Source organism: Sebastes umbrosus, chromosome 13, assembly GCF_015220745.1.
Source record: "Sebastes umbrosus isolate fSebUmb1 chromosome 13, fSebUmb1.pri, whole genome shotgun sequence".
NCBI classification, from domain to species: Eukaryota; Metazoa; Chordata; class Actinopteri; order Perciformes; family Sebastidae; genus Sebastes; species Sebastes umbrosus.
Genome location: NC_051281.1, coordinates 29,043,835 through 29,165,730, shown reverse-complemented (window position 1 = coordinate 29,165,730; position 121,896 = coordinate 29,043,835). Strand labels below are relative to the sequence as shown.

At 40.9% G+C, this 121,896-nt stretch overlaps 2 protein-coding genes and 1 long non-coding RNA gene across 3 annotated transcripts; 2 read left to right on the top strand and 1 right to left on the bottom strand.

Moving 5' to 3' along the window:
* Window positions 1–4,039: 4,039 nt before the first annotated feature.
* Window positions 4,040–19,067, bottom strand: LOC119499907 (alpha-1,6-mannosylglycoprotein 6-beta-N-acetylglucosaminyltransferase A-like). Its single transcript, XM_037789137.1, has 15 exons — window positions 18,854–19,067; window positions 15,703–15,779; window positions 14,922–15,011; window positions 14,694–14,765; window positions 13,707–13,877; window positions 11,556–11,725; window positions 11,282–11,410; window positions 10,672–10,805; window positions 10,405–10,538; window positions 9,911–10,054; window positions 7,538–7,684; window positions 7,161–7,274; window positions 6,948–7,022; window positions 5,834–5,991; window positions 4,040–4,293 (listed from the first exon to the last, which is right to left on the bottom strand). Exons 1-15 carry the CDS (start codon window positions 19,011–19,013, stop codon window positions 4,092–4,094), a joined length of 1,977 nt encoding a protein of 658 aa, XP_037645065.1. The 5' UTR covers window positions 19,014–19,067; the 3' UTR covers window positions 4,040–4,091.
* Window positions 10,813–16,241, top strand: LOC119499919. Its single transcript, XR_005209480.1, has 3 exons — window positions 10,813–10,824; window positions 14,206–14,214; window positions 16,055–16,241. It is a non-coding gene; the product is annotated as an uncharacterized LOC119499919 (long non-coding RNA).
* A 6,216-nt stretch (window positions 19,068–25,283) lies between the features above and the next one.
* Window positions 25,284–73,209, top strand: LOC119500448 (polycystic kidney disease protein 1-like 2). Its single transcript, XM_037790163.1, has 44 exons — window positions 25,284–25,395; window positions 25,562–25,569; window positions 27,228–27,408; window positions 27,511–27,696; window positions 32,540–32,650; window positions 33,597–33,747; window positions 37,107–37,336; window positions 37,933–38,123; window positions 38,224–38,440; window positions 38,626–38,756; window positions 38,927–39,080; window positions 39,729–39,918; window positions 42,805–42,812; window positions 43,613–44,239; window positions 45,086–45,228; window positions 45,345–45,530; window positions 47,116–47,253; window positions 47,469–47,615; window positions 47,952–48,076; window positions 49,294–49,414; window positions 50,852–50,983; window positions 51,320–51,433; window positions 51,752–51,866; window positions 52,467–52,657; window positions 52,741–52,971; window positions 53,076–53,177; window positions 54,681–54,859; window positions 55,097–55,243; window positions 55,382–55,581; window positions 56,992–57,212; window positions 57,432–57,627; window positions 59,593–59,839; window positions 61,498–61,738; window positions 61,921–62,017; window positions 62,134–62,268; window positions 62,793–62,981; window positions 64,553–64,886; window positions 66,337–66,470; window positions 66,659–66,786; window positions 68,377–68,537; window positions 70,224–70,434; window positions 71,168–71,269; window positions 71,455–71,586; window positions 72,867–73,209. The coding sequence occupies exons 1-44, from the start codon at window positions 25,284–25,286 to the stop codon at window positions 73,071–73,073; spliced, it is 7,503 nt and encodes a 2,500-aa protein (XP_037646091.1). The 3' UTR covers window positions 73,074–73,209.
* The last annotated feature ends 48,687 nt before the right edge of the window (window positions 73,210–121,896 follow it).

Below are 121,896 nucleotides of genomic sequence, written 5' to 3'. Positions count from 1 at the left end.
GGTGTAAACCACAGACCTTATCTCAGTCATCTAACTAAAACCCATTAAAAAAAACACATAGACTTTGAGACGAGGGAACCGGAAGTGCTAAAATGCTAACTCATTTCCAGGTTTTAGGACTCATTCCTGCATCACTCTTATTAGTGAGCTTATTTACCATACAAATATGAGAAAGGTATCAATATCCTCACCTAGCTCTCAGCAAGCAAACTTCTATAGTATTGTGTTCGTGGAAACTCTTCTTCATACCGCGATAAATATTGTATATTTGTGACATCACAAATGGACAGAAATCCTAACGGCTTGTTTCAAACGCGCAACTTCTGAATACGGGCTGTGTGTATTTATATTGAGCGTTTTGATAGTTTAACAGTATTTATAAAGCACTTAAACCTGCTTTATAATATAAAAGACATGAAAATCTCACTTTTCACAATATGGGACCTTTAATGTTAATTAGTGAGCTTCATATTTATCACAAAAATATGAGAGCGGTATCAATCTTCTTATCTAACTCTCGGCAAGCAAATTAACTTTTCAACCACGTTGAAGTTTTGTGTTTGTGGAAACTCTTCTTCGTACCTCTATATTCATCAGCAGGAATAAATATCAGTCTGCTACAGTGTGGAAGATGCACTAGTAACAAAATGTCTATATGGAGTGAATCTGAGCAGTTTCCATCTCTAAAGTAAGGGTGTCTGTAGGTTTGAGAGTGAATGAAAAATGTAATTCTGAGGATTAACACTGGCAAACAGCAAGCCAGGATGACACTACATAAGCTTTTACTTTTCACACATATACCTGTTTGAATCCAGCATTCTTGCTGACATTGCATGCTTTTGGCAGTGTATAATATTGAAGAGGCTATTAAAGACTTATACATTTTATGATGAAAAGCATTTCTCACTTCAGCATGTTCTCTCACCTGCCCTGACTCTATTTCATGCTTTTGCATCATCATCTCAAGCCTAGCACTCTCGCTGCCCTGACAAGACAATGTACATTAAAAGCACCTCAAGGAGATGGCTGGAAAATGGGACTTCATTCTCTTTATCTGCATGCGTCCGGCCTTTCAGGTTCCTCAGGAGACTGTGAAACACCCTGGACCGTTATCATCATTATCAGACAGGCAGTAGCTGTATCTTTATGTCTGGATCATGGCCTCATAGACTAATGCTAACCCCAATTAGTTGGCAAATGTAGTGCCTAGGAGGAGTGAATGTGTGTGTTACGTGCCGTGTTGTTTTGTGTGTTTCTGCTCTCTCTCCTGTGTCTCTTCAGGTCCGGGTGGTTAAGTGACAGGGAGAGAGGAACATCCAGCACCAGTAGCCCAGATTACACAGTGTTGCAAGCTGTGTGTGTGTGTGTGTGGTTTAAGTCGGCGGTGGACATGTGTCGCGGTCAGCACTGGCTTCCTGCAGGAGTGACTCTGTTAATCTGTTCGTGCAGTAGTCTTTAAGGAAGACTCTATCTTTAGTTTGATTTCTCAGTGTCACTTTCCTCCTGAAAGTAGTTTTAATTTGGTGGTTGTACACATTTCCATTTGTTACCCACCCTCCCCACCCCACCCCACCCCACCCCACCCCACCCCTATGCAGTCTAAATGAGGACTAAAATATATTGTTTAATTAATGTTGCATCAGAGAAATGGTGATAAAGTGGGATAGAAACGAAAGGGAAATTATACTAGTGTAATTTACTTCACTTGTCAGAGGTGCAGCTTGTGAATGCAAAGCTGGTTCGCAGCCAACTGTGAAATGGCTGCAAATAACATCATTGCTAAATGGTTACACACCAACCATTACGGGTTTTACAAACTGCATTTGTGAATGAACTTATTGTATATCGTCAGCCAAATACTTTTGAACAGGATCTGAAACTGTATGTAGTCCAATTGTCATGATTCCATTCATGACCTCAGCCTTCCTAGTGTGTCTTTTCCCTTTTTCCCTGTGTGCCCAGTTCCCTGTCTGTCTAGTGTGGGCGTGTCTGGCTGTTTGTGTGGGTGTGAGGCTCCCGCCAGACTCTGGCCCAATTCCAATCCGGCCCCTCCACCCTCCCACTCCGTGGTGGAGTGAACTCCGTTTGTAGTCACACTCACAGCTCAATGAAACACCCTTCATTAAGGTGGAGGGTAGAAATACAGCAGCCACTTTGAGACGAACTCCCCTCTCTTCAGCAAGGAAATAAATATCAGACTTTATTGATCCCCGGGGATAAATTAAGGTCCGTTTTGCTCCCGTTCTAGAATATAAATATAAATATAAATAAAAATAGAGAAATATAGATAATAGAGAAAATATAAAAAGAAACATATATAAAACAGCAGTGCAAATAATAATGCTGAAAAATAGGATCTATGCAAATAATACAAATGCATGCATTTATAAAAATTCAAGAATAGTGTAAAGTAAGAATATTATTTTAAATGTACTGTATAAATAAATACAGTTTTAATGCTGGAGTAAACCAGATTATTCACAGCTGAATGAATGCACTAAATTATTGTACTGTTAAATCAGTATTGCACAGTTGAAGATATAATACATTATGGGGTTATAACTCCTGATAGGGTAAAGAAGAATAAATATATGTTGTATGTATATATATTCTAGACCAAACAAGGGTATATTGATCTGAAATAAAATCTATTTACGTTATGTTGTTGACATTTGTATGAAAATAAAGTAGTTTCAATTAAATGTCTATCTGTTTGAGCCGTTTACAAGTAAATGTTTAAGTCGGCATCGATGCAGGCTCACTGTTATCTTTATCTTTTATTCGGATCTCCATTAGCTGTGGCTGAAGCCCAGCTATTCTTACTGGAGTCCACTTAAATCACTTTGCACTGTTAGGCTTCATTTCAGTACACAATCACATTACAATTTTTACCAACAATGACCACAACATCAAAAGCGACAGCAACAAAACAAAACAATATTCAAGACACAACCCAATACACAACACAGGACCTATAGGTGCAAGTTAATACTATTGACAGAGTACAGAGGTAAATATGATTCATTAGTGGTTGGACCATAGCATATTATGTCAAAATACAAAAACATACAATGTTGGAGGGTTTTATAACTCACTTCCACTCCCCAGTGATTGGTTTGGAATGGCACTTAATATGGCGGACCCTCTATGCGAACGCGCAAACAGAGTGGAAGTGGGTAGGGAGAGGGTGTAGGGGGTCGTTTGGAATTAGACCAGAGTGTGTGTGAGGTTCTTCTCCCCGGCAGACTCTCTCTCTCCCTGATGCAGTCAACTCACCTGATCAACCTGCACAGCTGCATCTCATCTAATAATCCACCTCAGCATAAATACCCCGGCTCTCCAGTCACTCAACGCCCGATCGTTGACTCAACCTAAGTGGTAGTTTCGCCTCGGCCGCTCAGCCTTGTTATTACCTTCGCCAAGGCAAAAGGCCTAGGAAGGAGGTTATGTTTTCACCGGCGTTGGTTTGTTTGTTTGTTGGTTTGTCCGTTTGGACGATAACTCCAAAAGTCTGCGCTGGATTTGAATGTCATTTTTTTTGGAGGGGTGGGGTGTGGCACAATGAACAATCCATTCGATTTTGGTGGCAACCCGGATCATGATCCGGCTTCGGGAATTTTTTTTAATTACTCCGCTCAACCTGTGCATTAGCACCACAGGCCACCACAGGGGGGCAGCAACGTACATGAAACCTGCCTTGGCAGAGGTCTGCACTCTCCGAGTGCACTTCTAGTTCACTGAGGAATCTTGTTCATAGTTTTTGATGTTGTTAGTGTCTCTAACGTTTTGTTCTCCTGTGCCTAGGATCACCGCCTGCCTGCCTGCCTGCCTGCCTGCCCTCCTCATTCCAGCCTCATCATCCATTCCTTCCAGTCATCATTCATGCTTTTTGGCAATAAAGCCTTTGTTCAACTTCCTGCCATTGTCTGTGTCTGCGTTTGGGTCCAAAATGACACTGATCGTAACACCAACTGTTTTCTTGGCAAGTCTACGAGGAAGTGTGAGTTGTAAGTCAAGGACACTCAGATAAAAGCCATATAAATACTTTTTATTGAACTTTATGTACATAGGTTTTGTTTTCCATCCAACAGTTAGATACATGCTTTGCATAAAGCTATCTGGTCCTTAATGTAGTCTCTACAGGGGCAGATGCGAGTCAAGGACTGGTCCGATCTCACACAGCTGAAGAGCAGGGGGTCGGACTGGAACAGACAGTGTTTACTACTGCTGTTGTAGGCTGGAAACACCAATTGACTGTCGGAAAGCTCTGATGTTTTACAATCTACACTGAAGCTGGGAAAAAAAAGATAAAAAATGATTAGAGCTGTGTATCATAAAGTCATAAAGCATGTAATTCAAATGGTGTTGGAGAACGGTGGACGTGAACACACTCCTTACTATCGGGACTCTTGCTCAGAACCATAGACTGTATATAAATTATATAAGAAGTGGACATAGTCATCGTAACATCGCCAGTTGGTTTGTGGAATACGGTTTTGAAGCCTCAAGATATAACAATTAACTTTCATGAACTGAAAACACACTGTGAAAGAGTTAAAGTTCTACTACGAAAACACGGACGGCAAACTTTAATTTAGTTATACATTTTAAATTTTTTGTCCTTCCCTCATTTGGTGCGCCTCTATGGATGGCACCCCTAGCATTCACCTATACTGCGTATGCCATGGGCCGGCTCTGCCCTGCTTTATGGTCTGTTTTACTGTAAATGGGAACCATAATTTACTAAATGAACATCATGCTGTATTGAACAAAACTTGAAACTAGCGATTGAGACCATAAACTCATGTTTACAATGTTTACTGAGGTAATAAATCAAGTGAGAAGTAGGCTCATTTTCTCATAGACTTCTATACTAACAGAATTAGTTTTGCAACCAGAGGAGTCACCCCCTGCTGGCTGTTAGAAAGAATGCAAGTTTAAGGCACTTCAGCATTGGTTTCACTTCTCATAAGAGGTTGCCGCCTGCTCAGAATCAATTCTGTAAGGTTGTGTGCCATCTTCAGCAAGCTCCAGCAAATTATTATATTAAGTATAGGATGGTGGCGATTGGGGCCAATGCCGGATTAGGTTCTGTCAACCCTAGCAATGGGAACAGCTTTAGGGGAGAATCTGTCTGAAAGGCTCAACTCAGGGGTAAAATCACCAGGCTCATTTTTTTTGTTTTACCAACTAGCTAAAAATAGATTTTGTTCATCTTCTTTTAGCTGCTCTGTCCCTTTTTCAAAAGGAGAACTAAGCAGCTGAAATTGGCAAAATTGGCTCAGTGTGGTGGTGAAAAGTCTTCCCGCATGGGCTCTGACAGCTTAGATATATTTCACAGTAACTTTGAACTTCAACACTATATTTGTATTTCCTGGCAGAAAGTCTCCAAATGACTCAAGAGCGATTTAATTTGTAAAGCAGTCCAATTTTTATGTTTTGGCTAAAAAAAAAGTACAAACTTCTTATGAGCTTAAAAATACTGCCGAAAATATGTAAGTGAATATCTGACTGTTTCTAATTTGTAGTTGTCGGCTGGAATATTCCTGATATTTATACATGTTTATACATGTGTGGTTAAACTTCCAAAAGTGATGTAACCAGTGGATTTCGGCTTATACTTTCAGTTTTGTTGAACCTCTTCTAATAGTAATAAAAACAGATCAGTTCTCCAAAGATGCTATGTTAAGACACATGACTATTTTATAGGTGAGAGCGTCCCCTCACAACTCATTTAAAACCACGTTTCATACACACAGAAAAAAACATTTAAGTAAATCAGGATTCATGTGACTGGATTCATGTTTATGCAAAGTACCATGTGTGTACTTACTTGGCAAGATTCTGTACTTTGTTAAGATGTGGGAAGAATGCAGGTTCACAGATAAGCCCTGCCTTCTGGCATGCCTGTTTACAGGACGTTTGGGCCTTCGCTTTCACAACCTGGAGCGCGCTCAGTGGGGGCCAGCTCCCTGTACTGGTGCAGAGGTCCTGAGGTACAGATGAGAACAAGATGAGAAGTAAAGAGTCTTTCCCATGACAAAAAATCAAATCTGATCCTTTTTCAATCCCCTAAACCAGGGGTCAGCAACCTTTACTATCAAAAGAGACATTTTAGGCAAAAACTAAAAACAAAATCTGCCTGGAGCCGCAAAACATTTGAGCATTGTGATGAAGGTAACACAGTTTATAGTCAAAGTATATAGTATATAAGTCTAATGCAGTGAGGGCCAAAGTGCAAATGCACTACATAGTATTAGGGCCACAAAAAATATCAAAGACAAAATCGGAGATTTCCAGAATAAAGTGATAATATTACGAGAAAAAAGTCGTAATGTTACGAGAATAAAGACATAACTTTACAATAAAAAAAACTGTAATATTACGAGAATAAAGTCATAACTTTACGAGAAAAAAAGTCGTAATATTACGAGGATAAAGTCATAACTTTGTGAGAAAAAAAGTCGTTGTATAATGAGAATAAAGTCATAACTTTACGAGAAAAAAGTCGTAATATAACTAGAATAAAGTCATAACTTTACGAAAAAAAAGACATAACGTAAAATTACTACTACTATACTACTATATATCTTTATATATATATATATAAAGATATATATATATATATATTAATATTATGACCTTATTCTCATAATACTACAACTTTTTTTCTCGTAAACCTATGACTTTATTCTCGTAATATTATGACTTTATTCTCAAAATCTCTGATTTATTTTTTTCCCCTCAATGTCGCCCTAATACTCCGTCGTACCATAGACCTACAACGATGATAAATTAAAATTAAAATGTAAACAAAAAAAACTGTTATTCATTCCCACTAATTTTTTATAAATCCTCAGGGAGCCACTGGAGAGGAGCTAAAGAGCCGCATATGGCTCCTGAGCCGCAGGTTGCTGACCCCTGCCCTAAACCAACATTCTTCCAACCTGTTTTTCAATCAGGACGTTGACCCTCTGGAGCATCCCTTCACAGGAAAACTCATAGGGAAGGTAGGGCTCAATCTGAAATGCAAAACTACAATTATAGATATATTATGGCACAATTGCAGCTCTGTATAAATCAAACTGAGCTTTCTCTGCATTTCCAATGTACTCTTTGGGAAATAGGTAGATTTGACAACATATTTAGAAGGTACTTGCAGTCTGATTGAGGATAGCAGTGAGAGCTCTCTCCACATCTGTGGAGTTGTGCATGTCTACCATCCATACGTACGGCTCACCTATGGCTTCGGCATAAGGATGCTGGGATGCCACCTGCAACGCATACACACAAACAGTAAAACTGAATGATACACCCGCTATTTATTTATATCTTTATAAAAAGCATGCGTCATTTTATTTATTTGGTAAAGGCAATGGGTTGATTTCCCTGTTGGCTCAACTAGCTCATTATTCCATTTCTTTGTTTGTGGTTGAAAAAGATCTCTGTACAGTGTGTGAGGTTCTACACATGGAAAAGTGTTTAATTTGTTTATCACATCACGGTAAGTCCTTCAGTTTTGAATATGACCCCTGACCTCTCTGGTGTTAGGCTTCCCCTTGAAGAACTCTGAATTCAGGCTACTCTGCGGAGGGTGTAGCCTGGGGTTCAGGAAAGCACAGCCATTGGCTAAGGCCTCCAATGGGGCGGGGCCTTCATACGGGAAAGACAATCCAACAAAAACCTACAACAGACCATACATAAAAAAAACAGGAAAAAAAAAACTATTTAGAATTTCATAACCCTTATAAGCAATGAAGAAGTATATGGTAACCGCATGCACACAAAAATCCTTTGGGGGTTTGAATTATTTTGAATTTAAATTGGAAAAGTCTATAAAATGTTGCATCCACAATTTTCTGTAAAATGCAGATGTAAATTTTCCTTAATTTTGTGAGAATTCATTATTAACATGTTAGAGATATGTTTCTGAAGTGTTCTGAAGAAAATGATAAATTACTTCTACATGGGGTCTTTGAAACCTAAGTTGTTTAGATGGGTAGACCACGTTTGTGTCCCGAGTGAAACCAGAAGTCAACATGGATTTATTTGTCACGTAACTTTTGTACTTAAGTAACGCCACTTCTGGAGTAATTTAAAAGGCCAAACCATGATCTTTTCCTACACCTAACTAAGTAGTTTTGTTGCTTGAATTTAACTAAGTAGTTTTGTCACCTAATCCTAACCAAGTCAATCTTTTCCTAAACCTAAGTAGTGTTGTTGCTTGAACCTAACTAAGTAGTTTTGTTGCCTAAACCTAAGGAAGTTGTTTCCTAAGACCATATGCATGTAATGAGCGGAAATTGACGCGTTGCTGGACATTTGTAAATGGTAAATGGACTTGGACTTATATAGCGCTTTTCTAGTCTTCTGGCCACTCAAAGCCCTTTACACTACATGTCAGCATTCACCCATTCACATTCATACACTGATGGCAGAGGCTGCTAAGGTGCCAACTTTGCCCGTCAGGATCTAATCTAAATACTCATTCACACACCGATGGCTATGCCTTCAGGAGCAATTTGGGGTTAAGTGTCTTGCTCAAGGACACATCGACATGTGACCTGTAGCAGCCGGGGATCGAACCACCGACCTTCCAATTGGTGGACAAACCTGCTCTACCCTCTGACACACAGCCGCAGGAAAACGAACAAAAAAGGACTAACTTTTTCGTAAGATATTATACAAACCGTTGTATGAGAATACGTTGGTCATAACTGATTTTCATACTGTGTGATCCATATCTGTGATCGATTTTTGCAGTATTTTTTAGACAGAACTCCCTCGCCAAGTAAGTCTGTTTGAATTTATAGTTTATCTATTGGATCTTACTTGTGAATTTTACTTTGTAATATAATCAATAATACTGCCGCATACACCAACTACAAACAACATAGACCAATATGCTTCAACATCCTTTTTTTTTCTCATAATAAACTACACAAATCCTGTCTCAGAAAAGCCCCTCTGACTTTTAAAAATCTCTATGTAAGTAATCTTTTTCAGGGATTTTCTCGTAAAGATGTATAAACGATTTTACACAGTGGCCGCCCTGTACAAAACTGTTTTCTTTAAAGTGTTAGTTTCTGTATTGTAAAAGAGCCACCTTATCGATTGTCACTTATAGTTTTCAAATAGTGCTTATCACTGGTAAAGGTTTGTCTCCAGAAGAAGAAAAAAGAAGTTCAGGACCGGACCGTGCTGCTCAAATCTGAACTGTCTGAATCTTCTGCAGATCAGATAGTCCAGATCTTTCAAATCGAAACATTGTACAATTTGCTTTAATGTTCTTTACAATATAAATGAGTAACACATTTTAAAGGTCTTATTGCTAACATTTTTATGTAGATTTAAACACAATATATCCACAGAGCTTTTAGAAAGGTGTCTAATAAAAGTATGGCTTATCTTGAAAAAAAATATTATGACTGTATTTATCATTTACAAATTGTGGCAGGTCCAAAATTAATGTTTTTCGGTTCCCACTTCTAACAAGGCTTGTGAGCCAATAGTACTTTGGAATCACGTGGTGTCTCTGCGTTGTCAGTTAGTGTGGAAAAAAATGGATAAATGGCTGAGATTGACGGTGAGTGCCTGACAACAACTTGTTGTGAAGTGAATGCAATGGAACGGGGGAGGAAGAATGCGACATCTAGTGGCTGACTGTTATCAATAGCACCTTTAATAGTGGATATCGCTCTGCCCATTTTTGTCAGGATTTTCTTTTGTCACGTTCGTCAAATGGGAGAAAGGTTACCACTTTAATGCTACATATTGGGGTTTAATATGATCATATGAAAAGAAAAAACAAGTATAAAAAAAAATACTTTATGATGAGAAATTAGAAAGAAAATGAGAAAAGAAGTAAAGCCAAAGTCAACAAGGATGAATTTAAAGGCGACACTCTCACCTTGCTCTGTCTCAACAGGGCCTGAACCTCAGTGCCTTTGACAATGCCGTGGTTCTTCACATAGCTTGGAATCGAAACGGATTTATCAACTGTCCCATGGACCTCCAAGTACTTATGGATGATGTCCAGATATGCTCCTTTACCCTGCAGTGTAACAGCAGAAGAAGCAAAGACTGTGACTAGCTGGGAAATCAATGGAAGTGGCACAAATTACACTTCTTCCTTGACATGTGTGTACAGTATGTTATAGTGATGTCCAACAGACTACTAAACACCCACACATACTATATCCACAAAGAGTAAAATGAGTTGACTTTTATTTTTAATGCATATACAGTAATACTAATCAAAACTCTGTTCCCAAAATGTGATTTTTTTTCTTTTCTCTACAGCCTCCCCTAACTAGAACCTGGATACTTCCTTAATACTTTCTCAAATAAATACAGGTGTGTGAAGAAATAAATATCTATCTTTCAATGTCTGTCCATTGTTACCTCCCAAAACTTGGCTCTCTTGCCGTACACAAGGGCCTGGTTTTTTCTTCCGACAGACTTCAACTGCTCGGTTTCTTCAGAGCTCATCTGGTGCTGCACCACAAAGCCCAGGAATGTGTTGTCTGGTGTATGAGCTGCTCACAGTAAAACAATACACGTTAATCAAGATACAAAGATACAAAAGAAGTAGCCAGTTTTGTTCCTCTCAGATCAAGCAACATTATGTAAATCACATGATTAGCAAAGAAAAAGAGGTAGAAAACATACGGAACATTGTGTAGAACTGCATTGGGATCATGTTCAGGTTGCCAAATGGACCCTTAAGGTTGTGCTTTTTGGCCCAAGCTACATGATTGAAGTCTGGCTCAGTGCCGAAAGTGTCCAACACACGAAACTTGCACCTGATCGATGTACAAAAAGGTACAAAGTTCCACTCATAAACACATTAAAGTGGCAGTAAGCAGAATGTTTTTGGCATTATTGGGCAAAAATTCCATTATAACCATTCCATTATATGATTAGAGGAGAGTATTATCCAGAGTCCAGTGCAGGGCTCCGCCGTTGCTTATAGAACTAGGGTTACAATATTGTAACCTCCGTTTTGTTGCCTAAACCCAACCAATCATTTCACGACGTTAACCACGTGGCATCGTTCGTTTCTGCAAGCGTGATACGAGGCTAATATGAAACATATTTATGAAACATACTTTTGGTTTTGAAACATTCAACGTATCCCGCGGTTTTGCAGAAACGTACAATGCCGACAGTTTTTCTGGCGACTGGGTTGCAAACAAAATGTGCACATACTCTCACACTCATATGACCGACAAATAAAATCAATTTTATTTTTAAAATGATGTTAGAACCAGAAACTCACCTGTATTCGATCCAAGATGTCCCTAGTGCTGTCTGAATCTGTTTAAGACCAATAATGTCTGTATAGATCAGGTCTGCTTCCACGTTTGAATGACGAGTTGGGCAGCTACCTGTCGAAAGCCCTAGAAATCTAGAGAGAGATTAATGCAAGAATGGATATACAGAAATAGAGTTATTATAACAATGAAGTGGAAATGTATATGGTTGTATGCAATGACACCAGTCACCCTGACAGCAGCCTGTGACAAAAGGCTGTTTTTTCTGTGCATACTCACTGCTTGAGGTCAGGTAAGGAGGCAGAAAGGTGAAGATCGTGACCCAGGATGTAAAGTGTGGAGATGAGATCACTCCACTGGACTAGTTCCCCAAGGGGGCCCCCATTAAAGGAAGAGTCTGCTATTCTAAAACCTGATTCATCTGTCACTGCTCCAGGATGCACCAGAATCTGGGAAGGGATAGAGATCCTTGGGCAAGATGCAACAAAACATTTTCTCTTTCCTTTGTTTCATACTCTTTTTTTGTTGTTGCCAGAATTCAACCGATATAATTGTTTTAGTGCTGATACAGTTCCAATACCGTTGTTTAAAGTGGCAGTAGGCAGTATATTTTTGGCATCATTGGGAAAAAATTCAATAATAACCTTTCAGCATACTGTAATTCAAGTGTTCTGAGAGATAACTAGACTTCTGCTCCTCCTCATGGCTCTGTTTTCAGGGTTTAGAAAATCTAGCCCGTGACGGGAGACTTTGACCAATCACAGGTCATTTAATTGAGAGAGCATTCCTATTTTCTGTGCTCCGGTCATGTGGCCGGAACTTGGCGTTTCTTTCACCAGATTTTACAATGGCGGCGGCGTCACAAACTTTCTCATTTTACAGCTAAACCGTGTACTACAAGATGATTCTGAAAACATTTGAGGAGAGAAATAGGCATTAATGTAACAGAATATTGATTCATATTTGATCAGCGCTGCCTAGTTTGACAGTTTGGTCAGAGTTTGCGAGTGATCGACAGCCAGCTCTCATAGACGGCAGCTGGACAGCAGACCTCAGATCAGCTCTTACTGCTTGTTTTCCTCCTGTATGTGAAATCTTGCAGATGCCTTTAGGAGCACCGGAGGATACAAAGGCACATGATTTTTCTTCAGGTTACCTTTTTCATGTACTACTATCATGATACAGCGACCGTTTTATTAAAAAATAACTTTTTTTTTCAATCATATTTGCTCCAATCTCACCTACTTCAGCTTTAATTGAGTGATCTGAAACCACAGAAAGTGCTAAGACCACTACGATTTATTTACCCACCTGTTAAACTTTAGCAAATAGCGAATCTTTTTTTCAGATTTCAAAGTAATATGGCCATTGTTTCATATCAAAAGCTTGTTGAACATCTAAGGATAGAGTGGCTTCATCTGATGGCTCATTTCCTGCATAACATTAAGTAATGGAAGACCAGTCTAGTTGAGTTTAAGAAAGAATTAGGCCTACATGTATATAATTCCCATCTATAAAGTTCCTGGTTTTAGTATCACTGGAATGATTATTTAAGGAGGAAGGGAGGCATCCAGCTCTAAAAACACCCTCTTTGAAATGGAACGTGTCCATCCCATGTGCGTCATTATGAAACTGTACAAGTCACACTGAAAGAAAGAGCACAATCAAAACTATCTAAGAATGGACACATTCTCTCTATGTTTAATCAGTGAATGCCATAGTAAGGTATCGCGTTAAAGGCCATTAGGGTGTCCTTTATTTAAAGGTCCCGTATTGTAAAAAGTGAGATTTTCAGGTCTTTCACATTATAAAGCAGGTTTAAGTGCTATATATCCAAACGCTCAGTATACGGAGAAATACATTATTCAGAAATTGTGCTTTTGAAACAAGCCGTTAGGATTTCTTTCCATTTGTGATGTCACAAATATACAATATTTAGACGATTACGCAGTTTTAAACATAAACATTCTAAATGTGACCCAGTTTATTTCTTGTTGCAGTGTATGTAAATAACATCAGCTGACAGGAAGTAAACATGGACCCAAACTGTTGCCTAGCAACGCAATTCCGTTGCAATTCCATTGCAATTCCGTTGAAATGCACTAAAACGGAGTGTTTCAGACAGAGGGTGAATACAGGTATATTAAGGAAGACAGAATGAGGAAAATAAAATGTTTTTTGAACATTACAGCATGTAAACATGTTCAAATGGAAACGCAAAATACAAGTATGAACCTGAAAATGAGCATGATATGGGACCTTTAAAAAATTACTGAGAATTTCGAGTGGAAATTCTGACCCCCTATCATCATTATAAACTCCGTATGTGCCATGCGAGAACAGAAGGCATAACAACAGTAACTAAGGGGGTGGGGGTTAGCAAACTGTCAATTAGTGTTCCAATAAAAGCAATGTGGAGGTATACATTACCTTTTTAGCTTTCCTCTCTGTGAGGTTGTATTTGGCCGACAGAGAGCGTCCAGCCTCGACCCAAATGTTTTCCATACTGCGAATTCTTTGGTGAATCCAACGGAACTGTTTTCTATTTGCCATAGGTGGATACAGATCTGTTAGACTTTCCCGTACCACTGCAGGCCCCATCTGGATAAGTGAAGAAAACACATTATGTATTATTGTGATGGACATCCGAATCCCTCCACAACACAATGACTTCTTTCCCTTTTAGTACTGATAAAAGTAAATCTATGTTCTTTTCAACTGAGCTATACAGGATCACAAATCATCGCCAATGTCACAACTCCCATTTGTGTCAGTTATGCCACTTTCCACTCCCTATCCTGATCAGAATTCAGATTGAAAATTTTGCTTTTTTGGACCATGAATGCCACTTACGGTACTGGCATTTTAGTGGCACAATAACCACCAGATTATATAGGCAACTAATGTGGGAAATGAGCTCAAGGGACAGTGGAAAAATGTAAGAATTTTAATTCAGATGTGCAGTTTCAGGGTGTTTTCTACTGCAGGCTGGTCTCAAAGTGTTCGTAGCCATACCTACAAAAAGTAATGCACTGTAATTTGTGTATATCCCACAAAATCAATGTGCATGTAATCCACATAATTGTCAACCAGAAGTCAATGTTGATTTATTTGTCACGTAACTAACTTATATAACACCACTTCTGGTGTTATTTTAAGCCAAATAACAATCTTTTCCTGAGCCTAACTAAGGCGTTTTGTGGCCTAAACATAACAAAGTCTTTTTTTTTTGCCTAATCCTGACCAAGTTGATCTTTTCCTAAGCCTTACTAAATAGTTTTGTTATCTACACCTAAGGAAGTTGTTTCCTGTGAAGACAAATGTTTATTTTGAAAAGACTGTAAATGCATGTAACGAGTGGACATTGACACGTGTTGCTGGACATTCGTAGGAAAACAAACGAAAAGGGAGGAATACCTTTTTCGTAACCTCTGATTTTTCCACTACAGGCTTCACTCGGCCTGGAAGCAAGGGACACCAGGACTCTATCTTAAAACAAAGCAGAGAGAAAGAGGGGACAGTTACTCCAGCACCAACCAACCATACACTTTTTCGCCTTCTTGCATCTACAACATTGAGCATGTATGTGAAGATGTCTTCACTGGCCACTGTTACTGTGTGATATGAGAGCTTGAAACCACTTACCTCACTGAGGTAGGTAAGGATGGAGCACAGAGACCCATTCACCCCATAACTGCTGTAGCAAGGGTCAGTCTTCCAACTGTTTTTCATCCACTAGGAAACCAATAAAGTACAGAGGGCCCCAACGAAAAAAAAATGACAAGTACATAATCATGACCAACCCTGAGTGAAACACAACATTAGCATAAGCTATCCAAGAGCTGATACTGGATCGGATATTAGGCCAATACTGACTAAAATAGCTGGATCGGGTATCGGGGACAATGGGGCCGATCTATTCAATTCAATTCAGTTCTATGTTTATATATATATACATATACATTACATTAAGGTATTTACATTTCCGTTTAAGTTTTGAAGAAATTTATTGTTGCATTATTATTACACTTGAACGGTAGTCCCTGTTAATTTTGAAGATTTCTTACCAAGTTCCTGGTGCATGATTTATTATTTTAATAATAAATAACAATTCAGTAAATTTATATTCATTACATTTTGTTTTTTACAAAGTTAGGAAAGTACAATGTTTAAGTCAAGCCTGATGATGCCTTACGCGTAAAAGAATGGTATCGAATCCGTACTCTGTATCCGCCGATACCCAAAGGCCAGGTATTGCTATCGTATCATGACTGAAAAAGCCGGATTAGTGCATCCCTACTTTGCATTACATCAAAAATACGTTGAGAAATCGATTTATTTCAAAGTATTCTGACAACATGACATTCATAGGAATTTGTACCAATGAGATTTCAATGGTTGTTATCACATAAAGAAATTTGCCTACCTTCAATTTCCCCTTGCAGTCTGGGTGTCCATCCATGGGCGGCAATGGGCAATTTTTATCCTCTTCGATTGGCTCTTCTACAAAACACACAAACAACAGCAAGTTTGCTCATTCAGAGATGCTCTAATGATTCAAATGTATTATTTTCTTCATTTTGATTAATAATAATAATAATAATAATAATAATAATAATAATAATACATTTTATTTAGTGGCACCTTTCTAGACACCCAAGGACACCTTACAAGAATCAATTTAAACATAGACAGATAAAACAATATAAAAACAACAGGACATGACAGAGACATATTTGTACAGACACATAGGATGGGTGATGATGAGTACTAGAGAGAGTAGACCAGTTTAAACAGGTGGGTTTTGAGGAGGGATTTGAATGATGCGATATTATCAGACTGCCGGATGTGTGGGGGGAGTGAGTTCCATAGCCTGGGAGCAGAGCAGCTGAATGCCCTAGCTTCCATGGTGCTGAGGCGTGAGGTGGGGGTGGTCAGAAGTCCGGCTGATGATGAGCGGAGGGAACGGGAGGGGGTGTACTCCTGAAGGAGGTCTGTGAGGTTGGAGGGGGGCAAGGTTGTGAAGGGCTTTATGGGTGAGCAGAAGGTTTTTGTAGTCGATCCGGGATTTAACAGGGAGCCAGTGCAGCTGGATGAGGACGGGGGTGATGTGGTCGGAGGATTTGGTGCGGGTGATGATCCGGGCGGCAGAGTTCTGAATGATTTGGAGTCTGTTGAGTAGTTTGATGGGGATGCCAGAGAGGACAGCGTTGCAGTAGTCGATCCGGGATGTGACAAATGCGTGAACTAGGATTTTAGTGCTGGAGTGGGACAGGGATGGGCGGAGTCTGGAGATGTTGCAGAGGCGGAAGAAGGCAGTCCGGGTGACGTTTTTTATGTGGGATGTAAAGGAGAGGGTACTATCCAGGGTGACCCCAAGGCTCTTGACATGGATGGAAAATGGTACTGAGAAGCCATCAATGGCGAGGTTTGGAGCAGTGGTGTGTTGAGATTTGGAGATGTTATTTTTGGAGCCGATTAGTTAGTTGTTTCATGCTGAGTCCAGTTATTGACATAAGTAGAAAAAGTGCTTGAAAAGATTGTTAATGTCCTGCTACATGAAGTGTGAAATAAATGTGAAATAATTCCACCAATGGAAATGTAATTAAAAACCACATTCATTCATTGGAATAAACTTGGTTACAATCCAAGCTATGTTGAGGAAAACAACCTTCATGTTTTCCCCAACAAGGAGCAGTTTTATCTAGTTATCATTGCATAATTGTCAAACATCCAGCCACCTTGTTGTGTATAAATAGGTTGTGCTCTTAACCATTGTGTAAAACCCCCTGAAGGGACATTGGTTGAATAATGAGCAGATTCTTCCTGTCAGTCAGGTTAGTCAAGTCTTTTTTTCACATTTCAGTAGTAGTTGCAGGTGGAAGCTATCAAGCCCTTTCCTGTATGTAAAGAAAAACGTTTACGCTTTTGTAAAAGAAAATCCAATTGCACAGTGCAACTTGTTTCTCTGGTTCTATGACCATTGAAGGTGAGATGGCTATGCCACAAATGATCCATTCTTACTCAATAGCTCTGAAACGAGAGCAAGCACAGCCAAAATGTTTACTGTATTGCATTAGAAATGAAAGCATCTGCACGGTTTGTGACTCAGCCTGGTAATAGGTACATTGTCTTTGTAGCTTATATCCCTCTGCATTGGAGCGCCATTGTCCAAAAGCTATTAAAAACACACCAGAGAGCCATACCAAATCCTCTGACTTCTTCCTTCATTATCATGGACTTGGTTACTGTAGTTTATTTTGACTCAATCAAACTTGCGCTGTCTTGCCATCGTAAACTCACTAGAGCACCAAATGTGTATACATCCACGGCTGAAAATAGCCCCTAACAACAGCACCATTTACTCTTCTTTTTTGGTAACATTTGCTAGAAACTACGGTGCCCAGCTGTTTTGAGAAACTACAAAACTTTCTGTGAAAAACTCTAATTATATATTTTTCACCTTTTTGTAATGATATATGTCTTCAGTAGGGAGGGGTAGGGAAAATCACAACATACTTTTGACTTGCTTTTGGTCAATAATAACATAGGGCCATGTTAAAGGGCCGCAGGGAAGGGAAGGAAAGTGTGATCATATCAGCCGGCTATTGTTGGTTCTGTCATTTTTAGGGTTTGGGTCATGTGAATATGGGTGTGCCTGACCGTGAGAGTGTATGAAAAGGCAGGCATGCTGTGGTTCTCCATTTTTTTGTTTAAATCTGTCTTTGCCTTGGTCTCTTTAAAGCTGGACATACATTGTACGATTTTAGAAAATGTCGTTGTGTAATTCCTACTCCTACTGTAGGAGTAGATCGTTTGCAATGTAAAGCCAAAGCTCAATAAAGATTTGTTCGAAAGCTCCGAGAGAGGTTAAGTCTGTTTGTTAGCAGTGGTCTGTACGGGTCACAATGCTAACAAGGCAAGAAACTTGCTGCCTTGATCATCTGTGCCATCTTGTCTGCCGAAACGTCTAAAAAAAGAGGCAGCGGCGTAACGTTATATGGACTCGCAGGTGCCTAGGAAAACGTGGACAGTATGGCTTGTCCATTTTGCAGAGAGAATTGGAGGTAAGCTAGCTACATTTTACCAGCTATATCTATTGTTATCTTGATAGCTACGCTCTGATTACTGTAAAAAGAGGAGAAAAAAGCACTGACTGCTTCAACTGTGCGAGAGTCTGTGGACGGCCGACCAAAATTTCTGACATGTTAGACGGGATGAGTTAATCGTTCCTCGGTCCCCCGTGCACACTGCACGGCAAACGATGCCCAACGAAGCTGAAATTCGGTGAAACAACTCTAAATGAGTTGTACTGCTCAATATTCGGGCCAGAAACTTGCTAAAATCGTACAGTGAATGCCCAGTTTAGGACTGATTGACTTATTCTACAACACTAGTCCAGGTATTTGTTCTATAATTTCTTCATTAACATATCTGAATTCATCACTTTTATTCAGATTTAACTGTAATTGCTTTCTATCTACTGTATCGTCATGTAGAGTTTCTCCAAGTTAAAACAGGACACTGTGGGAATACAGTTAGCATTCTGCTCTTAATTCAGTTGAGAGTCATGTTACCCGTTTTGACTTGTTGGACTTCCTTCTTCTTTTCCTTCTCTGCCTGCAGCTTTAGGAGTTCCTCCAGGTGAGCCACTTGTTGCTGCAGTTGGAGTTTATCCGAACGCATGTCTTTGATCACATCATCCCTCAGTTGTCCTTTCTCTTTTTCTGCCTGCATATTAATCTGAAGGAACTGTAATTCATCTTTGTAGTTCTTCAAGGGAGGTGGGGGAGAGACTGAAAGAGAGAGTTTTCAGTGTTCATTTGAGTAATTTACCCTCTGCTTTTAACATATTTGCATGAAACTTACATCTGAAAAGAGCTGTTGAAGCAGTCAGACATTCTATACAATCGTTACTCATATAATATACAGTTAGCAAATATTAGCAGGGAATTCCTATTTTAATAAGACTGCTTAACTGAAAATTAATTTTAGATATAGTAAGTTTATGATATGAACTGAGACATAAGTATGGATTTGCGTGGCAGAAAAAAAAAATGAAAGGACCAAGGCAACAGGTATTGTCTTTGTAGCCTATTCCTCTGCATAGAGCTCCAAAGTTCCATAAACTTTTCATATCAACATTGAATTAATCACTTTTTGTGCTGATATAACTGTAATTGCTTTAGACTATAATGTATCGCTGTGAGTTTATCCAAGTTAAAACTGGCCACTCTAGAAATAGAGTTAGCATTCTGCTCCTAATTTAGTCAAGAGTCATTTTACCAGTTTTGACTTGTTGGAGTTCCTTCTCTGCCTGTAGCTTTAGGAGTTCCTCCAGGTGAGCCACTTGTAGCTGCAGTTGGAGTTTATCTGAATGCAGGCCCGTGATCATCTTATTCCTCAGTTGTCCCATCTCTTTTTCTGCCTCCATTTTCATCTGGAGGGACCTTAATTCTTCTTTGTAGTTCTTCAGGGGAGGCGGGTGAGAGACTGACAAGAGTGGAGTTAATTTGAGTAATCATCCCTCTGTTTTGAACATATTTTTAAGAAACTTGCATCTAAAAAGAGCTGTTGAAGCAGTCATCCTTACTATATAATTATTACTCATAGAATATTCAGCTGTGACATAAAAGTGTAATTGTGTGGCAGAATAAAAAAAATCTTGTCTATAGAGTTTGCTCACTGTTATCAGAGGATTCCATGATGTTCAGGAGATCATCCACAACCTTGACAATACTCCTCATTATTTCTAGGAGAGAAAAGGGGGAATGTAAAAAAGAAAAGGAGAGAGAAGGCAGATCGAGTTAAGCAGGAAAGTCTTGTAGAATTAAGAGAGAGAGGGGGGCAGAGGTTGTGATGTCTATTGACAAGAAATCTCTTAAAAAAACAATAATTAAGGATGCAAAAGATAAATTAGTTCTGACATATACGTAAAATCATTTACCAAAAAAGGACTTCATTCCACCTCATCATTTGACCCACTATTACCTTAATCTCATCCTCCATTTTACATCCTGTATCCCAGTGATTCCTAACCAGGTGTCCGTCCCCTTAGAGGGGGCACCAAAGATCACAGGGAGTGCGCCAGGATTTGTCTGCTCTGAGGTTGTCAGAATCTAAAATCATAATAACACACTTACTGGATGATTTATACAAAAGTTTGTATATAAAACAATTTTAAAAGATTTTTGATACTTAGTAGCAAAATTTTACGAAATATTCAGCTCCATTTGTTGCCGTTTAGCCTTTCAAAGACAATATTTTCACTCATTTGCTCTCCCACTTGACACACACAAAGGGAGGCTCTAAAACTTGTTGAAAGTTGCTAAAAAAAAAAGATCATATGAATCTGCATACGTCATCAATTTATTTATGTTGACGAAACTGATGAGTTATATTCATTAAAGAAAGTTGATTTAATAAAAAGACTAACTCATCTAATACACTGAATTATCTTATTTTAGGATATTGTTTGAGGATTTGTAATCTTTTTTTAGGGAGATAATGTCGACGCTATAGCGTCACAGAGTAGTGAGACTCAGAACGTGAATCAGATGTACTTAATGCAACCCATTTGCCTTCATTTCTACAAAATGCAATTTAAAAAGGAGGAGGCTTGATTAACCTCTATTCACCATTCATTATACTCCCAACCTCTCAGTATCCCTGTGCTCTCTTCTCACCTTCAGACTTGCCTTTTTCCATCCACACTTTGTCATGCTGCCTCACTCTGTTGTTATCTTTGGTCATGACGATGCCCTCCTGGTTAAAGTTGCTCTAAAACCAGTTGAGACAGACACAACAAAAACCTTGTAAAAAAAAAAAATGCATTTTTGTCCATTCTGCATTTAATAAAACGTGTGTATAAGGCAAACAGTTGTGACCTGAATTAAGTTTATGTTAGGTGAATTAATGAATGAATGAAGTTACAGACCAGGATGAAATATGGCATACTCAGACACCAGATGAAAGCAATGCCTAGTAGCAAATACAGGGTTCTCTGCAGGGTGTCTGTCTGTTGTCCCATGATGGGTCTCTTCTGGGTTAACACATATAATTCTGCATGTTCAGCGGTGAGACATGAGAGAAGGAACGTGTCTTTCAAACAGAGAGAGAGAGACGGGAATTATTTAGCAACTTCATGACTGATGTTCTTGGCTTCCCGACAAAACAAATAATAAAGATACGAGAAACATAAAAAGTTACGATGACGTGATGATAAATAGCATGAATTTTCTCTACCCACTACACAGTTCATTTAGAATAATTTGCTTTTCTGGGTGGTTTTCCATAGCACCTATTCTTATTCATTGTAATGCACATGTTACAATTATATTCTTTTTCAAACGCAGACAGCTGCACACTAACCATACAAAGACTAACACTCACCTTTGGATTGCTGGCCTATCCTTCCAGTGTAACCAAATGAACAGTGTGACTATACTTTGTTCTGCCAGTATCTCTCAGATGCAAATTATCTGCCTTTCCTGTTTGGCTGCATAACTGCATAGCCCCTAACAGTAATACGCATGCCTTTGCAGCCTCCAAAGGAAGTTTGGTTTATTGACATTTTTTTCAGTGTCACTTCCCTGTTTGTTTTTTTATTGGTCCATGTAAAATATACAGTACGTCATCAGTGCATGAGTGCTCCAATGCCATGCTGTGTGTCCTTTGATCAGCTGGGTACATGGTTGCTTTCATTCTACTACCACTGTTTTTTAACTTAACTTAATGCTTTGCTACATCCATGTGACTTCTCTTGAACTGCACACATTAAAGTTTGATTCCGTATATGTTGGTAAATAGCCCTGTGATAGTCTGGCGACCTGTCCAGGGTGTACCCCGCCTTCGCCCAATGTCAGCTGGGATCAGATCCAGGAACTAAAAGTCACAGGAACTTTTGGTGGAAACCAGGCTTTTTTTTAAGATAATCACAAAATGTTTTAGATTTCAGTATATTGCTTAGATGTGAAAATAAGCAAATGGCACAACTCACATATTTCCTGAATACCAAAGCAAGCAATTTTGTATACATTTGATTAATTTGGGCCTGAGCACGAAAGTGCCAGGGACCCAACTGTGTCCCTGGCACGAAAGTGCAAGGAAACCTATTGTTTTTCTAAGGATTATTATTTGTCCACTGCGAGATCGCATTTTTGAGGTGCTTAGGATGCACGAAAACTCACGAAAATTGGAATACGAATCAGAACTGGCGAAAATTGCAAAGTTCTGTAGTGATTGGGCTCAGGCGTCGCCAGCAGGCTCCACAGCGCCCCCAAATGCAGGCAGGTGTTCAGAAAACGTTACTTCGATCTTCACGAAATTTGAGTAGCTGCAGTTTTGACTTCATGAATGTAACGGGGTACCAAATGACATACTGATATGCTTTTAGTCATGATTATCGGTGATGACATTACAATATCTGAAATTACAGGCACCAGAAGCTAATAAAAAAAGTGCAGTGCATTTATTTTACCTATAGTCTCTACACCACAAATGCCTACACCTCAGTCTGGGTGTAGGAATGCCACTGACAACAGAGAGGTGACAGTGGAGGAGGTTCAGAGGGTTCTGCACCCTGCGTTAAAAGCTATGAACACCCACACAGGTGTGTCCAGTTTATCTGGTTGATTAGACCTCTGCTCACTGTAATCTATTGACATCTTCCTGAGTCTCCTGTCAGCTTTCATTGCACCTGTTTGGGCATTCTTATCATTCTTGTTGGTAGATGGAGATTTGTGACCCCCTGAATTCCACCTTCAGCCTGAGCAGAGATCTAATCAGCCAGAATAACTGAAAACACTCGTATGGGTGTTCAGAGGACAAACAGGTTCAGCTTATACAGAGTTTGAACAAAGTGTTCAGATGTACAACGAAAAACAACAAATGAGTATAGATCTTCCAGTCCCTTCGAGTTGGTACTAAATGTGATTATTACATTATGAAAATGCCCAGTGATTGTCAGTTTGGTTATAGCGAGTTCACTCTACTCGACTTTAGCCCTGATTTTCCGCTTCCCGACCAGCGACTAGAAGGGAGCCTGTAAATTGCGAAATTTGATCTGAGATCTGCAAAAACTCTTGTGAGACTCGCTGCCAGACGACCTATCCTAACCTCAACCATTCGAGGCATACGACATGACACAGGAGGCTGTTGTAACTTGACTCTACATATTCCAATCTGCCCCAAACTTCCCAAGCTGGATAAGAGTCCCGGCCTGAAGACATATACGTTCCATTATTGAGTTATGGTGATAGTGCCACCTACTGGCAACAATAAATGGTTGTATACGGCCACCCACCCTCATAGAAGTGCCTTTTAAGGATGTCCCACAGGTTCTCAACAGGTCATTTACAGTGCCACGTGCTCCACGCAGAAAATACCCTCTAACTGTTGCGTGCAGTGTCCGACTTTCATGGAAATGCACGGCAGCGGGTACCCTCGATGTGCGCAAAGGGGCGAGGGCCCGTTCAGCGCTGCTTGCAGCTTTAATTGCATATTGTATTTTGTCTCAGTTCTCTTGAACTCACTCATATACTGTACACGCCTCTGCAAATCTCAGATTGCAGATCAGATTTCTCACTTTTGCTCTGTCACTCCTAAAAGTTTGTGTGCACTATTGTCTTCAGGAATAAGTCAATAGAAAGTGAAAGGGCCTCTGTTTCTCTTGTTGTTTGTGTTTCTATGCATGTAAGGTGTTCATGTACTTTACTCTGCGTCCACTAGAGGACAGTGTGTAACGTTTGTGGCAGACAGTGAAGGCAGTGGTATGGAAGCATGTGGAAAAGCTTCTTTGAAGGTTTGCATGTGATCAGTTTACATGGAAATACATATTGCCATCGACTCATAATGTAAAGATGGCAACTTTTATTTCCCTGTTTTATTAATGATATTAAACACTATAATGTTACATTTGGGATTCTGAGCAATAGGCCTTCAGCATTATTTTTGATTCACATGAAATGTATGAGTTGTCTTCTTGTGTATTTTAACATCAACCTGTCCTTTTTCAAACGGTGATTTCAACCAGTTTTCATTCCCAGGGCGTTAAACTTCCCATGCTTTGTCACGCCCCTAGTCTGTATGAGATGCACTGGGCTTTCAATCAATTACAATGTAAACCCATCCGCGTCACAATCAGAAGCTCAGAGAAAATGGTCCAGGGGCAGGGTTGGTGAATGGGTCAAACAGGTCTTTCATCCAGGAGACTGCTGTTCGTGTCCCGTGTGAAACCAACAACACGTTAGTGTCGGTGTGTTCTCAATGTTAAAAGTGCTAATGTTGATAACATTTATAACATTCAGCCGCTAGATGTCGCATTCTCCCCTGTTCTATTGCATTTACTTCACAACAAGTCGTTGCCAGGCACTTGCCATCAATCTCAGCCATTTATCTATTTTGTTTCACACTAACTCACAACCCAGAGATAACATGTGATACCAATGTTGTTTTATTATTGACTCACAAGCCTTGTTAAAAGTGGGAACCAGATGTCAGATATCTTCCACAGACATAAACAAATTATTAATTCACAATCATAATATATATATATATATATATATATATATATATATATTAATTTTAAAGAAAAGCCATACTTTTATTTGGTGTCTTTCTAAAGGCTCTGTAGATTTTTTACTAGTAAACCCTAACCTCAAGCTACCTTGCCATCTGGTTGAAGCTACTCTCTTAGGTTTCCTTTGTCTTTGTGTTCAAACGTAATGCATTCATTGGTTTTTGAGAGAGATGGCTGTTAGGTAAACAATGTTCCACTGAACCCAGAACAAAGTGAGTGAGAGAGGCTCATGCCAGACCCATTTAAAAGTAGGATGTGACCAGGGTGTATGTGTGCATGAGAATATTAGATGAAAGAGTGAAACAGGGATACCTTTTCTACTGCACTATTTGCAGCAAATTGAAAAGAGTAATGTGAGAGACCAACTTTTGATTTTTGAAGTGCAAACAGAAAGGATGTGCCGGACAATTGTTCACCTGCTGATCCCGATGGCACTCAGCTGTCTGTCTTGCGCTGAAGATGAGACAACGATTCCTGTTTCCTGTCTGGACCACCAGAAGGCCTTGGGAGGCTCCTGCTATGAGTTTGTGGATCTCCAGCGTACTTTTTTCAGTGCGCAGGCTTGGTGTGAGCAGCGTGGTGGACACCTTGCCTTTATCCCAGATGAAGAAACTCAATATTTCCTTCAAAGACTCTTGGACCCCAAGAAGGATGCGTGGCTCGGTCTAGCACCCTCTGCCTCTTCAAAACCGCGACATTCTCTAAGCGTTGAAGGTAAGTAGGCCGAAATATAATTGCCGAAATACTGAATGTAGACAACTGCTGCGCTAAAATATAAACTGTGAAAATTTGCTCTCATGCAGATGCCCATAGATTTCTATCCATGTTCGACGGATGAGTTTAATTCTACAAAAATATGCAACAAAATGCTCATGAGCAAATCTCTGGCAGGGGCTGACCACTAAATAAAAAAAAAATGCTGTCCGTAATTTGCACAATTGGATTCAATCCATCAAATAAATTAGAAGACAATTGTTAAACTTGTGATCAATAGCAATAGTCTTGTAAATTATGGTAAATTTGGTGCAACTGCAACCAATTTATTCTCTGTTTGGCCTGTGTCTAAAAACAAATGATGTTCATAAAATAAGGATGTCATTGTCACTTTCTTTCTGTTCAATAATCACAGCCTTTTCTTTCCCCTCAGTAAAATGAGAATTGAATTCACACAGATATTTTTGCAAGACGTGAAAAACAAACATTCCAAGATTTTAAAAATGGTTTGTACCAGGTTCTGTCTACAACAGAGGTTTTCGCGACCAAATGACCCATTTATCCAATATATGGAATATTCTCCCAATCTCAAACTGTAGAAATAAAAAAAAAATATTTACAAATTATTGTTGAACAATTATTAGTTGGCACAGTAGAGTAAGGATATACTATACGGCCTCTTAATACTTCCATTATTAAGTTAATAATAATAATTAAACTTTAATCTGGAGATACAGATCATATGGAGCAAATATACAGTATAATTTAGGGCTGTCAATAGACTAAAATATTTAATTGTGATCAATTGCATCATTGTCCATAGTTAATCACGATAATCGTAAATTAATCACACATCTTTTATTTGTTCAAAATGTACCTTAAAGGGAGCTTTGTCAAGTATTTAATACTCGTATCAACATGGGAGTGGCTTGCTTTGTGCAAATGTATGTATATATTTATTATTGGAAATCAATTAAAAAGACAAAACAATGACAAATATTGTCCAGAAACCCTCACAGGTACTGTATTTAGCATAAACAATATGCTCAAATCATGTCAAACTGCAGCCCAACAGGCAACAACAGCTGTCAGTGTGTCAGTGTGCTGACTTGACTATGACTTGCCCCAAACTGCATGTGATTATCATAAAGTGGGCATGTATGTAAAGGGGAGACTCGTGGGTACCCATAGAACCAATTTACATTCACATATCTTGAGGTCAGAGGTCAAGGGGACCCCTTTGAAAATGGCCAGGCCAGTTTTTCCTCTACAAAATTTAGCGTAGGTTTGGAGAGTTATTTAGTCTCCTTCACGACAAGTTAGTATGACATGGTTGGTACCAATAGATTCCTTATCCATTTTCTGGTTACATCTGATATCAGTATTTTCACTCTAGCTTTAACTTCATTCGCTACAACCTAAGAAATCCCAAGTTGCGTTAATGCCTTAAATAAATTTGTGGCGTTAAAACAAATTTGCGTTACTTGCGTTACCTACTTTGACAGCTCTAATATAAATGGTGATGTGTTTTTGATACTATGATAGTTTTCCTAAAATTTGATTAAAAAAAATATATCGCCTTGCTTACAGTATCGCAATATATCGCGATTTATGGATTCCAGATTCTTGCCAATACACAGCCCTAATACTATGTTCAGCAGTGGCTTGTTACATCCTCAGGTGCTCTCTCTTGGCTGGATGGTTCACATATCACCTATTCAAACTGGGTGAGCAGCCCACAGCCAGGAGCAGCTTGTGGACACATACTGAGAGACTCAGACTTCCAATGGAAAGCCACAAGAGACTGCAACGAGAAACTGCACTTTATCTGCCAGTTTGGTACGTATTCCGACTCACACTTTGGAAAAAAAACAAAAAAACAGCATACTGAATAACTCAGTGATGAATTACCACTTTGTATTGCTTTTGTATTCTTCTTAGATTCTGGGAGATCTATTGTGTGTGCAGGTCGCGACACAACTCTGCAGTGTGGTTCAGGTCAATTCTTAATGATAGATGGCGGCTTCTACGGTCGTAAGAACATCAATTATTGTCGACCCGCCCTCTCCCCACCTTCATCTACTGGACATCAGTGCGGTTGGGTGGATATTGTAGAATCACTAACAGGTAGTCAAATAGTTTTTTTTGTATGCAACACAAACATGTATTGTTTCCATATCATTGAGTTGTTCATTTTGTTATGATGTTATCCAATCATATGTTATACAATTACCTAATCTAAAGGACCTCAATAACCACTCTCAGCTTCGTAATAGTCCTCTCATTTGATCTGCTGAACTCAATAGGAAAACCATGTGAATAGGAAAACAAACACCTCATAAGGTTCTGCATGGATGGAAACTATGATGAAACTCAATCCACCTTTGAAGGAAATGATTGCCGGATATCACAAAGCACATATTGTCTCACCCTAAGACCATTATTTGCAAAGAATGACTGCCCATCAGGACATTTATGGAAGGGAAAACACACAATAATAGCTTAATAGCCTTAATGATGTTCATCCATTCTTGAGTAAATATTGACTCATGCCTCTAACTGATGGCAAAAGCAGATTATCCATCCATTCATTCATTTTTTCGGAAAACTTGCTCATCCTGTTCAGGGTCTAGGGGCACTGTAGCCCTTTCCCAGCATGCATTGGGGTAAGAGGGAGTGCACATCCCGTACAATTCAGAAGTCTATCACAGTGCTAACACACATAGAAAAACACATTTTAAATTCCCCTGACTTCCATGTCCTTAAACAAGCAGGAAACCCTCTCAGGCTTAGAATGAAATGCTCGGTCCATTATCATAATTGTCAGCAACACTGTTGATATATTTTTCTTTCAGTTTGGGACTTGGTGACAGCTGATAAGAGATGCATACTGATGACTTTGAATGGAAAATGCATCACGTTGTTATGCTTGGCCAGTGTGTACCATTTAGGGGATACTGTATATAGGCAGACATGGAATATAATATTAATAAGTTGTTGTGTTTGGCCTAGAACCTTGGACTTCAAAAACTCACTAAATACCACTTCTGTGTTATTTAGGGTTCCTTTACCCCCTGTAGCCCAATTTTACTTAGGCTGCCCTTGGAGGCGGGTAACAGGAAACCTAGCTGACTCCCACAAACTATTGTTCGTGCCCCAACTAATGGGGCCAAGGTGGGTGGTATGGTCTTCTCCTCGTGTTAACTGGTAGAACTCGAAATACGGGCTCTGGCCAGGCCAAGAATTGAGGGGTATCCTGCGTTCCTGTGGACTCTTAGTGATGGCTCCAAAGAGGGTAACTCAACCTGATAGCCTTTTAGAAGGGAAAAGGTCCTCGATCACCATCCTAAGAGACCACATTCCTTGTCTAGAATTTAATCAAGAGTTTAGAGCGGAAGTGGCCTCCCGAAAAGAGCCACTTTCAACCTCTTCTATTAAGAGCGCTGAGAGACTATGAGACAAAATATATACAGGATCCTATTAGATGTTGGCTATCTTGTTTTTTTTCTAATTACCCTTATGACCTGAGGCCTGTACTACAAAGCGAGTTCAACATACCCAGGGTATCTTCTCGTTATCTGGCTTCACTAACCCTAACAAACGAGATCACGCTAAGCGGTCCTACGACGCTGGTTATCATCTCGGTAAATCAACCTAGGGTTTCTCAATCTGGCTGGGAGCGCGTTCACATGAACGGGGCGGTGTTTGCAGTTTATGACCAATCACAGACATGGACAAGTCTACTGACTTGCAGACAGACAGGCAGAGCGGCACATTTTACAAAGGAAGAGTAAACTATATAAGACAAATACGAAGAAGTTAAACACATAATCCAGGCTAAAATTAACACAGTTGAAGCTGTCAAATGCAGGAAGGAAAGCTGGTAAATGAAAAAACTCCCGATGTGTGAATGCGTAAATTAACAGACTTATTAATTTGACGGAATGCTCAAAAATCAGATATAGTCGTCTAGATATAAATAGCTTTTTCGAATTGTAATGGATGAATGGATTACACTTCTTCATATCCTGTGGCCAGTAGCGGCTGGTGGAATTTTTTCTTGGTGGGGCTTTGCCATATCCAATCAATTTCAGCAAACATCCCGGTATGATTTAATGCAAAAAAAAAAGTGAAGGTATCAAAAACCAATTACTACTTTGCAGTTAAATAATTCACAATTACTTTATTCCAACAGGAAGAGTAAATAATGCTTTGAAAAACACAACAGTATAAAATGTACACAGTGGGGGAATGTAACTAATTACTTAAATACAATTTTGAGGTACTTCTACTTTACTTGAGTATTTCAATGTTCTGCTACTTTATACTTCTACTCCACTACATCTATTTTGCACAGAACATTTTCTATCATATTTAACACATATTACTGGGTGAATTCCATATTTAAAACACAAATATTGACAATTTCCATTATTATTATTAATAGTAGTAATGTTTATTGTGTGTGACTCTAGCGCCCTCTATTAGCCGGCCGCCTCTGCCTGTGGCTAAATCGAGGCTTGTGTGAGTATTTGAACCTTCTTTCAGCTGCGCCTCCCCCCTCAGGTGGTGTGAAACGGACTCAAGAGCAAGTAAAAAAAATAATATAAAAACATAATTCAAAGAGGTAAACACCCCCAACATAAATCCAGCTGTCCTTCCTGCATTTCTCAGTTTAAACTGTGTGGTTTTTAGTCGGATTATGACTTAAACTTCTTCATATGTGTGTAATATTACCATAAAATCCTCGCACCGAGCTCTGATTGGTCAGTAGGAGGTGCTTTTATACGAGTTGATCTCTTATCTGGAACAAGACCTGCTCCGGAGCAGGTCAGCTGTTCAGCATCAGTTACCGGGTGATCTACTCCGGTAAAAAGTGATCCAGCTTCGTAGGACAGAAAACCCTGAAGTTACCTCGCTATAACGCCAAATCCTGCTTCGTAGTCCAGACCTCTGCGCTGTTAGACGTTTGTACACGTTTTTTCCAGAAAACACGATTTAAAAATGTCTTGTACATCTGGGATCTCCACTGAATGGAGAGGGTCTTACCTTCAGATTGGTTTTGAGGACCATACAGCCAAAGGAGATGAGGATTGTTAGGACTTGTCTTTAGATTAAATTCATTTGAGCATAATTATAACTGGTTACTGTAAATCTATCCTATCAAGCTCTTAAAACACAGCCGTGTCATGAAATATAATTACAGTGTAAAGATAGCGGTTTATCTTCTTTCCCGTCCGTTTTTGTGTTCTTCTGTGTCTCTTTCTTCCAGTATTTATACAGTTTATTAAACGCGTCAGAGGTAGGTAACCGTCATGTTGTGCCAATGTGGTTAAACACACGTCAGTGTGACTAACTATCAGTCTGAATCACAACATGCAATGATCATATGAACACCGACTACAGACAGACTTCAATGATTGTCTCATTACATCCGGTAAACTGGTAGAAAGTCCAATTTTTGGTCATTTTTTGGTTTTTGGTGCGACAATGTGCATCATAAAAGATGCACATTGTCGCACACTTTATTGATTTATTAAATTGTAGTTTCTCATCAGATTGCATTGTATGCCAGCAGTCAGAAGATAACAGTGGCAGCAACCACACACACATCATTCAGGGGAAATCCCCTATCTATTTTCCGTTCTGTGGCTGACGCACAGATATGAGCAGAGAAGAAAAATGCAATCACTCTACCCAACAATAGTACACAAAATGACAACGCATAAGTTTACAAAGTTAACTGACTGCATAAAACACACTGGTTATATGAATGCTGCATAAGCATAGCAAGTATAAGGCACGAGACATGAGTTTATATTATTAAGGTACAGGAGCACCTAAAGCTTATTAATGATTACATGATTCTGAGTCCATCTAAATACACTGATATTTTCACTCAGTAAAAGCTATTAGCATCTGTATGGCTCTGATATAGTGAGCTCTGATACAATAATTATAACACATTTGGTCTTTTATGAATTTTAAAGAGGGAGAAGATTACATTTCAGAACCCTCTTGTAATTTTTAAACTCTTTAACACAGGGTTCAGCAACCTGCGGATCCGGAGCCACATGCAGATCTTTAGCCCCTCTCCAGTGAAAAAATAAGTAAAAATGGAAATGAATAACTGCTTTTTTTGTTTACATTTTCTTTTTTATTTATCATTGTTGTAGGTCTATGGTACAACGGTACGACGGAGTATTAGGGCCACATTAAGGATAAAAAATAAATCTGAGATTTCGAGAATAAAGTCATAGGTTTACGAGAAAAAAAGTCATAGTATTTTGTAGTATTTTTTCTTGTTAAGTTATGACTTTATTCTCGTAATATTATAACTTTTTTCTCGTAAAGTTATGACTTTATTCTTGTAATATTATGACTTTTTTTCTCGTTAAATTATGATTTTATTCTCGTAATATTAGGATTTTTTTTGGCTTCCTGTGTTCTGATTCTGAGTGTTGAGGCGGGCAGTTCACTTTCTGTAGCCTTGTTCACTATTTCCTGCATGGCTGCATATAATTGGATACCTAGGTAGCTGATATCCACCTCTGTCTCTCTGGGGTGTTCCCCCAGGTAGGTGAAACAGTGTGAGAAAGAGTTACAGAGGTGAAAAGTGTATTTCTTTTTTTTCCTTCTTTCTTTATTTCTTTATTTGTTACCTTGATGCAGAAAATGAAAATTATTATTATTTTATTTATGTTTTTTAGAGAGCGATCAGCGCCCCCCAGAAGGTGGCGCCCTAGGCGATCGCCTATATGGCCTATGTATTGAACCGGCCCTGGTTAGTTGAGTACCATAATGTTGTTACAGTAGAGCACAAACCATTCTCACAATAAACTTGACTTGACTTGACAGAATCACCAGTACTACTAAATATCAAGAAGCAATTTGTAAAACGTCCATAATGTCATCATCATCATTGCCGTGTGTTATCAGTAGCTGATAATGTTCTCCGTGTGTTACCCAGCTCACTGCAACGGTCGTCAGGTCTGCCAGATTTCTGAAGTTGTGGACTCCTTTAGTGAACCCTGTCCTCAGCTGGGGAGCTACCTGTCTGTGGACTACCACTGCAAAGATGGTAGGTGTCAGTAATTCTGGGCAATCATAAATGTTCCTAGGGGGAATCACACGTTCCTCATCCAGTAGAGGCAGGTCTGTTTGTTTCCCATCCCACCCTTCACTTTTTTTTTTCTCCAATTAGACACTTCAGTGGTAAAAAGCTAAAACCAAAAGGGTTTCAAAAACCACTTGTGGCTTCATAGAGATCCACACAAAAAGTGTCAACCTCTCTCTAAAAGTTATTTTCACTTCTAACATAATGTCTCGATTGAGTTTCAAAGATATTAAGGCTGTTTTGGATCTTGTTTATTTGATTGACTGGAGTCCAGCCATGGGGGGACAGCTACCTTGTCCACCAGCAGATTCAATTCAATTCAATTTATTTTTATATAGCGTCAAATCATAACAGAAGTTATCTCGAGACACTTTTTATAGAGAGCAGGTCTAGACCGTACTCTATAGTTTAGAGACCCAACAAGAGATCCCACCAAGAGCATTGCATTGGAATGCGCTGTGGCCAGGAAAAACTCACCTTTAAGCAGGTAGAAACCTCGAGCAGAACCGGGCTCAGGGTGGGCAGCCTTCTGCCTCGACCGGTTGGGTTTAGAGAGAGAGAGAGAGAGAGAGAGAAAGAAAGAAAATCACAATAAATAATAAAATTAATGTTGGCTGAATTCCATTTAGCTGGTATTTGGCATGCCGGCTCACTGTCACACTGTCATGATGACTTACTGGGACTACTTGAGTAGAACAGAGCCATCGTCAATGTCATGAGTAACACCTGTGCTTCTCCTACTATGACAAGTCAAAATGTCTGCGGTGAAAAAGGCCAATTTTGCCTCTTTTAGCTTTGCAGGCCCCAGTAACTGTTACGTTAGTGTCAATGTTTCTTTTCATTTTTTTGGAAACCCGGTTGATTACACGCACTTTACTACATTTCTGGTCATTATCTCCCCCCCCGACAGGGCTCACACTGTCTGTGAGCACTGTGGCTGCTGTTTTTGATGACATCACCATCAGCGTGAAGTGGCTGATGGTACATTTGCCACAGGAAAACCTCAGCTGCAAGCTGAGTACCGGAGATGGCCATGTTATTTCTCTGCATAGACCAGAGGGGTGAGTAGGAACTTTCACAGACTGCCTGAGTCTACGTGCATGGGTTTAAAATAAATACTACTCAGCCTGTGGAAACAGTTGTAGCCTGTAATGTCTTCTGTGGCTCTGGAGGTTTGTTCCTCAGAATCATATGAAAAGCTGTCATTGGAAACTGTTTGGAAAAGGGCAGGCACTTTCCAAAAAATACTTGGTGACAGGTGATTGAATGAACCATTTGTCATCGATCAAACTAACGAAAGCGAGTAGTGCCGTACTTTGCTCTTCTTTCAATTAAGAAATACTCTCCAGTTCTGATATAACTGATGCTATATTGCAACATCTACGCTAGCCTCTTAAGAAGCCGCCATTAGTTGTTTAGAATGAACACTTGTCACCTGTGGGTGTCATCTCACACTGTGGTCTCACTTGGTCTCACACACACACACACACACACACACCTAAACCACACTCGGAGCTGCAGTAGCTCCACAGAGGATGCTAATTGGTCCGTGCTCTGACTTGCCAGACACAAACCAAGCCCTGCAGGAGGAGCGCCGGGCTTTGAAGCAAAATTTTGCAGTGGCCAAAAGGTGCAGTACAACTTCCGGGTCCGTCACATGATGCCATTGGGACCAAAAATACTTTTTCCCATAGACTTACATTGGGAAAGAGATGTCTGTAAATCAGTGGATAATATTCAAGAACACTTATTTAAATCATTAGGTCCTAAAAGTAGTAAAATGCACTATTAAAGGGACTGTTTGTAACTTTCAGAAATGCTTGTTAACAGTGACACCTGTGGCCGTTAAGTCAACGAAAGTCAACGTCGGGCTGGCGCTTGCTCGCTCTAAATAGACATGAATGAGCATCGCTCAAAACAGTGAGGTGACACACGTCAGCTAAAACCACAATATCACTCTATATTTCAGCTGCTTGGCAGTAATGTTAGCTGACCAGACGAAGATCTCTCCATGAATCAATGCTGATCCTAGTGTTAACTTTTCGTCTCCGACCACAGCCGCAGGGAGACACCGGCACCCGGTCGGAGACGATAACGTTTCTCTCTGCGGAGCCCCGTCACTTCACAGGACACGAGAAACCTCTGTTGGTCTGGAGGAGCTGCAGCAGTTATTTCTGCACAAATGTCCAACTGTACATTCACTAGATATTCTCAGAGCTAAACTAACTCTTCTGCAGTGTGGAGTGAGCGCACATGAACGTGAGGTGGAGCGAGAACGAGTACAGTGTGTGAGTGAAGTCAAGCAGGCAGAGGAGCAGAGAAGCAGAGGACAACAGAGACTCCGGCCCTGGAGACCAAAGCTACGGTCTCCCCCGCGTCCTCTGTCCGCGGCCAACACTGTTTTGCAAGACGGGCTTCACTAGATAGAACTTTGCGGTTTTGGTGCTTCCGTGTAGTTTGTTTTGGAGTCTGAGTCTGATCAGCGTAGCCACACGCGAGCGCGCATGGGACACTCTTATAAATCATTGGGGGTCGGTGTTCCATGCGCGCTCGCGTTTGGCTACGCTGTTCCAACACAAACTACACGGAAGCACCAAAACCGCGTTACCCAAGTTATATCTAGTCAAGCCCGTCTTGCAAAACAATGTCAACTAATCCTGCTCCAGCCCCCCAACCGCGGCCAGAAGACACAGGGGAGACCTTAGCCCTGGTCTCCAGGGCCGGAGTCTCTGCTGCACTCTGCTCCTCTGCCTGCTTGCCTTCACTCACACACTCGTTCTCACTCGCTATCTTGCTCCACCTCTCACGTGCATGCGCGCACACTACAGAAGAGTTAGTTTAGCTCTGAGAATATCTAGTGAATGTACAGTGGACGTTTGTGCAGAAATAACTGCTGCAGCTCCTCCAGACCAACAGAGGTTTCCCGTGTCATTTCCTGCTGCTGAGTGAATAGATGAGGCTCCGGAGCGAGTTACGTTATCGTCTCCGACCAAAACCCTGGTGTCTCCCCTGTTCCCTCTGACCACGTGTGGAGGTTGAAGCAGGAAGCATTGATTCATGGAGAGACCTTCGTCTGGTCAGCTAACATTACTGCCAAGCAGCTGAAATATAGAGTGATATTGTGCTTTTAGCTGACATGTGTCGCCTCACTGTTTTGAGCGATGCTCGTTCATGTCTATGTAGAGCGAGCACAAGTGCGAGCAACAGGGCGCTGACTTTAGTTGACTTAACGGCCACAGGTGTCGCTGTTAACAAACACTTTCTGATTCTTACATGGAGTCCCTTTAACCGAATCCAGCGTTATTTCCCTTCCTCCGTTCATGTGAATGAGCCCCAGATTGAGGCTGGACCGAAGGCTGGGAGGCGGAGTAAAAGGACACGCTACTGTGCCTGCTCTACGGGCCCAATGACTGCAGATGATCGCCGGAAGATCCGGGTACTTTATCACTCGGCAGTCGAGCCATTTTAACTTCATGCGCCACTGAGCAACTCTTAATGCTGTATACAGTTCTCTTTATACGTCGCTGTCAAAAAAGCATGACTTGAAGCCTGCCAAGATGGATTTTCGGGTGACATTTGATACCGCGATTCTCACGTGATCTCGTGACATCGTGAGCATCCAGCTGCCATGCAAGGTTACCCAAGTCCCCCAATTTCATGGTACTATGGAGCGATATTAAATCATTGGGATACCCCTTTAACTCTACCTGGATGCTTTAAGGGATAGACAAAATGACAAGAAAGACTTTGGAAGAAAATTACTATTAGACATTATATTATTCTGCCAATTAGAAGCTTTACTACTGTACTTACTGTGTAAGTCCATCAGATCCTTCTGTTTTACATTATTGGGGTTTTGCATTTACGTTACAGTCCTATCCAGAGGTCTTATGAACAGCAAGTTCACACAAGCGTTCATGCAGATTAATTACATCACAAGAGTCCAAGTAGCCTATGCTAAGCTAAGCTCTAAAGTACTAAACCCTATCAGATATGTTTGGAGTCATTTTTTTGTTTTTTCAGCACTTGGTGATAGTGTTACAAGACTGAATGCTTTTGTTTTTTCATGCTGAATAATATGCTATAACACACCTCCTAGCTGTTTTCATTAAGTATATTAGGTATAATCAATAATAAATACATATATTTCAAGTTCTTTTTTAAATTTATTTTACATATAAACTTCTATTAAATTATATCAGCGTGTTATCTTTAATTAGCTCATATTGTCAACCTATACTGCCATGAAATTAGACCAAAGCCTTTAGTTATTTATGTGAATATATCTCCACTTTTTATGGTAAGAAAATGACTGATTTGATTAAGTTGCTTGTGACCCATGTAACCTCAATTATTTATTTTTCTCCAGGAAGCAAGAGGGACATACTGTTAACTGTTTCTACGTGTGCTTTTTTCTCAGGTTGGAGAGCAGCGTGGTGCACAAATACACTCACCCAAACACATTTGTTGTGGCAGTTGAATGCACCAGCGGGGACACACTCATTACAGCTCACAACATAATAACCATTCAAGAACCCATCACAGAGTTTGGTGTCATCAGGTGCTATGCTGGGAAACTGTCTTTTCATGCAACCGACTGCAAAGCCCTTTACGGAGAGCCATTTCAAATTCAATTGGAGGTAGAAGCAGGTAAGTGCCAACATGACCCCTAATATATCATGATTTATCCTGTCCAATTTCATATCACTGCTTCAGGTTTTGGTGTCATTTACTTTGCTTTCTTTTCATTTAAAGGGACTGTTTGTAAGAATCAGAAATTGCTTGTTAACAGCGACACATGTGGCCCTTAAGTTAACGAAAGTCAGCGTCCTGTTGCTCGCGCTTGTGCTCGCTCTACATAGACATGAACGAGCATCGATCAAAACAGTGAGGCGACACACGTCAGCTAAAAGCACAATATCACTCCATATTTCAGCTGCTTGGCAGTAATGTTAGCTGACCAGACGAAGGTCTCTCCATGAATCAATGCTGATCCTAGTGTTGGTTTTTCCTGCCACAGCCTCCCGACCGCGGCCAACTTGTTTAACAGACGGGCTTCACTAGATATAACTTTGCAGTTTTGGTGCTTCCGTGTAGTTTGTGTTGGAGTCTGAGTCTGAACAGCGTAGCCCCACGAGCGCGCATGGGACACCGACCCCCGTAATGATTTACACGTGTAAGAAGTTACAAACAGTCCCTTTATAATGTAAATGTTTAAATGCATTTTTTCTCTTTTCTTTCTGCAGGTACAAATGTGACCTACAGAATCCAGAGCGATGAAATGTTGTTGTCAGGACTATCTGTGTTCAGAGGAAATGTTCCCCAGAACGTCACAGTGACTCCAGAAATGATGAAGCAGCCTGGGCTTGGCTGCCACCAGCTGACGCTTTATGCATCTAACACGGTCACTTTCCCTGAAGTGTCCACAGTCCTGCAGGTCTGAGCAAAAGCATCATGAGCACAGCTCAGACACCACAAGTGATGTGAATGGGAAGTTGATGTGTTTCTCTGTTTTTGTAATTCTTCATATTCTGCAGATGTGTGTGTTGGAGGAAGTAGCCGGGCTTCAGGCCTCTGTGTTGACGGAGAGGAACGATTGTCCGGACTCTCCAGGTATTACAGTCGGTGTTTCCCTCGAACGGGGTGTGCCTGTGCTGCTCCTCTTCTCTCTGACTGGAGACAACAGCTCGTACTCTGAGACCAGAGAAATGACTATAAGCAAGAGCATTTTTCATATTGGACACCCGATTCAAGGTATGGAAGATATATATAAAAAAAACTGGGACCACATTTGAGGCAAACTGTGAAATAATGATTTATGAAACACTTGACCGTTATGGATATTTACTCTACTTATGATTCAGCTGTGTATATGTGCAGATTTTTATTGATATGAGCTGAATATTATTTGTTTTCATAAGTCAATTTTTTTGCTACAGGATCTGTACAAGTGAAACTCAGAGCGTGGAACGTGTTCTCCTCTTTGGAAGTGGATATGGATATGTTTGCTTTCTGTGGCAAGGATTCAGTCGTTAAACTAAATGGTCATAATGACTATTTGTTGAGACCGGTAATTTTTTTTTTTTTCTTCTTACATTCAACAGTAGTAGTATTTTATATTTAAGACAAAGTTATACTTACCCCTCCAGCTCTCGTCATTGTGTTCATAATTGTTGATGCCTGTTTTATAGTGTATATACTGCATTATTTATAAATCCTTTTGTCAATTTTCTTTTTCAGAGAAAGAAACATATTCGAGTTGCCAGATCTCCAAAGCTGAAAGTTATTGCAACACCTTCTGATTCAATACCTACCAGAGCTCTAAATATCACACTTTCAGTAAAAGATGCATCCAAACTAAATGACCCGAAGAAACTATACGAGTGGTCGTGCAGTAAGACTTTTGTTTTCTACTCTTTTTCTACTCCCAACAATAAGTACTGAATTAAATGTTTTATTATAAATTTCACAATATATATAATAACATATTTTGATATTTATGTTATATATGTCAGAACATTACATGTAAAGGAGTTTGTTAGATCCCACTACCCTTGTTAGTGTTGCTACGCATGTCACGCTTTCAGATCTCACAGTGATGATAGCTAGTTTTTTAAACTTTACTGAGTTAGACTTAGGAAAAGATTGACTTGGTTAGGATTAGGCATTATTCTTAGCCACAAAAGACAAACTCATCCTAGGCCAACGTGTATAGGTAGAGATGGGATGTTCAGAATGCCTTTTTACAATATTGTTAAAGAGATTTTTTGTTTTTGACAGAGTATTAAAATGTTAACATGAGAGGTATGTCAGACCTTTTGAGTTTGCCAAATAAGGAGGGATGTATATTTGTCACTCTCAGACGAACCAATATGGTACATATTTAGATATATGGTCCAAATGTGATGCAATTCATTAATTACAATAATGTACAGTGTATATATATACACACACATAACTATCAGAATTGCTCTTAAATGATTTGTATCAGCATGACAATTGTTATTGCAGTATAATGATGACTTTCCTTGTTAATTCACAGAGAATCCATGTGGATGCCAAGGGAAGTTCGAGGGACTGACATACACCATTGAAGGAGGTTGCCTACCAGGTCCACTTCAATATAACAAGTATTATTTGAATGTGATAAAAAGAAAAGATAATAAAGTGGAGAAAACTGGATCCATATGCATCACCCTTACCCCTAAGAAGAACGCGCCAACTTGGCTAAGGTACTTGAAACTGATCTGCTCTGATGACTAAGAGCAGTGAATCTAAATCTGAAGAATGTCACGTGTGACTGTAATTTTCTGAGGCCTACAACAGAAATCTGCCAAAGTGGTGAACTTGAATTAACATTTATGACACCATTGACTTCAGAAAATTATTGGAACAAATGCAACTGCTTTGTAAAGGAGTTCACATACCTCACTTGTTTTAGAGCAAAAACTGTTTTCAACTGCGCTTTCACAAGCCATAGTCTGTTTGACAGAGTGAAATTGATACTTGCTGTTTGTTTTCTATTTAGTTTGGTTTGGTTTCACAGTGCAAAAATTAAAGCGGACCATATATATATTTATATATATTTTATAATTTTTTTTATTTTGTTGTTGTTAGGGCCAGGTAATGTCTCAGCATTATGTAGCTACATATACGTATGAAATACATGGTTGGATGGCCATAATGTTTAATGTTTAATCTTTGCGCTACTTTAGTGAAGCAGTTGTGGCATAGTGTCATCTCCTGGAATGTCAAGTCCGTTCAGTTTCTGCGGGTCAGTGTCACGAGAGTTGATGGACATTCCTGCAGTCTCCTTTTTTCAGTAGTGATATAAATTATGAGAGCTGAAAAATTAAAACTGAAATGAATTCACTTTTGTATTTTATTGTTTTAACACAGACAATATAGTTTCAGTTTAGTTGTAGTTTTTCTAAAAGGATAAAGTTTTTATTTAGTTTCAGTTTATTAAAAATATTTTTCACTGCTTATTTTTGTTTTAGTTTAGTTAACTATAATAACCCTGGTATGAAGGAGTGGATATATCTTTTTTTGTCTCTCGAGCTGCCACATGCAGGGAATTGCGGACTTTGAAATATTGCTGTTGAAGTTTTTCACTTTGACTCAGCAGTGTGCGCACAAATCCCAAAGGACCTACGTCACTATTTTTGTGGACTTTATTTGGCATATTGTGTATGTTATCTTCAGCCCTCCAGAAGCAAAAAATTGCACTTCTGCAGAAGTCCAGGTCATCTCCCACTCATGTTAACCTGTTGGTTACCTGTGTCCATCTTAAGAAATGCCCGCGCAGATAGCCAAGAATGCCCAAACGAACCACACCAGGGGTTGAAGCGCACCAGAGTTCAATTAATGTGGCATAATGTGGGCTTGTGAATGTGTCCTAAAAGATAGACCTTTTTCATAACATGACTTTGTCATTGTAGGAAAAACACAGGTGAAACTTTTTTTGTTAACGATGTCTCGCTTCCATCAAGTGTCCCTGTAAGCAGTGAGTAAGCAGGCACAAACCCTCAGCCTCACCCTCAGGGCGGCTGTGGCTCAGAAGGTAGAGCAGGTTGTCCACCAATCGGAAGGTCGGTAGTTTGATCCCCGGCTGCTCCGGGTCACATGTCGATGTGTCCTTGAGCAAGACACTTAACCCCAAATTGCCATCGTTGTGTGAATGAGTATTTAGATTAAATCCTGATGGGCAAAGTTGGCACCTTAGTAGCCTCTGCCATCAGTGTATGAATGTGTGTGTGAATGGGTGAATACTGACATGTAGTGTAAAGCGCTTTGAGTGGTCGGAAGACTAGAAAAGCGCTATATAAGTCCAAGTCCATTTACCATTTACCCTGGAATAAGCTCACCTAGATGGAACGCAGTTGTTTTTGATATCATCAGTAACACCTGTGCTTTTCCCTCTATGACAAGCCAAAATGTCTGCTGTGAAAATGGTCTATTATGTTTGAGATTTTTAACATTCTAGTTGTGTGTTAACCAAATTATCTATGTATTTGTTGCTTCATAGTCTCACTTGTACTGAAGGCTGTAACCCAGTAAAGGGGAACAAGGATGCAAAAATTAAAATGGAGTGTAAAGGACAAGCACAGTGTCCAAAAATTGTGTGGAACATTAAGGACCCAGGAGACCACAAGGACTGGCCAGTAAGTCTGATGAATTAATAATGAATTGTTTGGGACTGAAATATCAGGTACTGTTAAATGGTGTAGAAAAAAAAATAATAATGATGAATTTGAATGTTAAAGCTGAAGTAGGCGAGATTGGAGCAAATATGATTATACCTTTACAGTAGTACATGAAACAGGTATCCTGAAAAAAATCATGTTCCTGTGTCCTCCGGTGCTCCTAACGGCATTTGCAAGATTTCACAGACTGGAGGAAAACAACCAATCAGAACTGATCTGAGGTCTGCTGTCTATGAAAGCCGGCTGTCAATCACTTGCGAACTCCGACCAAACGGTCAAACTAGGCAGCTCTGATCAAATATGAATTAATATTATGTTACGTTAATGCCTATTTCTTTCCTCAGATGTTTTCATAATCATCTTGTAGTGCACGGTTTAGCTGTAAAATGAGAAAGTTTGTGACGCGTCCGCCATTGTAACACATGTTGGAGGACCGCCAAGTTCTGGTCACATGACCAGAGCACAGCCAATAGGAACGCTCTCTCAATGAAATGACCTGTGATTGGTACAAAGTCTCCCATCACAAGCTAGATTTTTTAAAGCCTGAAAACAGAGCCATGAGGAGGAGCAGAAGTCTAGTTATCTCTCAGAACACTTGGATTACAATATGCTGAAAGGTTATTATGGAATTTTTGCCCAATGATGCCAAAAATATACTGCCATTTTATTTTATTTACAGAATGAGACAGAAAGAGACTGCTACAAGCAGGCAAAGACAAGACCACTTGTAAACAAACAGGACGGTGGGACTCAATACACTGTAAATCATAAATTTCTTGCATCTGCCAAATCTAAAGGTCGGGATGTCACCGTGGTGATAACGTCTGGTACGTATACATTAGTCAGCAAAAGCATGTTAAAGCTGCTCTGTGAATTGTCTTGCGTTGTTCTGTGCATAATTGTTGGGTTCAGACCAAATGGTAATTTGTGCAAATGTATAGAAAACACAGAGGTATTAAACGCAGGGTTAATAATGAGAGTAGTTTTCTCATGTATATCCTTGGTTAAAGGGACTGTTGGTAACTTCTCACACGTATAAATCACCCGGGTCGGTGTCCCATGTGCGCTCGCATATGCCCGCTCGCGTGTGGCTACGCTATTCAGACAAGACTCCAACACAAACTACACGGAAGCACCAAAGTTCTATCTAGTGAAGCCCGTCTTGCAAAACAGTGTTGGCCAAGGACAGAGGACGCGGGGGAGACCGTAGCTTTGGTCTCCAGGGCCGGAGTCTCTGCTGTCCTCTGCTCCTCTGCTCCTCTGCCTGCCTGCCTGCCTTCACTCAGCTCGCTCCACCTCACGTGAACGCGCGCACACTCCACATTGCAGCAGAGTTAGTTTAGCTCTGAGAATATCTAGTGAATGTACAGTGGACGTTTGTGCAGCTATGCTCGTTCATGTCTATTTAGAGCAAGCAAGCGCGAACCCGACGCTGACTTTCGTTGACTTAACGGCCACAGGTGTCGCTGTTAACAAGCATTTCTGATTCTTAAAAACAGTCCCTTTAACTGAGAGACAATGTTTAATTCATGCACACAAATGAACTCCAGACAATGGCAGAACCACCAGCACTATTTCAATTCAAAGGATTTTATTGTTGCTGGTCTTTCACCTTTTTTACCTTTTTTTCCAAGTTTAACAAACTTGTTTTTTTACAGAATAGCACCTTTTTTATTATAAATAATAAATTACAGATTGTCCTTTTCCTTTTATACCAAAGCGGATGTCGTACCTCTTTACAAAACATACACTATAAAGACATCATCATCTGGCAAAAATTCAAAAGAAGATAAAGATGGAGACAGTAAAGAAAAAACAACCACATCTGGTCCTGCCTCCACATCCCCTGGCACTAATAGTGTCACCACTACTACACCTACCACTGCTGGTCCTGCCTCCACATCCCCTGGCACTAATAGTGTCACCACTACCACACCTACCACCGCGGGTCCTGCCTCTACATCCCCTGGCTCTATTAGTGACAGCACTACCACACCTACCACATCTGGTCCTGCCTCCACATCCCCTGGCACTAATAGTGTCACCACTACTACACCTACCACTGCTGGTCCTGCCTCTACATCAGCTGGCTCTATTAGTGACACCACTATCAGCCCTACGACCGTTGGTCCTGCCTCTACATCACCTGGCTCTGTTAGCGACACCACTATCACACCTACCAGCGCTAACACCGGTGATACATCTCTACCAGCAACCACTGACAATTTTGATAGCCTTAAGTGTAGCATATCACCGCAGAGTGGAACAATCCTTGATGCTTTCACCATAACGTGCAATACTGAAATACCTTGTTCTAACTGCAAGTATTGTTTAAAGACTTCTAAAGGTAAGTAATCCAGGTTAGCAAATGTTTCTGTGATAAGAGAACTGATTTATCTTAACTTAGTTATCACATAATAACTCTTATGCCCGGTTCAGACTACACAATATCAGCCCGATTATAGCCCAACACGGCCGTCGTAGGGGATCGGGAACGAAAAATGAGTGTCGTGTGCGAAAATCGATCCTCTTATCTCGTGTAGTGTGTCATAGTACACGACAACCGACGCCACATCTGGGACGCCCCACGACACCCTGAGGAAAAGTCTAGCCTGTCAGAATTTTTCGTCTTGACACGCCTAGTGTGACATCTCCAACGACGTGTTCCTTTGCGTTGACCAATCAGGTGCTCTCTCCAGCGCGCAGTCACGTCACTTGGTAATAAACAAACATGGCAAAAAGGAGGAAGGATGCCGAGTTTGCTGCTGTCAGGTGGGACAATGAAACTGACGAAAAATTCATTGCGTTGTACTTACTAACTCTCTGTGCCACCCAGGAGCGCATTCACAACCGTTTTTTCTTTCTTTTCTTTTTCATTCCGAACACAAGACCGCCAGCATCACACACAACGCTTCTGTCGCCATGATTGACAGTTGCTTCAACTGCCTCCCCGATTAACGTCTGAACTCGGGCATGATCATGGAATACGACGTGCCGTGATTGGTCGTGATCATACTTGTAGTCTTGCCAGTCACCCGACCAAGACACTGCGAGAGTTTATGGCGCTATGATCGTTAGATCTGACATGGTGACCATCGTCAAAGACAAAAATATCCTGTAGTCTGATCCCAGCATTAGAATAGCCCAGAAATCGATTAATATATAACCTATTTTCTTGTTTGAAAATTGTCAGGTAAGCATCTGCGTTGCAGTCATAACACTGAGGTGAAGTCCGTCTTCCTTCCTCTTGGAGACAGCAGTTCCAACTACAACCTGGTTATCAGAGCAACTGCGAAAAATAGCAGTTTTGTAGCTAGAACCACTATAACAGCAAAGGTTTGTCAAAAAATATGCTGATTAAAAGATGGGGGTACTAACAGAAAAATACCTATATGGAAATGCTCAAATCTTCCTGTACGCAGCAGTAAAGAACATGGCTTTTTCTTCCTCAGGTGTTGGATTCCACAGCGGCCGGCAGCTCTTCAGTAAAAGATCTTAAGGCAACAGTGGAGAATGCTGTGGTTCGGCTAAAGGAACAAGGCCTATTGTCGGGAGAAACTGTGGGACAAATCTTCAATTCTGTGTCCAACAAACTGAACGGTCAATCTGATGAATCGAAAAAAGCCGATAGGCAAAAGGTAAATGCACTCTCAGACTGCGGATAAACGTTGGTGAAGATTGTTATACTGCATCCTAACAAGTAGGTGGCACAGATCGATCCAAGACGGGTTCACTGATTTGCACCGGTGTACTGGAAATTCTAACTTGTTTCTGATCATTTGTGTGCAGTCGTGTATCGATTTCTCACCAAATCAGCCACTAAGTTACCAACCAATAATGTCCTGAAACCTGAATAAGGTGTTTACATGTCACAATATCCTGGTTTCTATCAGAGTACTCCAGGGAGCATATCCAGGTTTCTCAAAAACCAGGATAGATAGTTTACATGCACACATAACCAGGATACTCCAAACACCTGATCATAACCAGGATACTAATGTTGTTAAAACACAAACAACAGCTCTTTCTAACCACAGTAAGGTAGACCACGAGCTACAACCTCATTTTAATCAACACATAACACATAACATTGGTCTCTATGCGCAGCCGTCGGTGAGACGAGTGGTCAGAGACTGTCTACAAAGGCAACGCCGAAAAGAGAAAAATATTCAATAAATTCAGTATTATGCAGTGTAGTACCACCAAAATTACTTCACACATCAATGATCTCTTCATGATTGTACTACAACATTTAATTTGGAAAATATGATTTTGCAATGATTCTTTTGAATTTCTAATGGAAAGATATTCAATAACGTCAGTATTATGCAGTGTAGTACCATCAAAATCACTTCACACATCAATGGTCTCTTCCTGATTGTACTTATTAAACTAATTGAGACATTTTGATGGCACTACACTTTATAAAAGTGAAGTTATTGAATATTTTTCCCATTACAAACTCACCAAGATTATGCAAAAGCATATTTTTCCAAACTAAGTGTTGTAGTACAACTATGAGGAGATCATTTTATAAAATACTGAAGTTATTGAATATTATTTCTCTTTTCGACGTTGCCTTTGTAGATGATCCCTGACCAGTCGTCTCACCGCCGGCTGCGCAGAGAGACCAATGTTATGTGTTATATGTTGATTAAAATGAGGTTGTAGCTCGTTGTCTACCTTACTATGGTTAGAAAGAGCCGTTGTTTGTGTTTTAACAACGTTTTTGTTATGAGTTATTGATCCAGGAAGTTTGAATCTGTCAATTTCTTTTCAAAATTTACCGAAGTACATCATCTAGGGAGACTCTGAACATCAGCAATGCGTGGACTGTCAGGAATGATTGTAAGAAGTGCTCTATGAGGTAACTCGAGGAAATGAGATACCTAACTTGTGGGAACGAGTTACAAACTCGAGGGAACGAGATAATAAAATTTTTCTCCTAGGGGTCTAGGGGGGCTCAGTAGGTTTGCTACCACCTCGAACAATACCATCCCTTAAGGTTCCTATGCAATGGAAACATTGTTCTCTACTCCAGCAAATAGGATGAACCTTAACTACAACTTGGCAACGGGAGATATTTATTCTTGCACTCGTTACCGCAGTCTTGGAAATGGAGGAGTGAGTGGAGGGGTACTCAGTTGGTTGCAATCTACCGCCACACCACTAGATATCACCAAATCTTACACACTATACCTTTAATGCTTTTGTGTCTTGAAGCTTCGTGAGAAGATGGTGGACCTAATGATTGACACAGTAAAAGAAGTTCCCACCAACACGCCAGAAGAAGTTCAGGTGATAGCCAGAGGACTTGCTGCCATCGTCCAGAAAGGCACTGAGCTCAGCTCCTCTGCTCAGGTACTGTCCAGTGAACCCCACGCTGAGTTTAAAAAAAAAAAAAGACATTATAAGATGCCATTGGAAGGACAAGGGTGCCTTAGTTCAGCCTTGTAATTTGTATGTGTATTTGAGGCAGGATATTAGAGGGTGAGATAACAAAAAGAGATGGTTACTTCTGGCATAATTCTCCCAAAAATGTGTCTGTGATTGCGAGAATTCATTCCCACCTCCAGGAAGAGGCTTCGGTATTGTTTGCAAACCTCAGCTCATCTCTCCTCCACATGGATGTGAACAAAAGTGAAGAAAACATCAATGAAATACACGCCGCAGCCGACACCATTGTGGAAGGAGCAAGCAATATCCTGCACTATTCTTCCAATGTGAGTATTTACCTTAAGGCCTGTGCTAATGGATTTACTTCTCTAACCCTTCAAGAGTTACCATATGTATAAAAAAAAGGGAACTGGAGTGCACTGATTAATTTGTAGCCTCCAATAGTGCAAACAGGCCATATCCCTGCAAAATGTTTGTCTATTACAAACCGCTTGGGCTAAACTTTTGTCAGTAAAGATGAGTTCAGGGACCAGGAGCACGGCCAGTCCTCACTCATCCTGGGATATCCATCTTGTCTGAATGGCAGTCTAAATTTGCAGACGACTGAGCAAAATGAAACAACCTGTCTCTCGTCATAAATGCTTTGTGTTATCCTTTTGCAGAAAAACATCTCTGAGGCCCTTCTCCTTGCTCTGAGCAATATACAGAGTGCACTATTAGCATTTAAAGATACTAACGATGGGCCAACTATCATCCAACAAGCTCATATTGGTGTGTTTGTTAACAGGTAAGTTCCTCTTCAGCCACAACCTGTAGATAGACTATCAATTGTTCAAAATGTCTAACTTGGCTCTGTCTGATGGTTAGCAAAATCCTGCCAGCACCTCTAAAGCACCAATTAACACTTTATACCTTAAAACAAGTGTTTATATGCTGGACTATTTATTGGTCTGGGGCAGTGATGGTACGTGTCCACAGGGGCTTTTTTTAAGCGCGAGGGGACGCTATGCTTCCCAACATTGGACACTTGTTGGGCTGTCACTAGAAATAAGGTACTAGGCTCCTGATTGGACGAATGCTTTCTCTCCATGGGCTGCTGCTCCCAGCTTTCAAACCGGAAACATTATGGAGGCTCGTTTGGAAACTTTCTTCTTTTATTTCACGAAAATAGTTCACCAAAATGTGTTTCAGAGAAAATTTGAGGCGAGAAATAATCCACGCAGTTGCTGAATCTGTCTTTATTTTGGATTGACAATGTTGATTTTGAAAGATTCTCGAGAGTTTCAAGAGGCGGCGAGCCGCATCGGACGTCCGTGATATACATAAAGTAGACTAGCCCTCAACTTTATGCAAATAAGGAGCAGGCGTTGTGACGCTCAGTTTCTCGAATCGCGCCGCCACGCTACCAGAATGCATTGCACGGCTGCTTACATAGACAATGAATGGGAAGCGTGGAAAGGGTGGAGGCTGTGGACACGTACCATAACTTCCTGGAATCTCTTCGTCACGCCCCTTGGCGTCACGCCCCTATAGTTACCCTTGGCGTCAGCTTAGAATTAGGCAACAAAACCACTATAGTTAGGTTTACGAAAGAAATACCTGGTTGGGCTTAAAACTACTACGTTTGTATAGTGAAAATGACACATAATGTTGTGTACACACACAATGAAAGTGTTTGTTGGACTCATCCAACTTCCCTCCCACCCACCCAGTGTGTGTCTTTTCGCTCTTAAAACTACGTCACCACACTCCCGGCCCACTTTCTTGGAGCATTTGCTGTTGCCATGGATGGGTATACAGTATATTATAGTAAATGGAATGCTTGGTGCGTTTCATACTGGCGCTAAAGGGTGCTTTGTGCAGCGGTACCGAACGCCGACAGCCACGACAAAGCCTTGGCATAAGCCTAAGCAAACTAAAATTGAAAACAAAAATTACAACTGACTAATAACCAACAAACTAACCAACTAACTTATATAAGTCTCTTTATGTCTCTTCCCTCAGAGTGAAACCGGGAAGTTTGCACACAGAGGTAATACGTATTCCCAACAGTTCCAGCCCCACATTTTCTCTCCCAACACTTCTCTCCAATACATTACCTTCAGATGAACCAGTGGATGTACGAGTAAGTGTTGGGGATTGAGATTCTCTGAATGTGTATGTTTGTGTTTAAAACCAATTCCCAGTTTATGTATGTGATCGTAATGTGCGTCGGGTAAGGCAGAGGGTTAGAAAAGATGGTTAGTTTGCATGCAAGATCCTTTTGTCTAAATGGCATAACTTAACACATCCAATATGGCAAAGCCAGTTACCCAAATCCTTGACTACAACAATATCACAACAGTAAACTCAATGAATAACATTAAACCAAATCAATACATGTATATTCACAGAAGTTGAACAGTCTTGCTTAGCCATGTGCAACTACTAATGCTAAGGTAGGCCCAGTACGTTACCAATCCATTGAAGAAAAGGTTGCAATTCCATGTGTTGAAGTTGTGGTTCCAAGTCAAAGATGCAGTCTTTGCTGTGTTGAGATCCAATTGTGCAGTTCGGAGGGAAACTGGTCCAGTCCTGTTTCTGCAGCTTGGTAGCTTGGTGCTAGCTTCATTGCTCTTGTTGCTTGAAGTTAGCTGGTCAAAAGGCAAGCCTTCGCGCCATCTGCCTTAGAAGGAAGTTCCTTGTGTTTCTATGTCTGTTTGCTAACAAACCATAGATCAGAGCAGCTTAGGTGAGGAGAGCAGCAGCTCCCCTGCCTTCTGCAGCAGGGCAAAAAGAGAAAGAGAGCCAAAGGGAAATAGAAAGAACAAAGGAGAGTCCTTTGGGTTTGTCCTTGGGATAGACTTCACAAGTAGGTGGGAATGAGTCATCATGCTACATTAGCCAATGGTTACTGAGTCCATGGGTCAAGGATCATGTGACTGTGTTCATGTGGTCTCTACCACCATCTTGATGGTGGGTCCCAATATAAGTAATTAGTATATTTATTTGTCATGTGCTTGTAGTCAAGTCATGTCAATTTTATTTATACAGCCCAATATCACAAATCACAAATTTGCCTCAAGGGTTCATAATTGGTTCATGATTTTGCTTATCTGTATTTTTCGTTTTTATAAACATTCAACATTATTACTGATGTATTTTCTTGTCAATGCAGACCTGCAGATATGAGAAATATGTTATTCACTCCCTGCTCAGTTAGTATCAGTTCAGCTCCCCTGCAGAGCTGCAACCCCACACACTAAACTCCAACCCCACATTTTGATGCCTTTGTTCATCATCTTTGATGTGCACACATTCGATTTCAACACAGGCAGAGAAAGTAAAACACCAGGTAATTTTGCTGTTGCTCTTGCTTTGCTCCATGTACAATGAAGCAGCTCAAAAGTGACTTGAATGGCAAGATGGTGGTCTTCTCGACTGATGACTTGAATCATCGACTTGTGTGTGCAGGTTCCAGTGTTTTTCAGAGAATGGTGTGCATGATAGACCCTGTGTTTTTCTCTATTTCCCAAAGTGTCTGACCTGCTAATCGGCTTCTGCTCTTTAAATGTATTTACAGATGCTTAGTGTAGACAAAAACCCATTTTCATGGAATGAGAGAGGGAACATCAGTGGCCAAATAAGTGGTCTATCCCTCACAGGAAAGGATGGCTCCAGTATCCCGGTGGAGAATTTGAGTGAGGATATTAAGGTCAGTGCAGCATCTAAGAACTGTGCTCTCCTGTTGAAAGCATGTTTACTGTGGGGACAAATCTATTCCTTCTTTTAAGAAATACTTGATCAGAATATACTTTAAGCATCAAAAGTAAAACTATTCATTATGCAAGATGGCCAATTTCAGGATGGAGGAAAAAAAAATACAATATTGAAATGATGACCCTAGAAAGCACACTCTGTTTATTATAATACATGCTTGTTAAAACATTTTATTAGATTACAAACTGCAGATGGCAAGGAGAAACATTTTACATTTGTTTGCAAATATGCTATTTGGATCTATTTTCTGACATTTTTGGCTGGTCCGAAGATTCTGTTGCCAAGGCCTGTTGGAGAGCAGGTTAACACCTCTGTTTTGGACCTGGGGAACTACAGCACAACGGTCATAGACATTCCTTCAGCCGACACCACGCTGGTGTTAAAGGTAAGATGTTTTAATCTTCAATTTGGAGATGTGTAATCAGCACTTTAAATTTGACACTTTTCTAATTTCACATCAGCTTTGGTCTACTTTGACAGTATGGACAGTTGTATCAAATGTATTTCTAGCAGTCCAAGCACAGCCACTACAATTGCTATCATAAACTATTCAACTGTTAATGATTATATTTAGGCTATAAGTTTATCTTCATGTTTTTTTCTTTAATCTTGATCTTGAGCTATTCTACTGCATTCAAATTATAATCGCTGTCTTTGATTTATTGAGAATTTTGCAGCAACTGTGTCGAAATATCTTTCAAAGATGGTGCCTACGGATGATCCCTTACCCTTCAAACTGTTCCTTGGTTATATGGACTACCCCACTGAAACAAATAATGTAGCAATGACAGAGATGCCTCACCAGGGAAAAACACAAGGTAATAAATTGAGTTGTTCCGATGCCAGTATCGGAAATGCTACTGCCCGAAATTCGTGATCGGATATCGGCGAGTACACCAGCCTATGCATCGATCCGATACCATAATTTATTAATCCAGAAAAAAAGTCCACGTTTAACCAGAAATCAATTATTTGTCGCCACTCCAAAACAGTAGCCTTCACTGTGCTGTCACGATGGATGTATCATGGCTGCCACTGGCAACTACTGTTATAGAGCAGCGAAGAAGAACTGATTGCAGGTAGTTTGTCATGTGACGATAGCAAACAACAATATCGGGGTGCTAGTGGAGAGTGTAACGGTAACGTTAGTCTGAGCGAGGAAAATGCAGTAGTGTAATAATAATAACTATATATTTTTTTTCATCACGCTGGTATCGGATCGGTACTCGGTATCGGCCAATACTGTAAGTTCAGGTATCGGAATCGGTATCAGGAGAAGGAAAAAATTGTATTTGGAACATCTCTAGTAATAAATAGCTTTGCTTAGTGGTGGAGACAGTATGTTTTTAACTCTAATGCCTTCTAAATTTCATTTTGATAGACTACATTATTTGAGTACTTGTGTGTTTGTCTTATAGAAGAGAGATACACTTGGCTACTTGACCCTAAGGATTTAAAGGGAAACACTGGAGTGCACTATCTTGTAGTGAGGCCCATTGTAGGTCCGGGTATAAAATCCATCAATGTCAGTTTATCAATCACCCCCATCACTGCTGCATGTAAATTTTGGGATGAATCAAAATTGGAGTGGAGGACTTATGGATGCAGGGTAAGTACTGTAATTTAATCTGCCTGTCATGTGTAACATGTTTCCAAAAACTTTAATGACAGTAAATGTTGTTGTCTTCAAAGGTAGGTGTTAATACCACACATTTAGTCACCCAGTGCCTCTGCAACCACCTCACCTTCTTTGGGAGCTCTTTCTTTGTCACTCCCAACCTTGTTGACCCGTCGCGCACCGCTGAGCTGTTTGCATCTTTTGGTGAGAACCCTGTGGTTGTCTGCTTCGTGGTGTCACTCTTTGGGGCCTATCTCTTGGTCGTTGTATGGGCACGACGAAAAGACGTTCAAGACACGGCCAAGGTATGGTATATATCTCCAGCAACAGAGTACAATTCCAAAATGCAATCCCACTTGCAAAATTTTTCTTAAAAGAAACATATGTTATGTTGTTGGCTGATTGGCAGGTGAAGGTGACCGTGCTTGAGGACAACGACCCCATGGACGAGTACCGCTACCTGTTGAGTGTCAGCACTGGGCACCGGAGAGGAGCCTCCACTTCCTCTCAGGTAAATATGTTAATTAGTTCATAGCAAATAGTTAGACGATTAGATTTTGAAGAAAATGCTCTTCTCTTTGAGGGAGCCTGCAAAGAATCTGCACAGCAACAAGGATTCTGCTAAAATAGGTTAACTCTTCCCTATTTGACGTCTGAACTGCAGAACGGTACCAAACACCTATATGATATAAACCACTGAATAAAACCTGATCAATTGAATTAAAATTAATATAAATTACGCCATAAACTCCCTCAATTATATCTTTTTAGGACATGGCAGGGGAACAAATTGGAGATCAGCGATTTTGGATTTATTTTTGGTGCAACCAACTACACAGCAACCCTTCGGCATAGCGTTATTACTGTTACTAGTTTATTTAAAGAAGAAGTTTGGAGACATGTTTCAACCTCTTCTCCTTACGTTGTTCCGGTTTACAATGGACACGGGATTGTTTTCCCCCAAAAGGGGGCGTGGTCATACAAGCCTACTCTGGATGATGCATTTCCGGTCTGATGTATAGGTTTCCACCATCATGTGACACAGGCTAGCTCAGGGCTGTTTTGGCACAAACATTACTTAGAAAACGTTTGGAAGTGATGCAGCCACTCATGTTTTATTTATATAATTTTATTACTGATATTTTTTAAAAGGAATCGATACCTATTGAAGGGCAGATTATAATATTAATTTGTCTGTGCACCACACACACACACACACACACACACACACACACACACACACACTCCTGAACTTTGCTGATGACATTTCATGCCACTTCATGAAATAATTATTCCTATTTTTTTTTTCCCATTCTGCCATTTCTAATTTAATTGCATTAAATAGCCAAATGATTGTGTCATAATATTTGTAGTGAGGGTCTTGCTGATTGCAGCCCTAGCCCCCACCCCACCCCATTACCCTATGTAAATACATGTAAGTTAAAGGTCCCATATTGTAAAAAATAAGATTTTCATATATTTTATATTATAAAGTAGGTTTTAGTGCTATATAAATGCTGTGAAAGTATCAAAATGCTTAATATACAGAGAAATACACAAAACTCGTTTTCAGAAATTGTGCATTTGAAACAAGCCGTTAGGATTTCTGTCTATTTGTGATGTCACAAATCCACAATATTTAGACCATTTCACAGTTTTAAATGTAAACATTCTAAATGTGTCCCAGTTTTTTTTTCATTTCCTGTTGCAGTGTATGCAAATGACATCAGCTGACAGGAAATAAACATGGACCCAAACTGATGATTAGCAACGCAATTCCGTTGCAGTGCACTAAAACGGAGCGTTTCAGACAGAGGGTAATACAGGTATATTCAGACAGACAGTATGAGGAAAATACAGGGTTTTTTTAACATTACAGCATTTAAACATGTTCTATTAGAAACACAAAATACAAGTATGAACCTGAAAATGAGCATGATGTGGGACCTTTATGTGGTTGTATTTCTGTTTGGGACTTTTCACTTTTAAAATACAGAGTACTGAACTGTTTTAGGTGGCAATCACTCTGCTGGGTGCAGAAGGAAACAGTGAACCACATCACCTGACGGATTCAAAGAAATGTGTGTTTGAGAGAGGTGCGGTGGATGTGTTCCTGTTAACTACACCTTTCTCCCTGGGAGACCTGCAGGGCATCAGACTGTGGCACAACAACTCAGGGAGCCATCCTGCCTGGTAGGCAAATACAGAAATGTTGTTCAAAAAATTTAAAAAAGCATCCTCAAAATGTATGTATAAGCCATGGAATTTCTTCCTATCCTGACCTTGCAGATGATTACTTTCTCTTCTCCTCATGTCATTTTCTTTGATGTCTGTTTTGCAAGTCATTTTAGTGTACTTTCTCAAGGTGGACATTTCTGTAGTTTAAAAGTTGTTACAGCCTTTACATTTTCAATAGTTTCCTTTTTTCAGGTATGTAGGCAATGTCATGGTGCAGGATTTACAGACAGAGCAAAAATGGCATTTTCTGTGCAACTCCTGGCTGGCCATAGACATTGGTGATTGTTCTCTCGATAAAGTTGTTCCTGTTTCGACAGAGATGGATTTGAAGAGGTTCAGGTAAGGTTAAAGCATTGAGGTACTGGGCAGCAATATTATACACTCAGACACATTATTGAAGTCTAGAGGCTGAATGTGAAAAGGTTAAAGTGGTTTTATATTTCACATTGTCATCACTTCCTGCTGTTATTTTTCCAGTAACTTGTTCTTTATGAAGACTACAAGGGATTTCAGTGACGGACACCTCTGGTACTCAGTGATCAGTCGACCCCCGAGCAGCACCTTCACTTGTGTTCAGAGAGTTTCCTGCTGTTTTACCCTGCTGCTCTGTACCATGCTGACCAGCATCATGTTTTATGGCATCCCAACAGATCCCTCTGAGCAGACCATGGACCTAGGTAGCCTACAACACATTTTCGTATCAGTTCAATTTATTGTTAAAAAAACAAACAAAAACATGTATTTGTCTGCTTTATGACCTTTAAAGTTGACGCTTGTTTGCTTTATTCATAGACTGTATATAAAGATGGACGCCATGACAGCTCCCCAAAAGTGAAGCCAAAACATCACGATCGCCCCCCTGGTGGCTGGCTGCAGTATAGGTCATAAATCCCGCCCCCTCCATGTAAGCGGATGGGACATGGTGGCAAACTAAAAATTCAGAATAAAGTACACGTCAAATCAATTTTTTCCAAAGATGGTTCCTGTCATTTTAGGTAGTTCTCATCACGCTGATGTATGTTCAAGTGTTCCTTTTTCTAACAAGTGACAAGCAAACCGCCCCATGAACGACTCTTTTGGTTCTGTATTTTTATAATAGCCTCGCCCTAGCTATGCAGTTCAGAGAATATTACAGATCCCCGGCCAAACTGACAGAAGGTTGGGACTCAGAGAAAAAAATCACAATTATAAATCTGTCTGCTACTTCAGCACCACGGACAGCGCTATGGATTTATCAATATACAGCACAGTTAGGCTACTGATATTTTTAGTCGGGGCCATAGATTCTAACTTGCACAAACCTCAGTCAGATAAAAGATCAATGAGTCAGGCAAACTAGATTAACATATTCAACTAATATATCAAGGTCTTTGTAGGAACATCTGTATATAAAGATCTTTGTACAGCCTGTGGTTCATACAGTCACCGACGGCACCGGTAACTAGCATAGCAACATTTCCGCTGACAGTAAGGTTAGCCAATGCTGTCGGACCGCCGTTTTTTTTTTTCATAGCAGACACGCAGATGACATTTCTGAGAAACAAATCACGAGTCTGTGTAATAAAACATGCCGTAAATTTGATCGTAAATGTAGTTATTGCGATATTATGGTTAGTTGTTGTGTCTTTCTAGCCAAACAGCCACCGTGGTGCTAACGCAGCAGCTATGGATCTCACGCTCTCAAGCTGCGGCCGTGCTTGGCTCGTGATTGGGTTGGGCGGGTGTGTGGGCGGAACCTCGATACCGGTGCTCCAGTCACCCGATCACTACTGCGCAGACTCTGGCTCCAAGTGACGTCAAAATGTCAAGATGGCAGCTCTCGTATCCGGGATATTTTGGCTTCACTTTTGTACAGTGGGAGGAAGTGGAGACATGTCATCCATCTTCATATAGTCTATGGCTGTACTCCTGTGTTCATAAAACCAACTATTACATGATAACCAATTATATAAGAAGCCCAAAAATAGTATTTTAAGATAAAATACATATTTATGAATTTGTGGGCGACAAAAAAACATCTAAAAATTGATGTGCACATACAGTACAATGTCTTTTATCTCTCTCTCTCTCTCTCTGATTTTTTTCAGGTCACTTTGAGTTTACCTGGCAACAGTTCATGGTTGGAGTTCAGAGTTCCCTCATTATGTTTCCTATGAATATCCTTATTGTTAGCATCTTTAGAAACACTCGTCCTCGGGAGACGTCTTGTTGCAAGCGCAAAACAAAAAAAACAGAACAGAATTCTCAATCCCAGACCACCACCACCACCAACATGAATGTCAATGTCACTTTAGACACCGTCATCAAGGTAGGTAGCTATTTGAAGTTTACCCTGATTTATTAAGCGCTGAATTAGCAGCATCCAAATGAAATGAATAACCTTTTTTATGCATGTACATGTTCAAGACAGTGATGAATATGTAAATAGTTCATCTCAAATTCAAATAGTGTATTTTAAAATTGCATTACATGTACATGTCATTTTATAAAGAAAAACAACTTTGTATTTGAACATTCTCTCTCTCAGGATATCACAAGAATTGCCCATTCATTGTCTAAGACTGTGAAAAGCAACTTACCATGCACAGAGTCTGAGTTTGGGCCTGGACAACAAGTTGATATCAATGCTGTCCTTTCTGTGGTGGAGGACTTCATCAAACACAACAACAAGACCAGCGACACCGCCCAGCCCAAAACCCAGAGCGTTCAGCCTCAGCTCCCAGGTCTGTATACCTGCTGTGGATGGTGGATACTGTACATTTTATACAATCCTGTCCCCTTTTCAAACTAATGTCTGTTCAACTCGCCTGTTAGTTTTCACAGATTTCCTCCAGTAGTTCTTTTAAGAAGCTTGATACCCAGGATTTATGTCCACATTCTGGCTTTAAATGCACTTGCTGCTGAATTAAATTCTATCCAGTTCACTTCATCTCATCTCTAGACGGCACTTTTACTATTCCAAAGTATTTCGCCTGTTGAAAAACCTCATTATTTTTCTCTGTTGTTAAAATGAAAGAACATAAATGCAAAGATACATGCTCAACCCATACCTTATTCTTCTATGAAAAGCCATGCACTGGGGCCAGAACGTCAAAGGTGATGCATAATAATAACTTTATTTGTATAGCACATTTCATACAAACATGCAGCCCAAAGTGCTTAACGAAACAAAATCAGATAAAAAACTAAATAGCAGCAACAAGTTAGAGAACAACAAACAAACTAACGAACAAAAACTGTTTTATCACAATACAACAAAACATTAACAATGATACCAGTAAAGTTAACCCAAATTAAAAAGATAGCTATTGTAATATCCAATGGGAGGGTGTAAAGACAAGTGAAAAGTCTACACTATGCTTTTTTATGAAAACATTAATTAATGCACAGGCATTAAATGCTGCACATTGAGCAGACATTTCAGTTATCTTGTGTAAAATTTGAGAACAACAAAGCCAAAAAAGTGATTATATTATCAAATTATATTTCTCAGAACTGAAGTACAAATATTTTTGGCTTCAAATACACACAGAATGTCCCCATTGTTTTTTAGCTTGAGAGAAAGAAAGTGTCTAAAATCCATTGTCCGTTGTAGTGAAACAAGGGACGCATACACTGTCACATACAGTTTGGTAAAGTTTAGTGTGCACCAAGCCAATAGAAAGACACAATCAAAAGTAGAAAAAGGCTTCAACTTGCCTGAAAGTTTCGCCCATATCACAGGGTTATCCCAGAGATTGAAGGGAAATAACTAAGACTGTCAAAGTTAACGCGATGATAACGCGTTAACGCAAAAGCATTTTAACTCCAATAAAACAAATTTCTTTAACACAATCGATATTTTGGAGGTTGTAGCGGGCTCTTTTAGACCTAGAGTGAAGATACTGGCATCATATGAAACTAGAAAAACCTAAAGAATCCATCGGTACCAACCATGTCATACTAGCTTGTCAGGAAGGAGGTTAAATAACGCTCCAAACTTGCGCTAAATTTTGCAGAGGAAAAACCGTCATGGTAATTTTCAAAGGGGTCTCTTAACTTCTCACCTCAAGATATGTGAATGAAAATGGGTTCTCCTTCACAGACATGCCCACTTTATGATAATCACATGCGGTTTGGGGGCAAGTCATTGTCAAGTCAGCACACTGACACACTGACAGCTGTTGTTGCCAGTTGGACTGCAGTTTGTGTTGTGATTTGAGCATATTTTTTTTATGCTAAATGCAGTACCTGTGAGGGTTTCTGGACAATATTTGTCATTGTTTTGAGTTGTTAATACATTTCCAAAAATAAATATGTACATACATTTTTATAAAACAGCATATTTGCCCACTCCCATGTTGATAAGGGTATTAAATACTTGACAAATCTCCCTTTATGGTACATTTTGAACAGATAAAAAAATGTGCGATTAATCGCAATTAAATATTTGAATCAATTGACAGCCCCTAGAAATAACAGAAAGAACCAAAGATTCTGCTGAGTTCAGAAACTTCAGTCAGAGGCACACTCCGACAAAGACTTCCCAAATGGTCCAGCGGTAAAATTTAGGATGCCGCAAAAAATGTCTTCACTTTCTGTCTGACACCTTTATACGTGCAACGTGCGCATAAACATTTTTAACAACAATAGACACCAAAAATAGTATAGACATAGTTCACCGAGTCAGAACTTATCTATGTTTTCAGAGGGCAGTGCTAATGTGCATCCTGGGTCAACAGTGGAGGGGATTCAAAAGAAGAGCAACAAAGCCCAGTATCTATACCGGCAGCTGTGTCACATTGACAAAGAGCTGAGTCTGCTGGGACCCTCCGGCTTCCCCAGCCCACACAGCTACAGCCGGGCTCTGCAGCAGGTCCAGGGCATGAAGGGCTTTCTTGAAGAGCAGCTCTTCATATCCAGCTGTGTCAACCCAGATGAACTCACCCAGAAGAAGTAGAGAAGTCGCTCATTAAAACAACCACACTGGTGGATTTGCACGCTTTAGCCTGTTATCTACAAACTGTGTATGTTTATTTATTTCCAGGATGTGCCAGAGCCTTGAAAGTCACTTGATAGCCTTTAAAGGTCCCATATTGTAAAAAGTGAGATTTTCATGTCTTTTATAATATAAAACAGCTTTAAGTGCTATATAAATACTGTTAAACTATCAGAACGCTCAATATACGGAGAAATACACACAGCCCGTATTCAGAAATTGTGCGTTTGAAACAAGCCGTTAGGGTTTCTGTCCATTTGTGATGTCACAAATACACAATATTTAGACCATTACACCGTTTTAAAACATAAACATTCTAAATGTGTCCCAGTTTATTTCCTGTTGCAGTGTATGTAAAAAACATCAGCTGACAGGAAGTAAACATGGACCCAAGCTGTTGCCTAGCAACGCAATTCCATTCCGTTGAAATGCACTAAAACGGAGCGTTTCAGACACAGGGTAAATGCAGGTATATTCAAGCAGACAGTATGAAGAAAATAAATGTTGTTTTCTGAACATTACAGCATGTAAACATGTTCTAGTAGAAACACAAAATTTAAGTATGAACCTAATATGAGCACGATATTGGACCTTTAAAGTGAAGAATTGATCCCCTTTATGTTTGTTTCATGTCTATTTTGTTTTTCTTGTTCTATCAGTCATTTATCACACAGGGATAATGCAGTTGATAATGGCGGCCACTTTTTGGATGTGTTTTCAAGGATGCTCTGGCTTCCAAGATAAGAAAGTAGCTGCTGAGAAGCAGCGTGTTTACAGGTTATGAATAAAATGGTCCCTGCCCACATAGCCCTAATACCATTTGATTTAATGCAACTTCGTCAGGAGTCTTTAAATTGTCGTTTGTAACACATTTTTCAAATCACCGCAAATTTGTCCTCTTTGTGTGTTGAAATTAATGGAAATCCAAATGCAGATTGGGCAGCAGGTTTGGTCATTTTAAAATAATAGTTCAACATTTTGGGAAATAGGCTTATTCAATTTCTTGGCAAGAGTTAAATGAGAAGATCAATACCACTCTGATGTCTTTATGCTAAATATGAAGCTATGGTTAGCTTAGCTTAACATAATGACTGGACACAGGGGAAAACAACTAGCCCGGCTCTGTCCAAAGTTTGAAAAAATTTCCAACCGACTAGGGCTGTCAAAGTTAACGCGATAAACAATTAACGCAACTTGAGATTTCTAAAAAATGTGCGATTAATTTGTGATTAACCACAATCAACTATGGACAATCATGAGATTAATCGTGATCAAATATTTTAATCGATTGACAGCCTCTACTGTATCTTCTTTCTTTAATCCGTTTCCAGTCTTTATGCTAAGCTAAGCTAACCAGCTGTAGCTTTATATTGAGCATACAAACATGGGAGTGGTATTGATTTTCTCATTTAATTGGCAGCAAGAAACTGAAGGAGTGTTGAAGAATTCATTAAAGAATACACAGTCTGTGAGTAATGGGCTAAAACTGACAAAACCGCAATGTGGTATAATATTTTTAAGATGTATTTTATTGTTTCAGTTACTCAAGAGGAATGTAGTAATTACACTTCAAAAGAGAGCTGTATTTGAGTATATTCACTGCTCTCACTTGCAGGTTGAGCCCTGCTGACAGCACTGATGGTGATGGTAGTCAGAAGAAAAGGGCGTGCTGTCACGGAGGGCTACCCTGGTGGTTTATTTTTGTCGGCTGGCTGCTAGTGATCGCAAGCAGTTTTGTGGCGGGATATTTTACAATGCTTTATGGGTTGAAATTTGGGAAGGAACGCTCTGTGAGCTGGTTGGTGTCCATGATAGTCTCCTTTTTCCAGAGTGTCCTCATCATTCAGCCATTGAAGGTGAGAAGAAGCTGGCTGTCCCCCCTCTAGCTCAGTATTTCCAATGCAATTCATTCTTTGTATTTTTTTTAAACTTTCCTACAGAGATTATTCTTTATGAGCACATGCTAAATATTCAATTCAGGAAGAAAACACAATAAAGAAACATCTGTATTCACTCATGTCCCTGCCTTTTACCACAGGTGCTATGTCTCGCAGTCTTCTTTGCACTTGTAATAAAGAAAGTTGATGAGGAAGATTTTCAAAATGTGTCGTTTGAAGGAAATGACAGAAATCTAGGTAAAAGATAAAAACTCTTTAAATACACTTTCTTGGTCTCAAATTTTGACTTGTTCATATCAGAAATGTTCAGGTGTTACAACAAACATACAAATAACTCTTCACCCACACCCCAGGTGCTTCTAAGGACCAACAAATGGCCAGACGGGATAGCAGTCTCTATGAGCCTCCTCCTCCTGCAGACATTGAGAAGATGAGAAGGAAAAAGATGATGGAACAAAAAGCCTTTGCCCTCCTCAAGGAGATTTTGAGTAAGTAGATACACTGTTCTATGGCCACAAATCAAAGTATATGAATGTTAATGCAGTGCAATTAAATAGTAGTTGTCACTCACGGCCCACAGTGTACGATTTAAAGCAAACATAGAATCCATTCATTATTTTAACTCTCTCATCCATCCATCCATTATCTGTAACCGCTAATACCATTCGGGGTCGCAGGGAGGGGCTGGAGCTGATCCCAACTGACGAAGGCGGGGTAGACCCTGGACATGTTTCCAGACTATCACAGAACTCTCCCATTATAACTCTATCTATTGATCGGTTGCCGATCCGTGATGGAGGCACAAGAATATTAAAAAAACAACACTTGTCCAGTGTTTAAAACCTGTGGGCTCCATAGGTAGACATAAACCTAACCAATCGTTTCACAACGTTAACCACGTGTCATTGTGCGTTTCTGCAAGCGTGATACGAGGCTGAAACATATTTACGAAACATATTTTTGCTTCCGAAACGTTAACGTTGGAGAACTCTAATGTGCCCTTTTGTTGCAGCCTACATGGGGTTCATGTGGATGTTGCTGCTGGTGGCATACGGCCAGAGAGATCCCAATGCTTTTTTCCTGAACCGGCACATCCGAGGTAGCTTCAGCGGAGGGATCTCACACAGCATGAGTCTTGGAGATGTGTTCACGTGGGCCAAAACAACGCTGCTAAGTAACCTTTTCAGCAAGGATTATCCAGGTAAAAACGATCCCTCATGCAGAGGAGAAAGAAGTGATCAGGCTCTGTTTGTTTTAATCTTAGCAACCAGAGCTGCAAAGAAATGTTTGTCGTTTTAGCAGTGTTTTTCTGAATTCTTATATTACACATGCAGATATTTTACAATTTGCACTGCCTCGTGTCAAAGCAGCTTTTTCTGTTTGTTTTTTGGGGCTTTTTTGTAAGATAGAGGTCGTCTTGTGCCAAAATTGTGTTGGTGTAAAAGCTGTTTAAAACCTTGGCTGTTGTCCAGAAAAGCAGACTTCTTACTCTCATGCTATGGAGTTAAACATCAATCAACTCCACAGCTGGGGAGCAGGATGCTTCCTGTATCTCATTTCTTATTGTATGTATCTTTTCTGTAGTAAGTACCATTTTAGGGTTAGGGTTGGATCAGACAGTTGGATTCAGTAAAGTCCTTCAGGTAGGCTAATGCAGGAGGGAGCAATTAACAGGTGCCAGGAAGATGATTCTGGTGATCCCACCTTCTCACGAGTCTTTAAAGATATTATAACATTTACTTTATTTGCATTCAGACATAATTAATTCACACTGAAAAGAAATCAGTTGGTTAACAGAATGGGTAGAAAACCACCCAAGACAATGAGTTGTTATGATGCAGTGTTAGTGTTTATTACTGTTGGGTTATGGTAGGTTTGTGAATGTTACAATCCACTCTGGCTCTTTTTGAAATTATACATCACGATTTGTTACTGATTGTTAACACTATGTGTATCCTTTGCAGTTTTGAATGCTAAAACCATGCAGACACTGTATGGATTAAGCCTGATTTTAACCCCCAAAATTGGTCGGCCCCGAATAATTTTATAATCGGGCCAAATTTTTGCCAGATCTGTTGTTGTTTGATGTGCAGTTTGATGGCGTCCGTTCCATTGCCTGAACAATTAAAGATCTGGTTTTCGGACAATCGGTTAGATTTCTGGCATGGCAGACATTTTGGTTTGCTGTCTTGCAGTTTGAGCAACACTCAATTTCCCTCACGGCTGTAGTGACTGTAGTTAGCTACTTTTAATATTACTGGAGTCCTATTTTACATGTGGTGGCTGAACAGTACACCATATTGTCTGCATCATCCAGCTATCTACGGCTCCATATTTTCCTTCTTTTCTTCTTACTTTTTTGTTCATATTAAGTTGCACAAAGTAGCGCTGCCTTTCTGTCTTTTTGTCAACATTGTATAGGATGTGTTGTCTTGTTTGAATTAACTTTACTGGAGAACCGACCAGGGGTTCCATGTTACATCTAGGCCGGTCAATTGATCCATACAGGATTCTGGCCAAAGGCTGATTAAAACGTGTAGTATAAGTTAATAAAGTTAACATACAGGATTAATAAAAATGCAGTGTCTGTCCAGCTTAATATATGCACATCAGTTTGTACAACTAATAATACATTTGTGACAGTTTTAAGGCAAAACCTGAGCTTTTTTATCATAACCATATTTTAGTTTGGCTAAAACAGCCTATTGGTACTGAGTAAAGTTAGCCCAATATTGCACAAACACTATACTGACCCAAACTGTTCTGTTTAAGGATTTATCACAGATGGAAACTCCAAGCTAGTGGGTAATGCCCGTCTTCGTCAATTGAGAGTGCAGAAGAACTCCTGTCAGATTGCGGGCTCCATGCTCCAGTTTGTACCAGACTGTCACGCTCAATATTCATGGGAGCTGGAGGACATGGGCTCCTATGACCCTGGCTGGAACCACTCCTCTGCGAGGGATAATATCTCTACGAGCACCTACAGCCCGTGGACGTACCAGACACAGGCTCAGCTCAGAGATTATCCCGTCTGGGGCCAAATGGTGCTCTACAGGGGAGGTGGCTTTGCAGTGGAGCTTGGCCCGGATTCACAAAATGCCAGCAGGTGCAGACCATAGACTGTAAATAAAGATGGACGACATGACACCTCCCCAAAAGTGAAGCCAAAATAGCTCGATCGCCCCCTGGTGGCTGGCTGCACTATAAGTCATAAAGCCTGCCTCCTCCATGTTAGTGGATGGAACATGAGCCAAACTAAAAAGTCAAAGTTAGGGATGTTAATAATTAACTGTTAAACGACGTTAAGAACTTTAACCGATTAACGCGATCGGTTAAAATGGTTAAAAGACATATGAATAATTAATTAAAAAGCTGAGCAAAACTCAGAGGAGCAGCTCGTCTCTTTAAGGAGAAAAGCTGGTCCATCTTAAGAGGCGGAGCCGGAGTTGCAGGATACAGGAAGTTGGCTCCGGTCTACGGCTCCCTTGAGCGGACAGGTTGTAGCCTCATAGCATTGATCCACCGACAAATAAACTGTACACACACTGTCTGCTACACCTACGCTCACAACTATAACGCCACCGTCAAACCCACACATGCTCTGTCGGACACTCACAAAGGTCACGCCGCAATGACAGAGCGGCGGCGATCACGAAGCTACCAGCAGAGCTACAGCTGCTAACGTAGCACAAAAACACACTCTGTTTGTCGGACAATCGCTATCGTTAATCCAGGTAGACAGAGTGTCGTTACGTCGGGCAGACACACAGCTGACAACCTGCTAAACTAAATTAAATGTGTGGTGGAGACTTTTACTGGGAAAGTGGCTGCATGTCCGCGACACTACACACAGCACCGTGGGTGCTAGTAGCTCTCCTGATGGTGAGCTGGGGACTCCGTTGTCTGTTGTGCTCCATATACTGCATGCGAGGCACTAATCTTGTCTGTTAACAGTTAATAATTGGTTAACAAGGTTCGGTTATTGGTTAAGATTGTTTTTCAAAATTAGCATCCCTAGTCAAAGTACATGTCCGACCAAAGATGGTTTCTGTCACACTGATGTATGTTCAAGTTTGGTTTTAATGAGTTATTTGATGCTAAAGGGGGTGAGACGTCATGACTGGCAGCTGTGAGTCTCTCTCGCTGACAAGCTGCGGACGCGCTCGGCTTGCGATTGGTTAGGGGCGGGTGACCTCGATACCTGCCCGATCACTACCGCACAGACTCTGACTCCAACTGACATCAACACATAATGATGGCAGCTGCCGTATCCGGGATTTTGACTTCAGTACAGCGGGAGGAAGTAGAGAGGCGTCGCCCATCTTTATATACAGCCTATAGTAGGCCTATGTACATTTCAAAATGGAATGCAATACGAGAACCAAAGATAAACTTTTATTTATTTATTTTATTTTTTTACTGGACTGTGAGTTTAAATTGTTCTCAGTAGTTTCAATGACCCTCAGATTGAACAATCAATATATTAACATTGATACTATATGGAGATGTAAAAAAGGGGCCTTCAGTAAACATATTCTTGTACACTTCATCTACAGCACCCTTGAGTACCTGTTCAGGAACACATGGCTGGATACGTACACAAGGGCGATATTTGTGGAGTTCACTGTTTATAATGCTAACGTGAACCTCTTCTGCATCGTCACCCTCTTGCTGGAGACCACAGCCATAGGTAAGGTTGAGTGTTTCCTTTGAAAGGCGTAAACATTATGTATGCATTCGCTGTGTTATTTGGGAAAGATACAGGATGTAATGCAGCTTTGTTAAAGACAAAGTTCACATCGATATTCAATACACTTTATGAATGAGATCATGCTAGCCTGCATGTGTTTAAACAAATATTTCCTGTTGATTTTATAGGAGCATTTCATCTCCACAGTCAGTTGCAGAGTGTTCGTCTTTACCAATCGACTGGTGGTCTTCACATCTTCGTTATGGCTGCTGAGATCATATACCTGCTTTTCATCCTCTATTACATGTTCCTGCAGGTATAACACACTAACATGACTACTAGAAAAGAGACTGCTATTGTGATGCAGGGATTCACAAATAACCTCATAATAAACATGGTTTTATGGGTGTTTTGGTTTCAGTAACACATGCACAGAATTGATAACCTGAACACAGAACCATCTGAGAAGCCATCACTGGAAACTGTTTGGAAAAGGGCAGGTATTTTCCAAAACAAAATACCTGGCAGGTGATTGGATGAACCATCTGTCAATCAATCTCTTGCCGAAGCCAGTCGGGAGAAGAGCAAAAACACCTTTTCCATAAGAGAAAAGCCTCCAGTGCCGTTCTTTGCTTTTCTTTCAATGGAGAAATACTCTCCAATTCTGATATAACCTGTTCTATTGCAGCATCTACGCTAACCACATTGTTGTTTTGAACAAACAGTGGCCTCTCCGTGTCACGGTACACACATGGCTGCCAGTAACTCCTCACAGGACGCTGATCGGTCGGTCAGAAAACGCATAACTCGAAACCTATCAAGATGGATTTTCGTGTGATCTTGTGATCCCGGGATTATCTCCTGATCTTGTGATATTGCGAGCTGTCGTGCAAAGTAAAAGAAATGACTGCATTTGATAAAAATGTAATACGAGAAATTTCTTCTTTTTTTTTTTTAACGTTTGCACACACTTTTGAAGTACACGTGGAAGCATTGAGATCAAAGTCTCATAAGGAGACACTCAGAAGTACTGCATATTAAATCAGATTGCATATTGCAGAAAATGTTAAGTGTCTACAAACCAACCACTTGACAATGTAAAGTGACGTACAAACAAGTCAAAAACATAACAAGTTTTTACATTTATTTAGGTTGCATGAATACTAAATATGTTAAGGGACTTAGGTAAAAACATCTGCACCATCTACACATCTAAAAGAATGTGTACAGTATATGAAAAAATATAGTTCACAAGTACATTATTTAAAGGGGACATATTATGCTCATCTTCAGGTTCATACTTGTATTTTGGGTTTCTACTAGAACATGTTTACATGCTTTAATGTTCAAACAACACATTATTTTTCTTATACCATCTGTCTGAATATACCTGTATTCAACGCTCCGTTTTAGCGCATTTCAACGGAATGGCCACGGAATTGCGTTGCTAGGAAACAGCATAGGTCCATGTTTACTTCCTGTCAGCTGATGCCATTCACATACACTGCAACAGGAAATAAACTGGGACAAATTTAGAATGTTTACGTTTAAAACTGTGAAATGGTCTAAATATTGTATATATTTGTGACATCACAAATGTACAGAAATCCTGACGGCTTGTTTCAAACGCACAGTTTCTGAATATGGGCTTTGTGTTTTTATCTGTGAATTGAACGTTTTGATACTGTCACAGTAATTATATATAACTAAAACCTGCTTTATAATATAAAATACATGAAAATCTCACTTTTTACGATATGGGACCTTTAAAATACTTGTGCTTATATACAAATAGTGAGTTTTTAGTGGATTTTTTTTTTTTTCCTTATGGAACAAAACCATGGTCATGCACACAAACTGGCTCCTGTTACATATAACAATCCTCCCTGTTTTTTTTTCCTGGCAGGGCAAATTAATGAAGCAGCAGCGGTGGGCTTACTTCAGGAACAAGTGGAACCTTCTTGAGCTGACCATCATCTTACTGAGCTGGAGTGCCGTGGCTGTCTTCATCAAGAGGACCCTGCTTGGAAACCGCGATATGAGCTACTATCAAAACCACAAAGACCAGTGAGACTAACATATATACTATGCCAAATCTTAGGTTCGATCTTTGGTTTGGTACTGTAGGGCATGCAAAAACAAGTGTCAAGCCAGCACCTTCACAAGTGTAGAAGATGTGCACTGGGCTTTACATTGTGGTTAAAGGTGTTAGCTCTCTACTGCTTTTTAGCCATGCTAGCAACATGGCTGTCCACTACTTTGGTCCAGACTTAAATATCTCAACAACAATCGGATGATTGCTGATGGAATTTTGTACAGACATCCTTGGTCCCCAGAGGATTATTTCTAATATAATCAAATAAGCCTAATCCTAATTAAAGCTGAAGTAGGCGAGATTGGTGCAAATATGATTAAAAAAAGTTATTTTTATAAAACGGTCGCTATATCCTGACAGTAGTGCATGAAACAGAAAACCTGAAAAAAAATCATGTTCCTCTGTGTCCTCCGGTGCTCCTAACGGCATCTGCAAGATTTCACAGACCGGAGGAAAACAAGCAGTCAGAGCTGATCTGAGATCTGCTGTCCAGCAACCGTCTATGAGAGCCGGCTGTCAATCACTCGCGAACTCTGATCAAACGGTCAAACTAGGCAGCGCTGATCAAATATGAATCAATATTCCGTTACGTTAATGCCTATTTCTCTCCTCAAATGTTTTCAGAATCATCTTGTAGTGCACGGTTTAGCTGTAAAATGAGAAAGTTTGTGACCCAGCAGCCATGTTGAGATCAGGTTGAGATGGCTCGAAGGAACGCAAAGTACCAGTGACATGACCGGAGCACAGCCAATAGGAACGCTCTCTCAATGAAATGACCTGTGATTGGTCAAAGTCTCCCGTCTTTTTTAAAGATTTTTTAAAGCTTGAAAACAGAGCCATGAGGAGGTGCAGAAGTCTAGTTTTCTCTCAGAACACTTGAATTACAATATGCTGAAAGGTTATTATGGAATTTTTGCCCAATGTGGCCAAAAATATACTGCCTACTGAAGCTTTAATCCTTGGGCGAACCCCTGACTTTTCCTCTAGTGCCACCATGAGTGCCACATTTGGGTTTTTTTGTGAATCTAGTGGAGTGCCAGTGCAAAACATGTCTGTTCGGAACTGGTGGAACGCTTAGCCTGTGGTATTGCTACTTGCAGTTTTCTCGAGAACCGCAATACAAACAACTTCACACTCTAAACTGTGCTTCCTTGGGTCCTGAGCAAATGCACCAACCATGACAGGGTTGCATCACACACCAAGACCACAACAAGTCGCAGTGACTCAGAAACACCGGTGAAATACATGGTTGAAGGGAAAAAAACAAATCCAAGTCTGGCTACTCGCGGTTAGGAACAGCACTTTGCGGATGTATTCATTTCCAAATAGGCAGATTAGTCGCTTTCTTTGACACAACTAGCGTGGTGGATTAAAACTCTTTGAAGAGTTTAGTATATCCAGCATCCATGTAACATTAGTATACAGAATCCAGCAAAAGTGCACTGCAGTCAATGAGCTGCAGCATGAAATGACCCCAGCAATGCACTCGCCAAGTGTGAAGTAGATAAGATGAGTGGTCCTGGAGATATATGAAGGACATACCCATATGCTGTGTATTTGTTTGCTCTAAACTCTCATGTAATCATCACACTATTTTACAGTGTTCTAGTACTCTTTTCTCTTATTTGTGATAGCTCACATCTTTGCCATGTATGCAGATTTGCCAGTTTTTACGAGACAGCCACAGCAGACTCAGTGCTCCAGTATCTGATCGCCTTCCTGGTCCTGCTCGCCACCTTCAAACTGTGGCACCTGCTCAGACTGAACCCCAAGATGAACATGATCACTGCTGCGCTGCAGCGGGCCTGGACCGACATATCTGGTTTCCTCGTGGTCATTGTGATCATGTTCGTGGCGTACTCCACTACGGTGAGTAGCCATTACATCTTGCCGCCATTACCAAGACCTTCCCTTTTTTTACAAAGATCAGAGTCTTTCTGGATCTTATTCAATACACTCTGTTTTGATTGTATTACTTTATAGTAATGCCAATTTCTCACATAAAATGTTTTCAGAAACATATCTTAGTGTACTGTTTAGCTGTAAAAAGTGAGAAAGTTTGTGAACCGGCAGCCATGTTGAGATCAGTTGAGGAAATATCAAGCACCGCCCATCAGCCGGAGCAAACTAGATTTTTTAAAGCCTGAAAACAGAGCTATGAGGAGGTGCAGAACACAGAACACTCACAGAACACTTGAATAACAATATGCTGAAATGTTATCATGGAATTTTTGTCCAATGGTGCCAAACATATTCTGCCTACTGCTGCTTTAAGGCACTTTTTAAAAAAAGTGAGAGAAGTGTAAAATAAAACTTTAAATTAAATAAAAAAATATGTTTAAATTTTCCCCCGCTATTAGGAGAGGGTATCCAAAAAAAAGAAAAAATTGTCAGAACAATGTGCATGTGTATTGGGTTTATTGTGTGAGGTTGTCTTTAATATATTCACAAATTTGAATCTTCTAATTTACAGAACATTTTCTCTGTGGTTAAGTCCATTATCTCCAAAATGATCTGTTTAACATTACAGCAAAACTGAAGGCCAGATAGACAGAATGGACTTTAGTTGTACCTCTGTTGATAAAGGTCAATCTCTTTCTAGTGCAACGTGATTTATGGCTGGAAGGTGTCCTCATATAAAACTTTGACGGATGCTCTCCTGACCATCATCAGTTTGCAGATAGGCATCTTTAACTATGACGAGGTACGTGAGCTCTGCCTTTACTCACAGATTTGCTATGTAAAAAAATACTTATATATGACATTTTCTGGAGTAATAATAAGGGCACACTGCCGATTCTCTCACCAATATCAATGTGCATGAATAAGGATTTTTTTCCTCATCAGCTCAAACTGACATTGCTGTCTCACTGATGCACCATTTTTCAGGTCTTGGACTCCAACCCCGTGCTGGGTGGATTACTCTTTGGTTCCTGTGTTGTGTTCATGACGTTTGTGGTGCTCAATCTCCTCCTCTCAGTGATCCTCGTGGCATTCAACCAGGAGCAAATATATCACAAGGTAGCATGAAAAATTCTAATCCTTGTTTTGATACAGATCATACAGTATAGTGAACAAACTGTATGTTCTGGGTAATACGCCAAAGCTTTTTGACAAATATGCCAGTTAGGGTTTTTTCCCAAGAACCCTATCTGCATGATAAATATCAGGGTTGATCAAATCATTTTAATTCTAGTAACATTTACTTATTATACCCCCGTTACAACGTAGTCGGGGGTATATAGTCGGGGGTATATAGTGATCCGTTTGTCCGTCCGTCCTTCCGTCTGTTCACGTGTCACGCTTTCGTTTCCGGAGCAGAACTCAGAAACTATTTAACTTAGGAATTTCAAATTTGGTTTGATGGTTGACAGTGTGGTCTAGTTGTGCCTTTTGGGGGTTAGAAGAAGAACATTTCCAAGTTCCAAAGGGGCAAAACCTTTGGCCCTACTTTAGTAGGGGTCAAGCAGTGAGTGGGGGGGGTATGTGAGCCATGCTCACTTTTGCCTTGTATTTAAGCAAGAGCTCTCAGTTTACAGTGTACCCTGAAAGCAACTAGAAAAGAACCTTGTGTCTTGTTGAAAGTGTCTGGTGTGCACTAGAAACTAAAATATTTCATGCATAATGATGTTTTTGAGCACAGGACTAAAAAAATTCCTTCAGCAGAAAAAACTTCAGCTTTCAGCAAAGAAGTTAAAGCGACAAATACTATATCCATCAGGAGGGTGTCCAAATCAGAGCTAAAAGGAGAATGAATATTGGACTTACATTCATCAGAAACATGACTCAACTGTTTGTTATAGCAACTCTAAAAGGTGATGATCTGTCAGTGTTATGCTCACAGCTTTGTTCGCTGCTACTTAGTGGCCAAAAACAATAATTATTAATAGTTAATAGTTAGGGCTGTCAACGTTAAAGTGATAATACCACGTTAACGCAACTTCGTTTTAACGCCACTAATTTCTTTCGGGGCTCAGTTTTAAAGCTAGAGTGAAGATGCTGGTATCATATGAAACTAGAAAACCTAAAGAATCCAATTCAACCCTTTCATACTAGCTCCTTGCGAAGAAGTTAAAATAACACCCCAAACCGCCCCCCAATCTGACAGGAGTTCTTCTGCACTCTCAATTGACGAAGACGGGCATTACCCACTAGCTCGGAGTTTCCATCTGTGATGAATCCTGAAACAGAACAGTTTTGATTTGTCAAAAGCACATGGTATGTCCTTAGAGTGAGTAGTTTCAAGAGCATCTCTTCAATCACTCTAAAAATTATCTTGTCATCTCTCCCCTCTTACCCAGCCCTCAGACGAGGAGGAGATTGTCGACTTGATGCTGAAGAAAATCTGCTGTCTTTTTGGGATCAGATATAAAAATACAAAAGACCCCCCGGGGCCCGATGTCAACGGGGGCGGTGGCTTGACCCTTAATAACAGCAGAAATATCCTTAACAATTCCTCAATTGATGGAAACATTTTTCAGACATCTGACAACTCAGTGAACACCTAGGACAGAGGTCAGAAAATCTGCGGCTCCGGAGCCACATGCGGCTCTCTAGCCCCTCTCCAGTGGCTCCCTGTGGATTTTTTTTCATTTATCATTGTTGAAGGTCTAATGTACGACGGTACGACGGAGTATTAGGGCCACATAGGAGGGAAAAAAATAAATCTGAGATTTCGAGAATAAAATCATAATATTACCAGAATATAATCATAATATTACCAGAATATAGTCATAATATTACCAGAATATAGTCATAATATTAACAGAATATAGTCATAATATTAACAGAATATAGTCATAATATTAACAGAATATAGTCATAGGTTTACAAGAAAAAAAGTCGTTAAATTATGAGAATAAAGTCACAATATTATGAAGAAGTAATTTAACGTCCTATTTTCTTTTTTTCTCATAAAGTTATGACTTTATTCTCGTAATTATTCAACTTTTTTTCTCGTAAAGTTATGACTTTATTCCCTTAATATGGCCCTAATACTCCGTAGTACATTTGCACTTTGGCCCTCACTGCATTAGACTTATATACTATATACTTAGACTATAAACTGTGTTATCTTCATCACAAAGATCAAATGTTTTGTGGCTCCAGACAGATTTTTTTTTTGTGCCTAAAATGGCTCTTTCGATAGTAAAGGTTGCTGACCCATGACCTAGGTGCACAGCTTTATTTTGTTTTATTTCATATTAGCGTGCACTAATATCCACATGCTCATTTTGTTCTTGTTTGTTATCCTTTGCTTGTTCCCTATCTGGGAGTTAAGAGCTTGCTGTGCTGCTTTGTGTATATGGTGTGATAAATAATTATCCCATACAGAATCATACTGCACATGTTTATTTAGAAAGTTCATTTCATTCACAGCAAAGTTTTACCTTACACGCATATAGAGAAAGTTACACACATACAGTCAATTTCCTGAACTTTTCAGTACAAAAAAAAACTCTTTACACAATAATCACTATACCTACAAGCATCTGGAAATTGGTTTGCTGTATACTTATTTCATAAACTCCAAAATAAAACTTAAAAATCAATATGAATTGAAAACATAGACTCCAAACGTCCAAACGAGCCCCGCCCCTGCCTGTCAACAACATATATTTTTTTATATTTGTTTTAATTTTTCAAAAATTACAGTTAAGGGGTGCTGCTGTAGCTCACCTGGTAGGGCAGGCGTCCCAGGTACCAAGACTGAGTCCTTACTGCAGCAGCCTGGGGTTCAACTCCAACCTCTGGCCCTTTGCTCAATGTCATCCCCTCTCTCTCCCCCTTTCAATACTACTCTGTCTCTATCAATAAAAGCTCAAAAAAATAATATTTAAAAGAATTTTACAATTACACAGGGTGATATTGTCTGTATTTTCACAGCCAACATTGGTGTAAAAATAAAACAAATATTTAAAAGAATCTTATCTGGTTTTCTTTGTTATATACGTAAGAGACTTTAGTCCAAAAGACATGTTGTTGAGGGATGTTACGGCCTTTCAAACAAAGGAAGGCTCTGGAGAGACCGAAGCATATGAAAGGACGCCAAGAGACAGTTATGTGAAAATAATACCATCAATTTATTTTAAATCAGGACAAAACAATAACTATATCAAAAATCTAACTGAGCAAACAAATGGTTGGAGATCCCGGTTAAATGAACAAAAGAAGGAGAAGATGATGTCATTCACATCCACTGCAACAGGAAATAAACTGGGACCCATTTAGAATGCTTATGTTTAAAACTTTGAAAACGGTCTAAATATTGTAGATTTGTGACATCACAAATGGACAGAAATCCTGACGGCTTGTTTCAAAAGCTCAGTTTGTGAATACGGGCTGTGTGTATTTCTCTGCGGATTAAGCGTTTTGATACTTTGAAAGTATTTATATAGAACTTAAACCTGCTTTGTAATATAAAAGACTTGAAAATTTCACTTTTTACAATACGGTCCCTTTAATGTGTTTAGTCAATTAAAGAGTACCATGGTTATATGGCTCACGCTGTTACCTGTACAGTGTTTTTTTTGTTTTTTTGTTTTTTTTCAGTCGTGGCTGTTTTGGCAACACCCCTGATTACCTTGGTAACAGTAAATGTGATTTAATACTACAGCAAATGGTCTTTGAGCAGCTACTTTGTCAGAAATAGAGCAAAAGAGACCTTTGGGCAATCCTTCCAGTATAACCGGATGAACACATTTTGACTAGACGTTCTGGTAGTATCTCTCAGATGCAAATAATCTGTAAACAGGACAGCTCCTGATGCTTAAGACCCCAATAAAACCAGTTTGCCTGCATAACCCGCAGTGTCTCTCATAGTAATAAGCATGCCTTTGCAGGCTTAAACTATATATTTTTCCCAAAGTAAGCACTAGATGGCAGTCTAATACAAGCACTGAAGGATAACGTTTCAAAGTAGTCATCCAAGGACATAATACAGTGTGAGTGCACCTGTTTTTAAAGACAAGTTTCTTCTGACTGTTGTTACGGGCGCTGTATGTGTTCCCTGTGCTGTCGTCCCTTTTCCCTCTCAAGTAACTCTGCCCAGGTGTGCTGCATTGCTCAACGAGTTTGGGAAGAAAGTGCTTAAAAGCTCCTGTGGCAGCAGCAGAAAGGGGGAGGCCTCTGGTGTGGGGAAAGCACCAGCCTATGATTTTGTATTGTCTTGTTTGTATTTCTTTGTTAGTAAATCCTATGGATTTGAGTGTTTTAAAGGTGTATTCTGTGGTTGATTTGGGTCAGTGTTGGAGTGTTGTTCGCTCCCAATAGGGCTGCCCAAGGGTGGGACGTAACACTGTACAATCTCTGTAGAATACTTGAGAAATTCAAGTATTTACACATACAATATTCCATCTTAAGTTTAATTCCCTCATTGTATAAAATGAATAATTACTTAAACATGTTCTTCATTTGAAATATACCCATTGTTTGGCTAGTATCTATGGATATTTAAAAAGAAATGTGATGGTGGTATTGCAATTTATAGTTTCGTCTGTTAAGTCAAATGACTAATTGATTGATATAAAGAAACTGAGAAACATTGAAAGCAACCCTATTGAAGGAAAAATAGCCCGAAACACAGGAGTGTCATGTGAAGAGTTGTTTAAAGGTTCCATATTATAAAAAAGTGAGATTTTCATGTTTTTTTATTATAAAGCAGGCTTAAGTCCTATATAAATACTGTGAAAGTATCGAAACGCTCAATATACGGAGAAATACACACAGCCCGTATTCAGAAACTCTGCATTTGAAACAGGATTTTTGTCCATTTGTGATGTCACAAATATACAATATTTAGACCCTTTACACAGATTTAAATGTAAACATTCTAAATTTGTCCCAGTTTATTCCTGGTTTCAGTGTATGTAAATAAAACCAGCTGACAGGAAGTACACATGGACCAAAGCTGTTGCCTAGCAACGCAGTTCTGTTGCAATTTTGTTGCAATTCCGTCGAAATGCACTAAAACAGAGCGTTTAAGACAGAGGGTAAATACAGGCATATTCAGGCCAACAGTATGAAGAAAATAACGTTTTTTTTTAACATTACAGCATGTAAACACAAAATACAAGTATGATCCTGAAAATGATCACGATATGGGACCTTTAATATTGATGTAGTTGAATTGTGATCAGTGTTTAAATCAGAATCAGAATCAGAATCAGAATCGTATTTATTGCCAGGTGTAAGAGGTATACACTAGGAATTTGCTTTGGTTATGTTGGTGCAAGTCAAAATAGTATAATAACAGAAGAATATATAAACGCTAGAATAAAATAAGAATAAAAAATTGAAATTCTACTAATATACAATATACAAAATATTATATAAACAAAAATAAACATGATAAAAACAGATAGTGCAAATATTCCAGGAGTGCAAACAATCAGGTATCAGAGGGAGAGAGAGGGATACAGTAGGGGGTGGTATTGAGAGTGTGTGAGAGAAGGAGGTTGGGGGGGGGCAGTAGTGTGTGTGTGTGTGTGTGTGTGAGGGAGAGACAGTCACAGGGGGGCGGAGGGGCTGTTGGAGAGCCCCACTGCCATGGGGAAAAAACTGTTTTTGTGGCGTGAGGTTTTGGTCCTGATGTGGACCTTAACCTCCTGCCAGATGGCAGAGTCTGAAAGAGATGGTGTCCAGGATGGGAGGGGTCGGCCACAATCTTCCCTACCCTCCTTAAGGTCCTGGAGGTGTACAGGTCCTGGAGGGAGGGAAGATTGCAGCCGATCGCCTTCTCTGCAGCACGGATGACCCACTGCAGCCTGGCCTTGTCCCTGGCGGTGGCAGCGGCGAACCAGACGGTGATGGAGGAGGTGAGGATAAAAGGTCCCATATTGTAAAAAGTGAGATTTTCATGTCTTTTATATTACAAAGCAGGTTTAAATACTGTTAAACTATCAAAACGCTCAGTAAATAAACAATAATACAATTAAATTTGCCAATATGTTAAATGTATTTCTTTAATACCACAGTGAATCAACATCCGTCTTCCACAAGCAGCCAAAACTTGATTAGGAATCTTGCGGCACCCTTGGCCCCCGTCCTCAAGGCACCCCATTGTGCCGTGGCACCCACTTTGGGAACCCCTGCATTAGACTAATCTAAGAGCAAAATTAAGAGCTGCCTAACACCGCGGAGCAGTTTAAAATATCTTTGTGAAAGCGGCCCTGGGGTACATCACCACTTCAGCCCTGAGCAGGTCCCAACAATCTCAACAAGATTATGCTAATTCAAAAGCTGTTGAAATGCAAGTTACATATGTAACGTAAATAAATGAAAAACAAAATACTTTTCAACTAAATTAATTTACGTTCAATCAAATTACCACATACTGACTGAAAATTCCATAGGAATAGTGAACATATCGCCCAGAGAGGAAACTGCAAATTCATCGTGCAAACTTTATCTCTTTTTTAGTAGAGTCCCGTTTCTTTCATCCTATAACTCAGTAAATTTACAAATGGGCATTTTTTTATCGTGAGGGATCGCTTCGCTTCCCAGCATTAGACACTTGATGGGCTGCCACTATAGACACTCGGCACCTGATTGGACAAACATTGACCCTCGTAAGCTGAAAATGGAACCAACATGGTGGCTCGTTTGGAAACTTTCTTCTCTCATATCACGAAAATAGTTCACCGAAATGTGTTTCTGAAAACACTTTAAGCTAAATAAGCCACGCAGTTGCTGAATCTGTCTTCATTTTGAATTGACAACGGTTAATTTAAAGGTCCAATATTGTAAAAAGTACGATTTTCATATATTTTATATTATAAAGCAGGTTTAAGTGTTTTATAAATACTGTGAAGGTATCAAAGCGATCAATATACAGAGAAATACACACAGCCCGTATTCAGAAATTGTGCTTTTGAACCTGTCAGGATTTCTGTCCATTTGTGATGTCACAAATATACAGTATTTAGACCATTACACAGTTTTAAACGTAAACATTCTAAATGTGTCCCAGTTTATGTCTTGTTGCAGTGTATGTGAATGACATCAGCTGACAGGAAGTAAACATGGACCAAAACTGTTGCCAGGCAAATTCCGTTGCAATTCCGTTGAAATGCATTAAAACGGAGCATTTCAGACAGAGGGTAAATACAGGTATATTTAAGCAGACAGTATGAGAAAAATAAATTTTTTTTTTAACATTACAGCATGTAAACATGTTCTAGTAGAAGCACAAAATAGAAGTATGAACCTGAAAATGAGCACGATATGGGACCTTTAAATGTTTCTCCTGAGTTTCTCGCCCGTGATTTGCATAAAGTAGCCTAGACCTCAACTTGATGCAAATGAGGAGCGGCCAACGTGACATCCTTTCTGTTGAATCATACCTGAATGCATTGCACGGCCTACTTACATAGACAATGAATGGGAAGCGTGGAAAGGACGTGGGGCTGTGGACACGTACCATTAGGGTGGCACAGCCAAACCACAGTGTAACCAGTGGTTAGATGCTTGATCAAGCACAGGATGAATTAAAAACATTTCCAATGTGTCTTGAAAAGTGTTGGAAGGCTCATTTTCTGACCAGAACCCGTTATTTGTTCTGTTCCCATGAGCTGTGCTCTTTGGAGGGGGGCATTCCCCGCTGCCCTCAAGCCCTCTCCAGCAGCCCAGCAGAGCTAGACAAACAAGACCCAGGGTCCAGTCAATTTGTCTGGACAAATGTGGGGATTTGGGGCCACGGCGAGCTATGCAGGGATGAGTGCTAATTGTTTGTGTGCCAAGCAACTCCCCTCAATCCCCTGGTCTCTCAAGTCACTCTATTCACCCCGGTCTTTGTCTGGTAAGTAACTTGAACCTGACACATCGGACCAGGGAATTCAAGTTATTTTCTTTACCATTGTCCAGGCATAAAATGTAATAACGTGCTTTTTTAAAAAATGCTATTGGCCATAGTTTCTGTACCATTCTTTCAGTTAGGAGGATGGATGGGAGCAGATGGGTGGGGGGTAAGATCTGGTCCTTGTATACCTGGTCAACAATAAGCTGAGGCTGCACTACAGCAGCGCATGTGGCCGAGACACCATCTGAGAAAGTGGCTTGAGCCTGGCGTCACCTCAGGCCCCCTGTCCTCCATCAGTTCAGCCAGGCCCCCTCGGTGCTCGCCTGGCATGCTGATCAGAGGATTAGGCCCCGGAGACGGCGTCGAGTCAAGAGCCTGCTGGAGAAAGGGAAAGGCATGCGGGGAAGATGAGGTATACATGCCGGTTTCACACGCACCCACACAAGAAGGCGAGCAGACGCGTATCATGAGGACCACACACTTCACCTACACCAGTGGTAGCTTGTCAGTAGGGGGTACCACAGTGCCGCCACTCAGTGTTTACACAGGGGGGAAAATAATTTGACAAATAATTACATTTTTCTTAACTAGTTAATGTAAGTATATGAGGCATGAAAGTGTGTAAAATGCATTCTCATTTCCCCCCGTTGTCCCTTCAAGAAAAATTCAATTTTCAGCCGCCATGAAAAACACCACAGAAAACATCAAGTACTGTAATTAGGTAGAATTCATACACATAGACATGACCCATATAAAACCCAGCAACCATCACTGATAAACTGACATTTAAAGGTAGAAGCTATAAATGGTAAATCAACAAAAAAATAGCGTGAAGTACAGGGATATTTGTATATGTTGCTTCTAGTTTTAGGACCTGAGGAAGTTCCTTGTCAGATCAAAATATTGTGTGTTCAATAAAATGTAAAATGGGCAAGAAAAAAAAGCAAGAACCACTCATATGAACGGACTAGCTCATTAGATTCAGTGATATTTAAGAACCATTTCCTCTTAACTTTGAATGAGTTGCAGCCTTTTTCCAGAGGGAAAACACTTGTTTGATTTAAGAATCATAGTGCTTTAATGCATGGGTCTCCAACCTTTTTTCCTCTGAGAGCTACTTTGACAAAATTAAAGTGGCTGAGAGCTACTCATATTTTATATTACTAGTAACATTTATTCACATTGCTCAGCTCCAACCAAACCAGCTGAATACGCTTCTTTTGTGTGAACATTTAGAAAATGTTGATATTCAACACTCACATTTTGACATCAATGTGTCAAGCTCACACTATTAAATCCACATCAGATTAATTTGATAGAAAACAAAACAATATTGTTACTTATTTTACTTACTTTACCTTATTTTCTGTCTGTCCACATATCACTGTATCATATCACTTCCCTTCACATTCCCTTCATCATCTGTAGTTCACATGCATGTATTACATGCATTCAGTCTTTTTAACAGTTAGTGAGATGACTGGCACTGCATGAAGTGCAGAAGAGAGGTGTATGCTGGAGTGGATCCACTTAGGTTCACTCTTATGGACTCATTTAAAGGTCCCATATTTTAAAAAATGAGATTGTCGTGTCTGTTATAGTATAAAGCAGGTTTAAGTGCTTTATAAATACTGTGAAAGTATTGAAACGTTCAATATACAGAGAAATACACACAGCCTGTATTCAGAAATTGTGCGTTTGAAACAAGCCGTCAGGATTTCTTTCCATTTGTGATGTCACAAATGTACAATATATAGACCATTACACAGTTTTAAACGTAAACATCTTTATGTGTCCCAGTTTATTTCCTGTTGCAGTGTATGTAAATAACATCAGCTGACAGGAAGTAAACATGGACCCAAACTGTTGCCTAGCAACGTAATTCCATTGCAATTCTGTTGAAATAAGCTAAAAAGGAGCGTTTCAGACAGAGGATAAATACAGGCATATTCAGGCAGACAGTATGAGGAAAATAAAGTTTTTTTTAACATTACAGCATGTTAACATGTTCTAGTAGAAACACAAAATACAAGTATGTACCTGACAATGAGCACGATATGGGACCTTTAAATGTTCATCTGTCAGTCTTGTTCTGAACTTAGATTTTATGACATTCAAGACAGCCAGCTGGGCCTTATCGCTGGAGTCAACCGACTCATCACACTGGATGGAAAACCATCTGCACCTGTCCATGTCACGTTCTAGCTGCTCCACAGCATCCGCAGACAGCGCAGACACTCTCTTTGCCACAGTGTTAGCACCGAGTTGTACATCGACGATAACAGACATCATTTCTGTCTTACTTTTATGGTCCTTGAATAGGGTTTCAGCCGACCTCTTTTACAATGCCGCCCTCGGTGAAGGCTTTTTGTTCTTCGTTAGAATGTGCGTCACTTTAAACGAAGCCTCTGTTGCTGCGTTGGCCTCCTTCATCGGTTTAGTACAGAGACAGAGACTGTCGTCTCTTAAGCGTTGTTTTCAGCTCCCTCACCTTCTCTGTTCGTAGACCGCTACCAGCCGGAAAAGTCCCGTGAAAAGTTGCCATGGACTTTGGTGAAGTGGCGCTCGACGTTACATCTTCTACCGACTGACACGCTCACACCGCAAATGAGACACACACACACTTGTCATTCACATTCGTGAAAAAAAACTCTGTTTCCCATTCCTCATAAAAAAATTGTATATTTTTTTGCCTTTTCTTGGCCTGGCTATTTTCCGCAGTCATTGTCAAACCTGGTGTGTCTTTGCTAGCCTGCTAACATCTCCTAATGTTAAGGCCTCACTGATGTAACCAAACATGGCAGCAGCGTAACTCTTTTAATTGACAGCTGATTGGCAAATAATCAGTTTGTGTCAGAAGGCGGCAGGATGTCTGTGAATTGGATTGGATAGAAAGGTTTCAGGTTTAGGTTTACAAAATGACTTTGTCTTATCAAATTTGTTTACATATTATTTGAACCTTTAGCTAGCGACTCAGAAATGGGTCATGAGCTACTAGTCGGCGAGCTACTGGTCGGCGACCTACTGAGCTACTGGTCGTGAGCTACTGGTCGCCGGGCTACTGGTCACTGAGCTACTGGTCGCGAGCTAATGGTCTACTGGTCACGAGCTAGCTACTGGTTGCGAGCTACTGGTTGCGAGCTGAGCTACAGGTCGCGAGCTGAGCTACAGGTCGCGAGCTGAGCTACAGGTCGCAAGCTACTGGTTGCAAGCTACGACCTACTGGTCGCGAGCTACGACCTACTGGTCGCGAGCTACGACCTACTGGTCGGCGAGCTACTGGTCGGCGAGCTACTGAGCTACTGGTTGCGAGCTACTAGTCGGCAAGCTACTGATCTACTGGTCGCGAGCTACGTCGTCGCGAGCTACTGCGCGAGCTACTGGTCTACTGGTCGCGAGCTAGCTACTGGTTGCGAGCTACTGGTTACGAGCTGAGCTACAGGTCGCGAGCTACGACCTAATGGTCGCGAGCTACTGGTTGCCGAGCTACTGAGCTACTGGTCGCGAGCTACTTGTCGCCGGGCTACTGGTCGACGAGCTACTGAGTTACTGGTCGCAAGCTACTGGTCGCGAGCTGAGCTTCAGGTCGCGAGCTAGGCTGAATTGGATTGGATAGAAATTTAGGTTTACCAAGTGACTTTGTCTTATCAAATTTGTTTACATATTCTTTGAACCTTTAGCGAGCGACTCAGAAATGGGTCGCAAGCTACTGGTTGCGAGCTACTACTGGATGCGAGCGAGCAATACGCTACTGGTTGTTGGAGACCCCTGATCAAATCTCATAATTGCGCACCTACACATGAACTGAACAGGTGGCATTCAACAGGTTGAAATGAGTGATCTACATCAAATTTCGGACTTGTTAGACTTGTACAAGCTAACGGGAAAAAGAAAGAGGTTTAGGATAGGTCTAGGTGTAAAGGTTTGTTATTGTTTCCATCATTTTTTCTGTATAAATAGACTTAAGGAAAAGTACATTTGTTGACTTTAAAAAATATTCATAAAATAATATATTCTGCAGTGTTAGAATGAATGGAATTCACACACTGTTTTGTTCAAGGCATTTGTTCCTGATAAACATATTGCCACAGTATGGCTGGATTCCAAATTATTCTCTCTTCACTGCACATCAACCCACCACTCAGTTCTCATTATGACATTAACACCATTTGCTAGAGTGGCAATAACACAGTTCAGGTGGTGGATAAAACAGAAGCAAGCATTAAGGTTGCTATCCCAGGTTTAACTGCTCCAGAACTTTGTAGCAAGTAGCTCTGGGCCAATAGTACAGTGAGGTATTTAGCCTTTATGGTTCCAACTCCTCCAGAATGCTGTAGTGAAGATTTTAACAGTTAAAGCACCCCACAGTTATCTCCACCAGGCGTAAGCCTGGAGGTGATCATGCGTTCGGTCTTGTGTGTGCGTTTGTGTATCTGTCTGTCTGCAGCTGATCTGGCATACTACCGGACCCATCAGCCTGATATTTTATGTGCACATTTATGACTGTATTCTCAAGGACCTCTCGTGGTTGTGGTGATTCACAATTTTTTGAAAAACATCTTTTATTGACAGTTATATACCGTCACTGACTGCTGACACCACTCCTCTTAACTGGCCGGTAGGGGCCACAAGTGATCGACAACTGCTTATTTCTACTAAGGTTTAAAAATTGTTTCTGTCCAGATTTGGCTGCCAAGGTAACACAATTAATTCAATCAAACATTGCAGCCAGTTGTTTGAAACAGGCCTCGAGACTGACGTCGTCGTTTGGGAGGAACAGAGATCTTCCCCGCCAGGATGAAAGGGATTTTTGTATGTATGTATAATTATCGCTTAGGAAATGACAAACTGAACCAAGCGCCGACCACAACGGAGTGTGTCTTCTGATGCTGTTACAGTTATTATCACTGGCAGGAGAGCTAGTTAGCTGTTAGCTGTTTGCAGCCAATGGGCATCAGAGTCCTGCAATGTGTTTGACTAATGGAGAAAAAAATGCTAAAAATGTTGCTACTCCCAGGCTAAAACAATTTAAAATTAGTACAAGAACACACATAAACCAAATTATTTTCCAAAATGTCCTCACTTTATTGACATTTCCTCTCAACATCCTCACCTTCTAAAGATGTTCTGACTTTCAGACTGAAATGTAAATTAGGCCTCACAAGTAAATGAGCACACATTGACAAAATTACTATCCAAAAATCTCCTCACTTTCCAGAATGATCTAAACTTTTTAACAGGGTCATTAGAAATGCTCCTTCCCACAAATTGCAGCCCATTCAGGCCTCTTGTGTGTTTTGTGTATTTTGGTTCTGCCCACCGAACAGCAGGCAGGTGGTCAGCAGAGCTCAAACTGTTCTGCCTTAACGTGAAGAAGCCAAGAAAAGTGTGATCTCTTCCTGAGTATACCCCAGCAATGACCCTTTCTCTGATCATCCTCACCCATGGAACACACACACACACACACGCACACACGCACACACGCGCACACACGCACGCACACACGCACACGCGCACACGCGCACACGCGCACACACACACACACACACACACACACACACACACACACAGAGTCATTGGACACCTTGTTAAACTCAGCGAGGGGCTGCTGGCTCTTCTAGTGCTGGTTGCGGGGGGGGCTTCTATGTGAGTAAAAAGGGAAGTAGCAGGACAATAACACATGAAACAGAGTCGGTGCTGTGGACTTCATGCATACTTCCGTCCCAGGAAGCGAATCCACGTCCACACTCATTTTAAAAACTTGTCTTTTTGTTCTTCAGTTTTTGGGCTTCTATCTGCATTAAAGGGACTGTTTGTAACTTCTTACACGTATAATCATTGTGGGTCGGTGTCCCATGCGCACTTGCGTGTGGCTACGCTGTTCAGACTCAGACTCCAACACAAACTACACGGAAGCACCAAAACCTCTTGGTTCTATCTAGTGAAGCCCGTCTTGCAAAAAAGTGTTGGCCACGGTCGGCGGACGCAGGGGAGACCGTAGCTTTGGTCCCTTTAAGTACGGAATAATGTACAACAAACTGGTCATTGTTGCGAAATAAACCCCAACAGGGCGGAGGGGTCTCTCATCGCCCTGAAGGGGATTCTCTCCCAACAATGACCAGCTATCTGTAAATTATCCCGCTTATTACACACCTACTTACTCAAGAAATCAATAATTTGACGAAAAAAACATAGCAGTTATACATAGCAATTGTATAGTACAGTAATAGTATTTAACAAAGTCGTGTAATAACGTTAGTTATCATGCATTCATGTGCAACAATCACACTATTTTATTACACAGCTGTCTGACACAGCTCGGCAGTATCACATTTTCACTTACATAAGTTAAAACAACCCAAACAGGAGAAACAAGAGGACTTTTTGGCATCCCAGTGTGGCCAGTAAGCTTTTAGAAAAAAAGCCAAATGTGGACAGAGCCAACATTTTCAAGTTTACGTCAATTAATGTGTCCATACAGTAGACATGTGGAAGGTGATCCAGTAGTTGTTTAGCACTGTGTGTGTGTGTGTTTGTGTGTGTTTGTGTGTGTGTGCGTGTGTCGGTGTGTGTGTTTGCAGATGCTTGTGCATGTGCTCCTGCTTTGGGAGTTGCAGGTTGGGCACGGACGCCACAATATGGGGCTTTAATTCAGACCAACAGCCTCTCTGTCAAAAAGGAGGGGACAGAGCAATTAGCCCCGCGGAGGAGAGAGAGAATGAAAGAAGGAAGAACGAAGGGGAATTGTGAATTTGACACATTAAATGGTGGCCGTCATTAGCATGTGGCTGTGTGGAGTTGGGAGCGTATTCACTGGATCCTTGAATGCATATGGCTTCGCTACCACGGCCGTACCCCCGCCTCTCTTCTTCTCAGTCTGTCCATCATCCCCCGCGGCCGCCTTTCACTTGTAATCACCCTATTTAGCCTCCTTTTTCATTTACTTTCTACGGCTTCTCTGTCGCCCTTCATCTTTTTATGCCGTCACGACTGGAATAGAGTCCCTGGAATCCCCGAATCAAAACAAATTAAGCTGGATAATTAGATGTAGGAACAAATGAAACGTCACCAATAAAAGTACGATGTTACCTTTCTGTATTAGAACCAAATATACATCTCATGCTGTGTTTATGGAACGACTGACCAAAAAACTGCGGATATCGCTCAGCAGTTGGTGCAGCAGTGTTTAATGTGGGGAAACATTAAAAACTCATTTTGACTTGAATTAGTCTGCTGATAGACCTGACACAGCTTCTGTTTCGAGCTGACTTTCACTCAGCTTGTTGTCTCTGCTATATGAGCCTGGAAAAGAGCAAAGTAGCAGGCCCAGTGTGGTGCCTTTTCCTCCATTGTGCTGAGATCACCTCATGCCAGCTTTCCGCTGTCACATTAGCGCACATCAAGACAACTGAGCAACACACAACCCGCACAGAAAAGGAAGTTTGTCCTTCGGGGTTTCACTCTTTCTACTCAGTGTAGATTCAGCTGGGATTGTTTTGGTTGGTGCAGAATAATAATTTAGCAGGTAATCCTCAATTAAAGTGGCAGTAGGCGGCATGTTTTTGGCATCATTGGGCAAAAATTCAATAATAACTTTTCAGCATATTGTAATTCAAGTGTTTTCAGAGACTTCTGCAGACTTAGTAGTAGTAGAAAGGTGACTTTGAAAGATACCCACTTAAGCCTCATTAACTTCAGATAATCCTTTTTTGGCATTATTAAGGAGAGTAGATTTTGTCCCCCATCACATATATTGGAAGCACATTGGAAAAGGATCTCTACGGTCAGTATGTAGAGGAGGAATGATTACAGCGACACTTCACTATTGCTTCATGACAGACTTGAACAATTTTGAGCCTATCCTTTTTGTGTAATATTGTACCAATAAAAACAAAATGTTGTCTTAGTGTTTTGAATCATCGTACAGCCTCAATGAAATAAAACACACAAACATTTAAATATGATGCTATGAGGATTTTTCTAAATACAAAAAAAACATACTGGGAAATGGATATGCTAACAAGCCGCTAGGTTATTTTTAGGGCTGTCAATCGATTCAAATATTTAATCGTGATTAATCACAAATTAATCGCACATTTTTTATCTGTTCAAAATGAGATTTGTCAAGTATCTAATACTCTTATCAACATGGGAGTGTGCAAATATGATTGCTTCATGCAAATGTATGTATATATTTATTATTGGAAATCAATTAACAACACAAAACAGTGACATATATTGTCCAGAAACCCTCACAGGTACTGCATTTAGCATAAAAAAAATGTGCTCAAATCATAAGATGGCAAACTGCAGCCCAACAGGCAACAACAACTGTCAGTGTGTCAGTTTGCTGACTTGACTATGACTTGCCCCCAAACTGCATGTGATTATCATAAAGTAGGCATGTCCGTAAAGAGGAGACTCGTGGGTACCCATAGAACCCATTTTCATTCACATATCTGGAGGTCAGAGGTCAAGGGACCCCTTTGCAAATCGCCATGCCAGTTATTCCTCGCCCAAATGTAGCGCAAGTTTGGAGCGTTATTTAACCTGCTTTTTGACAAGCTAGTATGACATGGTTGATACCGATGTATCCCTGAGCTTTTTTCTAGTTTCATATGATGCCAGTATCTTCACTAGCTTTCACCGCTACAACCTCCAAAAGGTCGATTGCATTAATGCGTTAAAGAAATTAGTGGCCTTAAAATGATTTTGCATTATTATCGTGTTAACTTTGACAGCCCATAGTTATTTAATATCTTTTCTCATCATCAACAAATCCTATGGAAAGACCAACATGAACAATATGTTAGTCCATCTGTTAATATTTTTCAAATGTGGCACTCACCCTTAAGTCCATTTGTTTCTACTGAAGACAGAAATCGTTAAAAACAGCTCAGACTAATTTGCTAAAGCAGCTAGGTGCTGTAGTTCTTAGTAAATGTTACTTAAAGCTACTACAAAGTACTTTCATTTTATGTTGATTTTGGCAGTCCCTGTGGACAAAAACAGTAGCGGCTTCAAACACCATGATTCCCTTCTGAAAAACCTCTCATTTTACTGCAGCAGGGTCTGACAGTCTGCCCCGCACAGTCTTGGTTTACCCGTGCCTCCCTTCCCTCCAGCGGGCCCAGCAATACGGCCTGGGGACCTCCAGCAGCGTGGGTCTGAGCTACTGAGATACTCTGAGATTTTGCATGGAATCCGACCCGGTGGCACCGATGACAAGCATAAAGAATATCTATAGCCTAGAGAAATAGCCGATCTTCTCGCTGATGGTCTCGGTTACTTATGTAGGTCATATAGAGGCATCAGGATTAAATTGGGACTGTTTCGTAACCAGTTAAAAGTTCCTCACAGTAACTTTAAACATGAGGAAATAGTGAAATTATTGGGGACTATCTTCAACAATATTTGGTGCTCAAGTGACTGTTAACGGCAGTAGGATGACACATACGGGATTAAGCCAAGATAAACAATGTGTGTTCATGCAACAGCTTGGCTCATTGATGTTTTAGAATTAGGGCTGTCAAAGTTAAAGTGATAACAACTGTAATAATTAGTTTTAACGCCACCAATTTCTTTAACACACTACCGCAACTTGCAATTTTTTACGATGGTGCCAAGCTCAGCTTTAAAGCTAACCATGTCATACTAACTTGTCGCGAAGGAGGTTAAATAACGCTCCAAACTTACGCTAAAATTTTGTCGAGGAAAATCTGGCATGGGTATTTTCAAAGGGGTCGTGTCATGTTATGATTGGAGCATATTTTTTATGCTAAATGCACTACCTGTGAGGGTTTCTGGACAATACTTTTCATTGTTTTGTGTTAATTGATTTCTAATAATAGATATACACATACATTTGCATAAAGCAAGCACATTTGCTCACTCTCATGTTGATAAGATAATTAAATACTGAACAAATCTCCCTTTAAGGTTTGAACAGATAGAAAATGTGCAATTAATTTGCGATTAATGATTAAATATTTTAATCAATTGACAGCCCTAGTTATAATAGCTTTTAGACAACAATGGAGCCCTAATCAGAATTTGGAATATTTGTTAGTAGGATCGATCCATAGTTGGTTTGGATCTTTTCATGGCATTTGTTGAAAATGAGAAACAAATAGGATATTGCCAGCCTCATCCTTTAAAGTGGTCAAAACCAAAGTCCATTCTCCTCTTTATCCTACTTTTTACTCTTTCCCCTCTCCTGTTCTTTCTCTTCCAGTCTGGCCTCCAGTCCCCTTTCCCTACTTGGCCTCTCTCTCTCTCTCTCTCTGTCTCTCTGTCCTCTCCCTCTCTGCCTGTTAGGGCCGGCCGGTGCAGCCCGAGCTGTCAGAGCAGCAACAATCCCAGTCCATTAGTATGGTAATGAGGCTGCGGGCCGACAGGTGGCCTGCTAGACAGCTCAATTAAACTGCTCATTAAAGAGGAAAGTTAACGAAGCTGCAGCCCGGTGCCAGTACGGCTTTAACACACAATGTGATGTCACAGGCAACAAATTGCTGGTGAGTAGGGGAGTGTGTCAGTCTGCGTGTGTGCAAGTGTGTGTGTGTGTGTGTGTGTGTGTGTTTCCCTGTCTGCGTCCTTGTGTGCACATGTTTGAGTGACAAGAATGTATATAAGCAGCGAGTGTGTCTGTGTGTGGCCGGAGATTGAAATAACAGGTCAGAGGAAGTTAGATGGACGTAACTAATAAGGCAGATATGCAGTTCAGTCATCAGATAAGATGAGAGACGGGGGAGGAGATGGGACGGAGAAAAAGATAAGTCACTCAAAACTGGCCTTTTGCTGTCCCATCAGGCTGCCAGCGGTCATCATTAACTGGACAAGAACATAGTTTTATGCTCTCTAATTACTAAATAAAACAGCCAAAAAACACACAAAGCCACAAGTTTACTGCACATTATTTAAATATCCTCCACATCCCCGGCTCAGTGTGTTGAGCAACACTTTTAAAACAGTCCAACTTGAACACAACTAAAGCATTACCCCAATAATACATTACAACAGGCTTTAGCTGTACTTTAGGGTTCACACTGCAGGTTGACCCCGATGTTCTTCATGTACATTATTATGGCAGTGAGGCCATACATGATGATGAATGACCAGACTGGAACACTGTTTTTGGTTTCTACAGTAGATTTAATAAATGAAAAATGAAATGATACGTCATCACACGGATGCAAAGCGAGATTTGTCAAGTATTTAATACTCTTATCAACATGGGAGAGGGCAAATATGCTTGCTCTATGCAAATGTATGTATATATTTAATATTGGAAATCAATCAACACAGAACAATGACAAATATTGTCCAGAAACCCTCACAGGTACTGCATTTAGCATTAAAAATATGCTCAAATCATAGCATGGCAAACTGCAGCCCAACAGGCAACAACAGCTGTCAGTGTGTCAGTGTGCTGACTTGACTATGACTTGCCCCAAACTGCATGTGATTATCATAAAGTGGGCATGTCTGTAAAGGGGAGACTCGTGGGTACCCATAGAACCCATTTACATTCACATATCTGGAGGTCAGAGGTCAAGGGGACCCCTTAGCCTTGACAGTTTTTTTGTTTGGAGCGTTATTTAACCTCCTTGGTGACAAGCTAGTAGCCCGGTACAACCTCTGGAAGATCGATTGCGTTAATGCGTTAAAGAAATTAGTGTCATTGAAATGAATGTGATTTAATGCATTATTATAGGTATAACAGACCGTTGCTATGTATAACAGACCGTTGCTATGCTGTGTATAACAGAACGTTGCCATGTGTAACAGATCGTTGCTATGTATAACAGACCATTGCTATGGGTGCAGCTCTGAGGTCGGACTCTGGCGGACCATTTTTATGTCAAATTATTGATTTCTTAAGTAAGTAGCCGTGTAATAAGCGGGATTAATGTACAACGAGCGGGTTATTTTTGTGAAATAAACCCTGCGTCGGGACGCGGCATCACCCTGTCGGGGTTTATTTCACAACAATGACCGGTTCGCTGTACATTATCCCTTACTTATTGAATATTATATAGATATATTATTAAGAACAATGACTAAAAGAAAACATTTCAACAAGCTTACAGATGCAGTGCGATTGGATACAAACATCCTGGGTTTATCTCACCCTATACCTCCATAAACAGGCCACAAAGGGAATTTGACCCATTAATAAAGGGAACTAAATATGCCTCTTTAAGCAAATACAAACATCAGACTTATCGCTGCATTCACTGTTTGAGAATAAATGACGCCCTTACAAGACTTACAGAACATGATTGCAGTTTTTATTCAGTTCTCATTTTAATTTGATTAGTCTGGTTGGGATGGAGGTGGGGGGATGAGGGGGGGGCATTGAGTGCAACATGTTTTAATAGTCGCTCATTGTTTATTATGTATGAGAATAAAGATGTAACACGACATGGTAATCAGTTTGTAACCCGGACCAATTTAGTCTGTAATCCGGGGGGGGTGTGCTCTCTCAAGTGTGAAAATGTGGCCATATGCGTCTCGCCCCTCTCTCTCTCCCTCTCTCTCTCTCTCTCTCTCTCTTGTGTTTCGATCTCTGCGTCTGTGACGTGGAGGATCATGGGAGTTAATGGGGTAGGACTCCGGTCAACAAACGGGGTTATGTATGGGCACAAACAAGAACACAGTGAGAAAACAGAGCCGCCAGATTCGCTCAAAGCTGTCTGAAAGATGTCTGCCCTTATGAATATGCTAATCCCAGTTTACCATGAACAAAAACAATTCTCATTAATTAATCAGCAACAATGGCCTCCTTTAATGACACACTAGCTGCCGTTAGAGACAGAGAGTAGTGTATGTGTGTGTGTGCGTGTGCGTGTGAATATAATAACAATATTCATCCAAACCGTTTGGCAGTTGGTTAACTGGCAAATATTTTATACTCAACAGTGGTGGGTGCAGTTTTCATGAGAAAAAAAAAATAATTGGCATGATGTGACGTATGAAAACGAAATACAAAAAAGGGAATTCTTGGAAACACCTTTCAAAAGACTTGAGATTTCACTGATTAACAATGACAATTACCACGGCGACAGACAGTGATTGACAGACCTGCAGCCAGACACACAGTCAGAGGTGTGTTGTGTCTGAATAATGTTTCACTGCATTGGGTATTAACCTACATAACACAGATCTCGTCAGATCAGAGATGATGTGAACCAAACTGGATGGATACAGGCCATTTTGACCACAATCACAAAACTAGACCAAACAGTTGACAATAACACAGAGGGCCCTACTTTCATGTGTGAGCATGTACTAACGTGCTATGTTTTTCTTGCAAGGGCACGTGATGCACCTTGATATTGGGTGGAACAAGAGAAAAAACATTGTCATACATTATAGGTAGGTGTGTTAGTCAATCACGACAGTTACATCTGCTTCTTTCATCCTCTTTACAAGCAGAGATCTCCCTGCCTTCATGTATGTTAGGGATGCACCGATCCCACTTTTTCAGTCCCGATACCGATAGCATACCTGGGCTTTGGGTATCAGCCGATACCGAGTACCGATCCGATACAAACCTTTAATTAATCTAATAGGTTAGTAAGTGGACAGCCCTAATTCAATTCTTTGCTGCTCAATACTGAAACTTTTGTAATGCCTTGGTGTATGATTCAGTGTTTACTTTGCCCTTAAATTTCTTAATAAGGAAATTATAGCATGTTTCTCTTCACACCATTGTTTTTTTCCCAAAACTTCTGAATTCTCCTACAAAATGTTCCCTGACTTCATGATGTTGGGACTATTGGAGGACTATTTGACCACACCCTTTCTTTCCCTCTGTTCCTGCCACTTTAAACCACCTCTCTGTTGTCTTTACATCTGTCCCGTGTGCCTTCAGCAGCAGTGGATCATCGAGGTCCAAGCAGTCAGCCGGCAGCAGCCCACTGGTCTATTATGTGACTAATTGGTGGCATGAGTGAGATGGCTACAATATCAAAAGGCAGGAAGCAAAACGCTGCAGGGACTGTGGGGGGTGAGGAGATGGAGAGAATGTAGGCAGGAAAGGGAAACCGAGAGACAGAGGGAGAAAGGGAGAGATTTGTTCTAATTAGTGTAGGGCGTGTCCATCCTCCATGTTAGTGGCAAATTAGGTTGACAGGGGAGTGACAAGTTTTGTGCATGCGTGTGTGTTTGAGTGCGTCTGTGGAGGCATGTCAAGTCCAAGGGGTTCTGGTAAGAAGGTGTTGTGTACGAGCCGGACAATGGAGTTACCAGGTTTGGGGGATAAGGCTTCCTGGTAAGCTGCTCTCATAATACCGGCTCTGTTGGTGGGAAAACTGTGGGAACTCAAAAAGTAAAGCCGAGATGGAGACGGAGCACATTTGGGGACACTTGTGAATTTAACTTCACCTAAGAAGGAGCACAGAGGTAATTTTGGTGTGTCCGAAGATAAACCACAAGAGTTTTTTATTTGATTGATTGGTATTGGCCATTTCTGGTCTCCACTCCATCACTTTTACACCTTAGGGTTCGCTTATTTGTAGTGAGGAGTACTACTCACCTTGCAAAAACAGTTGTATGACAGTTCAACCCGATATCAGGCCAAAGAGTCTAATACACCCATCTGTCCAACCAGAGGACAGTGTGTCAGTGTCACGTTTTGCCTCGCAGTAACGTGAAAATGACACAACTGTATTAGCGAGCAGTACCAAGTTTCAAGTTTCAAGTTTCAAGTTTATTTGTCATATGCATTTAAAAGTACAGTGTACAGTGGAATGCAATGAAATGCATTTTACCCTGGCTCTCTCAGCCCTTAAAATCTATAAATAGTACACTTGATAAATACTACAATAAATAAGACAATACCTGAGAATAAAATTATAAAACAACCTAAAACATCCATAAAACAATCCACAGCTCTGCATTCATTTGGTGCTACTGTTCAGTAGTCTGACCGCCTGCCTGAGGGTAAAAACTGTCTCTGAGGCGAGAGGTCCGAGCTTTGATGCTCTGTAGGCGCTTCCCTGAAGGAAGATAAGAGAAAAGAGTATATGCTGGATGACTTGTGTCCTGCATGATACAAAGTGCTTTCTTCCTGCAGCAAGTGGTGTAAATGTCCTGTAACTTTGGTAATGGTGATCCAATAATGTTTGATGCTGTTTTCACTGTCCTCATCAGGACTTTGGTGTCATATGATGTAATATTGCCAAACCATACCAGTATGCGTCCAGTTAAGATGCTTTCGATTGTGGACCGGTAGAAGTTGATGAGGGTTATTGTGGACATACCATGTTTCTTTAAACACCTCAAAAAATAAAGTCTCTGTTGTGCCCTTTTTATGACACAACTGATGTGCAGGGACCAGGAGAGGGAGTCAGAAATATGGATGCCTAGGAACTTGAAGCTGTTGACAATTTCGCCAGGAGTGTTATTTATATCAACAGGTGATTGAACAGTTTCAATTCTCCTGAAGACAATTATAAGCTCCTTAGTTTTCTCCGTATTCAGGGACAGATTGTTGTTGTGACACCACATGCTCAGGTTCCTCACTTCGTCCCTATGCCATCTCATTGTTATTAGTAATGAGCCCTATCACTGGTGTATCATCTGCAAATTTCACAACGCTGTTTGTATGATGTTTAGCCACACAGTCATATGTGTACAGACTATACAGTAAGGGACTGAGACAGCAACCTTGTGTAGCACTGGTATTCAGAATTGTGGTAGATGAGTATCTGTTTCCTACTCTTACTGTCTGGAGTCGGCCTGTCAGAAAATCTTGTAACCACCTGCAGATGGAATTACAGACGCCGAGGTCTGTCAGCTTAGATACTAGAAGAGATGGTATGATTGTATTAAAAGCACTGCTGTAATCAACAAACAGCATTCTGACATATGTGTTTTTTCCCTCCAGATGTTTTAGCACAGTATATAAAGCCAGTGATTCGGCATCATCCACAGCTCTGTTAGACCGATATGCAAACTGTAATACCAGCAGGGGGCAACACAGCCACTCACTTAGGTTCAGGCAAGAAATCCACTTAGTTAGGTTAAGGGAAAACGTCATGGTTAGGCTTTAAGTAAGTACGTAAACTAAGTAAAACATGTACGGAAACAACGTAACATCAGTGTGGAAAACATGTGACAGTGTCATTACAAAACATGTGACAAACATCACTAACGTAACTTACAAAACGAAACACCGCACAACACGCATCTCCCGCTTGAAAGTCCTGTGTTTGTTGGACCCATCCACCTCCACACCCGCCCACCATAAGTGGTCTTTTTCACTTCATATACCAGTTTATACTATAGACTTCTGTCACTACACAACGGATGAAAAACGCACTTGACAACTGTAACTTCATAACACTGCAACCTGATGCAGGCATGTAATATTCACACCCCAGCGAGGAAAAATGTGACACAACGTGACGGGTCTATTAGACGCTTTGCTGTGATATTGGGCTGGATAGTTGGCTGTGGAGGGAGCTTTCCAAAATTTGAAAAAAATAATCCTGATGATGTCATAGTGATGTTATCTCAGCTTGAGCCTGAGACGTAAATATTACAGAATGCCTGTATGATGAAATATGCTACTGAGTTGCATTATGGGAAGTGTAGGGCTCAGTGATTTTGGGAGTTTGACTCATACCAGGGACTAAAAGTCAGCGTTTCTCTTGTGAGGCTCCTTAACTTTCTGCTCAGCAACAAACGTCAGACAGAAAGAGAGATTATTCCCTCAGGAGGTGGTAGAGGCCAAAAACAGAGCTAAAAGACAGAATATTGGACTCCGAATGAATGATAATGTTGCTCCATAATTGTTGGATGTCGACTGTTTGTTAACAAGTTCACCAACAATGGTGACAATGTTGTGTTCGCCAAAAAAAATCAGTTATAGCAGGTTTAACCAGAGTTGTTTGCTCCCAGGGGATGCATGTGTCTGTGAATGTGCGGCTTAAGGAAATATATAAATGTTTGATTGGCAGATACACAAGATTAAATGAGCTGAATCAGTATCAGAGGCAAAAAAGAAAAAAAAGAAACTTTTGAGCGGTATAGTTTAAGTTTGGTTGAAAGGATTGGCATTTGTTTTTGAATTTCCATCTGCCGATGGTCAAGAAAATAACAAAACGATAAAATAAAAAAGATTAACTTTTAGTTCAAAAAGTGCTCAGAGAAAAATGATGATTTGAATGCTAATGAAGGTCTTGTGACACGGTTGAAAGTTGAAAGCACCAGCTAGTAAATGGACCTCGATATGTGATTGTTTTGTCAAAAGGGTCAAGAATGTACTTTGACCCTAAAAAACAATGTGTTATAAGAGTCATATTTTAACTTGGGAAAGGCTCAGGAAACTGTCTGGGTTTGTGTTTTAACATTAAGAAAAATAAATAAGTGACATAATTGTATGATTATGATTTTTTGTGTGTGTGAGAAACACAACACTAACACCATCATGCCCAACGTCCCCGCCTCGCTCTCGTTTGCCCCAAGGGCGTCTTCTGCAGGCTTATGTGTCCTAATCGTCCCCCTCTCCCCGTCACTTCCACTGACCCCCTGTTGTGGAGGGAGAGAGCGACATTAAATCTTAATCTCACCCGCTTGATGGAGAATGCAGGTCCCTGAATGGCAGCATTTTCTGGTTACATGAACCCATTGGGGGTGGATCAACCATATGCCAATTGACATGGCTGGGTCTGAATGGCCCAACGTGGATTGTAACAGTGGTCCTCGGACAAAAAGCCCCCCGCGGGCTCCCACACCTCCACCAGAACGGAACAGACGTTCAGGCTGCCGCTGACACAAGGCCAGACCTCACGCCCCCCCGCACCCACACTGATACACATACACAATATTGGTCCCCCATTGGCCTCTGACGTTTATGTTTTTGATATGATGTTGGGAATCCAAGGATTTTGCTAGTTTTTACTGTAACAAGACTCAAACAGGAAACAACATGACGGCATGCTCGTAAACTTTCTGTTATTCCGTCTAAGCAATCCACCAAAAATCTACTTCTGAAAACATTTTAAGTGAGAAATAGGCTATGCCACTGCTGAATCTCGTTTCATTGTAGAACCAGATCGCCTAGTTTGACAGCTTGGTCCAAGTTTCGTGAGCCGGACGCATTGCGCTGGACGGGCTCATGTGCGTGAAGGACTGTTCCCTGCCTTTTAATTTTGAAAGAGCAACCAAAGAACGTATATTGCCAAGAAGTTAAAGTCAGTTGGTCGTTCCATTGTAACATTATCGCCCAGCAGCAAAGCTACGCTTCCGGCATTTTGGACTGAAAGCGACTACCGGACGCCAGTAAAACATTCACCTAAAGTGCTGTGCAAAAGTAAAACAAAATTATTTCTATTCTATTGTCATATTCTACTGAAATGGCCTGTGTTGAACAATAAAATATTATTAATAAAATAAACATTTTCAGTCCAAAAATGGCGGCAGCGGCTGTCAAAAAAACATCAGAGTTTTGTCTCTTTGCTTCTATACTCTTTGGAGCAACGGCCAATCAGGAAACTCCAACACCCGGCCAACCAATTATGTAACTTCATCACTCAGTCACTCAGTCAGTGACAGACTTTTGCGTTTGTATGGCTGGTCCTCTGCGGTCCAGCCAAAAAAAACTAACTATTAACAAACTGCACAAGAAACTATTGACTCTCACATTCCCACCTCCTGCACGGGCAATTTAGAGTCACAATTAACCTAACCTGCATGTCTTTGGACTGTGGGAGAAAAAAACCTGCAGGCACAAGGAGAGCTTGCAGAGAAAGACCCCAGCCGGCTAACCACTGTGGCGCCCAGGTCTTACAGATCTCACAGTTTTTCTGCTCTTCATTGTATCCATGATAGATTTAGCAAAGAACCAACATTAAGAAGTTTTTACCTCAATTGTCCTCTTTTTTTTAATCCTGAAAACTTTCCAAAATCTCAATTTATCCACAAAAATCAGCACTTATTGATCACTTGGTTTGATAATAACAATAAAACTTTATTTGTATAACATTTTTCCTGGCACAGTAACAAAGCACTTTACAAGAAGAAGCGAAGAATAAAAAGCAAATGTAAAGTAAAAAACAAGAAATTAAATCAAAAGCACAAAAGAAAAATGTTAAAAGACATAAAATGGCAAAAGAAATGTTTCAAAATGAGATAATTACATATTATTAACACATCGTTTCAGTGCAATCTGATTACCACCACTCAGAAGAGGGAGCCAAGTGGCTAACGGACTTTTTCTTTTTATAATCTAACCACACTGACGATCTGAATAAATGCCTTACATTAAAATTGCCTTATATTAAAATTGCATCCTTTAAAATCCCATTGAATTAACAAAATGTATTATTACAGCCACTCAGTAGTGGTATAAAACCACATGTACTGTATATAATATAAATATTTCAACAATAATCATTAAAAGTGTTGATCATGACTGATTGTATGTGTATAATTAATTTGTAATCAGGTGGCAGTGAACAATCCCGGTCTTTTCTACACCAGTGATCCCGCATGAGAGCGTGAGACGGCGAGCTTTAATGAAAATGTGCCCTGATTGGAGAGGCAAGCTGGCCCTGCCACTCCACTGACTGTACCACTGGAGAGGCCAGTGCGTTCACCATATGGGACAGGGATGGTCAATAGGATTACGTCGTGCACCTCTCCTTCTCCCTCTTCTCTCCACCGCACATAATCAACCAGGGGATGAAGTCCTGGCCCACCAAGCCTCCGCTGAAGTATCCCAGATCCCCCTTTTGCCTACTTGGTAAGGGAGAGTGGGGCAGTGGGGGTCTTGTGGGCCGAGAGAAAGAGCAGGGGGGGACCACCAGATGGATTAACATATTCAACCGAGGCAGAGATCAAGCCTTTATAGAGTGAGGACAGAGGGAGGCTTTCTCTCACACATACAGAGTCTGAGAGAAAACAGAAATGAGTGTAAGCTGGATTTGTTTTCATTGTCATGGAAAAACAGCGATGGGCCGAGTGATAACTTGACTACTCACATGTAGCTTCATTTTTTCTTTTCTCACAAATGTGGGCGGGACGTGGACATGTGCACAAAATCCAAAATACATTCACCAAGGTATGTCAGTACAATACTTGATTAAATGTATTTTTGATACAACTTCAAACTGCTACATATTTAGGAAGAAATATCGTGTGATTTTGACACAAGAAGCTGCAGTAGCAAAGAAGGATTTCAATTTAGATTAGATCTAGTCGATCAGATGATGGACAGAAATTAACTGACATCAATTTCGCTAATATATCAATTCTTAAATGGCCAAAAATAGTAAATATTCGCTGTTTCCAGCCTCAAAAATATGAGGATTTCCTGCTTTTCCAACAAGTCCGTCTAATCAAACAAAAAATAACCAACCTAGTCGCCAGAAAAAAATGTTGCCGTAAGTTTCTGCAAACCACGGGATGCGTTGAATGTTGATATTTCTTAGGCAAAAATATGTATCGTAAATATGTTTCATGTCAGCCTTGAATCACAGTTGCAGAAACGCGCAATGCCACGTGGTTAACGTTGTGAAACGATTGGTTAGGTTTAGGCAACAAAACTACTTGGTAAGGGTTAGAAAATGTAACAACGTAACGTAACAACGTAACGCAACAACGTAACGCAACAACCTAACAACTTAATGCAACAATGTAACGCAACAACGCAACGCAACGCAACAACGTACATAACAACGTACATAATAACGTACATAATAACGTACATAACAACGTAACATAAAAATGTACAGTAACAGCGGAATGTAACAGCGGAACGTAACAGCGGAACGTAACAGCGTAGCATAATGTAACAGCGGAACGTAAAAATGTACTAGCTTAAATAACCACCCTTAGCGGACTTTCATACGTAACGTTGCGAAACAAGCAAAAAGTCAACGTTGACTTTTTGGTTTCACATGGAACACGAACAGCGGTCTCCTGGGTGAAAGTCCTGTGTTTGTTTGGCCCATCCATCCCCCCACCCACCCTTAGTGGACTTTCTTGCCTGTAATACTCGTTGTTATACCACGTAATATTTTTTCTGGCTCTGGTGGCGTTTCCATCCTCAGTCATGCGTACAAAACTATGATTCGCTTTGTTGTATTTTCACTTATTGGAATAACTGTAAAAAAAAAAGTGTGCATGCCGATTCAAGATGTCTGTAACCAGGTTGGTATTTGTTACCCGTCTACATTCATTTGACAGTTTTGCTCATTAGATACTTTGCAGATGAATGCTTTACACACAAAATATATGACGGCTTAAAACATTTATAAAATTATGGATTGGGCTATTCTGCATAATGAGTACTTTTACTTTGATAATAAAGTACGTTTTGTTTCGTATGTTTGCAGGTTGTTGTTGTTGCGAATTTTACTAAAGTAAAAGATCTGAATTACTTCTTCCGCCCCTGTCAAACACCGCACACACACACACACCCACACACATAGACAGCATTACCACTGTGTTGTGAGCGAACTCGTGGCCCCGTCCCAGCATGGGCACCAGATTAGGGACCCTGTTTTTTCGCTGGTTTGCTGTTCTCATGACATGTGAATGGCCAGTGAGATAGTGGACCAACATTATCCTTCACACTCATCTCCACATCAAAGATGAGCCCAACGGCCGGAGGAATACCACCCTGAAAGAGAGCAAAGACCCTGCTACTAATGTTGGATTAGAGATCCAAAAGCAGAAAAGTAGCTTGTGTAGTGTTTATGAGTGACTGTTGATATCTGATCAGGCTAAGTTCTCTATTCTTTTACATACATCTTGCCTAAACCAAGACATTGTTCAGCTGGCTTGCAGTCTGTCTCCCTCTTACTGTCGTAGTGAAGCATTTGAGCTTCAGACAAAGAAGAGATAAACACGTGAATGTCACATTATATCCATCTCTTTGCACTCGTTAAACCTCTGTTGTGTAAGTGATCACTTATTTTTTGTTCCAGTATAGCCGAAACACACAATGTATTTCACCCACATGTCATTCTAAAACTATGGACTGTAATCTGTTGCTGTATCAGCCTCCACTCTTCTGGTTTCAGGCTTTCCACCAGATTTTGTAGCCTGGCTGCAGGGATTTGCTTCCATTCAGCCACAAGAGCATTAGTGAGGTCCAACACTGATGTTGGGTGATGAGGTCTGGCTCACAGTTGGGGTTCCAGTTTACCCCAAAAGGTGCTGAATGAGGGTTGAGGTCAGGGCTGTGTGCAGAACAGTATCTTACGGATTACGTTCATATTGCCCTTCACACTTCTAACATTTTTTCATTTCACAGTTTGTCACGGCCGTTGACATTCGATACCGCCGCAAGTAGTTAATAGGCTTTCCATTAACTAAAATGTAAACCCAATGTAAACTGCAGCAATAGTAAACGCACAGGGGATGTGCTGTATGACGTATCATAAAGAGCAAAAAAGACACGCATGTCGGGCGGGAGAGGAGGTGGATGGGTCCAACAAACACAAGGTTTTCATCCAGGAGACCGCTGTTAGTGTCATTTACTTAGTTAGTCATTTACTTTGGAAAATATCTAAATTAATAAAGTAAAAAGTTTTGATTTCAGCATGTATGTAGTCAGAGATGTCCTGACGTCAAATATATCAGTCATTGTCAGGCTTTTTTTTTTCCAGCAGCCCAAAAATCAAAGAATAAAGACATTTCCTTCACAAATTATTAGTATTTTCTTTTTAATTTATAAAGGACATGTAATGTTTTATACTTCTAGTGAATAAAATCCAATCAATCTTATTTCCATAAATGTATTTTTAAAACCGGACATAGTCACGCGTGTGCTTCCTCTAACTTCGCCAAGTCCGTCACTAGCTCTTACCGTTAGCTCCATTCTCTTTATACATCCATGGTCAGCTCCATCGGGGCCGTTTGAATGCATTTCACATAAATGTCAGTATATGGGTGCTCTACAGTTGTGACGTCGGCTGATTTAACCACGGAGATGCGAATGACGGCTGGCTTGACCTCACGTTACCGCGATACGATAACGTTTCCTGTCCGTGACAGAGTTAGCATGCAGCTTTAGCCGTGATGTCTAGCTCTGCTTTTCCTGCAATGTGTGAAACCCAAAGTGTTTCCATCCTTTACTGGATTTGTAGTGTTTACCACTTTGGATTTAAAATGGGAGGGTGCAGGTCGTATCCATGCCGATCCTCCGCTGTTTCCTGCTCTGTCATATCTGCCGGTTTCTGCACGCTACGGCCGGCTGGCTACTGATTTAAGTGACAGATACAGAACAATTTTTTCCCAAACCTTAGTAAGGAGTTTTGTAGCCTAAATTAAGCATGTGTTTACTGGGACCGAAAAGTGACGCAGAGGGGTCTGACAAAGCGTCAGTATGAGACGAGTTGGGATGAGAACATGTTGCCCATGCAGATATTACAGAAAGTGAGAATGGGCGATATGGTTGCACCCCAAACCTTGGAAACATTTTTGGACCTGACTTTGTGACCTGGGCATTGTCACGTTCAAACAAGAAAGAGATTTTAAGACAAAGTTGGACACATCTTATCTAAAATATCATTGTATCACGTAGCATGACGATTTCTCCTAATTGGGACGAAGGCGCCAAAGCCATAAATAAAAAAGGTTCAAATTAACACAAAAGCATGGACAGGGATCCTTCATCAAATCACAGTTTTATGATCATGCAGTTAGCTAGCAGAATAATCAACTGTTTTAAAAACAAGTGGTAATAACTGCCACTTTCTGTCTTTTCCAAGAATTTAGGAGAGCGGGGAGACAAGAAGAGAACATGGAGACCTCTGAAGAAGACAATGTGGAAGGAGTTGTGAGAAGGCGAGGGGCTGAGCGAGTGAATGCAAGGCGGTGATAAAGGAACAGATATCAATCTGTTGAGCAGCAACGCGCAGGGACACTGCGTAATTCGTCAGATTTGGCAGCCGTACACTCATCAAAATCACAGTGAGCTTTGAGGGGTGCGATGAGAGTGGAACAAGAGAAATGAGAGCGGCGTATCGATGGAGAGAAGGAGACAGAAAGACAACAATGCAGCAGCAGCAGCCAGAGAAAGAGTGTGAACCTGCTGGCTGGCTGCTGGTGTTGTGATTGATGAGGTCAATGAGAGGGCTTCCCCAAAATGCAGAGTGTCTTCAGAGGGTCAGTTAGAGGTTGGGAAGAGGTCAGAGTGCAGCCAAAGGGGAGACGCGGAGTCTGAAAGTAGCACAACAAATGTCAGTAAAATGATTCTTAGCAAACGCAGTGCTGTCTTTGACTATCAGCTGATATCATTTTGAATGTTATCAGCCGACTGAATGAGCGCCGACCTCTAGAGACCGTAGTATAGCAAGGAGCAAAGGTGGAAGTCAGGCGACGTAGAATAAAGAGCAACAAATCTGTTTGGGGGCGATGGATGGGTCAAACACAGTTGTTCCCCTGTGAAACCAAAAGTCGACAACTTATTTTAATCTAGTTTTGTTACGTAATTTACTTATTTTAACCCAATTGTCAAACTTTTCCTAAACCTAACCAAGTAGTTTTTCTGCCTAAACCTACAGTTGTTTTGCTTAATCTCAACATTGGGTTTCACTTTCACAGTGTGGGAGGTGCAGGTTGGCCCATCTGAAGCATTCGAATGGCAGTGACAACGGCTGATAACGTCCATTCCATCGGCCGATGACACTTGAAATGGGTGCATTTTTCCTCCAGCTTTTTTCTCCTTTTTCTTCTTGCTACAGTGCACTTTGTTGAAGATATGTGTGATATTTATATATTTAGATTAGGGCTCTTAAAAAATGCAATACTAAAGTGTTAACGCAAATCCGTTTAACGCCACAAATTTCTTCAAAGCTGAAGTAGGCAAGATTGGAGCAAATATGATTAAAGAAAGTTATTTTTATAAAACGGTCGCTGTATCATGATAGTAGTACATGAGACAGGTAACCTGAAAAAAATCATGTTCCTCTGTGTCCTCCGGTGCTCCTAACGGCATCTGCAAGATTTCACAGACCGGAGGAAAACAAGCAGCCAGGGCTGATCTGAGGTCTGCTGTCCAGCTGCTGTCTATGAGAGCCGGCTGTCAATCACTCGCGAACTCCGATCAAACGGTCAAACTAGGCAGCGCTGATCAAATATGAATCAATATTATGTTACGTTAATGCCTATTTGTCTCCTCAGATGTTTTAAGAATCATCCTGTAGTGCACGTTTCAGCTGTAAAATTAGAAAGTTTGTGATGCCGTTGCAAATGTGAAATCTGGCGAAGGAACGCCAAGTTCCGATCACATGACCGGAGCACAGCCAATAGGAACGCTCTCTCAATGAAATGACCTGTGATTGGTCAAAGTCTCCCGTCACGGGCTAGATTTAAAGCCTGAAAACAGAGCCAGGAGGAGGAGCAGAAGTCTAGTTATCTATCAGAACACTTGAATTACAATATGCTGAAATGTTATTATGGAATTTTTGCCCAATGATGCCAAAAATATACTGCCTACTGAAGCTTTATCACGTTAACGCAATCAAACTTTTGGAGGTTGTAGCAGGCTCAGCTACAAGCTAGAGTGAAGCTACTGGCTGTCATATGAATCTAGAAAACCTAACATGCAGTTTGGGGCAAGTCATAGTCAAGTCAGCACACTGACACACAGACAGCTGCAGTTTGCCATGTTATGATTTGAGCATATTTGTAATGCTAAATGCAGAACCTGTGAGGGTTTTGGGTTGTTAATTGATTTCAATTAACTTTTTATTTGCCTCAAAGACTTTGTGTGCAATTGCACCAGCTATGGATATTTAGTCTGAAGACATTTTGTACGCTTAAGGGAGCTGTAAATATTCAATGCTTGCTTGCTCATGCTTCATTGTTGTCTTGGTCAAATTACTATATTATGGTATAGGGTATTCATTCGTCTTGTATGGATTGAAAATTGCAGAATCATATTTCAGCTTGTCAGAAAGAATGCACTGATTTACAGAAGCTCGCCAGGAGGCAGGACTTTACACTTTGTATATCAACTAAAATACATGACTATGAGAAACCTGGTTGTAAAATATCATAACCCCCTACTATAATGATTCCTCCACCACCCCCAAAATATACATGCTAATTCCAACACACATACAGTACAGTACACACAAAGAACTCTCCAGTGTTGTCACTTAGTGCCCCCCGGGTGGGAAGGCCAGCGGTGGAGTAGCTATGTGTGAAGGTAACCTTTTCAACCGTGTTGGAGCCACTTGGTAAACACACACTATAATTACTGCTTATTAGAGGCTATATAGGGGCCCATTAGTGGCTCTGTGGCCCTACCCCTCACTGCCTGCCACCTCATTATAGAAGCCAGCACAGCACAGTCTGCCTCATTACCACCTGCCTGTTAAACTCACACACATACAGGGACACACACACACACACACACACACAAACAAGTAAACATGCACTTGTGAGCACACTGCAGGTGCTGCCAGATTGAAGTCAGGTGTTGACTTGTTAAGTGTTGAACAGTGGAAAATAGTTGGGTGTGTTTGTGTGTATGTGTGCATAAGCATGTTCATTGCATCATGTGACATTGGTCCAAAGTAATCAATAAACATTGTTCATGATTGTTTACTTCATGTTATAGGTCGTGCTCATTGTTTTAATACTGCATGTAGTCCATTAACTTGACTTGGGAAAATCAATTCAAATCAATTTGTTGCTTGTAACATAAACTTTTCACTGTTTTAGATGATGACATAGGCAGCATACTTTAGGGGCCAAGATGGACTTTTTCCAAAGACATTTGTTGATGTTTTTTTATTAGTTATGCAAATAAGTATGACACAACCATCCTCACTTTATTAAAAACATCATAGTACAACAGAAGTTATCGATAAACGCTTGTTAAATTATTAATGAGGTAACAAATGAACACGGATTGTATCATACGTTAGCTAGTGTACATGTGATCCCATTTATTGTAATTTCACTTTTATAATAAAATAGTCTCGTATATCTGATGAAAAGTTATTCCTCAATTTTCGTGCGTTCCCCTACATGAATGTCCAGCAACATGTGACAATTTCTGCTCATTACATGCATACAGTTTTTCAAAATAAACTTCACAGGGAACAACTTGGTGAGGTTTAGGCAACAAAACAACTTGGTTAGGTTTAGAAAAAGGTCGTGGTTTGGGTTAAAATAAGTACAGAAGTGGCGTTACTTAAGTACGGAAGTTACGTGACAAATATATCAATGCTGACTTCTGGTTTAACACGGGACACAAACGTCTCCTGGATGAATGTCCGACCCACCTCAACCTACACAGAGCTCGTCGCTCTTAATACTTCCATTTTCACGAATACGTGGATTAATTGATTTTGTGGGATATACATAAATTACAGTGCATTACTTTTTGTAGGTATAGCTACAAACAGTGTATGAGAGCAGCCTGCTTAGTAATGACCCTTTCTTGTAGAGGTGGTGCAACTAAACAAAGCTTAACATGCTGCTCATTTTCTCATAGACTTCTACACAGTCTGACTTCTTTTTGCAACCAGAGGAGTCTCCCCCTGCTGGCTGTTAGAAATAATGACAGTTTAAGGCATTGGCTTCACTTCTTAGACCCCGGAGCTGCCCACTGGTTACAAGGATGCACCGATACCGATACCAGTATCGGGTATCGGGTATCGGGTCCGATACTGTGCTCATGTACTTGTACTCGTACTCTCAAAGCTGCTCCGCACGGATACCACTTTACGGCAGCGTGACATTAACCTCCCGTCACCATCTTTCGGGTCCTTTCGCACGCTTACGCTCCACCTCCCGACGGTGCGGGCGAGACGGGCCGGTGGTGCGCCCGACCCCACGGGGCCTGGATCCCACCTCAGGCGGTGCTGAGGTGTCGCTCACACCCTCCAGCTGGCTGTTAACGAGGGTCTTTTGGCACAGAGAAGTACTCGTATATCTCGGTATCGGCGAGTACCCAAATGTAAGTACTTGTACTTGTACTCGGTCTGAAAAAAAGTGGTATTGGTGCATCCCTAGCTACAACTATGGAGTCAGATCAGGCTCAAAATGAATGAATGCACACAGAAGGATGTATTTTCTGATTTATATATAAATGAGTCTCCTATTTTGGGGATCTTTACAGACATGTCTGCCTATGTTTTGATTGTTTAATCACTTACCTGTGGTGCACAAATCAAATGTTTGAACCACTTTGCTAAAGCTAGCTGTCCTTTATATACATCCATGTAGCTACTGTTTTCCACATTCAAAAGGAGGGAGACATCTGATTGGCTACAGATAATTCCCTGTTGAAAAAAATGCATTTGTGGATCGGTGGACGTCAGGGGAGTCTCAAAAAAACCACACACAGATGCAGTGTGGTTCACACATGACATGTTTGTAAATGCAGGTTCAACAGTTTTTATATAAATGTAGTATTCCAAATATGTTTTTGATGAAAATTGCAAATAAATACACATTTGTGGATTTCTATAAACAAGGAATATGTGTGTGTGTATTCATCATTTTTTAACCTTACTTTTTTATATGTGGATTTCTTTCTTTTTTTTACATTTATATACAACGATAAATATTGTGTGCATTGAAAATATTTTTGCGGAATCATTTATATAAATCACAAAATACATTTGTGATTCCTTCTGTGTGCTGAGCGTTCATTAATATTGAGACTGATCTGACTCCATATGCAACTGCCACACATGCATTATATGTGCGCGCACACATAAACGCACACAAAATGTTTTCTCTTAATTGCTCCCTCAGTGTGCCCCCATTTTGACCCAGTCTGTATAAAAAAACAAAAACAATAATGTCACATTCCAGACCATGCCACCCTATGCTGTTCACTGTGCCGCCTGTGCTGCAAACAAAAGCCCCCTCTCTGTCAGCAGGCACTGAACTGAGTGCAGCTGCCACTGCCGTTTCTTCACTTTACTGGCGAGGCCCGAGCTTCTCAACAACACCGATTTACTGGGGACACAGACACTATTTTCTTTCCCCGCTCCCTTCCCATGTCTCCCATCCCTTCTCTGCCCTCCCTGTGCCCCCTGTTAGGGTTATAATTTCTTAGCTGGGTCTGTTTGACTCTGCCATGGCAGCAGAAGCAGAGTGGAGCTGCCAGCACACTCTCCTTCTCTTTGATTCTTGTTTTTTTTCCCTCTCAGTCTTTCACTCTCAATCCTCTGTCAAGCTGCAGTACAGTGAACGGCACCATGGCAGCACTGGCAGTTAAAGACTTGTATCTGTCTCAGTTGCACGCTTTCTGTGTGTTTGTCTTTGTTCTGTTCCTCCAGGTGAATGCCATGCAGGCAAGGGTGCCAGGCAAGCAGATGGCTTCAAGACAGAGAAAGAAAGCAGAAGTGTAGAAGAAAAAAAAAAAAAAAAAAAACAATGTGGAGGAGGGTCCCTGGAGAATACTAAGCATTATAGGGGATGGAGCAACAAGTCCTCATACCGAAACTATCAAAAATGGCACATATGACCATTCTAAAACTGACTGATATGAATATTGTTCCTTAATTCCAGTTAAGTTTACATCACAAAAAATAATAGCCTAAAAGATAATTCCGGTTTATTACAACTTGAGTCTTATTTTCATAGCTTTGGCTATTTTTTTCCATCAGATATGAAAAAATATCACCAAAGTAAATACTGAGATCTAGGAACACGACGACATCCCTATAACGAAGTCCAATGGTTCAAGAAAGTCAGACAGTTTGTCCAGATGATCTAACCCACTTTATTTGCAGGTACAATTGAGCACACCTGAAATGTCGGGAATAATCGTTGCACAGGAAAACAGTGTATGCATAACTGCGATAACTACGGTAGGATAAATTTGAACCAGGTAGTCATCAGTCTGTCAACTGATAGATGTTTCAACATGTCATCCCAACTCGTCACATACTACTGCATTGTCATCCCCATCTGGCGTCATTTTATTTTCAGCATCAAAGTCACTATTGTTAGGTTTAGGAAAGAACTATATGGTTGGGATTAAAAGTACTTGTGTTTATTGGACCCACCCCCCTACCCTTCCGGTTTGTCTCTTTCTATCTTTAAACTACGTCACCACACTCCCGGAGCACTTTTTTTTGAGCGTTTACAGTTGCCGTGGATGGGGTTACATTATGGATGGAACGCCCAGTGTGTTTCATTATCGGTGCTAAGGGGTGCCTTGTGCAGTGGTATCACTTGCCGACAGCCGACAAAGCCTCAGTATTTAACGCCCTTGGGAATGAGACCGGGCTGGATATTTGGGTAATAATTTTACCATTTGCCTCCATTTTTCTGTTAATGATTTGGAGTTTCTTGACCAACGCCATGTTCCTTGATCTGCCTGAGTCCTAGAATAACAAGATCCAAGTTGTAGTAAACTGGAATTATCCTTCTTAAGTTTAGAGAAAGATTGTGGTCATGATTTAGAGAAGCAACTTTGACTGTTGGGAGGAGACACTTTCCATACCCATCCATCCACTTGGACCTCCTCGCTTTGACGGCTTGCTGCACTAAAAGAACAACTCTCCACTTCCCGTTTTTGCACTGAATGCGAACAAAGTTGTACTCCTTCTGCCAGGTCGGCAGCTTAGCGGGAATAATATAGATATATACGGATTCAGAAATGTAAAGGAAACATGGAGAGAGAGAGGGCGGGGGGAATTGGGGCGTCCACTACACCAGGACACCCCAATTAATTTTCTTGGTGGTAAAGAACTTGCATTGTGAATTGTGGCACATTGTATTTATGCTTTTATTTTGACAAAAATATGATTTATTTGTGTTATGAAATCTACACACACTACATCTAAAAAATACCAAATGATGTAAAAAATTTTGAGAAACAACAAATGCAATCATCAAATATAGAGTTCAAGAGCATCCAACACTGACGCAAATAATATTTTTGGCAAACAGGTTGTTTGACCTGTTTTAACAAACTGACCGATATGCAAAGAAACAACGCAGGAGACCGGAGCGAGCACACGTACACGGACATGTCAGCCTTCGACTCCGATCAAGAGTTAAAAATCATCAACCTGAAGCACCTGTTAGTCTCCGACTTAATTGGGAAAGAAAAGAGTTGGCTCTCTTCGCCTGCATTGAACAACAGGTTACTCCCGTAAGAATCCCTCAAATTCTTGCCATGTGGTTAGCTGTTTTAGAAGTGGCTGATAAAGGAGCATGTGTGGCATTCAACATATAAGCATATGTGTGTGTGTGTGTCCACTCCAGGGTGCTCCAAACTTTGAGGACAGCCCCTCCAGAAAACACAGGACCGACCCTCCAATCTCAAAGGACGAGCTCCATTCAACGCCTGGCAACGGCGTTGAGAAATGGAGAAGAGATGGGCAGAACGGAATGGGTGGGCAGTAAATTATCAACTTTTAGAGGAGAAGACGCGATATTTATTTATAGCATTCAGCCGGGGCCACTCGGGGAGGGTTGAAACGGAATGGGGGGTGCGCGTCTTTCGCAAGGGGCATCCTAGGTGGTCAGCATTGACCTGCACTAACCCCTTGTATCCTGTCTCATTCTCCCACCCTTCACACTTGTCTTGTACACCGAGCTCCCGAGACCTCCCTGGTAATTAGGGAACGAGTCACACCCACTCCCTGCCCCCAAATGCAGTAAATTTTCCTCCTTCTCCTGGCCTTGTGACACACACACTCACACATCCTCAGAATTGAGGCTCCAAGACACCATTCAGCCCGATCCCTACTTGCTCTATCCCCCACTCTACATTTTATCACCACCCCTTGTTTTGTTTTGCTGTCTCAATCCATCAATCTTCCCATTAGCCCTCCATATTACGGAAACCGCGGGGAACGCCCCCTTTACACCGGCCCTTCAAAATCTGTCTTCCTCTCTGCACCTCCCTCAGCCTCCTCCGCTCGCTGCTGATTCCCCTCTTTCCCTGCATCCTTCAGTCCAGCCTCATTAGTCCTACCTGCTGCTTTTCAAATGACTCCACTGTCCTCCATTTTTTTTTTTTTTTTTTCCTGCAGATTCATCTCCAACTCGAGGTTAACATCGCAACTGTCCTGAGGCAAGGGAGGAAGGGATGGAGATGGAGATGGAGATGGAGGTGGACGGAGGGAGACGTATTGGGGATGCTGCGGGTGGCGGGCGGTGGGGGTAGCAGCACTTTGGGTGGTATGTTTCCTGCGAGGGTGGGACACAATGCCCCCAGTGTTCAGGCAGGCCCACAGGAGCTTGTTTTACAACAGGGGAGGGGCGGCCATCAATGGCCAGATGATGTGAACCACCCTGAGCCGATTCACAGTGACAAACAGCCCCCTCCAAGCAGACCCCCACCTCCTCCTCCTCTTTTCTGCTTTCTCCCATCGCCTCCCTCCTTCCCTCCACACATTCTGTTCTGTTGGACCAAAACCAGGGCAGCAGAGAGCACGCAGCAGCACCGCCGCTCAATGGACTGGAAATGCCCACACACACACACACACACACACACACACACACACACACACACACACACAAATACACGGACACACATACTCAAAATTTCTCACATACATAATGGGCATACATGCATACACCACTCACGCGCACACACAGGAACAGAGTCTTTCTGTCCTTCTTCTCCTAATGACGCCTCAAGCATCTTGCTGGAACATGAATTGGTGTTAGTTTAATTAAACCAGCGTGGCCCTTATTTGTGTTCCTCTCTTCGTTCTCAAAAAGGAAAAAAAAAAAATGGCTTGATGACAGCATAATTGCTGAAGAATTGAAGGAGAGCTAGTGTGTCGAGTTGCCAAGTGGGCCCAAAAATCCCCCCCTTTCTGCATCTCCATGGGCCCCGTGGCCCTGCTCTGGAGACCTGTCCATTCTCTCGGCCCCAAAAGTCTGCTAACGTCTGCTCCGACCATCCATGCCATTCTGACAGGCCTGTACCATGCCCTGTGCAACAAGTCCATATACCCAAAAGGGGCAAAGTAGAGTGTTTGCTAGAGCCTTTGACCTGCCACCTCTATGGTTGAGTTAGGTAAATAAAACGACTTGTTAAAGTTCAGGGAAAATCTACTTCTAGGATAGCCCTCCTGTTGTCTTCGGGTCAAATTGACCCGAAGACAACAGGAGGGTTAAAGGTCCCGTATCGTGCTTATTTTCAGGTTCATACTTGTATTTTATGTTTCTACTAGAACATGTTTACATGCTGTAATGTTAGGAAATAAACTGGAACACATTTAGAATGTTTAAGTTTAAAACCGTGTAATGGTCTAAATATTGTATATTTGTGACATCACAAAAAGACAGAAATCCTAACGGCTTGTTTCAAACGCACAATTTCTGAATACGGGCTATGTATGTTTCTCCGTATATTGAGCATTTTGATAGTTTAACAGTATTTATATAGCACTTAAACCTGCTTTATAATATAAAAGACATGAAAATCTAATTTTTTTCAATATGGGACCTTTAAAATAAAACTGGCAGTTGGTAGGAGAGGGACATCTGGGATACCTGATGACTGTCCAATCAGTGCTGACAGTGTGAGGGAGTTTTCTGTCAGGAGAATGAAAATGAAGACGGTGGTGTTGAAGTCGCCTATACTTTGCATGCCAACCGTCCACCCCAATCTCCTCCCAACAGACTTTCTGTGATACGCTACAGCTGTACTTCACAGGTCACCTGTCTGAAAAATGTAAACAAAGGTAATTGTAAGTATTTGAACAAACAGCCAATGCTGTCATTTTTTTTTTCTGAGAGCAGTCAAGGAATAAAGTACTCCTTTATAAAGTTATTTTCATAAAACAGTCACTATATCCTGACAATGGTGCATGAGACAGGTAATTTGCAAGATTTCACAGACCGGAGGAAAACAACCAATCAGAGCCGAGCTGGAGCCTTGCCGTCTCTGAGCAGCTGTCAATCATTCGCAAACTCCGATCAAACGGCCAACTAGGCAGCGCTGATCAAATATGAATCAATATTCTGTTACGTTAATGCTTCTTTCTCTCCTCAAATGTTTTCAGAAACATCTTGTAGTGTACTGTTTAGCTGTAAAATGAGAGAGTTTGCGACCCGGCAGCCATGTTGAGATCAGTTGAGGAAATACCAAGCACCGCCCACCAGCTGGAGCAAACTTTCTAATTTTACAGCTAAACAGTACACTACAAGATAATTCTGAAAACTTTGATCGGAGTTTGCGAGTGATTCACAGGTGCCTCCGTTGAATGAACAGCCAATAGGAACGCTCTCTCTCTCTCTCTCTCTGAAAATACCTGTGATTGGCCAAAGTTAAAGATAGGGTTGACGATGTTGGAAAGCTAGCATGATTTGAAATTAGCATGGCCTCAGGAGCTCCGTCTAAACCCCCGCGCCCCCATCCCCTCGAGGCTCCTTCCAAGGCAACCCCCCCCCCCCACACACACACATGCACGAGCACCGCCGCATCGTAACTACTTCACAGAAACAGAGCGGAGAGAGGACCTCAACTCAACAACGCTACCTCATGACAAGTAACCGCGGCAGTGCTACTGCAGGGCTGAGTTTTCTCTTCCATTCTCCAGGAAACGTGCGGCGGCGACACGCTTTGAGTTCAGGCTGGTGCACGCCAAGGGTAGAGTACGAGCAGGAAGGGCAGGGAGGCATCTGATTGGTTCTTTCCAAGCAGACCGTGAGGCAGTGATTGGTAGACGTTTTTACAGGATTACAGCAGCTACAGATGACGGCTCTTTTCCGGTCCTTTTTCAGAGCTCATCAGTAATGGATCGCTGTCGGGGGGTAAAGACCATTTCAACCAATATAACAGATAGTGGAGACTGGAGAACATCGTCAACCCTGCCTTTAACTTCACTGACTGAGTCTTGTGTTTGTTTGACCCATCCATCACCACTCCAACCCTTAACGGACTATCACGCTGTTATTACTACGTCACTCGCTCCGACCGTCGAATAACGCCGCGGGTGGGTTTACATTGGAGTTAGTTGAAAACCCGGTTCGTCACATACAGTACTGTTGCTAAAGGGTGCCTCCATGTGTCGATTTCCATGGGGCACTTACCAAACGGCGTTATTTGGCGAGTTGGGAATGAGAAGGGGTTGATTGCGGAGTGCATGTATGTGTCTGTGTGTGTTGGTGGTGGGGGGGCGGGACAGCTGGTTAGCAATGGGGTGGTAATAAAGTAGTTGGGACCCTTTGTTAGGGATGATGAGCTTGTGTGTGTGTGTATGTGTGTGTGTGATGGGAGGATCAGGAGGCTGGTAGTGAGAGTAAAGGAATGTAACCCAGCCTCTCAGTCCCTCCATATGACGCTAATTGCAGCAGAACGGGGATGGCCTGGGCTGCTTGTGTACACCATTGTTATTCCTCAGCCTATTGTCTATCTGCCTTCTGACAATCGCCATCTGAATGAGAGCCTGTTAAGCCTGGCAGATCCCCATCATTAGACCCCTTTACACCCATTGTGATGCAGCACCGAGGATACTGTAGGGCTATCGGTGACTTTCAGCAGGACCGAGGCCACGTCCACAATAACACACAACACATTTTCCTTTTGTCGAGGCCGTCCATCCACACAAAGACAGCATGTTCCACCTTTGGGAACTTTTTGAAAACGCTCTTGAGGGTGGATAAGTTTGAAAATGCCTCTCATTGACTCTATAGACTTTTTAACCACTTAAACACACACTGTTCTCCCCACCAGACACTAGTGTTATTAAAAGTTACATGAATATAACAATATGTATCCATAGGTTAGACCAGGGGTCAGCAACCTGTGGCTCCGGAGCCACATGCGGCTCTCTCAATGTGGCCCTAATACTCCGTAGCACATTTGCTCTTTGGCCCTCACTGCATTAGACTTATATACTATATACTCAGACTATAAACTGTGTTACCTTCATCACAATGATCAAATGTTTTTCTGCTCCAGACAGATTTTTAGTTTTTAGTTTTTTTGCCTAAAATGGCTCTTTTGATAGTAAAGGTTGCTGACCCCTGGGTTAGACTCTCATCTTTTGTAGTAATTTCTTTTAATAAATACATTTTTATAAAGTTTTCCAGTTCAACAATGTCACAACCAAATTTTATTTGTTGCAGCAGTCTGACGTTCAAAAATAGTCCATTTGTTAAAAAAAAAAGTAAGTTCAACAATACAGAAAATCAGGGATCAAAGACATTTGGAGGTCACAGCTCAGAGTTTTAACCTGCTGAAGTCAATGTGTCCATTCAACACCACTGCAGGCCAGCTGGTGGGGCTAAAGCAGTTTTGCATGCCAAACGAAATGGGAAAAAGAAGAAGATATTCCCAATTCCAAAACACCCCCTATCTCCCTACCCACTTCCACTCCATTTTTGCTTTCACGTGGAGGGTGGGCCACATTAAGTGCCATTCCAAACCGATAAGCGGGGAGTGGAAGCGGGTCAAAAAACCCTCCAACAGCGAGCCTGCATCGATGGCGACTTAACCAGGCGCCCTTACTGACAACTTGAAATGCCGTTTTGTGTTCCTCATGGAACATGCTATAATGTTGCAACTCCTGGAACAAAAATTTACTGGAAAAACTGCTCAAACTAAGACAGACATTTAATTTATTCCACTTCATTGTCATACAGACATTAACAACTTAAAGTAGATAGATTGTATTTAGGATCAAATATACTCTTGTCTAGTATAGTAAACATGTTCATTTGATTGTAAAGTGCTATATAATTCTACATATATATACAACGTATATTTATTATTTTTTACCCCTATCAGCAGCTCGAACGGCATTTACATATTAAATCTTCAACTGTGCAATACTGATTTAACAGTACAATAATTTAGTGCAATAATCTGGTTCACTCTGGCATTAACGCTGTATTTATTTATACAGTACCTTTAAACTAACATTCATATTTATTTATGCTATTCTTGCATTTTTACTTAATAATAGTTCCTATTTTTCAGCATTATTATTAGCACTACTGTTATATAGATTTCTTATTTATATTTGTTTTTTACAATTTCTCTATGTTTATATGTACATGTATATATATTTCTATTCCAGATTTGGAAGCCTTACTCAATTTACCCCCGGGGATCAATAAAGTATTTCTGATTCTGATATTTAATCATAGTTTCCTTGCCGGAGAGAGGGAAGTTCGTCCCGAAGCGGCCGCTGTATTTAAACCCTCCACCTTAAAGAAGGGTGCTTCATTGAGCTGTGAGTACGACTATAAACAGAGTTCACTCCGTCACGGAAAGTGGGAGGGTGGAGGGACCAGATTGGAATTGGGCCGAAGAGATTAGGCCACTTTCATATGGTGCTTCAGTGTGGACGGTGAGCTTTTAGAGCAACCTGAAAATGCCGGTGTGGATGACACCTCATCTGACCTCATCTGTAATTCAAAGTCAAGAGTAATCAGAGTAAGATACACGCTTAGTTGCCAGTTTGTTAAGTACTGTAAGGGGCTGAGGGGCAGGGTAATTGGAGGCATCTACATTCCTGCCAAGTGGCTCCACCGACTCCTATCTGAGAGTACAGGGAGCAGGTGTAGGGAGCCAAACACCTGGAACTGATCTCCTCATCAGGAGAAGGACAGTCAGCCGAGCTCATTTGGTGTGGCACATGCTCTGAGTGAGGAGCTCTCAGTCTCTTCTCCCCTAGATCTCCAGGGTGAACCTTTGTTATATGTTAAGTATATAAGTCGGCTAGCTACCCGGCTAACATTTGGTTTTTGGTTTGCCAGTTATGGGGGTTAGGTTTTTCTGTTGTGTTTGTGAGACTTGGAGTTTGGCTGAATAAAAAACCCTGTTGACTGTTAAGCTGACTCTCTTTGATTGCAGTATTTTCAGTATTTCCCCTGCCCCCTGCCGAGTCCTGTTACAGTACACCAAGTTCAAACTAATGCAGTAATACCACAGTGTGGATAAAAAAGGGTTTTGTTGAAACTGTCTGAGAGAGGTGTTGATTCAACTTAATTTTGGAGGATGTAGATTGTGGTGCTGTTAAATGTATCGCATCATACAGAGAGGTGTTTCTGTTATTTAGCCTCAATATAAATGGGGGGGGGGGGTGGTGGACAAAACTAACACATGTCAGTATAACACAATAGACTACTAATCAAATTTGTCTCTGTCATCTTTATACTGCTTATTGTGTGACATTAAAAGGAAACTAATGAAATAAAAATGGGCCAAATCAATCAATCAATCTATCAATCAAATAAATCAAATCTTGAAACTTTAAATTGGAGAAAAAGTGTGTAGATAATTACGCGACTTGGTTGTTTAAATTCTATTTAAATCAATGGGAAAAAAATGTGAAATTTCACAGTCTGAATAATTATAATTTCTAAACATCTTTAAAAAAAACTTTCAACTGTCTTGAAATAATTTCCCCATCTTTCCCCCTGACGAGCATCACTCCAGTGAACGTGACACTGTTTTTGTCCGTACAAGTTTGGTCACGGACGTACTATAGACACAAACTGCCAGCTGGCCTGCTTTTGGGGCGGTGTGCGGCTCAGTCTAGTCCTCCGTCGTCTCCCTAAAACAAGCATCTGGAGGCCCGGGGAGTGAATACAAGTGTGAATATATTCATCCCCATGCTGCTTTGTTAAATCTCTGGGCGTAAAGCCGTTGTACCCCCCGTGCCCTCCTGGGTGACCCCCGAGGATCAGAGACCAGGTTGTCGAAACATTTGTAACATTTGGCCAAAGCAAATCTCAGGCTGCCTGTTGAATTGAAGCTCAGACCAAAGAGGAGAAGAAAAAAAAAATCCCCCTGGAACCCTCAAAACACTCCCTCCTCTTGGACCGGGATCCCCCCACCCCACCCCACACTCTCGTTCCTTATCCCTCACACACACACACCGAGCATGGAGGCTCAACCCCTCACAACCTCCAGCAAATCCCCTTTATCTTTTCCCAGCCAGATGGGGCCGCTGGAATAATAGCCGAAGCCCAATGAGTTCCATTCAATTTGTCATGCCGTCTAAAGGAGCTTGTAAGCTTCCCATTTGCAGTTATGTTATAGTAACCATGGGAGGCTCTGCAGTGTTAGGACTTAATTACCTCCTAATAGCTGTTGTAGAGATAAAGCCCCCAGCCAGCATAACCTAACACTGTCCAGCCCCTGAGACACAGAGGCCTGAAGACTCCCTCTGTTAGCCAGGATCCACATGGTTCATCATGTGTTTGATGGTCAGCGCCTGCCTTTACTGAGTGACCTCTTCACCCCTATTGCACCTGTACAGATCTGCTGATTAGTCACCAGGTTGATCATACTATTGCAGTGAGAGACTTTGGAAGAACGTCCCTGATGATGTCAGGTTAGGTAGAGCTGTATCTGTTTGTAAATGGCTTTTTTTAAGAGTGATTTTATGTCTAAAGGACATTTTAAGATGTATTTTAGCCACCGGACTGTCTGTCGGTCAGTCCGGCGGAATTATCTCAACAACTATTGGATGGATGCCTATGAAATGTGGTACAGACCATAAAATGTATATAGATATGGACGACATGACAGCTCCTCAAAAATGAAGCCAAAATATCTCAATCGCCCCCTGGTGGCCGGCTGCGGTACAGGTCATAAGGCCCGCCTCCTCCGTGTTAGCGGATGGGCCAAACTAAAAAGTCAAAGTACACATCAGATACATTTTTCCCAAAGATGGTTTCTGTTTATTTTAGGTAGTTCTTATCACACTGACATATGTTCAAGTGTTCATTTTTTCTGATGAGTTTGGTTTTAATGAGTTATTTGATGCTATAAAAAAGGGTGTGAGACATCATGATTGGCAGCTGTGAGTGTCTCTCGCTGACAAGCTGCGGCCGTGCTCGGCTCGCGATTGGTTCGGGCAGGGGTGACCTCGATACCGTGGCTCCAGCCCCCTTCTGGGGGTACGTGGCCCACTGAATATAGGCAGTAGTGTTTCTCCCGCTTGCCCCATAGACTTTACATTGTGATGACGTAGCAGATGTTTAAATCGATTTCCTCGGCTTGAGGAAAGTTTTACAAATATAAAACCTCCTTGGATCAAAAAATCATAATAGAAAGTTTCATAATTAACCTTGTTGCAGTTCGAGGTGTGAAACCCGAGGCACCTGAGTTATCTAGTTATTTAAGTCGAGTTTGTCGACTTAAAGGAATAGTTCGATTTTTTTTAAGAGGGGTTGTGTGAGGTTATTATCCATAGACAGTGTATTACCTACAGTAGATGACGGTCAACGTGCCCCCAACATCGAGAAACAGACAGGAGCACCGGAGCAAACTACCAGGCTGAAAAGGTTCACCTAAAAAAATGATATCCGTTTAAATGAACACTATGTTTAGAATATTTTCCGACGGCGAACTGAACGTATCTATACTGTATTTGTCATCTGAGTCTGCTGGCTTTGGAGAGAGCATAGATAAGTTTTACTTTCAGTTTAGTTCCCCTTTCGGAAAGGAGAAGGAAAGGGCTGTCTGACGGCAAAGTTAAGCGACAAAAATATTATAAATAAAGCGTACAGTTAAATGGATATATAGGGGAGCCTTTCTTTTAGATGGCTAAAATACGTTTTCCTGCTGTCCCCGTCTACAGCACTGTATTGCTTCGCTCTGGTGCCGGTGCTCCTGTCTGTTGCTCCAAGCTGGGGGCACACCGACCGTCATCTACTGTAGGTAATACACTGATTATGGATAAGTATCTCATACAACCCCACTTTAAAACACCCGAACTATCCCTTTAACAAAAAATAAAGCATGCAGACTTTGTGCCTTAAGAAAACACAAACAGTATCTTCAACAAATGATACGCTTGTTCAGCTAGTTTGCATTTGCAAAATATGTTTTGGGGGGAACACAAATGTGTTTTTCTTCAAAGGATCACACAGAGAACGTTCAGATCTGCACTTCCTGTACTGGCACTTAACTTTGCCATTAAAACGTACAGTAAATCGCTTGTGCAGGAGTGCCGCATGTGAATCTAGCCAGGGGGACAACGTTACACAAACACACACAGTAACAGCAGCAGCGGTGGCAGGCGGCATCTCACGTTCCTCACTACATAGATTTCAACAAAAGCGAGAATTTTGCTTCATTTCGTTCCAAGATTTGGCAGAGAAAGGGATGGAGGGGGGAGAGCCAGGACGTTATTCATGTCTTTCACTTCATTTGGCCTCGGCCGGTCAGCTCCCCAGACAGAAAGAGAAACCTTCTCTCTCGTGTTTTTTCCACCCTCCTCTCTTTTCTGCTTCTTTTTTTTTGTTCCCTTTCTTTTTTTTATTTTGAAGGCAGATTAGCAGGATTAAGTATGGCTCACATATGCTCCTCCTCACTATTGGTATTCACCACGGCACCGGGCCTACCGCCACCCAGACTGATGGACAGAGGGAGAGAAAGAGGGCGAAAGAAGGTGGTGGTGAGGAGAGTCAACGTTGGAGGGGAATAGGAAACGTTATAAACACCCAGCCTGTTCACATACTTTTGGTTTAAGGCTGGGTTTTTTTTTTACCCCATTTTAGTTCCAGCTCCTTCGCTCCAATCAAACTTTAATACTACAGCAAACAATTCTATTTTTGACAATAGTTCTTCCAACAGTTTGTGTTTGGCTCTCTCCGGTTTCAACATGACAATGCGTTCGTGCAGGTCCAGAAAGAAAAGGTTCTCCCAGCTTGGCGTGGTAGAACTTGGACTGGCCTGCACAAGGCCTCTGACCTCAACGCCATCCAACAGCTTCGGGGTGAACCGGAACGCCGACCGAGAGCCAGACCTCATCACCCAACTTCAGTGGTTGACCTCACTAATGCTCTTGTGGCTGAATGGGGAGAAAATCCCTGCAGCCAGGTTTCAGAATCTGGTGGAAAGCCTGAAACCAGAAGAGTGGAGGCTCTTAAAGCAGCACATCAATGCTCATGGTGTCATTCATTCATAATCACACACGGGTTTATATGATATTATGCTGCAGAATGGAGGGGGGGGGGTCTACTCAGATTCACATCAGTTTTTGTAAGAAAAAAAAGTGCACAAATCCATTCATCTCAATTGGGTGGTAACTTTTATCATCAGTGGTCGACCGACAGCTCTGCTTTGAATTTTTGAAATACATGAAATATCACAGTTTTCAGGAAATTCACACTTTGGTATAGCCTACTAAAAAATCACTGTGTGTTACAGTAATGCAATGAATAAAAGTAGTTCTGCATAAATCATGGTTAATTTCATAACCTTGAGTTTCTCAACCTTGGTTTGGGACCCCCTATTTCGGCTCACAGCATATTTGATCCATATTTATTTTGGAATTAAGTGAAGTATTACAGTTTTCAGGAAATTTGAGGAAATTCACCCTTTGGTACCAATAACTCACTGTGTTACATTAGGATGAAAGTAGTTCTGCATAAATAATGGTTAATTTCATAACCAAGAGTTTCTCAACCTTGGTTTGGGACCCCTCTACATGGGCTTGTGGCATATTTTATTCATATTTTATTGGAATTACATTAAATATTACAGTTTTCAGGAGATTTGAGGAAATTCACCCTTTGGTTTTTTGTTTTGGTAGACTACCAAAAAAAATCAGTTTGTTACAGTCATACAATGAGTAAAAGTAGTTCTGCATAAATCATAGTTATAG

Bases quoted from the DNA above. Each gene is read 5' to 3' on its own strand.
- LOC119499907 (XM_037789137.1), bottom strand. From the start codon at position 19,013: ATGCAGGCAGAAAAAGAGAAAGGACAACTGAGGGATGATGTGATCAAA. The intron at 10,055-10,404 runs GTAACAATGGAC...GTTACACTGCAG, and splicing joins AGAGAGCCAAGTTTTGGGAG to GGTAAAGGAGCATATCTGGA. The intron at 7,685-9,910 runs GTGAGAGTGTCG...GGTCTGTTGTAG, and splicing joins CCCTGTTGAGACAGAGCAAG to GTTTTTGTTGGATTGTCTTT.
- LOC119500448 (XM_037790163.1), top strand. From the start codon at position 25,284: ATGGCACTCAGCTGTCTGTCTTGCGCTGAAGATGAGACAACGATTCCT. The intron at 55,582-56,991 runs GTAGCCTACAAC...GATTTTTTTCAG, and splicing joins TGAGCAGACCATGGACCTAG to GTCACTTTGAGTTTACCTGG. The intron at 62,018-62,133 runs GTAAAAGATAAA...CCCACACCCCAG, and splicing joins AGGAAATGACAGAAATCTAG to GTGCTTCTAAGGACCAACAA.